The sequence below is a fragment of the Salmo salar genome, chromosome ssa20 (assembly GCF_905237065.1).
Source record: "Salmo salar chromosome ssa20, Ssal_v3.1, whole genome shotgun sequence".
In the NCBI taxonomy this organism is placed as follows: Eukaryota; Metazoa; Chordata; class Actinopteri; order Salmoniformes; family Salmonidae; genus Salmo; species Salmo salar.
The window spans coordinates 46,025,629-46,145,046 of NC_059461.1; the positions used below are offsets into that span (position 1 = coordinate 46,025,629).

At 44.0% G+C, this 119,418-nt stretch overlaps 4 protein-coding genes across 4 annotated transcripts; 1 reads left to right on the forward strand and 3 right to left on the reverse strand.

Moving 5' to 3' along the window:
* Positions 1-18,747: 18,747 nt before the first annotated feature.
* sik2b (salt-inducible kinase 2b) lies at positions 18,748-78,170 on the reverse strand. Its single transcript, XM_045703410.1, has 15 exons — positions 77,717-78,170; positions 64,007-64,123; positions 62,262-62,325; positions 49,525-49,686; positions 40,946-41,070; positions 38,467-38,590; positions 33,313-33,527; positions 31,710-31,862; positions 30,920-31,090; positions 27,489-27,720; positions 26,132-26,431; positions 24,938-25,104; positions 22,088-22,198; positions 21,759-21,853; positions 18,748-21,666 (listed from the first exon to the last, which is right to left on the reverse strand). The coding sequence occupies exons 1-15, from the start codon at positions 77,852-77,854 to the stop codon at positions 21,099-21,101; spliced, it is 2,742 nt and encodes a 913-aa protein (XP_045559366.1). The 5' UTR covers positions 77,855-78,170; the 3' UTR covers positions 18,748-21,098.
* A 1,327-nt stretch (positions 78,171-79,497) lies between these two features.
* On the reverse strand, positions 79,498-85,844 carry laynb (layilin b). Its single transcript, XM_045703414.1, has 7 exons — positions 85,436-85,844; positions 84,330-84,627; positions 83,309-83,466; positions 82,740-82,784; positions 82,097-82,183; positions 81,406-81,520; positions 79,498-81,087 (listed from the first exon to the last, which is right to left on the reverse strand). Exons 1-7 carry the CDS (start codon positions 85,509-85,511, stop codon positions 80,760-80,762), a joined length of 1,107 nt encoding a protein of 368 aa, XP_045559370.1. The 5' UTR covers positions 85,512-85,844; the 3' UTR covers positions 79,498-80,759.
* Positions 85,845-107,630: 21,786 nt separating this feature from the next.
* LOC123729202 (zona pellucida-like domain-containing protein 1) lies at positions 107,631-112,105 on the forward strand. Its single transcript, XM_045703437.1, has 11 exons — positions 107,631-107,715; positions 108,005-108,109; positions 108,434-108,660; positions 109,115-109,305; positions 109,543-109,615; positions 109,883-109,980; positions 110,201-110,284; positions 110,416-110,587; positions 110,842-110,941; positions 111,134-111,160; positions 111,282-112,105. Exons 2-11 carry the CDS (start codon positions 108,010-108,012, stop codon positions 111,440-111,442), a joined length of 1,233 nt encoding a protein of 410 aa, XP_045559393.1. The 5' UTR covers positions 107,631-107,715; positions 108,005-108,009; the 3' UTR covers positions 111,443-112,105.
* A 70-nt stretch (positions 112,106-112,175) lies between these two features.
* LOC123729203 (uncharacterized) lies at positions 112,176-113,964 on the reverse strand. Its single transcript, XM_045703438.1, has 3 exons — positions 113,721-113,964; positions 113,465-113,564; positions 112,176-113,235 (listed from the first exon to the last, which is right to left on the reverse strand). The coding sequence occupies exons 1-3, from the start codon at positions 113,767-113,769 to the stop codon at positions 112,422-112,424; spliced, it is 963 nt and encodes a 320-aa protein (XP_045559394.1). The 5' UTR covers positions 113,770-113,964; the 3' UTR covers positions 112,176-112,421.
* Positions 113,965-119,418: the final 5,454 nt, after the last annotated feature.

The window sequence follows — 119,418 nt, forward strand, 5'->3', positions numbered from 1 at the left end:
CATCAATAAGCGATCATAGCTTTCACATCATTCCATTGTTATATTAACCTTTATTTCTTCTGTCGTTCGTGTGCTTGATCCTGAGGATCGCTAGCAATAGTGGATCATATTAGGCTAACGTGTTACAAGTTGTGCAATAATTTGGGATTTGTAGCCTATTTGAGTCATTATGGAACGCAGACCATACGTAGCAGTTTAAACCTGGAGCTTAGCGCACGGTTTACGACGACTGGACCGTTATCACAGTTCCATGATTAGTGAGGATTATTAGGGTCGATTTATAGAACTACTGTTCAACCCCAATTGTACACTTTTCTCACCTTCCAATATTTCATGTATTGAACAATTGTATATGCCAACTTTCAGGATGAATCAAACCACAGTTTTTTTATTCACCAATATACTTTGTGCTTAAAGGTTCTCCAAAACTGTTTTTGTATTTTTCATAAATACAGTGCATTCGGAAAGTATTCAGACCCCTTCACTTTTTCCACATTTTGTTACGTTCCAGCCTTATTCTGAAATGGATAAAATACAAATAAATCCTCATCAATCTACACACAATACCCCATAATGACAAAGTGAAAACAGGTATTTAGACATTTACTAATTCATAAAAAAACATACCTTATGTACATAAGTATTCAGACCCTTTCAGACCCCTTTTCATTCATCATCCTTGAGATGTTTCTACAACTTGATTGAAGTCTACCTTTTGTAAATTCAATTGATTGGACATGATTTGGAAAGACATACACCTGTCTATATAAGGTCCCATAGTTGATAGTGCATGTCAGAGCAAAAACCAAGCCATGAGGTTGAGCTCCGAGACAGGATTGTGTCGAGGTACAGATCTGGGGAAGGGTACCAAAACATTTCTGCAGCATTGAAGGTCTCCAAGAGCACATTGGCCTACATCATTCTTAAATGGAAACAGTTTGGAACCACCAAGACTTCCTAGAGCTGGGTACCCGGCCAAACTGAGCAATCAGGGGAGAAGGGCCTTGGTCAGGGAGGTGACCAAGAACCCGATGGTCACTCTGACAGAGCTCCAGAGTTCCTCTGTGGAGATGGGTGAACCTTCCAGAAGGACAACTATCTCTGCAGCTCCACCAATCAGGCCTTTATGGTAGAGTGGCCAGATGGAAGCCAAGACCCTAACCCTAACCCTAAGCACACAGCCAAGACAAAGCAGGAGTGGGTTTGGGACAAGTCTCTGAATGTCCTTGATGTCCCAGACAGAGCCTGTAATTTAACCCGATCTAAGATTTCTGGAGAGACCTAAAAATACCTGTGCAGCAACGCTCACCATCCAACCTGACAGAGCTCGGAAGGATCTGCAGAGAAGAATTGGAGAAACTCCCCAAATACAGGTGTGCCAAGCTTGTAGTGTCATACCCAAGAAGACTCGAGGCTGTAATCACTGCCAAATGTGCTTTAACAAAGTACTGAGTAAAAGGTCTGAATACTTATGTAAATGTGATTTTTCAGTTTTACATTTTTATTACATTTGCTAAAATTGTTTTTTGCTTCGACATTATGGGGTATTGTGTGTAGATTAATGAGGATTTAAAAAATTTTTTTACCAGGCTTTGCAAGCATGGTTCCCTTGCGCGTGCTCAATCCATTTCATTCAACCACTGAAAACCCTCCCACTTGCTGCTCAACAGATTTTCTCGTGGAGTTTTCATTCAATAGGGTTTTAAGTAGATTTATCTTACGCCATTATTTTATCATTAATTCAATTTTTTTTTCTACAGAGAAGAATTCTTTGTGAAATGGGTTCAGAATATAGAGATCAATGAAAGAAATCCATATAAATATATCCATATTTGTCTTCATCTCATCACCATCTGTCATTTTAGGGTTAGGAAAGTATGTATAAATCATAAAAAAACTGGTTTGGAGAGCCTTTACGCACAAAATATATTTAATTAAACATAGTGGTTTGATTCATCCTGAAAGTTGTCATATTCAAGTTCAACCCATGAAATATTTGAAGGTGGAAAAAAAGCGTACAATAAGGCTTGAACAATAGTCCTATACATTTATCTTAATCCTCACTAATCATGGAACTGTATGACAATGGCCCGGTCGTTGTGAACCGTGTGCCAGGCTCCAGGATTAACCTGCTACATGTGTTCTGAGTTCCATAATGATTCAAATTGGCTTACATGTCCCAAATTATTGCACAATGTTAGGCTAATATGATCCACTAATGCTAGTGAACTTCAGGAACAACTACACAGACATGACAGAGGAAAGAAAAGCAAACAGAATGGAATGATGTGAAATGTAAGGTACAAATTGAAGAAAACTAACACTGAAGTGAGAATTATAAATGTATGTGGGAATTACTGATGGTGGTTCCCAATACTGGCTAATAATTAACATTATAAAAATTGTGAAATAAAATTGAGAAAAGCCCGGGTATATAATTAAAACATTCTAAAGTGCATACATGCAAAAAATTTTAGATCTCCAACCCGAACGAATAGCGGCTGAATAGAAAACTATTCTCATGCTTAAATTCAAGGTCAGAATACGCATAGAGAAAAAAGTGCATAAAAATCTAATTATGTTCAAATATTTCATGGGTTGAACTTGAATATGACAACTTTCAGGATGAATCAAACCACTGTATGTTTAATTAAATATATTTTGTGCGTAAAGGCTCTCCAAACCAGTTTTTTTATGATTCATACATACTTTGGGTCGGAATTGGCCCCCAGTTGAATAAAATGTATTCAGTTTGCGCAAGGGAACCACGCCTGCAAAGGCCGCTACGCACCTGCATAAGGTAAGTCTGAATATCAACTATTATCTGGTATGTATGAATGGCGTACATTTCCTGAATCTGAATCGGCCCATTAGGGCTCTATTCAATCAGATTGCTTTAGCTGACATCCACAAAAGCGGTTGTTTTGGTGGTGTCATAGATGGAACTGTGTTGAGCTGTCAAATCCTACCAGCTCTCACAGTCTCAAGTCAGAATTAGACGTTCATCCATGTTTCTCAAACGTCAAATTTTGAAGTTGTTCCAAACACCAAATCTCAACGTGTTTAAGTTTAGGCACTAACTCCAAATTCTTAAGGTTAGGCATTAACTCCGAATGGTTAAGATAAGGATTAAGGTTTGGGATAGGCTTAAAAAAAAGTTATATCACTGGTCTCGAACTATAAACTTTGGAATCTGAGACAGATGCTTATGCCCATATCACGGGTGACCTGGCTGATCAAATCCACAAGCTCCTGGCATTATACCTAAAGTGGACATTGCCACTGGCTGCACAGACTCCCATTAAAGGGTAGGAAGCATGAGTTTTTACTCACTAAAGTAACAACACATTGTGGTCAAAGACTTAGTTGTAGTCACGATCTGGTTACCAATAACTACAAACATAGTTATGTTTAGATTTTTTTTTTTTTTTTTACATGTAAACTACCCACAATGCACTATTTCTCAACGTCATATAGAGGATCTACTCTGTGCTACCGAGTTGATATGCTAGCTCGACACCTAGCTCAGGCTGGCTAAAGTTAGCCACACCTCATGAGCTTCACGGATTTGTGGCTGTGTTAACTACTGGGAACTGAGTTGAACAGCATTCTTACATAGGTATTCCTCTTTTCCAGATGGGATAGAGCAGTATGCAGTGCCATGCCCATTCCGTCATCCGTGAATCTGTTGGGGCGGTATGCAAATTGTCGTGGGTCTAGGGTGTCGGGTAAGGTGAAGGTGGTATGATCCTTAACTAGCCTCCCAAAGCACTTCATGATGACAGATGTGGGTGCTATGGGGCAATAGTCATTTAGTTCAGTTACATTCGCTTTCAAGCAAGTGGGGACAACAGACTGGGATAGGGAGAGATTGAATATGTCCATAAACACTCCAGCCAGCTGGTCTGCACGTGCTCTAATGACACGGTTAGAGATGCCGTCTGCGTCGGCAACCTTGCGAGGGTTAACACACTTAAATGTCTTATCTCTGCCACGGAGAACAAGAGTTCACAGTCCTCGCGTGTAGAGGTAGCCCGCGACCTCGGCTCTGTGTTTTTCTCGATGCGGGTGAAGAAGGTGTTTAGCTTGTCCGGGAGCGAGGAGTCGGTGTCCGAGACGTGGCTGGCTTTCCCTTTATAATCTGTGATTGTCTGGAGTCCCTGCCACATGCGTCTCGTGTCTGAGCCGTTGAATTGCGACTCCACTTTGTCCTTGTACTGTCGTTTTGCCTCTTTGATTGCAGAGGGTATAGCTGGTCTGTTTGTACACGTCCATTTTCCCAGTCACCTTGTCGTGGTTAAATGCGGTGGTTCGCGCTTTCAGTTTTGCGTGAATGCTGCCATCTATCCACTGTTTTTGGTTTGGATAAGTTGTAAAGATCACAGTGGGAACAACATCCTCCTGATGAACTCAGTCACTGAGTCAGTGTATACGTCGATACTATTCTCGGAAGCAACCCAGAACATTTCCCAGTCCGCATGACCAAACAATCATGAAGCATAGATTCCGATTGGTCAGACCACGGGTGCTTCCTGTTTAAGTTTCTGTCTATATTAGAGGGAGAGCAAAATGGTGGCGTGATTTTATTTGTGAAAGGGAGGACGGGAGGGCCTTGTAGCTGTCCCGGAAGGGGGAGTAGCAATGGTCAAGAGTGTTCGATGAGCGAGTAGCACAGGAGATGTGTTGATAGAACTTCGGTAGAGTTTCCTCAGATTTTATTTGTTAAAGTCCCAAGCTACAATAAATGCGGCCTCAGGATATGTGGTTTACAGTACTGCACAGAGTCCAGTGTAGTTCTTAGCGGGCCAAAGAAAATTATCTCGGCAGGTAATGCGGTCGACATTTGATGGTGGATATTCCAGATCAGTAGGAACAAACAGACCTGAGTTCCTGTACGTTACCACAATCACACACTCTCCACCTTTGGACCGATGGACGGAGAACCCTGCTGGCTGAATGGACAGGGACAGTATATTTGGAGAGAGACGTGATTCAGTGAAACAGAGTATGTTACAGTCCCTGTTGTCTCTCTGGAAGGAGAGCCCTGAGCTCATATGCTTTGCTGTCCAGAGACGGAACTTTAGCGAGTAATATACTCGGAAGCGGTGGATGGTATGCATGCCTCCTGAGTATGACTAGGAGCACACTCCTTATTCCGCTTCTCCTGTGGAGGCGTCATGGAGCGACCCCCAGGATGAATGGAACTGCCTCGGTGATTCAAATAAAGGATCCAATTCAAGGAAATCTAATTTCTGGTCGAAAAGCTGGTAAGTGATCTCCGATCTAATATCCAGAAGTTCCCCAGGTGGTGAAGATAGGCAACAACACCTCCGCCACGCTGATCCTCATCACGAGGGCCACACAAGGGTGGGTGCTCAGCCCTCCCTGTACTCCCTGTTCACCCATTACTGCGTGGCCACGAACGTCTCCAACTGTATCATCAAGTTTGCTGACAACAACAGTGGTAGGCCTGATTACAAACGATGACACAACAGCCTACATGGAGGAGACGAGGGCCCTGGTGGAATGGTGCCAGGAAAATAACCTCTCCCTCAGCATCAACAAAATGTAGGAGCTGATTGTGAACTTCAGGAGACAACCGAGAGAGCATTCCCCCATCCATATCGATGGGGCCGCAGTGGAGAGGGTGAAAATCTTCAAGTTCCTCGGCGTGAACATCACTGACAACCTGAAATGGTCCATTCACACAGACAGTGTGGTGAAGGCGCTGACCACAAGAGGCTGAAAAAATGTGTCTTCGCCCCTAAGACCCTCATAAACTTCTACAGGTGCACCATTGAGAACATTGGCACGGCACCGCCTGGTACGGCAATTACACCGTCCTCAATCACGGGGCTGTCCAGAGGGTGGTGTGGTTAGTCCAGTAGTTGGGCTCAACCATGCCGACCATAGCCATGTTGATTGGCTAGACTGGCTAGGCTAATAGCTAACGTTATTTGGCTAGATAGCTAACATTAGCTGGCTGGCTGCTTTTTAAAATGTGTATTATTATTATTTAGCTGGCTGGCTGGCTAGGTTGCTGGCTAAGATAACTGCATACAGCTAACATTCTTTGATATTTGGTTAGATGGTGTTATGTATTTTCAAAATGTTGGTTTACAGAAAGTATTCATACCCCTTGACTTATTCCATATTTTGTTGTGTTACAGCCTGAACTCAAAATGGATTAAATGTATTTATTTTGTATCTAAATGTATCTACACACAATACCGAAAGTCGAAACATGTTTTTAGAGTTTTGTTCACCGTCTGGTGTTCAACCTTCCCAAGTTCTCTCACGTCACCCCGCTCCTCTGCTCTCTCCACTGGCTTCCAGTTGAAGCTCGCATCCGCTACAAGACCATGGTGCTTGCCTACGGAGCTGTGAGGGGAACGGCACCTCCGTACCTTCAGGCTCTGATCAGGCCCTACACCCAAACAAGGGCACTGCGTTCATCCACCTCTGGCCTGCTCGCCTCCCTACCTCTGAGGAAGCACAGTTCCCGCTCAGCCCAGTCAAAACTGTTCGCTGCTCTGGCACCCCAATGGTGGAACAAGCTCCCTCACGACGCCAGGACAGCGGAGTCAATCACCACCTTCCGGAGACACCTGAAACCCCACCTCTTTAAGGAATACCTAGGATAGGATAAAGTAATCCTTCTAACTCCCCCCCCCCCCTAAAAGATTTAGATGCACTATTGTAAAGTGGTTGTTCCACTGGATATCATAAGGTGAATGCACCCATTTGTAAGTCGCTCTGGATAAGAGCGTCTGCTAAATGACTTAAATGTAAATGTAAATGTTCACACCGGAGTCAATACTTTGTAGAAGCACCTTTGGCGACAATTACAGCTTTGAGTTGTCTCGGGTATGTCTGAATCAGCTTTGCACATCTGAATTTGGGGATTATGTCAAGCTCTGTTAAGTTAGAGGTGGAGCAGCGGGTCTTTGTCCTGTTGGAACGTAAATCTTCGCCCCCCAGCCTAAGGTCATTTGTACTCTGAAGAAGGTTCTCATCAAGGATTTGCCTGTATTTGGCTCCATTCACTATCCTCACCAGTCTCCCAGTCCCTGCCACTGAAAAGCATCCCCATAGCATGATGCTGCCACCACCGATATTCCCTCAAATTCTTTTCATCACTGAGCAAATTTCAGGTCTGCTGAGCACAAACTTCAACTTTGTGAAAATCCTGTGCAACTTCCGGTGGCCTACCATCAAAAACATTGGAGAAAATACATCCCATAACATTTTAACATGGAAATAGCTGTTCTATCATTCAGTCCGGTTGCTCAGTTTGGTCGGGTAGTTCCATATTTTTTTTCAATTTCCCATGTCAATACTCTAGAAATTGTTTTATACCCTTCCCCAGATGTATGCCTCATCACAATTCTATCTTGGAGATCTACGGACAGTTCCTTGGACTTCATGGTATAGTTTCTGCTCTGTCATGCACTGTCAACTGTAGGACCTTTTATAGACAGGTGTGTTTCTTTCTAAATCATGTCCAAACAATTGAATTGGCCACAGATGGACTCCAATCAAGTTGTAGTGATCAAAGGAAATTTGATCCACCTGTACTCAATTTGAAGTGTAATAGCAAAGGTGTGTGAGTACTTCTATAAATTAGATATTTCTGTATTTCATTTTCAATACATTTTCAAACATTTCAAAAAACATGTTTTCACTGTCGTTATGGGGAGAAGCCTACTCCAATGCGTTCTGCCTACATTAACATCTCTTATAAAGTTAGTTTTGCATACTGTGTAGATTTGTGAGAATATACACTGCCGTTCAAAAGTTTAGGGTCACTTAGACATTTCCTTGTTTTCCATGAAAACATACCTGAAATGAGATGCAAAATGTATAGGAAATATAGTCAAGATGTTGACAAGGTTATAAATAATGATTTTAAATTGAAATAATAATTGTGTCCTTCAAACTTTGCTTTCGTCAAAGAATCCTCCATTTGCAGCAATTACAGCCTTGCAGACCTTTGGCATTGTAGTTGTCCATTTCTTGGGGTAATCTGAAGAGATTTCACCCAATGCTTCCTAAAGCACCTCCCACAAGTTGGATTGGCTTGATGGGCACTTCTTACGTACCATGCGGTCAAGCTGCTACCACAACAGCTCAATAGGGTTGAGATCCGGTGACTGTGCTGGCCACTCTCTTATAGACAGAATACCAGCTGACTGCTTCTTCCCTAAATAATTATTGCATAGTTTGGAGCTGTGCTTTGGGTCATTGTTCTGTTGTAGGAAGAAATTGGCTCCAATTAAGCCCGTTCACAGGGTATGGCGTTGCAAAATGGAGTGATAGCCTTCCTTCTTCAAGATCCCTTTTACCCTGTACAAATCTCCCACTTTACCACCACTAAAGCACCCCCAGACCATCACATTGCCTCCACCATGCTTGACAGATGGCGTCAAGCACTCCTCCTGTCACGTCCTGACCAGTAAAGGGGTTATTTGTTATTGTAGTTTGGTCAGGACATGGCAGGGGGTGATTGTTTTATGTGGTTCGGGGTTTGTTGGGCTATGTACTTAGGTAGAGGGTGTTTGTTTTATGTGTTCCATTTTTTGGGGGGTTTATGTTCTTGTTAGTATATTTCTATGTTCTAATCTAGTCCTTCTAGTTCTATGTTTAGGGTTTTTGATTGACCTTCAATTGGAGGCAGCTGTTCCTCGTTGCCTCTGATTGAAGGTCCTATGTATAGGGGTGTTTTTGGATTGGGATTTGTGGGTAGTTGTCTCCTGTTTTGTGGCTGTGCACATGACAGGACTGTTGTGTGTCGGTCGTAGTTTTTTTGTATACGTATTTTGTTTGTTTTTCCTTCTTTTAATTTTAAATAAAGAAGATGTGTATACACATTCCCACTGCACCTTGGTCCAATCCTTACGACAACATGACACCTCCAACATCTTTTAATTGTTCATGCGTCTCACGAATGTTCTTTTTTGTGATCCGAACACCTCAAACTTAGATTTGTCTGTCCATAACACTTTTTTCCAACCTTCCTCTGTCCAGTGTCTATGTTCTTTTGTCCATCTTAATCTTTTATTTTTATTGGCAAGTCTGAGATATGGCTTTTTCTTTGCAACTCTGCCTAGAAGGCCAGCATCCTGGAGTCGCCTCTTCACTGTTGACATTGAGACTGGTGTTTTGCGGGTACTATTTAATGAAGCTGCCAGTTGAGGACTTGTGAGGCATCTGTTTCTCAAACTAGACGCTCTAATGTACTTGTTATCTTGCTCAGTTGTGCACCGGGGCCTCCCACTCCTCTTTCTATTCTGCTTAGAGCCAGTTTGTGCTGTTTTGTGAAGGGAGTAGTACACAGCGTTGTACGAGATCTTCAGTTTCTTGGCAATTTCTCGCATGGAATAGCCTTAATTTCTCAGAACAAGAATAGACTGACACATTTCAGAAGGAAGTTCTTTGTTTCTGGCCATTTTGAGCCTGTAATCGAACCCACAAATGCTGATGCTCCAGATACTCAACTAGTCTAAAGGAGGCCAGTTTTATTGCTTCTTTAATCAGGACAACAGTTTTCAGCTGTGCTAACATAATTGCAAAAGGGTTTTCTAATGATCAATTAACCTTTTAAAATGATAAACTTGGATTAGCTAACACACCATGCCATTGGAACACAGGAGTGATGGTTGCTGATAATGGGCCTCTGTACGTCTATGTAGATATTCCATGGGGTGGCAGATGGCCTAGTGGTTAGAGTGCTGGATAGCAACCGGAAGGTTGCTATATCGAATCCCCGAGCTGACAAGGTTAACATTTGTTGTTCTGCCCCTGAACAAGGCAGTCAACCCAATGTTCCTAGGCTGTCATTGAAAATAAGAATTTGTTCTTTACTGACTTGCCTTGTTAATGTTGTAAATGATTATTTTATTTAACACTGTATTTCTGATCAATTTGATGGTATTTTAAAGGAACAAAAATTGTATTTTCTTTCAAAAACAAGGACATTTCTAAGTGACCCCAAACATCATGTAAATACATGTCCTGGAGACATACCAATTCTGTAGATTCACCCAGAGCCCTATGGGCCCTGGTCAGAAGTGGTGCACTATAGGGAATAGGGTGCCATTTGGGATGCTGACAGTTTTTGTATGATAGTGGTAATTGCTGCTGACTAATGCAACCAGATAATGTATATTGTATAGAAGATCTCAAAAACAAGTTATAATCTAACATTTGCTAACTAGTAACCAAATCGATAAATTTTAATCTAATGTTCAAGGCAGAGCTATTCGGTTATGGGCCTCAAGAGCTACTGGTTAATGAATTGATCAATTAATCAAATAATGTCATTGATTGGCCAGATAGCTCACTCAACACCAGGTCTGAAACAGTCCTTTATTAGAAGAAAAAATGAAAACCAGCAGGCCAGGAACTGAATCACCCTCTGGCCTAATGGTTAAGATGGATGAACAGATGAGCTGCTGGCCCTCTTAATGGCAGTAAGAGTCAAGCCAGGTGCTTCCCTTCTCTCCACAGAAGTCCATCCATGCCTGGGCCATGTGCAGACCTGGTGTCCTATCTATCTACATGTGTCAGTGCTTCAAAGTGTGTTTGCACAGCTCTCTCAGTGATCAACCCAGCTACCTCCAGTCCATCCATGGAGACCCATTGCGGTCAATTGTTTTCAGATGTTCCTGTGCTCATGTTTCAGCATTATGGAATGGCAGCTGCTGTGGAGATGAAATATAAATAACCGGCAGGTTGTTTTGGCAACAGGGAACCATGCAGAGAGGAGGAACTGGAGCATAACTTTACTTATACCTCGTGTCAACTCTGATGTGGGCCCGACCCACTGGGCAAAAACTGGTTGCATCAATGTTGTTTCCACCTCCAAAAAATGGATTACGTTGAATCAATGTGCAAAACTGATTGGATTTGCAAAAAGTCATACATTTAAGGGAATTTTGTATTTCTTTTGCCCAACTTTTTACGTAAATCCAACAACATGGTGATTTTTTTGTTGATTTCATATTGAATTCACATTAGTTGACCACTTGACATCTCAACCAAATGTAAATCAAAACTAGACGTTGAAATGACATCTGTGTTCAGTGGGTAGGCTCTGTTCACTGAGGTGAATCGTTCAGGGGCTGGTTTCCTGGACACAGATTAAAGGGATAGTTCACCCAACTTACAAAATTACACATTGGTTTAGTCGATGGACTGCTTACAAGGGGCTGGATTCAATCCATATCGCTGAAGTTCACATCTCTCTCTGAATGTTCTGCGCTGTTGCTGATCCTGATCTGGCACCAGGAGTATATTCATTAGGAACCAAACAGAAGCAAACTGTACAAAACAGGGAGGGATGTAACTGAATTTGCTCAATAAGAATCTCTCTGTTGCAAAACGGTTGGCATCAAGATAATGAAGATCACCTCAAAGTCAATTTAGGGACAAATTGATTTGGACTTACTGCAACTTCACTTAGATGACGTCAAATAAGAAAAGGTGTCTGATAGTGTGATATGATAATGATTCTGGAATTCAATCAATTGCAGATAGAGGATTTCCAAATGTGTACAACAGCATGGTCTGGATGAAAGGAGTGGACAGTGATAAGGAGTTGTAAAAATGCAATTTTTTTGTGATGACTGTGCTTTTTGAGGCTGTTATGACTTAGTTCACTCACTATGCTGCTGCACTGTTTTTCAAGTTGGCCTTCATATTCAGCAGTTAGCAGAGGGCGAATTCATGTTGAAGTAGATCGTTTTTCTATTTGCCACTTTCACTTGGTTGTCACACTGAAGGGTTACACAAGGGAAGACCTTGGCAGCACATCACAAACACCACTTCCGTTCACCACTCAGGCATTTAAACACTAAACAAAGCCATCGCATGAAAGATCATTAGAATGGGAACACTTTTTAATCTCTCTAAATCTCCATCAGCGTACATAACCCACCCAAGCCACGGCCCACCCCCGATTATAGCTCATCGCTGTTAGAGGCCTACACGTTATGCAAAGGTTAGTCTTTACGTCACATGGTCGCATAACAGTACTGTACTAGTACATGTGGGCTGTTGGTGGTTTAATGGCATGATAGGGAGCCTGGAGCAAAGAGGTCACAGCTGGACGTTGTTCAATTTATGCAATAATCCTCCGCACTTGATTGCCAAACATAGACTTATTTGGAGATTTAATGTGCCTGTAGCCTAAATAACGGTTAAATAAGACCTTTTTAAAAGTATGTTTGTTTTGATTTAATATTATTAGCCCAGCGCAGTAATTCATACAGGAAGCCCAGCGCAGTAATTCATACAGGAAGCCCAGCGCAGTAATTCATACAGGAAGCCCTACTGAACAGAGGACTTATGGATTCTATTATCTCTTGGATACTAGTAATTGAAACCGTCAAACAGTCAGAACAGCTGTAAACTTTGAGAAAATTAAAACAATGTAGCTGGCTCCTCTGAAACTAGATAAAGTAATGATGACAGGATTCAGCAAAGGTACTTCAGCTCAGTGGGGGAGAGACGCCCTCCAGTTGGTTTCTCTCAGTGACAAATGACAAAGGGAGAATTTTTACTAAAGTCACTCTGCCCTCAATCTGTCCTTTCTTTCTCACGCACTGTCATGAGTAGGTTATTCTGTCTATCTCGCACGCTCGACCGTCACAAGCAGAAGTGTCTTACCTCTGTTTCTGTGGGGGCACTGATGGACAAATTCAATATCTTACAATTAATTCTGTGTGAAATAAACCATACAATATTTTCTGTATAATATATTTAATTATAAATTGGGTGGTTCAAGCCCTGAATGCTGAATGGCTGACAGCCATGATATATCAGACCGTATACCACGGGTATGACAAAACATTTATTTTTACTGCTCTAATTACGTTGGTAACCAGTTTACAATAGCAATAAGGCACCAAGGGGGTTTGTGGTATATGGCCAATATACCACGGCTAAGAGCGCCGAGTTAGGTTGTGTGTAAGAACAGCCCTTAGCCATGGTATATTGGCCATATACCACACCTCCTCAGGCCTTGTAACTTAATCCTACAACTGTGTCTAATTTAGGGTGCCCTGATCAATAGGCATGACGCATCTGAAGTGTCTCTTCTTATCGTGTATAGACTACAGTTTTAATACATAAGTCACAGCCAAGCATATGATCTCATTCCATGTAAAGAAGACCCAGACCTCTTCCATGTACGAAGGATCTTGCGTAACTGATGAGCAGTAGTCAGTGTAGGTCTCGGTCTGTCTTAAGGTGTTGTTCTACTTTATCTGGCCACCAGACAGTCAGAGGCAACCCTAATCCCGGCAGGCACATGACCTAGAATTAACAACCTTGCATGGTCATGTCTGTGACTCTCTAAGAGACATATCAGTAGTAGGTCAGGCTAAAGGGATCTGGGTCAGGCTAGACAGGTATTTTTGATTAACTATCATCTCATGTGAAGGTTTCTTTTTTTTCATTGTCAGCTATATGCATCTTCCATCAGGGTCGTGTTCATTATGGCATGCGACAGAGCATTTTTGGTTTTGCAATGGGAAACTAAAATGTCCAGGTAGTCTTTCCCTGTTTCAGTCTGTTTTCTTTTGACTAGTACCCATTGCTCAGTGTAGCTTCAACTGACCTCAGAGGGTTAAACTGATGAGTACTCTGACCTCAGCTGGAGAGCAGAAGTATGCTGTGGTCCTTCACCGGTTGTCATGGCAACCATTGATTTCAGTTTCACCAGCATGATCAGAGGGTAGAGTTCTGATTTGGAAGACAATATTGAAAAGCCCCGTTTATACCTGGTGTTAACATGTGTCCTGTGTCATCTTGTCCCTGTTCTGATTGTGCCCACATTTTTTAGACCAGTATTGACGATTAAAATAAACGACTGTGATAATATTTCGGGTAAGAATCGATTGGTTATGAAAGCTCAGCGGGCAGACCTTAGTGACAGTCCAGTGGGTAGAGTTTACAGGTTCGAGTCAAATAAAGAAAAGGCTCGCAGGGAGGTAGGTTGGAGGTGGACGGAGAGCATTAAACGGGGGTTGCGACATACAAGGTCGACCAATTTGAATGCTAATGCAGCTTTTGCTTTCCGACCTTACCCAACAAATCACATTTCTATTGACATTCTAAACAACTGACTAACTGAACAGCTTTACATAACTGAAATAAAGAAAAAAGTGGTTCACTCCCCTCTGCTAGCGCAGTGGACAACGCACTGAGACAGGGACCAGAAGGTCACAGATTCTAATGTCGCTGATGGCTTTTTTTTTTCTTTTTTAACTTAAAAAACAAAACATTGTGATGGACATTGTGTCGCGAGACAGAGTACCTTTTCAGGGGACCTACTTTTATCTGTTGAGTGTTTATAATTGTGACAACTTACAGTGTAGCTTACACTTACATCAGTGAATGAAGTAGTCTGTTTGGAATGTAATCCATTTGCAGAAGGTAAAATGGGTATATTCATTGAGTTTCGAGTGTGCTTTCACAGAATAGCATTGGCTTAGGCCCAAATAGCCAATTAGATGGGCTCATCTAGCTTGCACATGGATTGTGTCCAGGAATACTCGATGGAGCTCAGATTCCTTGAACACATTAGGTTGTTCTGTGTGGTCTTACAGGTAACACAGGGTTTCTGTACATCTTAACTACAGGTCACTGCCAAAATAATGGAAACACTTACATAAATGGAGGGATAGAAAGTACACTACATGAACAAAAGTATGTGGACACTGGCTTGTCGAATGTCTCATTCCAAAATCATGGGCATTAATATGGAGTTGGTCCCCCCTTTGCTGCTATAACAGCCTCCACTCTTCTGGGAAGGCTTTCCACTAGATGGGTGTCTGATGGGGTTGAAGTCAGGGCTCATTGCAGGTTAATGAAGTTCTTCCACACCGATCTCGACAAACCATTTCTGTATGGGCCTCGCTTTGTGCATGGGGGCATTGTCATGCTGAAACAGGAAAGGGCCTTCCCCAAACTGTTGCCACAAAGATGGAAGCACAGAACCGTCTAGAACATATCGCTAAGATCTTCCTTCACTGGAACTAAAGGGCCTAGCCCGAACCATGAAAAACAGCCGCAGACCATTATTCTTCCTCCACCAAACTTTACAGTTGGCACTATGCATTCGGGCTGGTAGCGTTATACTGGCATCCGCCAAATCCAGATTAGTCCGTCGGACAGCCAGATGGTGAAGAGTGATTCATCACTCCAGAGAACGCGTTTCCACTGCTCCAGAGTCCAACGGCGGTGAGCTTTACATCACTCCAGCTGACGCTTGGCAATCTTAGGCTCGTGTGCAGCTGCGGCCATGGAAACCCATTTCATGAAGCCCCCAAGGAACAGTTCTTGTGCTGACGTTGCTTCCAGAAGCAGAACTCGGAAGTGAGTGTTTTTTTTCGATGGTCCCATTCTGTGAGCTTGTGTGAGCTACCACTTCGCAGTTGAGCCGTTGTTGCTCCTAGATGTTTTCACTACACAATAAAAACACAGTTGACTGGGGCAGCTCTAGCAGGGTAGAAATTTGACTTGTTGGAAAGGTGGCATCCTATGTGCCACATTGAAAGTCACTGAGCTCTTCAGTAAGGCATTTCTACTGCCAATGTCTGTCTATGGAGATTGCATGGATGTGTGCTCGATTTTACACACCGGTCAGCAACGGGTGTGGCCGAAATAACCGAGTCCACTAATTTGAAGGGGTGTCCACATACTTTTGTATATATAGCGTATATTGAAAGCAGGTGCTTCTTCACAGGTGTGGTTCCTGAGTTAATTAGGCAATTAACATCACATCATGCATAAAAATGCTTACTAGGCCATTATTTTGGCTACCACAGCTATGCCCTCATCGGATGACAATGCCCCCATTCACAGGACACGAGTGGTCACTGAATGGTTTGATGAGCATATGCCATGGCTGTGTCAGTCATCAGATCTCAACCCAACTGAACACTTATTGGAAATCCTGGAGCGGTGCCTGAGAAAGCGTTTTCAACCATCAGCAACAAAACACCAAATGATGGAATTCCTCGTGGAAAAATTGTCATATCCCTCCAATAGAGTTCCAGACACTTGTAGCATCTATGCCAAGGCGCATTGAAGCTTTTCTGGCTCGTGATGGCCCAACGCCCTATTAAGACACTATGTTGGTGTTTCCTTTATTTTGGCAGTTACCTGAAATTGTAACTAGTCTGAATGGGATTACAGGCCTGATTGGATTAACTGTATTCCTGCTCTAGTTTGATGGAAAATCTGTACTGGGGACAAAGAGACAGCTAGGCTAAAAGCCAAGTGATCTCATCATCCACTTATGTGGAGGTCCTCACAACCGGTAACTTTTCAACTGCACTCTAGTCATGGCTCAGCAGGCTCACTCTACTGTTCTGGTATGTACAGTCGTGGCCAAAAGTTTTGAGAATGACACAAATATTAATTTTCAAAGTTTGCTGCTTCAGTGTCTTTAGATATCTTTGATGTTATATCGATGTTTTGTTCCCCGAGCCACTTAGTTATCACTTTTGCCTTATGGCAAGGTGCTCCATCATGTTGGAAATGGCATTATTCGTCACCAAACTGTTCCTGGATGGTTGGGAGAAGTTGCTCTTGGAGGATGTGTTGGTACCATTCTTTATTCATGGCTGTGTTCTTAGGCAGAATTGTGAGTGAGCCCACTCCCTTGGCTGAGAAGCAACCCCACACATGAATGGTCTCAGGATGCTTTACTGTTGGCATGACACAGGACTGATGGTAGCGCTCACCTTGTCTTCTCCGGACAAGATTTTTTCCGGATGCCCCAAACAATCGGAAAAGGGATTCATCAGAGAAAATGACTTTACCTCAGTCCTCAGCAGTCCAATCCCTGTACTTTTTGCAGAATATCAGTCTGTCCCTGATTTTTTTCCTGGAGAGAAGTGGCTTCTTTGCTGCCCTTCTTGACACCAGGTCATCCTCCAAAAGTCTTCGCCTCACTGTGCGTGCAGATGCACTCACACCTGCCTGCTGCCATTCCTGAGCAAGCTGAATCAACTTTAGGAGACGCGCCTGGCGCTTGCTGGACTTTCTTGGGCACCCTGAAGCCTTCTTCACAACAATTGAACCGCTCTCCTTGAAGATCTTCATGATCCGATGAATGGTTGATTTAGGTGCAATCTTACTGGCAGCAATATCCTTGCCTGTGAAGCCCTTTTTGTGCAAAGCAATGATGACAGCACGTGTTTCCTTGTAGGTAACCATGGCTGACAGAGGAAGAACAATGATTCCAAGCACCACCCTCCCTTTGAAGCTTCCAGTCTGTTATTCGAACTCAATCAGCATGACAGAGTGCTCTCCAGCCTTGTCCTCGTCAACACTCACACCTGTGTTAACGAGAGAATCACTGACATGTTGTCAGCTGGTCCTTTTGTGGCAGGGCTGAAATGCAGTGGAAATGTTTTTTGGGGATTCAGTTCATTTGCATGGCAAAGAGGGACTTTGCAATTCATCTGATCACTCTTCATAACATTCTGGAGTATATGCAAATTGCCATCATACAAACTGAGGCAGCAGAGTTTGTGAAAATTAATATTTGTGTCAATCTCAAAACTTTTGGCCACAACTGTACAGTACAGTTGAGTGGAGGAATAGGAGGGAAATGCAGCAATAGGGGGGGGGGCAGTGCACTAATGGGAGGACATGGCATCTCTGGGTTCACTCAGAGATCCGGGGTGCATCATTTGCTAATCCATATCCAGATAACAAATAGCAAGGGCATCAGCCGAGTAAGGGGAGCAACTAATCGAATAATAACCTCTGAAGCTTGTTTGTGTTGACAACAATCCAGTTAGCAACTGAGACAGACACCGATGGGAACGGGAACTGGTTGGTCTAGTTATAAGTAGAACTCCTGTAGGGGATCCTGATATAATTCTAGACAAGAGAACCAAGAGGGATATAGGCTACAGTCATGTACAGACCTTTGGGAAAAGTGGAACATTTCACTCAGTCCGAGTATCTATTCACACCCATTCCTGGGCCACATTCATAAAGCATCTCAGAGTAAGAGTGCTGATCCAGGATCAGTTTGGCCTTTTAGATCATATGAATATTATACATAATATTATAGAGAGGGGGGACCTGATCCTAGATCAGCAGCTTTATGAATACAGGCCCTGATTTACTCCACACCTAGCGATGACAAATGTACCGGGCTTGTGAGGGCGGACATTTCACTCCATAAGTTTAAACCATTAACTCTGGTCCAATTATGTCATTAAATGACTCGCATAACTAGGACTGAGTCAATGGTGTTAAAAAGAACCCTGAACATATTTATCAACACCGTAATGACGCCACATACCCATCGGTAATTGTGTTTTTACAAAACCCATGCCACATTGCCGATCAATTAGGATGTTGAACTGAGTTTGGGTAATAAAGTACCTTTAATAACTGACAATGGAGACCTTGAATATTTTAGCTGAAACGATTTCAGGCTCATGTACTGTGTGACTCAACTGTTTATTATAAAAGGGCTACGTGTGATTCACCCATCCAGTTCATTCATTTACGCCTACACAGGTTATACTGGTACAATAGAAGATCCGCTGATGTCCCCATTTGGGCTGTTGTAATGGAATCTCAAATAGTGAGCTGTGTTTTGGGGAATGACAGTGCCTATAATTCAACCATGGACATAAATATATTCATCATTGGATTCAACGCAAGTCAGATTATTTGAAAAAAGTAGATCAAGAAATGCTCATACACACGCTGTTCGATAAACCTTTTTAATCTCAACAGCAAGTTAGCTTATGTGTGGTCAACATCAATGAAGGTAAATATAAAATTGGATTTTCTAAAGACAGGTGTTTGTCAGCAGGAAGTGAAATTATGATATTGAAACACATCCACTCCTAATCTTCATTATTTTCTTTACATCTTCAACTATTACTTAGAAATATTGCTATAATACTTTTTAAAATGGCATATACTGATGGACCAAAAAAAGCACTGTCAAGAAGCTAAAACCAAGAAGTTCCTAACTCCACATGGTGTGGTCGGACAGGGAAACTTCTGAGGGGACTTTGGTTTTGTACCTTTGTAAAACCTGGGTCTACTTATTTCTGGAAAAGATACCCCAAAATAAAAACAGAACGGAATTAAAACCAGAAATAAACGCTAATATATTGAAATCTTAAACAAAACAAGTAAAAAGGCACACTGAACACTATTCACTCAACACAATATTTGTTGCATCTTGAGAGCACTCAAGTCCCTAAACCCCTAATTTTTACAAAGCACAATGAACAACCAATAGTGTTATTCTCTGGTCTTTCTTTGAAAGAACCAAATGTTTCGTGTCCATTTATTGGGATAACAGAGAGTGAATGGTTCCCTCGCTTTTGTTTTAGTCTCCAGGGGAAGCAGCAGACTAGGCTAAACACCATTCTGACTACCATCACCACCTTGCTCTCGCTATATGTCCTTTTTACCTCGTAAAAGTGCTCCAGTAATTCAGCTTCCAAAGACAATCCTGTAGTCTAGTCTATGGCTGTGTCCCAAATGGCACCATTTTACCTATATAGTGCACTACTTTGACCAGAGCCCACAAAAGTAGTGTACTATGTAGGGAATAGGCTGCCATTTGAGAAGCAGACTTTGCCTCTGACTTCGACCACTTCTGTTTTTCATCCTATTTAATGAAAAGTAGAGTTTTATCTCTTCATCAGAGATCTGTATGCTTCAAGTAGATTCAAAAGTTAAGTGTTCATTCTAAGCTTGTTGTAAGAGAGCCATTGTGAAACTTGACACAATTAATCCAGTGTCGTGTGACTAACGTTCTGTTCTTACATTTGTCTTTTTCTTCATTTTAATATTATTATTTTAGTTTTTTACAGCAACCTTTAGGTTAGAGAAACACATTCCTTCAGAAACCCAGTAGGTATTTAGGTCTATTCCTCCACAGAATCATGATTAGACGTTTTCTACATCAACACTGTTGTGCCCACATCAGCTGCATATCACAGAAGGTATAAGGACACAATCTGGAGATAAAGCCCTCACCTAACAACACTAGCGCAGCAAACTGATTTGATTGGACTTGACTTATTCCTTTTAGCGCCTAGTGAAGCAAAGGGCCTCACAAACTGATTTGTGTAGCTTGTTGGAAATAACTACCCAATTTATAAGGAACATGAACACAAATCGTGTTTCTCTTCATTAAATATAGATTGGAGTACTGTTTTTGTATTTTTTCTTCCCTTTTATCTGCTTCAATGGGATTGGTGGGGGGATTATCTCACGATTACATCATCGCTGTCTACGCGGTGATGAGCCGTCACTGTGGATATGTTGGCTGTGAGTCATCATACTGGAATTCTCCCGAAAAACGTCACATTAAAATACGACTTTCTGGTGAGGAAGTCGCCCGTGCTGCTCCCTAGTCCCAGATATATTGCTTCAATATTGCCACGATAAAATATTGACGAACACTGCACTTATCAAGCGCGCATTAATTCATTACTTTGTCTCTTGTTCGTTTTTTGTTTTACTATGTCAAACACGCAATGTGTTTTTGAGAGTTCTTGTCCTATTTCAATACCAAATAGCATGGTTGTCGTTTGGATTGTGCTTTCGGTAAGCCAAGTTCCGTTGTGCACGTCTTCCAAAAACGACCAAACTGTGCTAAGGCTTTTTGCACCGTCCAGCTCTTCTTCTCGATGAGGCCGCTGCGGCTGCAGTCAGCTTTGAGGCAATTGTGTTCCTGTGGAGCGATATCACTTCACACGTGACACCCCCCATCATGGCAACATCCATCCATCAACATATACCCAGCCAGCCAGCCATGCTGGCACACCCTCATGGCCCAGGCAGCCACCAGACCTGGGTCCTAGCATAGGGCTGATGGGAACAGAGGAGCGGGAAGAAGGGCGATAGGGTTGATTTTGGTAGAAAGGTTCTGAGGTTGGTTCACCACAACTAAAAAAATAGTATTCATTGATACAAAAAAAAACACTTTCCCATGTACCTTGACCCCCATCTCCACTCCATCATATCTACGACATAATGCTGTGTAGGTTTTCAACTGTCGGTAATACTGCTTTCTCCCCACAGCCCCACCGGCTTCAGTTCACCAGTACGAAGCCGTGCTGCGAGTCTACTGTCTCCATCATCTCGCTGTCCAGAAAGGAGTCCTGGAGCTCTGCGGGGAGTGCCAGCCCCTCGTACCCGGCCACAGGGGCCTCTCCTGGGCCAGGCGGGTGCGGCTGTCCGGGATCCAGGGGGAACTCGTATTGTTCTGCATAAAGTGCCTCTTGGGGGGAGTGAAACTGTCCCTGCTGGTCACACAGCTGGTAGCTGTAGCCCAGGGCCTCGGAGGTGTGAGGGTGATTCTGCAGCTGGCCGGCCAGGCCGGGGGGCATGAGTACTGGGCTGAGGTGGGAGTGAGGGTAGTGGTGGGCCAGGTAGGTGTCGTAGACCAGGTTGGCGCTGGGCTCCATGAGGGGGCTGAGGGCCTGGGTGTAGGGAGGGGAGGCCTGGGAGCTGCCCTGCTGCTGGTGGGCCCCGGCCATGGCCCCTTGCTGCGGAGGGGCCCCTGGGTCCCCTGGATAGGAACCCTCCACTATCTGCATCTGGTTGAAGTAGGTTTGGAGGTGAGTCTGCTTCTGGAGGTACATCCTCTTCTGGTGCAACCTGAAGATAAAGTGAAATAGGTTATAGAGACAACCAGGAAAACAAGATGTCGGTGGGATCTGTTTGATACGTGTGAATAGCTAATAATGTACCTATGCTCCTGCAGCTGTTGCTCTAGACTCCGAGGATTCTCCTTACAGAAGAGCTGGCAGCTAGCAGGACTCACATTAGCCATGACACTAGCTTTCTGTAAGGGAGAGAGAGGGAAATATGAGGGATTCAATAACTATATCTTACCAGTCTCAAAATATGCCATCCATAATCACTGATAGGTATAAAATGACATTGAAATTGAGAAAATCTTACAGTAATGCAGACAATCTAACAACATTTTATTAGTCAGTTTTATTGTAATTGATTACTCCTTTAATAAATATTTAGATACATACAGTATAAGACAGATTGAGTGGTGTATTAGTACCTGTAGTCTGTGTGTGAGATATTGTGTCTCGAGACTCTGTCTTCGAGACAGTAGAGGTTGGGCGCCACCCTGGTATAAAGCCAAGTTATCCTCGTGCTTGGATGCCTCTCCCTGAAACGCATAATACACACAGAAGAGTTCAGAGGAGGTTACACTCACAATCTCACTGGGTTACAGATGAAAAGCAGATCAAATTGTTGGCGACCAAATTTACCTGGGGGGGGGGGGAGGCCCCCCAACAATGCTTTTTATTCAGTCAATGGAAACACATTTGACCGTCATGCTTATCGGTCTTTAGGGTAATTTGCTAAATCTAGGGGAATTAAATTGGTCGTGTGCATTTTTGTCGTAATTTACACAACGAGCACAGCATACACAGCCTATTTTGAGCGGAATATCACTTGTCAGACAGCACTCGACCTGCTGCTGCGGTTCCTCAAGCACATTGCTGCTGGAGTGAAAGATGCTTTTATAAGCCCAGTCATTGCACAATAATTATATATGCAATCGCATGTCAAAAACAGTTTTGATCACCATGATTAAAAAGAGCTACTATTTTTATTTCTCAACTGGTAATTGAAGCGCGCTTTCCAATTGGCCATTCAAGTGCATAGGCAACGGTAGGCAGGCTATCAGCGCATCAACCCACCACTTTGCAATGTGAGCTGGAGGCAGTACGCATTTTGAAAACATATACTTCATTGTTTGAAACCTGAATGTTTTACGTCATATTATGAGGCATGTCTCACTTGGCTTCAAAGTAGCCTAGGCAAAATCTGACCATTGAAACTAGAATTTCTCACCTGTTCTACTTGTTTTCATACGCATTGTTTTTCGTTGTCCAGAGGCCAAAGGCACAATCCTTGTCATATTAGCCATACATCCTAGTTGCTGCATCTTTAGATTCCCCCTCATTCTAAGTTTCTAACTGAGATTTTCATCACTGTCACATATGCACTGTTTAGAATGATGTTTCATCACAGGAGTTGCATGTTCTGTCAAGATGAATTATCATAAGATAAACGTGATTTTTGTCATTCTGAGCACCGTGGGTGGACGCCCGAACGGGTTACGCACCCAATGCATTTGCGTCTGGTACATTTTCTCAAATGGCCGGTAAATTCAAATCTTCCCGATCACGTTGTCTTAACAGAAACCCTGACGCGGAGGCGTGTACACGAAAACACACACCTCCACTGAGTAATGAAGTCATTGCCACTCTTGTATAGAGGGCCAGTGTGTTGCTGTTTTATTGTTGTTGCTGACTGTGTATAGTGATTGTGTGGTAAGCAACTATAGGGACCTTGTGGACAGACATGCATGCTGCCAATAAGCCCTTTCAACCACCAGGGCTTTGTCCCAAATGGCAGCTATTCCCAAATCCCTATTAGTGCACTATTTTCGCCCAGAGCACCGGCCAAAAGCAGAGCACTAAATAGGGGCTAGGGTGCCATTTGAGTCGCATCCTAAGCCCCTGTGTATGTACCACCACAACCAACCACACATAGGCCTTGTTTTTTTTCTCTCTCGCTCGCTCCACTCTCTCTCTTGCTCGCTCCACTCTCTCTCTCTCTCTCTCTCTCTCTCTCTCTCTCTCTCTCTCTCTCCTCTCTCGCTCCTCTCGCTCGCTCCACGCCCGCTCGCTCCACGCCCGCTCTCTCGCTCGCTCCACGCCCGCTCTCTCGCTCGCTCGACGCTCTCTCGCTCGCTCCACGCTCGCTCCACGCTCTCCCGCTCGCTCCACGCTCGCTCCACGCTCTCCCGCTCGCTCCACGCTCTCCCGCTCGCTCCACGCTCTCCCGCCGCTTCCACGCTCTCCCGCCGCTTCACGCTCTCCCGCTCGCTTCCACGCCGCTTCCACGCCGCTCCACGCTCTCTCGACTCTCGCTCCACGCTCTCTCGACGCTCTCTCTCGCTCCACGCCGCTCGACGCTCTCTCTCGCTTCCACGCCGCTTCCACGCTCTCTCTCGCTCGCTTCCACGCTCTCTCTCGCTCGCTCCACGCTCTCTCTCGCTCGCTTCCACGCTCTCTCGCCGCTCCACGCTCTCTCGCCGCTTCCACGCTCTCTCTCGCCGCTTCCACGCTCTCTCTCGCCGCTTCCACGCTCTCTCTCGCTCGCTTCCACGCTCTCTCTCGCTCGCTCCACGCTCTCTCTCGCTCGCTCCACGCTCTCTCTCGCTCGACGCTCTCTCTCGCTCGACGCTCTCTCTCGCTCGACGCTCTCTCTCGCTCGACGCTCTCTCTCGCTCGACGCTCTCTCTCGCTCCACGCTCTCTCTCGCTCCACGCTCTCTCTCGCTCCACGCTCTCTCTCGCCACGCTCTCTCTCTCTCTCGCCACGCTCTCTCTCTCTCTCGCCACGCTCTCCCTCTCTCGCTCGACGCTCTCTCTCGACGCTCTCTCTCGCTCGCTCCAGGCTCTCTCTCGCTCGCTCCACGCTCGCTCCCTCCACGCTCGCTCCCTCCACGCTCGCTCCCTCCACGCTCCCTCTCTCGCTCCCTCTCTCGCTCCCTCTCTCGCTCCCTCCACGCCCTCTCTCGCTCCCTCCACACCCTCTCTCGCTCCCTCCACACCCTCCCTCCACACCCTCTCTCGCTCCCTATTTTTCTGTCCTTGAGCAAGTGAAGGCCCAGTGGGCACCAGTCATTGCTATGGGGAGCAGTATTGCCTCAACAATGGCTGTCTTCACTCTGTGCAGCTCCAGGGGCTGCCTCTTCGTCCGGACGGATCATTATATAACCAGCCTCGTCTGTGATTCCCCGGCTGGCTGGCTAACTAATCACTGGTGAGGTCAGGAGTGGTGCTGCTGGGTGGGGTCTCACTCTCAGTCACTGTGGAGCCAGTACTGACCTGCAGCTTGGGGTCCAGCAGGTTCTGTAGGTTTGCATGGGGCCCCAGGGTCCTCATGGAGGATGGGTCCTCCCCGGAGCCCATCTGCTCATACATCTGTTTGTTCAGCTCCAGGATGCCTTTGGTCCGCGCCAGGTTCTGGAGATGCTGCCGGAACGCAACCAGACCTGACAACATAGAGTTGGGAGTCAGGGGATTATAGCATCCAAACTAATTGTTATAACCCGGTTCCCTTGCATCTCCGACTGAAATAGCCATCACTTCTAGCCTACCTTCACCGCCTGCAGGGAGAGAGTATGTACGTCATGAGTGTGTGTGTGGGTGGTAACATTGTGTGTGTAATGGTGATTGTAATAAAAATCCATCTCCGGCTCCTAAAAGGCTGGGTGACTGTTCATGATGGCGTGAACCATGGGACCTGACTCATCCTAATAATAAGGCTATATAAAGATTTGAGAAGCTTCTCCACATCTCCTCCTTGCAGCGGCACGCAGAACCCAGCAGCTTCAAACAGCCATTAGAAAGAAGTGGGGGCTCTGGTGACTCTTAGCTCCTGCTGTGTGTGTGCGCAGACTGAAGAGGCAGCTGGGACACACACACACAACTCCTGTATATACATTTTAAGCGCTATTAATTAAGTTACTTTACAGGGTGCTTCTGCTGCTGCTACGGGATTAAACATTAAACAGAGCTATGTGGGCCAAACCTTCAAAGCGCAGTCTGATTCACAAAATGAATCATCAGAGAGAGAAAGAGAGAGAGCGAAAGACAGAGTGGGTGGGTGAAAGAGAAGAAAATAAAGAGAATGAGAGCCAATTTCAGCTTGAATGTGTGTGCGTGCAGGGGTGTGAATGAGCTGCGGTTCACAGGGGTGTCGTGTCGTCTGTGCAATGATTAGAGACCGAGACCTTGATGATGGCGTCTCTCAGGGCCCTAATGTTCAGGGGTTGAGGGAGGAGAAGATGCTCAGGTGGAGACCTGAAGTCAATTGTATTTTTCATTTAGCAAACGACACCCTATTCCCTGGTGTATATAGCGCTCTACTTTGGAGCAAAGTCACACCAGGTGTCTTATGAGACGGAGGCTGACGACAGAGAGAAAGATGGAGAAATGTAGAGGGAAAGACGGGGTGAAAGAAACGGGAAGCTCGAGACGGAGATGAGTAAAGATCGAGAGACAACCAGTGGATCTCACCTTGTGTGAGGGAGGTGTCGGAAGCGCGGCGGCCCTCCCTGAAGCTGATGGGCGAGCGGTTGTGGGCCTCCCTCTTTTGGGAGCTCAGGCCCTGCATGGTGGGGTTGGGGGGCCGCTGGCTCATGAAGCGGCCCTGGGTCATGTGGGGCCCCGAACTGAGGGTGTTGGCCAGGACCACCTCGCTGAGAGAGGGGGCGTCCTCCAGCAGACCCAGGTCACTGTGCAAGGAGCCCATGTCGTAGCCCATGTCAGAGTCCACGCTGCCCAGGGACGGGTTGTGGCCCATGGTGAACAGTTTACCTGTTGGTTCACAGCAATACAGGAAAGCAAGGGTTCATTGACAGTACTACTGGTGTATTGGATATTGCTCTAATTAGGGTCACAGGTTTTTCCAGGTAGGCCTGGCACAATTACCATATAAACGTGTAACCGACACTATGGACAATAACCGTTTGTTGTCATAATCGTTTTTTCATACATTCATGTTATGATAAGAGGGGATTCAACTTTACATTCAAGTAGATATAGTTTACCCAATAGGATTAAAACATTTTTTTTTTTTTTACATGAAGTGGGTATAGTTAGCAATCATTTTACGAGCAGAACGACATGGCTGGGTGGAGACCCTTCATTTCCAAAAGCTCAAAGCTGTCAAAACCAATAGTTAGAGACAAGGGTGTCACAGAAGCCGTCTTGTATTCATTAGGTATGTGATAGCTACATTTCCAAATATGTATTAAGGATGCATTACAAGCTTTTTTTCCCTTTTAAAAAAAATAATTATGAATATAATAGTGTCCATTTGCATGACAATTAATTGTTACCCCAAATTCCATAATCGTCACAGCCCCGTTTCCCGGGTAAGGTCGCTGGAAAGATTCAGGGTATGCTACAAAGCAAGACCAATGACTTAGCCAGTTAACTTCCCAGAATATTCTGAAATAACTATTTATTTTTTAAGAAGATAAGCATGAAATGGGCATGGTCTAATTGCCTCAACAACCAAAACACACTAAGTTTAGCTTTCTTAAATTAACCAGAAAATCAATAGTTATGTCAGTTTTTTATAAAAGTTAGCTGGCTAACTCGTTGATCCTGCTTTGCAGTGTACCCCTCTGACCTCAGCTAGATACAATAAATAAATAAAACCAGTCCATCCACTCATCCTTCCACTCATCCATCCACCTATGAATAAATGTGCCTTTAAAATAACAATTTGCACTGGATGCGCACATTTTCACCATTCACATACGCAATACTTGCTGGCTTAGCAGATCAACAACCCATCGTATGTCCCCTATCTAGCCAATGACCTATATGATGCTCTAATGTCCCAGAACCTTGGTTCAGTTCTGACCTTGGTTGATGACGGGGCCCAGCTGGTTAGTGACCTCGGACAGGGTGTGTCGGCGCTGGCCGAAGCGGGCCGTCTGGAAGGCGGAGAAGAGGTGGGCGGGGTCGTCCTTGGCGTCGGGCTCCTCCGTCTCTATGCCCTCGTCGATGGACGTCTCCATCATGTTACTGGGTGACGACGCGCTGGACTTGCGCAGCACTGGGGGGGGCAGGGGGTCCAGCATGCAGCCATTCACCTAAAGGCAAAGACAGGGAGAGGCACGGTGAGTTGTTTGCTGGAGCAATTCATTTATGAAATGTATTTCACAGGGACAGTGGACATTAGTCATTAATTCCCTTTCCATATCAATGCTCAAGTGCTAGGTGTTCGGAAAAGAGCTAATTTTCATCCATAGTCCTTGGGAACTCGCAATAGAGTTCAAACTGGGTTACCAACACAGACTCTCAGGGCATTCGCTCTGGGGAGCTAACGTGAGTTTCCAGCAGCCAGGCAAGGTTACCCCAATGAGAGAGGCTCTCACCTAAACACCTCCATTACACTTTGCTCTCCCCATTTATCTTCATTCCTACGGGGCAGCATGAGATTCTATGGACGTGAATGGGACCTCCTTCTCTGTCTCTCACACACACCCTAAGAGGGAAATGGCTCCTCTATCGGTTAATTCATGACCAGGCAGCTTTCCCCTAATGTACACATCCAGAGGGTCCTCTCCACTTGTGTTATTGGAGTGGACAGCTCTGCACCTACAATACTGCAAGGCGTGGGGGCTAGATGAGTAAACAAAATGTGTCTGCCATCTCTCTCTCTCTCTCTCTTTCTATTCCCCCCCCGTTGCTCAGACATTGTGAGAGGGGAGGAAGTCTGGTATGCATGCACAGGAAGTGTGCTTTGGCCGAATGCAGCGAGAGACTCTCCCACAGACACAGACACAATCAGGCTCGCTCATCACACACGCCTCTCGCTCACAGTGTCTCTCTCGCACACAAATGTCTCCCTCTGACACAAATCTCTCACGCACTCACACACACTCTGTCTGCCTCTCTGACACACCCCTCGCTGACACGGATCATCTGGATGAGTTGCTGGGGTAACCAGAACCCTGGGCTCCTCCAGTCAGAGCCGCTTTGTACAATTCCTGAACCCAGTCCCCTGAAGCGTGCTAGGCCAGGAATGCTGCCTGTTACTCAACACACTGGGGACGGAGAGGGGCTGGCTGCACGAACCCAGGCCACACCAAAAGGGGCGGCAGGTAGCCCAGTGGTTAGACTAGTAACCGAAAGGTTGCAAGATCGAATCCCCGAGCTGACAAAGTAAAACTGTCGTTCTGCCCCTGAACAAGGCAGTTAACACACTGTTCCTAGGCCTAGAAAAAAAGGCACCTTTTTAGTGCACTAGTTTGACCAAAAGTAGTGCACTAAAATAGGTAACAGGGTGCCATTTGGGATTCATTCCTAGTCCCTACAGTGCCTAGAGTCAGCAGGGGCTCATCAAGAGTGAGGGAGGGCAGAGGGAACGGGCTCAACAGGCAGCATCCTGGTCATGTGTTCTGCTGGTGCTTCTGCTGCTGAGATCATGCTAGTTCCTTGTTCTTGAGGGGCCACGCCGTGTTCCCTCACCAAGATAACACTTGAGCGTTATTTTTGATTTAATCTCTCGCAAGTCATTTTTTTCCTGAGGGTTAATATATATTTTTTAAGTATAGTTAAGAAAAAAATGGGTTGTAAAAGTGATAAATAATGAAGTGGTCAAAATAAAAGTTGTGTAGGTTCTGTGCGTATAAGGCAGCTGTTCAACACACAGCAGAAAGCAGGGGAATGGTAGATTGCTCAACGTAGAGCGCTGACGTCAGGAGCGAAGTCGAACGCTAAAGCCTGGCCAGGCTGGAAGAAAAGGTCACAGTCTGGCACAGATGAAGACAGACACTTAGCAGAGGAGGAGGAGGGGAGTAAGGGAGAGAGTCTGGATCCAGACGTGCAGGGACAAGAGTACAGCAGATGTCACATGGTCCAACACTAAGTGTGTGTGTGTGTGTGTGTGTGTGTGTGTGTATGTGTGGGAGAGAGGTCTCTGATTGTGCCCGAGCTGTAGAGAACTGGCAGCTGTCATATCAGATGTGTGGCCCCAGCCAGTGACAGACAGACAGAGACAGACAGATAGAGGGGAAGGATGGGGCTGAGTGTAGTGGCTTACATAAACTAGCGAGAGGCAGCTGGCCGTGCGGTTACTGTTAGACCCAGCCAGCCCAGTGCCTAAGCCTTAAGGGCTCTGGGGACCTGCTCACAGGGCAAGACACATCCCTCCATTCCCCCTCTGATAACCAGGCTGTGGCTAGGGCAGAGTGCACAGACAGAGTGTGTCCCAAATAGCACCCTGTTCCCTATATAGTGCACTACTTATGACCATGGCCCATAGGGTTTCCCCATAGGGTCCTGGTCAAAAGTAGTGCACTATATAGGAAATCTATGGGAGCTGATCAAATGTAGTGCACTATATAGGGAATAGAGTGCCATTTGGGATGCAGAAGAGAGAATGGGGGCCAGACAATTAGCATTAGCAGCAGGTCCAGGTCAGGAGGGGTCAGAATAGGACAGGGGATTTAACACACAGACACACGGTCACGGTCCCAGCTTATGTACTCTACTGTGGAGCCCCGACCTCAGCGAAATGTGAGTCAGAGCTCTTTCATAACATAACTGTGACGCAGTTACCACCATCCATCACTCAGGCAGCATCCCATATGGTACCATATTCCCTTTATAGTGCACCACTTCTGACCAGGGCCCAGGTCAAAAGTAGTGCACTACTAAATAGGGAGTCGGGTGCCATTTAGGATGCAACCTCAGGCGGAACTAACTAGAAGTTTTGACACAATGTATAAAAGGGGGTAAGAGGGGATTGGGGCCAGACTGTGTCACTCCTCAGCTGATTTTGTGTTGTTGTTCTATTGAGTGCCAAACTGGCAACGCTCTGTTCTCTCGCTGCCTGGCTGTGGGGAGTTGGGGACAGCCTTGAACAAAGAGCCCCCTGGGGAGAAAAGGAGGGAGAAAGGAGAAGGCAGCACGAGTGGGCTAAACTAAATTAAATACAGACAAGAGTCCCCTCTTGGATAACTCAACTGCAGTGGCCAGTCGGGGTTGGGGTGGCCTGGGGGGAGGATCAGTCCTCTGTAGCATCATCACTGTCCAGTTGCAATAAGTGCTCAGTTGGAGAAAACCTTTTGAAACGTTTTCAAACAGGGGAGGTTCTCCCTGAGTTTGTCCAATATGAACATCAATTTTTGTCATTTGTTTTTTCCTTAATTCCACTAACTCAACAGTGTTATCCAGCTGGATAACTAGATAACACTCCACATAGTGGGTGTCCACAGGCCTGGGTGCTTCAGTTCAGAATAGCTCGTAACCTTAGATGACATGTTGTTTGGTGTTGTGACTTACTTTAGGAGTGGCCACGTCCTCGACCATGAAGCTGTGCTCAGGCAGAAGAGGCGACTGCGGGAAGTTGAAGGCATCGGCCGAGGCTTGAGGCAGGGCCGGGGAGCGTAGGAGACCCCGCACCCCCTGGGGCAAGAGACCCACCTGGGGGGAGCCACCGCTCGGCTCGCTCGGCTGTAGGGGAGATAGATGGAGGGTTACAGAGAGAGTGAGAGAGAATGAGGGAGGAAGATCAGGAGAAAGAGATGAGGATAAAAGTTGGAGAGAGAGAATCAAAGAAAGAGGAAGAGGGTGAAAGGAATGGATAGAGAATCAAAAAGAGAGGAAGAGGGTGAAAGGAATGGATAGAGCAAATCAAAGAAAGAGGAAGAGGGTGAAAGGAATGGATAGAATCAAAAAGAGAGGAAGAGGGTGAAAGGAATGGATAGAGAATCAAAGAAAGAGGAAGAGGGTAAAAGGAATGGATAGAGCAAATCAAAGAAAGAGGAAGAGGGTGAAAGGAATGGATAGAGAGCGAATCAAAGAGGAAGAGGGTGAAAGGTAACAGAAAGAGAAAAAAAGAAAGAAATGAAGTTGAATGGATAGAGGGGGGAAAAAAGATGGCAGCGAAAGGAAGAGAAAAGACGCTTCATTAATGAATGAATGAATACATGTTCTTTGAAAAGCCAGGTGTGTGAATGGAAATGTCTTTGATCCTTAGGACCACAGACAACCATACTAATGCACCACACAGACAAATCTGCTTTGTGGCGCTGAAAACCGGAGACCGGGGATGAAGACAAGCGGGGGTTACCTTGACGACAGTCTGCTCGGCGATGGTGCTGGGCCGGCGCTGGTGTACGTCAAGCCGCTGCTCCACAGGGAAACTGCAGCGGTGGGACTTGAGACGCTCCACCAGCAGGTAGTAGATAGCAGCAAAGTGGTTGTAACTCTTGTTCTGGAGCGACTGGACACAGGGAGGGACAAACCATGTTAAAGCTGCAATGTAACTTTTTGGGAGACCCGACCGACCAAATCCACATAGAAATCTGAGTTATAGATCTGTCATTCTCATTGAAAGCAAGTCTAAGAAGCGGTAGATTTATTCTACGTGCACCACTTCTATGCTTCCCGTACTTAAGTTTAGTTTTACGTCTTTTACTTTCAGTTTTGTAAACCTGCTTCAAAACAGCTGAAAATACAATATTTTCGGTAAAAAATATATTTCACAGCGGTTTAGATCAGTGGTTCCCAACCAGGGGTACTTGGCCTATCCACAGGGGGTACTTGAGAAGACTCAGGAGATCAAAGGCCTGCTGGTAAAATGCACGAGGGGGGTACTTCAGCGGTACACTGGACAGAGCAAAATTCAGTTGGTGGTACAGTAACCAAAAAAGGTTGGGAACCACTGGTTTAGATGGTACAATGAGTCTCTACACGTCACTTGCTTGTTTTGTCACAAACTGAAATAAGGCGAACAATTAGAATTTTAGCAATGAGGAAGTGGCTGAGCCCTTTCTGCATAGTGCATCTTTAAAGGGATAATTCAGTATTTTATAACTTGATGTTAGATTGTTCCTCACCCTGAATGTAATATATGGTTTGGTTTTCTTGAAACAGCCACTACACGTAGGGTCAGCAGGTAGCCTAGCCGTTGGGCCAGTAAGCGAAAGGTCGCTAGTTCGAATCCCACTATCCCGGCATTGCAAGAGCCATGTTCTACCAGGTGAGTTAGAGGACCACAGCCTTGCTAACATCAATACTCATAATAGGGTGTCTTTAGAGATACAGCCAATATCCACTCTGGCACACTACTTTGAATCCATGCCCAACACCAGTATTTCTACTTGCACATCATCATCTGCTCATCTGTCACTCCAGTGTTAATTTGCTAAATTGTAATTACTTCGCTACTATGGGCTATTTATTGCCTTACCTCCTCACGCCATTTGCACACACTGTATATAGACTTTCCTTTTCTCCATCGTGTTATTGACTGTACACTTGTTTACTCCATGTGTAACTCTGTGATGTTGTTTGTGTCGCACTGCTTTGCTTTATCTTGGCCAGGTCGCACTTGTAAATGAGAACTTGTTCTCAACTAGCTTACCTGGTTAAATAAAGGTGAAATAAAATAAAAAATTAATAAAATAACACATTTCTTCATTCTCTTTGGTATGCTAGTGTAAAGGGCCGGTTCCAGACATAAGCGACCAAAAAAGGAACTCAGTCTGGGTCTCAAAACAGTGTTGTTTGCCATGAGGTGGGTGCCGTCCAACCAAATGGCTAAAGCCGGCTCTGCTAGCGTAGATATTGCCTGCGTCCTAAATGGCACCCCTATTCCCTTTACAGTGCACTGCTTTTGACCAGGGCCCTATATAAGAAACAAGGCGCCATCTCTCTCGGTCATCTTTCACCTCGATTGTCTTGTGTTGGTCGATGCCCAGGCTGTGCATGAGCCGCAGAACCTGCTCGCTGTACTCGCCCACGCCCAGGTCGCTCTCCTGCTGGTACAGCATGGGCCTCTGCACCGGCACGTCCAGTGCCATCCACTTGTGCTCCTTGATCTGGGCTACCGACAGACGCTTGGACGGGTCCAGCACCAGCATCCTCCGGATCAGGTGCTCGCAGTCTGGGAGAGGGAGGACAAGAGCGGGGGATGGGGAGAGAAAGAAGAATAAAGATGGAGACAGAGAGAGAAAGGGGAAGAAAATGTATGTACAATCCCTGGTACTCAGAACCATTACAGAGAGTCCTCACTTGAGACTGTCTGATGACAGAGAGGAGAGTGTTCTCTTGTCACGTCTGACTTTGCACATTTGCCCCTGACACATCAGACCATACACAACAACACGCAGCCCGGGACAGTGGTACTGAGTGTACTGTGTGTACCATGTACCGAGAGTACAGAGGGAAGAAAAACCCCATTTGAGTGAAGAGAAAGCTCCAGCTGAAACGTTATGTTGGGGGAACAAAGCGGTTCTATTGAAGCAGGGCAGGCCACAGGGAAGGAGTGAAGGAGCGCCTCCACTACTCACGCTAAGAAAAACAAATGATCTCAGGCAGGAATGCAGTGGGTTCGTCCCCTCTTCTTTCTCTAGCCCCCCTCTGTTGTTCTCTTTCTATCCCCCTCTCATTCTTACTCTCTCTGCCTTCTTAACTCCATCCCTCTCCATCTCGCCTTCTTTTTCTCCCTCATCTCTCAGAGGAGGATGGAGAGGACTCTTAACCTTCAGTTAGCAGCTAAATGAGCTTGACGTCACTAACCGCTGGGTCTTAATAGGATTACCGCCCACTGGGCTGAGGCTGTGCGTGTGTTTGCATCTGTGTTTCTCTGTGCGCGCACGCGCGCTAGTCTGAGTCTCTCCTCTTCTCACCTCTTCAGCCCGAGCTACCTACTCATCCTTTCGATCTATGGTCTTATTTATGATGACTGCTCTGCTGCCAAATGAGCACTTCTCTGGGAGAGAAAGCCAGCAAGAGAGAGGGATGAGAGAGAGGGATGAGCGAGAGAGAAAGAGCGAGAGAAACTATGTAATCCACATTGACCCTCTTCTTTTCTATTTTGGACATTATGACACTACCATGGAAATATTCAGGGCCGGGACGGTTAACACTTCCTTTCTTTTGTCCCCCCCCTGCTTTATCTCGGATTTCTGTTACACCCAATAGCCCAGGGCAACTTCAATACTGATTTCAAAGAATGTACAGTACTGGAGGTACAACAAAGCAGTGCACTAACAGTACAGCGCTGCCTGATTTGTTATAGAGAGCCTCTGTACCGTACAGTGTGTGTATGTGTATGTGTAGCAGAGAGTGAGAACATGTAGGGAGGAAATGGCACTCTGTTCTTCTCGTCTGAAGCTAAAGGAGGGAACAGGACCGGAGCGGGCCGGGGGGCTGCAGGCAGGCAGGCGAGGGGGCTTAAGTAACACTCCTACAATCTCAACAAGGACTAAATAGTTGGAAGAAGGAGGTACAAAAGTATCTATATCCACAGTAAAACGAGTCCAATATCAACATAACCTGAAAGGCCGCTCAGCAAGGAAGAAGCCACTGCTCTAAAACCACCATAAAAAATCCAGACCACGGTTTGCAACTGCACATGGGGACAAAGATCGTACTTTTTGGAGAATTGTCCTCTGGTCTGATGAAACAAAAAGAGAACTGTTTGGCCATAATGACCATCATTATGTTTAGAGGAAAAAGGGGACGCTTGCAAGCCGAAGAACACCATCCCAACCGTGAAGCTCGGGGGTGGCAGCATCATGTTGTGGGGGTGCTTTACTGCTGGTGATTCTCTGATCCACCTCTATGCAGACGACACCATTGTGTATACTTCTGGGCCTTCTTTGGAGACTGTTAACTAACCTCTAGACGAGCTTCAATGCCATACCACTCTCCTTCCGTGGCCTCCAACTGCTCTTAAACGCATGTAAAACTAAATGCATGCTCTTCAACCGATCGCTGCCCGCACCTGTCCGCCCGTCCAGCATCACTACTCTGGACGGTTCTGACTTAGAATATGTGGACAACTACCTAGGTGTCTGGTTAGACTGTAAACTCTCCTTCCAGACTCACATTAAGCATCTCCAATCCAAAATTAAATCTAGAAATCGGCTTCCTACTTCGCAACAAACATCCTTCACTCATGCTGCCAAACATACCCTCGTAAAACTGACCATCCTACTGATCCTCGATTTCGGCGATGTCATTTACAAAATAGCCTCCAACACTCTACTCAACAAACTGGATGCAGTCTATCATAGTTCCATCCGTTTTGTCACCAAAGCACCATATACTACCCACCACTGTGACCTGTACACTCTCGTTGGCTGGCCCTTGCTTCATACTTGTTGCCAAACCCACTGGCTCCAGGTCATCTACAAGTCTTTGCTAGGTAAAGCCCTGCCTTATCTCAGCTCACTGGTCACCATAGCAGCACCCACCCGTAGCACACGCTCCAGCAGGTATATTTAACTGGTCACCCCCAAAGCAAATTCCTCCTTTGGCCACCTTTCCTTCCAGTTCTCTGCTGCCAATGACTGGAACGAATTGCAAAAATCACTGAAGCTGGAGACTCATATCTCCCTCACTAACTTTAAGCACCAGCTGTCAGAGCAGCTCACAGATCACTGCACCTGTACATAGCCCATCTGTAAATAGCCCAACCAACTACCTCATCCCCATACTGTATTTATTTATCTTGCTCCTTTGCACCCCAGTATCTCTACTTGCACATTCATCTTCTGCACATCTATCACTCCAGTGTTTAATTGCTATATTGTAATTACTTCGCCACCATGGCCTATTTATTGCCTTACCTCCCTTATCTTACCTCATTTGCACACTGTATACATACTTTTTCTACTGTATTATTGACTGGCTGGTGCACTTCAGAAAATAGATGGCTTCATGAGGAAGGATAATTATGTGGATATATTGAAGCAGCATCTCAAGACATCAGTCGGGAAGTTAAAGCTTGGTCGCAAATGACCCCAAGCATACTTCCAAAGTTTTGGCAAAATGGCTTAAGGACAACAAAGACAAGGTATTGGAGTGGCCATCACAAAGCCCTGACCTCAATCCTATAGAAAATGTGTGGGCAGAACTGAAAAAGTGTGTGCGAGCAAGGAGGCCTTCAAACCTGACTCAGTTACACCAGCTCTGTCAGGAGGAATGGGCCAAAATTCACCCAACATATTGTGGGAAGCTTGCGGAAGGCTACCCGAACCGTTTGACCCAAGTTAAACAATTTAAAAGGCAACGCTACCAAATACTAATTGAGTGCATGTAAACTTCTGACTCACTGGGAATGTGATGAAAGAAATAAAAGCTGAAATAAATCATTCCCTCTACTATTATTCTGACATTTCACATTCTTAAAATAAAGTGATGATCCTAACTGACCTTAGACAGGGAATTTTTACTAGGATTAAATGCCAGGAATGTGATAAACTGAGTTTAAATATATTTGGCTAAGGTGTATTTCATCCCATTCCCAGTGGGTCAGAAGTTTACATACTCAATTAGTATTTGGCAGCATTGCCTTTAAATTGTTTAACTTGGGTAAAACGTCCTTCAAGGTTGGGATGGTGTTCTTTGGCTTGCAAGCCTCCCACTTTTTTCTCCAAACATAACGATGGTCATTATGGCCAAACAGTTCTATTTTGGTTTCATCAGACCAGAGGACATTTCTCCAAAAAGTTTGATCTTTGTCCCCATGTACAGTTGCAAACCGTAGTCTGGCTTTCTTTATGGCGGTTTTGGAGCAGTGGCTTCTTCCTTGCTGAGCAGCCTTTTAGGTTATGTCGATATAGGACTCGGTCTTTTGCTGTTGTTCTGGGATTGATTTGCACTTTTCACACCAAAGTACATTCATCTCTAGGAGACAGAACGCGTCTCCTTCCTGAGCGGTATGACGGCTGTGTGGTCCCATGGTGTTTATACTTGCATACTATTGTTTGTACAGATGAACGTGGCACCTTCAGGTGTTTGGAAATTGCTCCCAAGGATGACTTGTGGAGGTATACATTTTTTTTTTTTCTTCTGAGGTCTTGGCTGATTTCTTTTTTTTCTTCCTATGATGTCAAGCAAAGAGGCACTGAGTTTGAAGGTAGGCCTTGAAATACATCCACAAGTACACATCCAATTGACTCAAATGATGTCAATTAGCGTATCAGAAGCTTCTAAAGCCATGACAATTTTCTGGAATTTCCCAAGCTGTTTAAAGGCACAGTCAACTTAGTGTACGTAAACTTCTGTGATACAGTGAAATAATCTATCTGTAAACAACTTGTGTCATGCACAAAGTAGAGGTGCTAACCGACTTGTTAACAAGACATTTGTGGAGTGGTTGAAAAACAAGTTTTAATGACTCCAACCTTAAGTGTATGTAAACTTCCGACGTCAACTGTATATATTTACAAAAATAATATATGGGGGATTGGAAATGATGCAGACGATTACATTGATGGAAGCTACAATCTATCTGCAATAATAAAGCTGATCTACCCCCTAAAAAAATAAATATAATAAATAAATCTATCTATATATATCGTATCATGATGTCCCTGGCAATTCCCTGCCCTAGTAGTAAATGGGTTCCATTTTGGACAGGTGTTTTGAACAGGTATTTATGCCATGCAGTTGAGCCTCATGTCAAAAGCGGTCTATGCTTTCCTTGCATGCTAGACCCCTGTGCAGTGGTGAGACACAACAGAGTGGATTCTGAAGAGCTCCAAGCAGCCAGTTAAAGGGGTAATCCGGGATTGGTATATACATTTTGGGGGACTATTAAATGAACTATGTCACCATTGATTCGAGGAGATTAAAATTCTACAGCCCCATCCCTCAGCAGTTTACCAAAACAAGTTGTGGAGTGACCATTTTGTTGTTTTTCATATGCCATATTGCCCCTTTAATGTCCTCTGCTGGTATTCACCAGCGAACAAAACCCATTCCAACAACAACACAGACTGCTGTTTGGCTTCGGATGGTGTTTTTCCATAGGAGCAATGGTGTTACACCCCAAAAAGGCCTGAAGTAAGCACTATGTTATTGAGTCTCACCTTCTGTCATGAAGTAGGGGATGCGGAAGCGACCCTCCAAGACGCGCTGTCGGAGCACGGGCAGGGTGGGGCCATCGAAGGGCAGGGCGCCACACACCAGCACGTACAGCACCACCCCCATACTCTACATTGAGACACCCAACCACGCAGGCAGGAATGCAGACACACACACACACTAGGTCAGGGGCTGCAGTGGGAAAAATCTTTACACTCACATAACTAGATCAATCATGTACAAAGGCACCTAGATGTATGCGAGGGCGAGTTCAATATGCCGTAAAACAGGGAGGGCTATAAAAAGAGTTTGGGAAATCTTATGCTCGCATATGATGTTTTCAGGGCACCTTTGAAAAAGAGGGTACAGTGGGGGGAAAAAAGTATTTGATCCCCTGCTGATTTTGTACGTTTGCCCACTGACAAAGAAATGATCAGTCTATAATTTTAATGGTAGGTTTATTTCAACTGTGAGAGACAGAATAACAACAAAAAAATCCAGAAAAACGCATGTCAAAAATGTTATAAATTGATTTGCATTTTAATGAGGGAAATAAGTATTTGACCCCCTCTCAATCAGAAAGATTTCTGGCTCCCAGGTGTCTTTTATACAGGTAACGAGCTGAGATTAGGAGCACACTCTTAAAGGGAGTGCTCCTAATCTCAGTTTGTTACCTGTATAAAAGACACCTGTCCACAGAAGCAATCAATCAATCAGATTTCAAACTCTCCACCATGGCCAAGACCAAAGAGCTCTCCAAGGATGTCAGGGACAAGATTGTAGACCTACACAAGGCTGGAATGCCAAGCAGCTTGGTGAGAAGGTGACAACATTTGGTGCGATTATTCGCAAATGGAAGAAACACAAAAGAACTGTCAATATCCCTCGGCCTGGGGCACCATGCAAGATCTCACCTCGTGAAGTTGCAATGATCATGAGAACGGTGAGGAATCAGCCCAGAACTACACGGGAGGATCTTGTCAATGATCTCAAGGCAGCTGGGACCATAGTCACCAAGAAAACAATTGGTAACACACTACGCCGTGAAGGACTGAAATCCTGCAGCGCCCGCAAGGTCCCCCTGCTCAAGAATACATATACATGCCCGTCTGAAGTTTGCCAATGAACATCTGAATGATTCAGAGGACAACTGGTGAAAGTGTTGTGGTCAGATGAGACCAAAATGGAGCTCTTTGGCATCAACTCAACTCGCCGTGTTTGGAGGAGGAGGAATGCTGCCTATGACCCCAAGAACACCATCTCCACCGTCAAACATGGAGGTGGAAACATTCTTTGGGGGTGTTTTTCTGCTAAGGGGACAGGACAACTTCACTGCATCATTTGACGGGGCCATGTACCGTCAAATCTTGGGTGAGAACCTCCTTCCCTCAGCCAGGGCATTGAAAATGGGTCGTGGATGTGTATTCCAGCATGACAATGACCCAAAACACACGGCCAAGGCAACAAAGGAGTGGCTCAAGAAGAAGCACATTAAGGTCCTGGAGTGGCCTAGCCAGTATCCAGACCTTAATCCCATAGAAAATCTGTGGAGGGAGCTGAAGGTTCGAGATGCCAAACCTCAGCCTCGAAACCTTAATGACTTGGAGAAGATCTGCAAAAGGAGTGGGACAAAATCCCTCCTGAGATGTGTGCAAACCTGGTGGCCAACAAGGGTTTTGCCACCAAGTACTAAGTCATGTTTTGCAGAGGGGTCAAATACTTATTTCCCTCATTAACATTTTTGACATGCGTTTTTCTGGATTTTTTTGTTGTTATTCTGTCTCTCACTGTTCAAATAAACCTACCATTAAAATGATAGACTGATCATTTCTTTGTAAGTGGGCAAACGCACCAAATCAGCAGGGGATTAAATACTTTTTTCCCCCACTGTAGGTAGGGCTATTTGGTTTAGGGCAAGATGTAATTATCATACACTTAACACTACAAGGCTTAGGGGGAAAGCAAACAATTGATCAGCAGACTAGGGTTGATGATTCACAATCAGATCCCCCAACGCAAATCATGTCCAGTATCTTTTAACAAAAAAACTCCCACCTGTCAGTTGAGCACCTTGGCAGCATCCCAAATGGCAACTTATTCCCTATACAGCACACTGCTTTTGATAGGGCTCTGGTCAAAAGTAGTGCACTATGTGGGGAGTAGGGTACCATTTGGGATGCAGACCTCCCCCAGTTTTCTCTTTGTTTAATCTGATCTGAAGCACATTGGTTGGCCTCACTATTGCTTCTAATGCCCATGATGAGAGTAGGTCCAGTTTCAAAGACAATGTGCAGTCAGTTCTGGGACACTCAGTGTGTAACACCGAGGTACTAGTAGCAGTATTTGTGACTCATCGCAGAGCAGGTGTGTGTCCAAAATGGCAGCCTATTCCTTATATAGTGCACTACTGGGGACCAAGGCCAATAGGGCACTATTGAGGGAATAGGGATGCCATTTAGGATGCAAACAAGAGCATCGTCTTACCCAGATGTCCAGCTGGGGGCCCTCGTACTGTTGTCCCTCGAACACCTCCGGAGCGGCGTAGGGGGGGCTGCCGCACCATGTGGCCAGGGGCTCCCCGGGCTGGAAGAAGTTCCCAAAGCCAAAATCTAACGAAGGGGAAAATGACATGGTTAACTTCATATTATTACACACCTTCACCTTGAGTTCTTCTGCCCATAGATAGCATGGAGGGTTCTGCCTGGGCACATTTGGCTGGCTGGCAGGCTGAGTGGGTGAGTGAGCAATGGAAGGGAATGGCTCGGAACAGGGGGAGATGCAGACAGAACAGGGACTACTCAGGGAGAAAGAGAGCGAGGTAGAGGGAGAAACAGCAGACGGGTCGGAGGGTCAGAAGGTGGCTGATTCACTGACTACCTGTAGCACAGGGGAAGCTTTAAAGCTAGCTCCAGATTAGAACAAACAAATGTGTGCGCACACGGTCAAAATATAGTGTGCACAACTCTGGTCAAAAGTAGTGCACACTATATAGAGAATAGGGTGTTATTTAGGTCACACAGTAGAACAACCTGCAGGTTATTTTTAGCCAATGCGATATGTAATGCACATATTTGTGTGTTGAGGCCATTGATGGGCTAGCTGGGCCTTCATGAGGTCATCTCCCAGGAGACTGACTTGAGCTCATAGAATGACTGTTCTGATTGTTCCAAGGAAGGAAGAGAGAGCGAGAGAGCGAGAGACAAACTTACACCTTGATCTTAATCATAACTCGGGAAAAAAAAGTCTGCCTTTCATTAAAATTCAACTTCCAACGACGTGTTGCCAAATCTTTTACCAGTATGAAGCTGCTCGCTTTTACTTTTGCAAATTGCCCCCCCCCTTTCACTCTCTATCCGTCTCACTCCCTCGCGTCTGTTCCTTATGTTTAAGATTCTATTTGAATACATTTCAGTGTCGTTGCCCTCGAGTATGAGAATGGAGAGACCGTTATCTGTGGAGCCCGACGGTGTTAAGGGACCCTGTTGTAACAACTAACATTTATCAGATGAATAACTATTTTTAGTATTTGTTTTTAATCATCATCACAGTTATATAAAGCCCGAGGGAAGAAGATGCGTTACGACAAATACAAATATTAATATTGCGGCTTACGTAATGGGGGCAGGTAGAGTTGGACTGCGTGGCACAAAGCAGTGTTCAACAGCTTTTCAAATTGATTTAGTCTCTTCAGTGCTCCGGCCAAATGAAGCGCTCACCCCTCCCCGAGTGAATGTCGACAGCATGAGATCCAATGTCCAAGATCAACCTGTATCAAGCTGCAGCAGTGTCTCCGTCTGCATCCTAAACGCCAATCTATTCCCTTTATAGGGCACTACTTTTGACCAGGGCCCATTGGGAAGCCCATAGGCAGTACTCCAGACTAACATTTAACTAACAGGAAGTACCAGTGACGCGATCAATACGGAAGGGTTCCGTTGAAGTGGATGCTAAGCTACAGGACTGTTTCGCTAGTACAGACTGGAATATGTTCCTGGGATTCATAAGATAACATTGAGTAGTTTACCACATCAATCACAGACACTTATAAGAAATCCCGCTAGGACTTCCGACGAGCCATCAAACAGTAAAAATGTCAACACGGGACTAAGATCAAATCCTGCTACGCCGGCTTTGACGCTTGTCGGATGTGGCAGGACTTGCAAATTATTACGGATTACAAAGAGAATATCAGCCGCGAGATGTTCAATGATGCGAGCATACCAGACAAACTAAATTCCTTCTATGTTCCCTTTGAGGCAAGCAACACTGAACCATGCATGAGAGCACCAGCTGTTCTGGACGACTGTGTGAAATTGTTCTCCGTAGCCGATGTGAGTTAAACCTTTAAACTGGTTAACATTCACAAGGCTGCAGGGTCAGAAGAATTACCAGGACACGTACTCAGAGCCTGCGCTGACCAGCTGGCAAGTGTCTTCACTGACCTTTTCAACCTCTCTTCGACCCAGTCTGTAACACCTACATGTTTCAAGCAAACCACCATAGTCCCTGTGCCCAAGAACATCAAGGTAACCTGTCTAAATGACTGTCGCCCCGTAGCACTCACATCTGTAGCCATGAAATGCTTTGAAAGGTTGGTCATGGGTTACATCAAAACCATCATCCCAGACACCCTGGGCCCACTTCAATTTGCATACCGTCCCACATATGACACACTCTCTATTGCGCTCCACACTGCCCTCTCCCACCTGGACAAGAGGAACACCTACGTGAGAACGCTGTTCATTGACTATAAATCTAAATCAAATCACATTTTATTGGTCACATACACATGGTTAGCAGATGTTAATGCCAGTGTAGCGAAATGCTTGTGCTTCTAGTTCCGACAGTGCAGTAATATCTAACAAGTAATCTAACAATCCCCAACAACTACCAAATACACACAAATTGAAAGGGATAGAATAACAATATGTACACATAAATATATGGATGAGCGATGGCCGAGCGGCATAGGCAAGATGCAATAGATGGTATAAAATACAGTATATACATATGAGATGAGTAATGTAAGATATGTAAAACATTATTAACGTGGCATTGTTTAAAGTGACTAGAGAGTCTATGTAGGCAGCAGCCTCTCTGAGTTAGTGATTGCTTTTTATCAGTCTGATGGCTTTGAGATAGCTGTTTTCAGTCTCTCGGTCCCTGCTTTGATGCACCTGTACTGACCTCGCCTTCTGGATGGTAGCAGGGTGAACAGGCAGTGGCTCGGGTGGTTGTCCTTGATTCTCTTTTTTGTCCTTCCTGTGACATCGGGTGCTGTAGGTGTCCTGGAGGGCAGGTAGTTTGCCCCCGGTGATGCGTTGTGCAGACTGCACCACCCTCTGGAGAGCCTTGCGGTTGAGGGCGATGCAGTTTGCGTACCAGGCGGTGATACAGCCCGACAGGATGCTCTCAATTGTGCATCTGTAAAAGTTTGTCAGGGTTTTAGGTGACAAGCCAAATTTCTTCAGCCTCCTGAGGTTGAAGAGGCACTGTGTGGGTGGACCATTTCAGTTTGTATGTGATGTGTACACAGAGGAACTTAAAACGTTCCACCTTCTCCACTGCTGTCCCTTCGATGTGGATTGGGGGGGTGCTCTGCTGTTTCCTGAAGTCTACGATAATCTCCTTTGTTTTGTTGACGTTGAGTGAGAGGTTGTTTTCTTGATACCACACTCTGAGTGCCTACACAACTGTTGTGTCGTTCTCCAAACTTGATGATTAAGTTGGAGGCGTTCATGGCCACGCAGTCATGGGTGAACAGGAGGGGGCTGAGCACCCACCCTTGTGGGGACCCAGTGTTGAGGGTCAGCGAAGTGGAGATGTTGTTTCTTACCTACACCACCTGGGGGCGGCCCGTCAGAAAGTCCAGGACTCAATTGCACAGGGCAGGGATGATATGCAGGGCCTCCAGCTTAATGATGAGCTTGGAGGGTACTATGGTGTTGATTGCTGAGCTGTAGTCAATGAACAGCATTCTTACATACATATTCCTCTTGGGATAGGGCAGTGTGCAGTGTGATTGTATCATCTGTGGACCTGTTGGGGTGGTATGCAAACTGAAGTGGGTCTAGGGTGGCAGGTAAGGTGGAGGTGATATGATCCTTGACTAGTCTCTCAAAGCACTTCATGATGACAGAAGTGAGTGCTACAGGGCGGTAGTCATTTAGTTCAGTTATCTTTGCCTTCTTGGGTACAGGAACAATGGTGGCCATCTTGAAGCATGTGGGGACAGCAGACTAGGATAGGGAGCGATTGAATATGTCCGTAAACACACCAGCCAGCTGGTCTGCGCATGCTGAGGATGCGGCTAGGGATGCAGTCTGGGCCAGCAGCCTTGCGAGGGTTAACACGTTTAAATGTCTTACTCACGTCAGCCACGGAGAAGGACCTCTCCTTGACTGTTGGTCAAAGCGGGCAAAGAAGGTGTTTAGTTTGTCTGGAAGCAGTACGTCGGTGTCTGTGACGTGGCTGGTTTTCTACATTGTAGTCCGTGATTTCCTGTAGACCCTACCACGTACTTCTCGTGTCTGAGCCATTTAATTGCGACTCCACTTTGTCCCTATACCAACATTTCGCTTGTTTGATTGCCTTACGGATGGAATAACTACACCGTTTATATTCGGACATATTCCCAGTCCTCTTTCCATGGTTAAATGCGGTGGTTCGCGCTTTCAGTTTTGCCGCCATCCATCAATGGTTTTTGGTTAGGGTAGGTTTTAATGGTCACAACATCTCCAATGCACTTCCTTATAAACTCACTCACAGAGCCAGTGTATAGATCAATGTTATTCTCTGAGGCTGCCCGGTAGATTTCCCAGTCCGTGTGATCAAAACAATCTTGAAGCGTGGATTCCGATTGGTCAGACCAGCGTTGAATGGTTCTAGTCACGGGTGCATCCTGTTTGAGGACGGTAGGAGCAAGATTGAGTCGTGGTCGGATTTGCCGAAGGGAGGGCTCCCTATTGCTCAGCATTCAACACGATAGGGTCCTACAAGCTCATCACTAAGCTCAGGATCCTGGAATTTAACACCTCCCACTGCAACTGGATCCTGGACTTCTTGATAGGCCGTCCCCAAGTGGTGAGGGTAGACAACACATCCGCCACGTTGACCCTCAACACGGGCCCCTCAGCGGTGCATGCTTAGTCCCCTCCTGTACTCATTTGAGATTTTAGTCACGTAGCAGACAGTGTTATCCAGAGCGGCTTAGTGCATTCATCTTAAGATGAACACCCCCCGTTTCTCTGTCCTGATAATGTTTAGGGAGCCTGAGCACGCATAGTCGTACCTGGCCTGCTGCTCGGAAATGTAGGAAAGTGTTTTTTTAACATCCATTGCGAATGACAATATATTACAACTATAATTCCTCACAGTAAGCTATTTAAAAAATAAATTATTATTGAAATGAACAGTTCCATGAAAATGCACATAAAATCCTAACTGGCACGCAGAACAGTAGAATAAATTGTAATCTTCCCCAAACTTGAAACTCATGCACCGCCTATTAGGTCTTTATAAAATAATTGCCTTCAAGTCCATGGTCGTATTTTGCCTATAGGCTACTTTGAAGCAAGGTAAGACATACCTCATAACATGAAATAAAACTTTCAGGTTTCAAACAATTATATATAATTTCAAAGTGCATACTGCCTCCAGCTCACATTGTAAAGTGGTGGGTGGCACGCTGATACGATAGCCTGTTGCCTGCACTTGAATGGGAGGTGTGCTTCAATGAACAGTTGAGAAATAAAACTATTTTAATTGCGCATTTTAATTGTGCACCAAAACTGTTTTTAACATGCGATTGCCTTTAGAATTGTTGCGCAATGAATAGGCTTATAAAAAGCACATGTTTTACTCCAGCAGCAATCAACTGGGAGCTGCAGGAGAAATCCCACTCAAAATTGGCTCTGTATGCTGTGCGCGTCTGATAGTTGTGCTGGATAAATAAGATAAGCCTACATTATGACTAACGAAAATACACAGGCCAATTTAATTCCTCTAAATTATGCAAATGACCCGATAGACCGAAAAGTATGACGGTCAAATGTATTTATATCAACTGGTATTTCCATCAATGAATAAAAAGCATTTTTCTCCCAGTCATTTTGGCCGGCAACAGATTTATTTAAATTGCTTTTCATAAAAAAATTAAAAAGCCGGCAATTACCAGCAAAAGGAAACCCTGTGTGATGTGTACCACAGACTGCACAGCACACGCAGGGCAGCAACGCCATTGACTAGCCTAGCTAAAAACACAAGGTTTCTTAACCGTCATCTAAAATGTACACGAATCCATCCCATGCACGTCTGGATTATATTCTAGTAATACTGTGAATCTGGGTTTACTGAATGATAATAATCTGAAGCATGTTTCCCCCCCCCTTTTTTTTTTATACCTCACATGAAAAATTGGCTCTAGCAATGCAACTGCATCAAGGTCAAAATGTGAACATTTTAAGAGGTGAAGGCACAGTATACGTACGTCTAGATTTAGCCATGGCTTTAGGCTACATTTGAACTAGAGACAAAAGAAGCAGTCAAGCCTACACCTCAAGCCTATAAGTAAATTGTAGATTAAGTTGTAGATTTTGGGGCGGCAGGTTAGAGTGGTTAGAGCGTTGGACCAGTAATCGAAAGGTTGCTAGATCGAATCCCCGAGCTAACAAGGTACAAATCTGCCGTTCTGCCCCTGAACAAGGCAGTTAACCCACTGTTCCTAGGCCGTCATTGTAAGTAAAAATGTGTTCTTAACTGACTTGCCTAGTTACATAAAGGTTAAATAAATAAAAAAATAGACTAGGCGCGATAATGATATGACGGTGAGAGTCACGGCAAGGCATGTTAAGGCAGAGTAAGGAAGGCATGAGGACTTATCAGAGGAGCTGACCCACTTTGCGGGCTGCATATTGAGCAGCGCGGCTGGCTGACGTAAATGTTCCCAACAGGCCAGGGGCTCGCTATGTGTGGACGGTGGGCTGTGCAACGCCACGTCCAGCCCCGATTACTCTGTGTCCCAAATGGATTCCTTTTCCCTATTAAGTGCACTACTTTTGAGCAGGGCTCTGGTCAAAAGTAGTGCACTACATTAAGAATAAAGTGTAATTTGGGATGTACACACTATCTAGACTACTTCCTGTTCCAAATATTAGCCTAACGTGTCTACTCACACAGGGGTGGGGGGTGGTGGTGGGTGGGGGGGGGGTCAACGCTAGCTAGTAGCCAACAGTGGTTGTGTGTTTATAATGAGGGATAATGCGATGTGCCCTTGCGCAAGTTGATACAAGTGCATAGAGAGCTCAGCTTACTATGGAGATTTATACAGCTGGGGGAATGTGACTGCGGGTGAGTATCATCCTGTCTGAGGTACAAAAGCATGCATGTTGGCCATATCAAATTACTTTCACCACTGGGGAGGATGAATGAGGGGGTGGCTGAATAATGATATAACACCTGCACCTTCAACATGTTATTCTGTGTAGCGGGTGGCCTTTCAGCTTGGTCCATGAACAATAAAACAAGACATAGTATGGGTGAAGGGGGAGGGGGGGGGGGAGGAAGCAATGTACCCCTGTGATCAAATGTTGTTTGCTGCAGCAGCAGAACCAATCCATTTAAGATGCTTACTGATAAGTGCATGATCTGGCTGCTTCTTAGAACGTGCTGAGCACGCACGCACGCACGCACGCACGCACACTCTTTGAAGTGGAAACAAAGGCAACACCCCCCGCTGCCTGGCACTTGGGTGACCTTTCCTTGACTGACCATCAACCACCACAGAGCTTCTGAGCGACTGACCACCCGGGCAGTTCTGGGTATACAAAAGGAGACCTTTAAAAAGGGGGACTAGTGTGGCAGTAAATCCTCTTATTTGAGGATGAAACATGAATCACACAATGTCCTTCGGTGAGGTAAAACAAAGGGTTAAACATCACTGGGGGAATATTTATCTGTTTCTCTGTGCAGTGAGTCTCTTTTAAATCCAGAGAGACTCGAACAAAACAACAAACTTCCTCATCTAAGCCAAGCAAAGCACAGGATGTACCAATGTTCTTGTGTGCCTGCCTGATGTATTTGTAATCCTAGGTTAAATGTAGTTTCATTGGTCAGTTTCTCAAAATAAGTGTACCTTCCCCAACAATTGGATTTGAGTTATTGTGGTGGCGATATTGCCTTTGGTAATAACAACAACCACCCGCCACCACTCACAACAACTGATCATCTTCTCTTACATCCAGAGAGACAAACTGGGTTGTGTTCATTAGACATCAAACAGAACAAAACTGACTAAAATCGAGGAGGAACTACAGGGACTCATTTTCATTTTCAGCTGAAAAATGTTTGGAAACGTTTTCCATTCCTGCCCTAATGAACATGGCCAAGGAAGAGAAAACAGGCTTCTTAGGAAGCCCCGGCCAAGTCTCTCTCTCTCCATCAGTCACTGTCCGGACTAGCCTAGATCTAACACCCCTGGAGCAGGACCACAGGGACTCTGTGGGCATGCGCACATTGTGTCACGGTGTCTGAAGCTCAGAACACACCTTCTCGCCCGGCACTCTCCCAGATGCTCGATGACATTTTTCACTGGCTCGCTCAAAATGCCATCTTCCTGATAACGCAACAGCAGCCCAGGGCTCTGTGCAGTACGGCCTAGCTTCAGCTCCTGCTTCCCTCATTTAGCTAGAGGACTTTGGTTACCTCTCAACACAGTGCAAATGGCCTGCTCTGGTTGTTAGACATTTCAGAACTGAACCGTGGCTGAGGTCATTGCTCCTGGCCATGTAATCCAACAGCAATGTTCTGATCAAAACAAGTTGTGAAGTTGTTCTCACTGCAATATAAAAGACTTGGTTTACATTTTCTTGGCCTATGTCGATTTACAGGTTCTTCATGACTTTGTGAAACTCTCATACAGTCCATCCCACTGGCAATTCCAAGATTATTCTTAGGTAACCCTGAAACACTAAGAGTAGGGTTACAAAACTGACAAAAACTCCACAGGTAATGGGATCAGGAAAAAAACAGACAAAACTTCTGGCTTTAATGCACCGACCGCCTACCTGCTATCTTGATGTTCATGTGTCCGTCCAGCAGCAGGTTCTCAGCCTTCAGGTCTCGGTGGACTATGTTACGGTTGTGGCAGTACTCCACCGCTGACAGGATCTGCCAGAACTTGCGCCGCGCTTCCAGCTCGCTCAGTCTCCCGTGTTTGGCCAGGTAGTCTAGAGAGGGGGAGAGAGTTAGAGTCATAAGTTCAGCTGGCTTACATTCAAATCAGGGGTGGCTAGGATGCAAAGGCCTCAAACATGTAGGCCTATGTGTTCTCAAAGTCTTCTTCCTAGCTAAGGCTTGCTAGACTACATATTAGACCAAATCCATCAGTGTGTAACTAATAGAATCACCACTCTGCTCATGCCTGAACAGTAATAGGCTAGCACAAATCCATTTGGGTTTATTAAGCCATATCTATGTTTGTAGAGTACAATCACAGAGGCATGGAATACCTCAGCTCTCTCAACTACTCTTACAGTAACCACCCTTCTCCCGGCCAGACAGCCAGCCGACAGAGGACAAGGACAGTGATGAGCCACAATAAGGAGCCTGGCCTGTGATTCTGTGATCGGGTCGATGCAGCAGAGTAAACATCCCCCCGCATGGATGTAATCATGCGGTCAGTCACCACACCCAGGAGTGCTTGGTCAGCCCCCTGGCCCTCGGCCAGCAAAGCCCACAGACCCAGCCCTAACAGGCCCAGCTAACGCAGAAACTGCTCCGCTGGGTAGTGAAACACATTATAGCCTATGCCTACTTTAACACAGAAAACAGAATACATTCAAAATGAAGGGATTGACCAATTTATTTCCTCATCAGCTAGCTCAAGGAGGAACTAGGAGGGAGGTTACTCAGAACTGGCCTGTTTGTGCATGAGGAAATAAAAGGGCTCCCGAGTGGCGCAGCGGTCTAAAGCACTGAATCTCAGCGCTAGAAGCGTCACTACAGAACCTGGTTCGATCCCGGGCTGTATCACAACCGGCCGTGATCGGGAGTCCCATAGGGAGGCGCACAATTGGCCCAGTGTCGTCAGGGTTAGGGGAGGGTTTGGCCGTCATTATAAAATAAGAATTTGTTCTTAACTGACTTGCCTAGTTAAATAAAGGTTAGACAAAAAAAAGATACATATATACAGTTGAAGTCGGAAGTTTACATGCACCTTAGCCAAATACATTTAAACTCTGTATTGTTTTTACAATACCTGACATTTAATCCTAGTAAAAATTCCCTGTCTTAGGTCAGTTAGGATCACCACTTTATTTTAAGAATGTGAAATGTCAGAATAATAGTAGAGAATGATTGATTTCAGCTTTTATTTCTTTCATCACATTCCGAGTGGGTCAGAAGTTTACATACACTCAATTAGTATTTGGTAGCATTGCCTTTAAATTGTTTAACTTGGGTCAAACGGTTCGGGTAGCCTTCCACAAGCTTCCCACAATAAGTTGGGTGAATTTTGGCCCATTCCTCCTGACAGAGCTGGTGTAACTGAGTCAGGTTAGTTGGCCTCCTTGCTCGCACATGCTTTTTCAGTTCTGCCCACAAATTTTCTATAGGATTAAGGTCAGGGCTTTGTGATGGCCACTCCAATACCTTGACTTTGTTGTCCCTAAGCCATTTTGCCACAACTTTGGAAGTATGTTTGGCGTCATTGTCCATTTGGAAGACCCATTTGCAACCAAGCTTTAACTTCCTGACTGATGTCTTGAGATGTTGCTTCAATATATCCACATAACACATTCCTCGTGATGCCATCTATTTTGTGAAGTGCACCAGTCCCTTCTGCAGCAAAGCACCCCCACAACATGATGCAGCCACCCCCGTACTTCACGGTTGGGATGGTGTTCTTCGGCTTGCAAGCCTCCCCCTTTTTCTTCTAAACATAACGATGGTCATTACGGCCAAACAGTTCTATTTTTGTTTCATCAGACCAGAGGACATTACAAATCGTAGTCTGGCTTTTCTGGCGGTTTTGGAGCAGTGGCTTCTTCCTTGCTGAGCGGCCTTTCAGGTTATGTCGATATAGGACTCATTTTACTGTGGATATAGATACTTTTGTACCTGTTTCCTCCAGCATCTTCCTTTGCTGTTGTTCTGGGATTGATTTGCACTTTTCGCACCAAAGTACATTCATCTCTAGGAGACAGAACACGTCTCCTTCCTGAGCGGTATTGATGGCAGCGTAGTCCCATGGTGTTTATACTTGCGTACTATTGTTTGTACAGATGAACGTGGTACCTTCAGGCGTTTGGAAATTGCTCCCAAGGATGAACCAGACTTGTGGAGGTCTACAATGTTCTTTCTGAGATCTTGGCTGATTGCTTTTGATTTTCCCACGATGTCAAGAAGTTTGAAGGTAGGCCTTGAAATACATCCACAGTCAAATGATGTCAATTAGCCTATCAGAAGCTTCAAAAGCCATGATGGAATTTTCTGGAATTTTCCAAGCTGTTTAAAGGCACAGTCAACTTAGTGTATGTAAACTTCTGACCCACTGGAATTGTGATACAGTGAATTATAAGTGAAATAATATGTCTGTAAACAATTGTTGGGAAAATTACTTGTGACATGCACAAAGAAGATGTCCTAACCGACTTGCCAAAACTATAGTTTGTTAACAAAAAAGTTTTAATGACTACAATTTAAGTGTATGTAAACTTCCGACTTCAACTGTATATAGATATAAAAAAAATTGCACATAAGAGGGGGAGGGAGGGAAGGAGCGAGTCAGAGCCAAGATTACCTAACTCCAGTGTCCCTGGCTGCATCACACTCTTCTGTCCTGACCCTTACGCTGCCTCTCTGAGGGACAAACAGGAGGAAACAATTTGGGCCACGCACCCTTTTCCTGAGACAAATGCAAACATTTGGAATCTATTTTGGGCTTGGCTTATCTTGTTTTGGTTGACAACTAGAATAGTCTACATGTAAATAAAACTCCCCCCGTCCATCTCTAAAGATCATGGAGCCATCGTGGCTCGATTCTGTTCATATTTCTTTAATCAGTATTCAATGAGGCTAATAGTCTATGCGAGCGCACACACACAGCAACTCCAAAAATGATTGTCGCTGTATAATCCACACCGAATTCCCTATCCAAGCGGTAACGGAGCACCAAGTCTGGGACCAAAAGGCTCCTTAACAGCTTCTAGCCCCAAGCCATAAGACTGCTGAACAGTTAATCAAATGGTGCAAATAAGCATTTCACGGTAAGGTGAAATGTATTCGGTGCATGTGGCATTTAAAAATTATTTGTAACCATCTGCAAATGTCAAATCAAACTCGTTACGACTTCCTCCCGCCAATTACAACCTTCAAATCCTGCAGGCCCATGAACAGATATAATGGGGGAGAGAATTAATAATTCCTAATTCATCGTTTCCCATCCAGCCTCATCAACAGCCTCTGGGGAACACGTTTCATGGCGGACTCTTCACACCTCCAACCAGCAGGCAGCCGTGCATGCAGCTCTGTATTTCACACCCTCACATAGCATGGAGGGAAGGAGACGGAGAGGAATGAGCACCCATATCCCTCTACAGTAGGGCAGAATTACGTTGAAGAAATTAACGATACAGAACACTTCAGGTGTCTGACCAGAGTTCGGGTTTTTAGAGTCCGTGTCATTTCAAGTAATTTAGGTGGGGGTCGATGTTCCTCACAATAACACTGTTGACCATCCTGTGCTCAAACAAGAGGGCTGGATAAAAATGACAGATGGAGCAAGGGCAATAGCAAGCATTAAGCTGAATTATAATTCACGTATATACACAGAGTTCATCATGCAGATGGGAATGCATACGGCTAAAGTTCCAGGAAACTGTGACATTATAGACAGACAGTGCTTCTGATAAATGGTTCACTTCATATGGTTAACTCCATATTGTTACCCCTCTTGACTGAGGCTTCTCTGTGTGGCGTGTCGCTAATTAAAAAGAAAACGCACTTGGCATGGGAATGTGGCGAGGTGCTCTGAATACAGAGACTGGGTGGGCTAGGGCCGCTGCAGCTACACAACACAGCTATGCGATAAACCTCTCTGCATACACTGAGTAGAAGGCCTACAGCGGCCTCTTGCCCTATCGTACCTAACCAATCCCTCGCTAGAGAAAGTCTGGACTTTGGATCCTGGATACCTGTCTGGCTTGAATTAGCTGACACCATGACATTGGACAATAGAAGCATTGAAATAGACATTACGAGAAACACAACAGAGGTTGACATGATTTTTGAAAGTTAATAATTATACTGTGGCTGATGTACTAAACCACCCAGACACATAAAATATACAGTCGTCCTTCTGAACTGAGCTGCAGGACAGGAAGGCAACTGCTTAGGTGTCACCATGAGGTCATTGGTGATTTTAAACAGCTATAGAGTTCAATGGCTGTGATGGGAGAAAACTGAGGATGGATCAACAACATTGTAGTGATTCCACATTAACCTAAATGACAGAGTGAAAAGGAAGCCTATACAGAAAATAATAATCCAAAACAACACTCAGCCCCCTTATTTTCAAACATGGTGGAGGCTGCAGCATGGTATGTGTATGCTTGACATAGGCAAAGACGGGGGAATTATTCAGGATGAAAAGAAATGGGATGGCGTTAAGCACAGGCAAAATCCTAGAGAAAAACCTGCTTCAGTCTGCTTGACACTGGGAGAGGATTTCACCTTTCAGCAGGATAATAACCTACAACACAAATCCAAATTTACACTGGAGTGACTTACGGACACTTTTTGGCACAATACAGGTCTGCAAAGCTCACAGCTGTGAGACTTACCCAAGAAGACTCACAGCTGTAATCCCTGCCAAAAAGTGTTTCTAACATGTATTGACTGGGGGGGGGGAGATACTTATCTAACCAAGGTATTTGTGTTTTTTTTCTATTCATCTTTATAAAATGTTAGAATTCTTCCACTTTGACAGAGTATTTTGTGTAGATCGTTGACAGAAAAATACATTTTAATCCCTCTTTGTAACGCAACAAAATGGGAAAAAAAGTTCAAGGGGGGCATAGACTTTCTATAGGCACTGTACTAGCCAGAAGGTAAACCAGCTCTGGCAAACCAGACCTTCAGCTTCACTGTTAGCCTAATCTGTTCCTTTCACACACTAGCAACAGCGTCTGGTGCGCTCCAGAGTGCTAAGAGTTAATGACACAAAAAAAGCACACTCATCACACCAGTGGAAGGATGAGTAATGCACTGCTTGAACGTCAGAAGGGGCAAGGAGGAGGACCGACAACATGGCAGCACAGTCAGGTGTACTCAGTCAAAGAAGTGTTGCATTTTGGGAGAAAGAGAGGAGGAGAAGGGGGGTGAATGATGAATCACAGATCTAGGACAAGGTGTTAAAAACAATGAGGAAAAAGCTCAGAAGAGCACCGCGTTCCAGGTCTGTTGGGGAAATGTGTAATCTCTTAACAGCTGCTCAGGTTTAGAAGAGATTGGAGAGCCGAGCGAGAGCAGGACCCGGCGTCCGTACATTTCTGTGCTGGCCAGCATCCAGACAGCCAAGCAGAGCCTGCCCACTGAACAAGGGCAATAACAATGCTCTCCCGCTCTCCCTCCTTAAACATCTCAGCTCCAAATGTATTTTCCTGAAACTTAGTGCTGAAGTAAAGACGTACCCATAGGCTACACAATTCAACACTTACCGAGCAGGCCCCAGGTCAAATAAGCCAGCAAAGAGATGATAATAGTGTCAGCTGGGTGAGTCAACAGTATAGCCAAGCCTTTTCAGCTCAGACAAAAAACACCGATACCTACTGAGTAACCGAAGAAAAAAAACTTTATAGACAACTATTGCAGCAGACAAAAGAAGTTGACAGGCAAAATGAATCTCGCCGGGGCACTCTATCAAGAAGACAGATGTGTTCAGGCCTAGTCAATAAAACCCACCCACTCTCTGGCAGTTTTCATTTTAATATGCATGGCCTACATTTTTTCACCCCCTTTCCAAATTCAAATGGACATTCCCTTCCTCTCTCCCCCCTCTCCTCTGCCTTGGCGGTTCTGTTCTGCCGCTCCTCCTCATTATTTGTGGTTGACCCAATTTCTCCAGGTATGATCCACTCCCGCAGCGCTGGGTGGGTGGGTGAGGCTCACTAGCCAGCAGACAGGTTGGAATGGCTGCTTTCACTGTGTCCGGCACCCACTACCCTGCCAGACTCAAACTCCATAGGGCTGGGATGGATGGATCGTAGAAATAGACCTATTGAAACGGTTTAAGTCATTGACTTGTATAGGAACGTCCGTTCTAGTAATTCTATGGGATGGACATACTAGAGCTGCTCCCAGACAACTAGCTAGTTGACACTCAGAGTCTGGGACAAAGCTGGATGGACACAGACCGAGAGCAGTAGGCTAATAAAAATAACTTCTAAACAGTGATTTAATTTTTACATTTTTATTAATTTCACAAGTTCTCATTTACAACTGCGACCTGGCCAAGATAAAGCAAAGCAGTGCAACACAAACAGAGTTACACATGGAATAAACAAACATACAGTCCATAACACAATAGAAAAGCCTATATACAGTGTGTACAAATGAGGTAGGATAAGGGAGGTAACGCAATAAATAGGCCATAGTGGCGAAATAACTACAATTTAGCAATTAAAACACTGGAGTGACAGATGTGCAGAAGATGAAAGTGCAAGTAGAGATATTGGGTGCAAAGGAGCAAAAAAAAGAAATAACAGTATGGGGATGAGGTAGTTGGATGGGCTATTTACAGATGGGCTATGTACAGGTGCAGTGATCTGTGAGCTGCTCTGACAGCTGGTGCTTAAAAGTTAGAGAGGGAGATATTAGTCTCCAACTTCGTTCCAGTCGTTGGCAGCAGAGAACTGGAAGGAAAGGCAGCCAAAGAGGAAATGGCTTTGGGGGTGACCAGTGAAATATACCTGCTGGAGCTCGTGCACGGGTGGGTGCTGCTATGGTGACCAGTGAGCTGAGATAAGGCGGGGCTTTACCTAACAAAGACTTGTAGATGACCTGGAGCCAGTGGGTTTGGCGACGAATATGAAGCATACAGGTCGCAGTGGTGGGTAGTATATGGGGCTTTGGTGACAAAACGGATGGCACTGTGATAGACTACATCCAATTTGCTGAGTAGAGTGTTGGAGGATATTTTCTAAATGACATCACCAAAGTCAAGGATCGGTAGGATAGTCAGTTTTACGAGGGTGTGTTTGGCAGCATGAGTTGCAAAATAGGAAGCTGATTCTAGATTTAATTTTGGATTGGAGATGCTTAATGTGAGTCTGGAAGGAGAGTTTACAGGTATTACACCTAGGTATTTGTAGATGTCCACATATTCTAAGTCAGAACACTCCAGAGGAGTGATGCTGGACGGGCAGGCAGGTGCTGGCAGCGATCGGTTGAAGAGCATGCATTTAGTTTTACTTGCATTTAAGAGAAGTTGGTGGCCACGGAAGGAGAGTTGTATGGCATTGGAGCTTGTCTGGAGGTTAGTTAACACAGTGTCCAAAGAAGGGCCAGAAGTATACAGAATGGTGTCGTCTGCGTAGAGGTGGATCAGAGAATCACCAGCAGCAAGAGCGACATCATTGATGTATACAGAGAAAAGAGACGGCCCGAGAATTGAACCCTGTGGCACCCCATAGAGACAGCCAGAGGTCCGGACAACAGGCCCTCCGATTTGACACATTGAACTCTATCAGAGAAGTAGTTGGTGAAACCGGCGAGGCAGTCATTTGAAAAACCAAGGCTGTTGAGTCTGCCGATAAGAATGTGGTGATTGACAGAGTCTAAAGCCTTGGCCAGGTTCGATGAATACAGCTGCACAGTATTGTCTCTAATCAATGGCGGTTATGACATCGTTTAGGACCTTGAGCGTGGCTGAGGTGCACTGATGACCAGCTCGGAAACCAGACTGCATAGCGGAGAAGGTACGGTGGGATTCGAAATGGTCGGTGATCTGTTTGTTAACTTGGCTTTTGAAGACCGTAGAAATGTAGGATAGATATAGGTCTGTAAGAGTTTGGGTCTAGAGTGTCTCCCCCTTTGAAGAGCTTTCCAATCTTTGGGGATCTCAGACAATACGAAAGAGGTTTAACAGGCTAGTAATAGGGGTTGCAACAATTGCGGCGGATCATTTTCGAAAGACAGGGTCCAGATTGTCTAGCCCGGCTGATTTGTAGTGGTCCAGATTTTGCAGCTCTTTCAGAACATCGGCTATCTGGATTTGGGTGAAGGAGGAATGGGGGAGGCTTGGGCAAGTTGCTGTGGGGGGTGCAGGGCTGTTGACCGGGGTAGGGGTAGATGGGTGAAGTGCTTTCTGGTGATTGGGTAAAGAACTGGGGCTTTAAATGATGCTACTTGACAGCCAGTCAAGTTGTACAAATGTAGCTTGGTGGATCTTTAAATTGATGTTAAGTGGAAGGGATGTCTGTTTATAGTGGAAGAAAACAGAACATTATAATCCTGTTTACTTACGTCAGCGTTTGTGCTGCTTGCTGGGTATCTGTCAATCTCAGTGATGATGTTGATGGAGACGGCATATAAATGCATTACCTAACCATATTACATTGCGCAATCAGGACTTACAGCACAATAAGTGGGGACAAAATGGTTCTGTAATACCTAGACATGATCTGCGAAGCAATCTAAGGATTCTCTGAAACGAGGTTACCCAATGTACTGAGCGCACAATCAAGCCCAGTCTATTTCTATCATAATGGGCTGATTGCAAGACAAGTCTTCCAAGCGCCACAGAAGCCAATACAGCCCCGGAAAGAGTCCCAAATGGCACCCTATGTAGTGCACACATTAAGGGCCCTGGTCAAAAGAAGTGCACTAAAAAGGGAATAGGGTGTCATTTGGGATGCACTCCATGGTATCAATGCCGTCGTCTTTGTCCCATTCACTTGCCCCTACTCTGTATCCTTCATTATCAGTCGTGGTGAAAACAAGATGGCTGTTAGAATCAACACCAGTGTCAGCTCTGAGCTTGGCCCTGGCATAACCTAGGCACGGGGAGACGCAGTGTCAAACACACAGTTTGTTTATTTAGTGCAGTATCGCTGCTTTGTGCGCACACCCACACACAGTGATGACCATCCAAAAGGCATCAACCACTTGATGTAAATCATTGCTACATTTCCCTCCTCCTGAACCTCTGTAAACATGCATTACTCTGACTAGGCAAAATCACACACCCTAAGAAGTGAGAATGTGTGTAAAAAAATTAAATAAAAATGCAACACGAAAAACATACAGTGCCTTCAGAAAGTATTCACACTACTGGATTTATTCCACATTTTGTTGAGTTACAGCCTGAATTTAAAAGATATTATATTGAGATGTTGGGTCACTGGCCTACACACACACACACACTCACCCCCATAATGGAATTATGTTTTTAGACATTTTTACAAATTAATAAAAAATGAAAATCTGAAATGTATTCAACACCTTTGTTATGGCAAGCCTAAATAAGTGCAGGAGTAGAAATTTGCTTAAACAGTCAAATAATAAGTTCCATGCAATAATAGTGTAGAGGATCGGACCCTTAAAAAAAAAAAAGAAAAAAAAAAGCCTAAATGACATATCCAAATCTAACTGCATATAGCTCAGGACCTGAAGCAAGGATATGCATATTCTTGATACCGTTTGTGGAAATGTGAAATTAATGTAGGAGAACACATTAGATCTGATAAAATATAATCTTTGTTCCATCAGCTTTGAAATGAAAGATAAGTGATATAATGGCATTTAGGAGTCTAGATGCAATTTAGATTGCAGTGTATGTGCAAAGTTTTAGACTGATCCAGTGAACCATTGCATTACTGTTCAAAGTCTGCCCAAATGGTCAATTGATACATTTTCAAGTACATAACTATAGAGAACATACACAAATGACATGGCTTGCGTTGGGAAGAAGGCCTGTCTGTGACATCCATGTACTGTGCAAAAGCGAACTTTGCTTATGTGCTTTTCACATCTTTACCTATATCATACGATATTATCTTAGGTTTAGATTCCATCTTATATGGTGGGCATATAGAACAGACAGGTAAGCCTGTATCAACTCTGTACAGATACAGACAGGTATTGAAGAAAGCCTGTTTTGACTGACTTCTAAACTGAATATGGAGGCCAGACAAGCGCTACTAACCCGTGCCGCCTCCTTGCCCTCTCCCTGCTCCGGTGGGTGCCATCCAAGTGGCACAACAATGTAAACAATGGTCTTAGGACAAACTAAGTCAAAACATAGTGATTTTAGAGATGATTTCCTAGACTATCTATCGAATGAGTCACAATCATAGAATTCTAATTATATGGGTTTCACACAATGGTTCTCACCTATGACAATCAATCTTCACTGAAAGTAAGCTTTGGGGCAAGATATGCAAATGGAGGGGGAACTCATGGGAACATTTAATCAAATCCTCTCACAACAGGTGGAGGCATTCCTTTTCCCAACTGCCTGTCCTTCAACAGACAGAAGAAGCATTCCCTTTTGATTACGTAAAAGCCAATCAGTAACATACAACGCATTTGGAAAGTATTCAGACCCCTTTACTTTTCCCACATTTTGTTATGTTACAGCCTTATTCTAAAATGGATTTAAATCGATTTTTTCCTCATCAACCTACTCACAATACCCCATAATGACAAAGCAAAAACTGTTTTTTTGAAAATTAAGTAAATATCACATTTACATAAGTATTCAGACCCTTCACTCAGTACTTTGTTGAAGCACCTTTGGTAGCGATTACAGCCTTGAGTCTTCTTGGGTATGGCACTACAAGCTTGGCATACGTGTATTTGAGGAGTTTCTCCAATTCTTCTCTGCAGATTTTCTCAAACTCTTTCAGGTTGGATACAGAGCGTCGCTGCACAGCTATTTTCAGGTCTCTCCAGAGATGCTCAATCGGGTTCAAGTCCGGTCCACTCAAAGACATTCAGAGACTTGTCCCAAAGCCACTCCTACATTGTCTTGGCTGTGTGCTTAGGGTCGATCTCCTGTTGGAAGGTGAACCTTCGCCCCCAGTCGGAGGTCCTGAGCGCTCCGGAGCAAGTTTTCATCAAGGATCTCGCGGCACTTTGCTCCGTTCATCTTTCCCTCGATCCTGACTAGTCTCCCAGTCCCTGCCGCTGAAAAACATCCCCACAGCATGATGCTTTCACTACCATGCTTCCCGTAGGGATGGTGCCAGGTTTCCTCCAGACGTGACACTTGGCATTCAGGCCAAAGAGTTCCATTTGGTTTCATCAGACCAGATAAACTTGTTTCACATGGTCCGAGTGTCCTTTTATGTGCCTTTTGGCAAACTCCAAGTAGGCTGTCATGTGCCGTTTACTGAGGAGTGGCTTCTGTCTGGCCACTCTACCATAAAGGCCTGATTGGTGGAATGCTGCAGAAATGGTTGTCCTTCTGGAAGGTTCTCCCATCTCCACAGAGGAACTCTGGAGCTCTATCAGAGTGACCATCGGGTTCTTGGTCACCACCCTGACCAAGGCCTTTCCCCCCGAATGCTCAGTGTGGCTGGGTGGCCAGCTCTAGGAAGAGTCTTGGTGGTGGATGATGGAGGCCATTGTGTTCTTGAGGACATTCAATCCACTCAGAACAGCCTCAATTCGTTGGGGCATGGACTCTACAAAGTGTGAAAGTGTTCCACAGGGATGCTTGCCAATGTTAACTCCAATACTTCCCACAGTTGTGTCAAGTTGGTTGGACGTCCTTTGGGTAGTGGACCATTCTTGATACACACAGGAAACTATTGAGCATGAAAAAAACGTATCAGCATTGCAGTTCTTGACTCAAACCGGTGCACCTGGCACCCATTACCACAGGGTGTCCCAAACCTTTTCATTCAGGCCACCCTTCCAGCATTGGGGAACATTTTGCACCACCCCTGTGTGCGTGCCACATTTATTTCTATGGGCACAAGCACGGTTCATGACACAAAACTATTCACACCCCTCTGGTTGGCGGAGAGAAAATGTTGCCGGTTTAAAGCCTATTTCAAGCAATTCTACACATTTTGTCATGGGCTGCAGAGAACATTCTGCAGTTTTAAAGCAAATCTTTAGGTAATTCTATACATTTTGCCATGTATAATGTGTATTCATGTGATATTTGAGTGACTAAAACATTACAAATAAAATCTATGGGCTAAAAAACATTAGCTGACATGCGCTAGTTGATCCGGACATTTCTTACAAGTTATAAAATCTCTCGAACGTATGCAATGACTGACATGACAAGAGGAACTGATGAGGCACTACCCAATTTTGAAATTGCACCTTGTGCATTCTACTATTACAACTTTCAAGAAAGCCCCGCCAACACAGTTTGGGAACCACTGCACTACCATGCCCCCGGTTCAAAGGCACTTAAATCTTTTGTCTTGCCAATTCACCCTCAATGGCACACATACACAAACCATGTCTCAAATCTCTCAAGGCTTAAAATCCTTCTATAACCTGTCTCCTCCCCTTCATCTATACTGATTGAAATATATTGAACAAGTTGTATGAATAAGGGATCATTGCTTTCACCTGGATTCACCTGGTCAGTCTATGTCATGGAAAGAGCAGGTGTTGTTAATGTTTTGTACACAGCGTATAGGCTACAGCAGGCAAGTACACAATATAACTAACAGGAGAGGAGAGGTGACAACACATGACAAAAAAATCTTTCAGCTAAAATTGTTTGACATTGTTTCCAGTCGGGTACAAATTCACTTGGTACGTCTGCTTCACTTACCGAAAATCTCCCCGTTTTTGGCATACTCTGTCACCAAGTAGAGCATGTTTTTGGTCTCCATCACCTGTGAAAAAGGGAAGGAAACAATGAGTAAGCAATAAGCACACAGCAAAACAGATTAAGACCAACCTCAGCAATGACCTTGGTGCTGTTAAAATGTAAATTCATCTGATAATCCTCGTGCATAGATTCCTGGAACAGTATTAGGCTGGCTGACGTGGGTGTACTGAGAACAGCAGAACAGTCTTAAATGAAAGGATCATAAAAGAACAAATGAATTAATACAAACTTGCATTGATCAGCAGAGTAAATGTTGCAAATGTCACACCGTAAAGGCTCATATATGCTGCTCACAGCAAATAAAAGAATGCTTTATTTTTTGGAATTACAAAAATGACACAAATATGGAAGACATGAGAGAATGGGAACGATGTTCTGGTTGAACGGCTCCACTATTCCCAGTAGAGAGACGGTACTGATAGTGCCAGCGGTGTGTGTGGGAGGACACCAGGGCAGCATCCCAAATGGCACACTATTCCCTATGTGCACAGCATCCCAAATGGCACACTATTCCCTATGTGCACTTCTTTTTGACCAGGGCCCTATGGGAGGTAGTGCACTACATTGGGAATAGGATGTCATTTGGGACGTGTCCTAGAATTAGCCAAAGAAAACAAAGGGATGAATAGAGATAAAAAATAAACGCATTAATGAATCAGATACATTCACATAGGAATCCTACAAAGTGGTTATTTCATGTAAATTCCCATCTGGGCAAACTTACGCTTTACTCGGCACCATTTCTGACCAATATGCCCGTCTCCATGATTTTACCAAAAACCCTGTAGGGATAATCAATGTCACTTTCCCCAGTGCTTTCCATAACATGCCGATCACATGGCACTTACTATCCAAATTCTGTCACAGTACTTGGTCAACGATGCAAATGGGGAAATTACATGGATTGTTATCCCATGCAAATGTCAACATTATAGCCTACAAGTTCATTGGAAACCGTGAAGAGCTGTGTGTGTGTGTGTGTGTGTATGTGACTGTGGAAAACTTGGGCCTCTGAGTCCGCGGAGCGGGCATCCTGTGAAGCAAAGACCCCAAGACAAACTGAAGGGGGGGATTGGTTGTTTGGAGATGAGAGCCGATGCCAAGCCTGCTGCCCTCTGTTTATGAGGCCTGAAAGGAAATGACTAATTGACCCATGCCGTTTGTATGGAAGAGCTGTTGGAAATAATGATATACAATGATTACACAGCAAAGCCTGGACCAGAGCCATTTGGTTGTGTAATAATAATTAACTGCTATTCACATTCCCAACAACCAAAGTGACCTAAAGTCTTATGTAAGAAAAGTGAAGTCTGGGGTGGGATTTTCAGGTTGACTAGTAGGACCTCCTCTGATTGTAGAGCTTGACAGCTGAACATTGCTTTTCCCCCCACTGCTATTAACACAAGAGGCTGAATCCTACAGTACAGTTTAGGTGAAATTTTGTTAAGCACCTTGACACGTTGCTTTGAGAGGGCTGGTTGGTTAGTTATTAACTCCGTCAGACGTCAGTTCTGATATCTATGAAGGTCTAGGACTGTGAAGGCCAGGTAGATTGGAGATGTTTGCTCACCCATTAGAAAATGTCCTGAATGACCATAGGCATTGCACATTTATACAAAAACCCAGAGGAACAAATAAAAATTGATTATATTTTGTAGACTGGTGTTTTAAAAGGAGCGGTTTACCTGGTACAACTTGATGATGTGCGGGTGGTCCAACATTTTCATGATCTGTACCTCCCGGTAGATCTTCTCCAGGTTCACAGCATCTAGTTGGCTCTTGTCTATGATTTTAATGGCAACCTGTGGAACACAGAATACAGTGATGAGTCCCTGGACAAAACATTCAAAAGGATTCCCTTGATATATTCCTTTACACAAAAAGACCTCTATATAAATGTATGCATATATATATATTAATGTATGCTTAGAATTATCTGCCTCAGTCTTAGCAACACTTAAATGTATGCTATATATATATATATATATATATATATATATATATATATATATATATATATATATAGGCATACATTTAAGTGTTGCTAAGACTGAGGCAGATAATTCTAAGAAAGTCCAAAGGCAAAAGTGGTAAGCAGTAGGCCTATCTCTCCCTAATATAATTCCACAGCACTCTAAGTTCTTGCAAGGCGAGCACAGACAATAAACCTCAAACACTATCCTTTGCACAAAAAACGGTTTGCTAAGAGAAATCATAAACAGCTTTTATATTCTGCCATCCACACTGGGTGAGAGGTAAGGGGGGCAGACACTAGCAGAAGCTGCTGGAAAACAGGCAATTTCTTCATCCTTGCAAGAGTTGATTAACAGTGTCCATGTCATGATAACATGCAATATCCCAAGTCTAGCTCTCTCATAAACAGCATTTAACAAAAGCGAGGGGAGGCCTTTAATCATTCTACTCTAATCTTACCCAATACAATGCTTGATTACATCCATATCACTGCACTAATGCTCCCCTCCCTCTTCGTTATGAACAGAAGACATTTACACCTTGATCACACCTACAGCATCATTGCGCAAAATGGTACGCAGCATCATCTGGATATGAGTGCAACAAAAGTTCAACATTCACCTTCTGCTACCATTTCTGTCAAGCCGTCTACGCATATTGTTTGATGCATACGTTCAATATTTCCAATTTATGCACCACAAAGAACGCACTGCAACTACCTCTGCAACGCAATGCTGCAAGGCAAACGCAGTGTTCCATTGGAAATGAATACACTTCTGGTGTACCAAAACACAAAGACGCTGTCGGTGTGATGAGGCGTTAGGCCTACTGCCAGCCCCTACAAGGAGGTCAAGTAAGGTTCGGGGGCATTCTTGAACTGAGGACCTACTGATCACAAGATCACTAAGACGATATGAGTAACGAGAGAGATTTTAAATCTTGCAAAGTCAAGAATCCAGGACAGTGGGCTGCTGCTAATACCATATCCAAGCAGTAAACACTAAACAGGGGCTGACGGATTTGCTTGGCAATTACTAGTTATGTACAGAGTAGCCCCGTAATGGACTAAAGGAGCCTAATGTTGCTCATTATAATCCAAGGACCTTAAAATGTTCTAGTTAAAGGCGAAATGGCTTTGGAAGCCAAAACAGACAAATACCCCATCTAAACGTGAATCGATTCTCAAATGCGGTACGGTTATAGAAACATAAATCCCCCTACTTTCAAATAATTCCACAAACGCAAACAGCACACATACAGATAACACAGCTGCAGCCAGCGGTATTTTTCATTGACAACCCGTTTGTGGCGTCCGTCTTCTGTTTACATACAGGTGTTTGGAGACGCATATACAATACCAGTCAAAAGTTTGGACACCTACTCATTCAAGGGTTTTTCCTTTATTTTTAATATTCTCTACATTGTAGAATAATAGTGAAGACATGAAAAAAAACTATGAAATAACACATATGGAATCATGTAATAGCCAAAAAAGTGTTAATCAAATCAAAATATATTTGTAAGCTATGTAACCTATTATTAAATAATGGCAATAAAGAACCTTTTAGATTTGTATCATTTAGATGGAATATTGATTAACCACGACATTGATTTTGAGATATGAAGACTTATTATAAATTAAATGAAACTATTCCACAAAAACGTGCATATGAAAAATCACAACTTGCACGCAGATCAGTAGAAATGGTATGATAGCTTGACACTCCAAATGGGAAAGGTTGCCAACCGCTGGTGAAGCCTATTACCAGGGGCACAATCTGCGAAGTGGGAGGGGGGTCTGGTCAAGAACAGGTTTTTTTCTTCTGGTTAGGCTATAATGATCTCTGGCTCCCTCTTTTTTGTAATTTGTATGTCTTTTTAAAGTCGCTGTGCTTATTAAAGCATCAGACAAGCTCAGTAGCCTACATATAGTTTACTTTATTCAAATATAGGGTGTGTGTCTATATATGGAAACATTTGTCACCATCTGGATGTCATCTTGACGTGCCAATTAGCTAACGTAACGAGGTTGTATCGAGGTTCTTCCCACTGTTTTGCTTCACCGGGCAGATGTATCATGCTGCTGGCAGCAGCTAACGTAGCCAATTTGTTCCATCCCACTTGAGTATACTTTGAGTAGGATAGCAGCCTACACAAGAATTAACTTGTAGCATTGGTAGTCACCGTGATACAGTCTACTGCTCAATGAGAGTTTGCGATGCAAGCAGGCAACACAACATCACCGGGCACAGTGTGTCCTTATTTCCTGCTTGCCGGCTAATGCCGAGCACTGCTGTCCTGCAGTAAGGAGAAGGAAGTAGCTAGATCGTGTGGCCAATATCATGCCAGGATGACAGCTAAAACGAATTTATTGTAGTGATTTTCCCCGAAAATGTACAACTACGGCATTAATATCTACATAAAAATAAAAACAATTACCCTGATAGAAATGGAATGACTCTCTCAAGTCCCAACTTTGGCAGACAAGTTTCTAATTCTCGTTGAAGTCACAAGAATAAATTAGCTAGCTGGTGAGGGCTCATTAGTACAACTGACTGAACCGAATCCGTTCGTCCCCACTCAACTCTTGCTGCATGGCATGCATCATACATTTTGGGCACCAGGCGTCTCCGTATAGCCTCTCCCAGTGGAAAACCTGTGCTAATTAGCTAGCTACAGTACCAGTTAAAAGTTCGGACACACCTACTCATTCAAGGGTTTTTCTTTATTTTTTACTATTTTCTACATGGTAGAATAATAGTGAAGACATCAACACTATAAAATAACACATATGGCATCATGTAGTAACCAAAAATGTCAAATCAAATTTTATTGGTCACATACATGTGTTTAGCAGATGTTATTGCAGGTGTAGGGAAATGCTTGTGTTAAACAAATCTAAATATATTTTATATTCTTCAAAGTAACCACCTTGATGACAGCTTTGCACACATTAGGAATTCTCTCAACCAGCTTCACCTGGAATGCTTTTCCAACAGTCTTGGAGGAGTTCCCACATATGCTGAGCACTTGTTGGCCGCTTACTTACTTCTATGAATAATCAAGTGCGTGTCCTTCCTCAAGACTGACAGGAGCACTCCAAACAAAAAGACAATGAATAAATTGACAGCTCGTAAATGGAATGAAATCATAATTATCACAAGTGTAGTCTACTGTAGTTGTGCGCTCTAAAAACAACGTGTCCACACCTACAACAACAATGGTAAGAATAGAATAATAATATATTGAATGCATTAACAGAAATTGCCCTAACCAAACAAACGTTATAGATGAGCAATTATGGTAATTAACAGTACATGTACTACTGGTGTGGCACAGCCTATCGACCAAACAATCGACCAGTCGACTAAATGGGCTCAGCCCTAAATACAACACAGCTTTGGTGACACCCCTGCCTCCAAAACGAATGGTGTTGACAGCTTGGAACTTTTAGAAATGATGCTTCTCCTCCCGACTGTGCCATTCTGCTCGTAAAATTATTAATTGCTTTACCCACATCATTTTAAAGTGTTCTTGGGTAAACTATATCTACTAAATAAAACGTTGAATCCACCCTCCAGAAAAGAGTTGTATGACGATTATTACTACAACAAAAAAAATTGTTCACGGTTATTGTCCTTAATTGTCGGTTACACGATTCTACGATAATTGTGCAAGCCCTAACAACAAGTTATTTCTCCCTCGCCCATCGAAACAAACATTACTTTCTTTTACAAGTTTTAACTAGCACCATGCTGCTCTTTTTGCAAGCTAGCAAGCATAAACTAACAAGCTGGGAAGGGCTTATCAAGAGGACTGACTGAACCGAATCCATTAAGCTCCACCCGACTCTCAACTGCGCAACACGTCAGCAATTTGGGCACTAGGTGTGTCCGCACAGCCTCTCCCTAATCCACCCGTCTTCCGTCTGTTTCCGTAAACAAGCAATGTAACATGGAAATACGGGCATGTATGAACCCTAACCCTATAAAAAGGTGTGTAGTAATTTAACCTTTTGTTTTTGGAAAATTATTTATTGCCGATATGAAAGATAAGTTCCTTATGTTTCCAAAACCGTACCTGCAAGGATGCGTGTTAACGTTTAGAGCAAGCGTCTGGGCTCAACAAAAAAACTCCCCCGTTCATTAGATTCTACCGTCAAAAGGCGCTAAAGCAGTTAGCGTCTTAGCTCTCGAAAACTCTAGGCGGCATTAGAGAGTTTTCAGCCATGTATACATTTTGCACAGATCAATAAAGCTATGGGTGCCTCTATCCAATGAAATGTCACTTCTGCTACACTTCCCGAGTTACACACATGTGTTCGGACTATGCTAGATACCGTAGCTAATTAGCACAGGTGGTCGTCTCGTCTTCCGGCTGTTTTCTATAAACAGATACAATTTTATTTGTCACATGCGCCGACTACAATACGTGTAGACCTTAGTGAAATGCTTACTTATAAAACCTTAACCAACAATGCAGTTAAGAAAAATAAGTCAAAAATAGATAAGTCAAAAATAAAACATTAAAGTAACAAATAATTAAAGAGCAGCAGTAAATTAACAATAGTGAGGCTATATTCAGAGGGTACCAGTACAGAGTAAATGGGTGGGCCTGGTCAGGGTAGTCATTTGATTAGCTGTTCAGGAGTCTTATGGCTTGGGGGGTAGAATAACAAGCGCTGTAACATGGAGATATGGCGTGAAGAATGGCGCCGGAGGGGATAGCTGACGTTTTACGTGCTCCTAACCAATTGTGCTATTTTGTTCATTTTTACGCGTTGTTTGTAACTTATTTTTTAACCTGTCTGGGCTAGGGGGCAGTATTTTCACGGCCGGATGAAAAAACGTACCCAATTTAAACAGGTTACTACTCTGGCCCAGAAACTAGAATATGCATATTATTAGTAGATTTGGAAAGAAAACACTCTGAAGTTTATAAAACTGTTTGAATGGTGTCTGTGAGTATAACAGAACTCATATGGCAGGCAAAAACCTGAGAAAAATCTAAGCAGGAAGTGGAAAGTCTGAGAATTGTCTAAAGCCTTCAGAAAGTGGTTTGAGCCTTCTCCTGTCACTGGGCAGATTATAGGAGCTCAGTTACTGAGTGGTCTGCCTGGCAACAAAGGGATTGGATATGCTCGGTCCCGCGAGCGCGCCGTTCCTCCTTTTTCTTCTTGAATGAATACGCTATTGTCCGGTTGGAATATTATCGCAATTTTACGTTAAAAATACCATAAAGATTGATTTTAAACAGCGTTTGACATGCTTCTAAGTACGGTAATGGAACATTTTGACTTTTTGTCTCTCGTTCCACGCTCACACGTTATGCCTTTGGATAAGTGATCTGTACGCACTAACAAAACGGAGGTATTTGTACATAAATATGGATTATTTCGAACAAAAACAACATTTCTTGTTGAAGTAGCAGTCCTGGGAGTGCATTCTGACAAAGATCAGCAAAGGTAAGAGCATATTTCTAATACTAATTCTGAGTTTAGGTTGCCCCGAACTTGGCGGGTGTCTGAATAGCTCACCGTGATGGCTGAGCTATGTACTCAGAATATTGAAAAATGTGCTTTCTCCGTAAAGCTATTTTAAAATCTGACACAGCGGTTGCATCCAGGGGTAGTCTATCTATAATTCTTAAAATAATTGTTATATATTTTGTCAATATTTATGATGAGTATTTTTGTAAATTGATGTGCACATTCACCGGACGTTTTGGTGGAATACATTTTCTGAACATCACGCGCCAATGTAAAATGCTGTTTTGGGATATAAATATGAACTTGATTGAACAAAACATACATGTATTGTGTAACATAATGTCCTAGGAGTGTCATCTGATGAAGATCGTCAAAGGTTAGTGCTTCATTTAGCTGTGTTTTGGGTTTTATTGACACATGTCCTTGCTTGGAAAATGGCTGTGTGATTATTTTTGTCTATGTACTCTCCTAACATAATCTAATGTTTTGCTTTCGCTGTAAAGCCTTTTTGAAATCGGACAATGTGGTTAGATTAACGAGAAGTTTATCTTTAAAATGGTGTAAAATAGTTGTATGTTTGAGAAAGTTGAATTATGACATTTTGTTGTTTTTTTATTTTCCGCCCTGATATTTCACTGGCTGTGTCCCGCAGGTACCTAGCCCATAGAAGTTAAACTTATTTTGTACATAATGTTGCTGCTACCATCTCTTATGACCAAAAATAACTTATGGACATCAGAACAGCAATTACTCACCTCGAACTAGAAGAACCATTTTTCTTTAACGAGTCTGATGCGAAGAATATACTGCTTTCTCAGGAAAGGGCCCAAATCCCTGTCATTTGCGTGAAGAAAAGACGGAGAAAAAGGGGGCAGAGGTCGGGCTGCCTTCTGAGAATTCGTAGGCGAGTGAGTAAACTCCCACTGCTATCCGTTCTATTGGCCAATGTGTAATCATTGGAAAATAAAATGGATGACCTACGATCAAGATTATACTACCAACGGGACATTAAAAACTGTAATATCTTATGTTTCACCAAGTCGTGGCTGAACGACGACAGATAATATAGAGCTGGTGGGATTTTCCATGCAATGGCAGGACAGAGAAGCTACGTCTGTTAAGACAAGGTGTGTCTATTTGTCAATAACAGCTGGTGCGCGATGTCTAATATTAAAGACGTCTCAATGTATTGCTCGCTTGAGGTATTGCTCGCCTGAGGTAGAGTACCTTATGAAAAACTGGAGACCAAACTATCTCATCTCATCTATATTATTCGTACCCGTCCATTTACAACCACAAACCAATGCGCCTGATTCCTGCTTACAAGCAAAAAAACAAAAGCATGAATTACCAGTGACCAATTACCAAATGGTCAGATGATGCGGATGCTACGCTACAGGACTGTTTTACTTGCAGACTGGAATATGTTCCCGGGATTCATCAAATGGCATTCAGGAGTCTTCGGCTGCAACAATAAGTGCATTGACGTCGTCGTCCCCACAGTGACCGCAAGTACATATCCCAAACAGAAGCCAAGAATTAGAGGCAACATCTGCATTGAGCTAAAGGCTAGAGCTGCTGCTTCAAGGAGTGGGACACTAATCCGAACGCTTATAAGAAATCCTGCTATGCCCTCCGACAAACAAAGTATCAACACAGGATTAAGATTGAATCCTACTACACCGGCTCTGACGCTCGTCGGATGTGGCAGGGCTTGAAAACTATTACGGACTACAAAGAGAAACCCAGCCGCAAGATGCCCAGTGATGCGAGCCTACCAGATGAGCTAAATGCCTTTTGTGCTCACTTCGAGGCAAGCAACACTGAAGCATGCATGAGAGCATCAGCTGTTCAGGACGACTGTGTGATAACGCTCTCGGTAGCCGATGTGAGCAAGACCTTTAAACAGGTCAACATTCACAAAGCCGCGGGGCCAGACGGATTACCAGGACGTGTAGTCAAAACATCCGCGGACCAACTGGCAAGTGTCTTCCCTGACATTTTCAACCTCTCACTGACTGAGTCTGTAATACCTACATGTTTCAAGCAGACCACCATAGTAATGTGCCCAAGGAAGCAAAGGTAACCTACCTAAATGATTACTGCCCGTATCACTCACGTCAGTAGCCATGAAGTGCTTTGAAAGGCTGGTCATGGCTCACATCAACAGCATCCTCCCGGATACCCTAGACCCACTCCAATTCACATACCAGCCCAACAGATCCACAGTTGACGCAATCTCAATCGTACTCCACACTACCCTTTCCCACCTGGACAAAAGGAACACCTATGTGAGAATGCTGTTCATTGACTACAGCTCAGTGTTAAACACCATAGTGCCCGCAAAGCTCATCACTAAGTTATGGACCCTGGGACTAAACACCTCCCACTGCAACTGGATCCTGGACTTCCTGACGGGGCGCCCCCAGGTGGTAAGGGTAGGCAACAACACGTCTGCTACGCTGATCCTCAACAATGGGGCCCCTTAGGGGTGTGTGCTTAGTCCCCTCCAGGTCTCCCTGTTCACCTACGTGGCCAAACACGACTCCAACACCATCATTAAGTTTGCTGTGGACACAACAGTGGTAGGCCTGATCACCGACAACAATGAGACAGCCTATAGGGAGGAGGTCAGAGACCTGGCAGTGTGGTTGAAGGACAACAACCTCTCCCTCAATGTGAGCAAGACAAAAGGAGCTGATCGTGGACTACAGGAAAAGGCGGGCACGACAACACCTTTTCCCCCATCTGGAGACTGAAAAGAATTGGCATGGGTCCCCAGATCCTCAAAAAGTTCTAAGGCTGTAGCATCCAGAGCATCGTGATCGGTTGCGTCACTGCCTGGTATGGCAACTGCACGGCCTCCGACTGCAAGGCGCTACAGAAGGTAGTGCGTACGGCCCAGTACATCACTGGGACCAAGCTTCCTGCATTCCAGGACCTAAACTCAGCGAAAAAAGAAGCCTCCCCTTTTCAGAACCCTGTCTTTCAAAGATAAATCGAAATAACTTCACAGATCTTCATTGTAAAGGGTTTAAACACTGTTTCCCATGCTTGTTCAATGAACCATAATTAATGAACATGCACCTGTGGAACGGTCGTTAAGACATTAACAGCTTACAGACGGTAGGCAATTAAGGTCACAAAACTTAGGACACTAAAGAGGCCATTCTACGGACTAAAAAACACCAAAAGAAAGGTGCCCAGGGTCTCTGCTCTTCTGCGTGAACGTGCCTTAGGCATGCTGCAAGGAGGCATGAGGACTGCAGATGTGGCCAGGGCAATAAATTGCAATGTCCGTACTGTGAGACGCTTAAGACAGCGCTACAGGGAGACAGGATGGACAGCTGATCGTCCTTGCAGTGGCAGACCACGTGCAACAACACCGGCACAGGATCGGTACATCCGAACATCACAACTGCGGGACAGGAACAGGATGGCAACAACAACTGTCTGAGTGCTCAGGCTGTCCGCAATAGGCTGAGAGAGGCTGGAAAGGTGCTTGTAGGCCTGTCGTAAGGCAGGTCCTCACCAGACATCACCGGCAACAACGTCGCCTATGGGCTCAAACCCACCGTCACTGGACCAGACAGGACTGGCAAAAAGTGCTCTTCACTGACGAGTCACGGTTTTGTCTCACCAGGGGTGATGGTCGGATTCGCGTTTATCGTCGAAGGAATGAGCGTTACATCGAGGCCTGTACTCTGGAGTGGGATCGATTTGGAGGTGGAGGGTCCGTCATGGTCTGGGGCGGTGTGTCACAGCATCATCGGACTGAGCTTGTTGTCATTGCAGGCAATTGCAACGCTGTGCGTTACAAGGAAGATATCCTCCTCCCTCATGTGGTACCCTTCCTGCAGGCTCATGCTGACTAGAGGTCAACCGATTAATCGGAATGGCCGATTAATTAGGGCTGATTTCAAGTTTTCATAACAATCGGAAATCGGTATTTTTGGACGCCGATTTGGCAGTTGTTTTTTTTACACCTTTATTTAACTAGGCAAGTCAGTTAAGAACACATTCTTATTTTCAATGACGGCCTAGGAACGGTGGGTTAACTGCCTTGTTCAGGGGCAGAACGACAGATTTTTACCTTGTCAGCTCAGGGATTCAATCTTGCAACCTTACGGTTAACTAGTCCAACGCTCTAAACACCTGCTTTACATTGCACTCCACGAGGAGCCTGCCTGTTACGCGAACACAGTAAGAAGCCAAGGTAAGTTGCTAGCTAGCATTAAACTAATCTTATAAAAAACAATCAGTCAATCATAATCACTAGTTAACTACACATGGTTGATGATATTACTAGTTTATCTAGCCTGTCCTGCGTTGCATATAATCGCTTAGGTACACGTTGCTCCAACATGTACCTAACCATAAACATCAATGCCTTTCAATACACAAGTATATATTTTTAAACCTGCATATTTAGTTAATATTGCCTGCTAACATGAATTTCTTTTAACTAGGGAAAATGTGTCACTTCTCTTGCAACAGAGTCAGGGTATATGCAGCAGTTTGGGCCGCCTGGCTCGTTGTGAACTGTGAAGACTATTTCTTCCTAACAAAGACAGCAGACTTCGCCAAACGGGGGATGATTTAACAAAAGCGCATTTGTGAAAAAAGCACAATCGTTGCACGACTGTACCTAACCATAAACATCAATGCCTTTCTTAAAATCAATACACAGAAGTATCTGTTTTTAAACCTGTATATTTAGCTAAAAGAAATCCAAGTTAGCAGGCAATATTAACCAGGTGAAATTGTGTCACTTCTCTTGCATTCATTGCACGCAGAGTCAGGGTATATGCAACAGTTTGGGCCGCCTTGCTCGTTGCGAACTAATTTGCCAGAATTTTACGTAATTATGACATAACATTGAAGGTTGTGCAATGTAATAGGAATATTTAGACATAGGGATGCCACCCGTTAGATAAAATATGGAACAGTTCCGTATTTCACTGAAAGGAAAAACGTTTTGTTTTCGAGATGATAGTTTCCGGATTTGACCATATTAATGACCTAAGGCTCGTATTTCTGTGTGTTTATTATATTATAATTAAGTCTATGATTTGATAGAACAGTCTGACTGAGTGGTGGTAGGCAGCAGCAGGCTCATAAGCATTCATTCAAACAGCACTTTCGTGAGTTTTTCCAGCAGCTCTTCGCTGTGCTTCAAGCATTGAGCTGTTTATGACTTCAAGCCTATCAACTCCAAGATTAGGCTGGTATAACCGATGTGAAATGGCTAGCTAGTTAGCGGGGTGTGCGCTAATAGGGTTTCAAACGTCACTCGCTCTGAGACTTGGAGTGGTTGTTCCCCTTGCTCTATATGGGTAACGCTGCTTCGAGGGTGGCTGTTATCGATGTGTTCCTGGTTCGAGCCCAGGTAGGAGCGAGGAGAGGGACGGAAGCTATACTGTTACACTGGCAATACTAAAGTGCCTATAAGAACATCCAATAGTCAAAGGTATATGAAATACAAATCGTATAGAGAGAAATAGTCCTATAATTCCTATAATAACTACAACCTAAAACTTCTTACCTGGGAATATTGAAGACTCATGTTTAAAGGAACCACCAGCTTTCATATGTTATCATGTTCTGAGCAAGGAACTTAAACATCAGCTTTCTTACATGGCACATATTGCAATTTTACTTTCTTCTCCAACACTTTGTTTTTGCATTATTTAAACCAAATTGAACATGTTTCATTATTTATTTGAGGCTAGATTGATTTTATTGATGTATTATATTAAGTTAAAATAAGTGTTCATTCAGTATTGTTGTAATTGTCATTATTACAAAATAAATAAATAATAAAAAATTAAAAATGTTAAATTTTTTTTAAAATTAAAAACGGCCGATTAATCGGTATCGGCCTTTTTGGGGCCTCCAATAATCGGTATCGGCGATGAAAAATCCTAATCGGCCGACCTCTAATCCTGACATGACCCTCCAGCATGACAATGCCACCAGCCATACTGCTCGTTCTGTGCGTGATTTCCTGCAAGACAGGAATGTCAGTATTCTGCCATGGCCAGCGAAGAGCCCGGATCTCAATCCCATCGAGCACGTCTGGGACCTGTTGGTTCGGAGGGTGAGGGCTACGGCCATTCCCCCCAGAAATGTCCAGGGACTTGCAGGTGCCTTGGTGGAAGAGTGGGCTAACATCTCACAGCAAGAACAGGCAAATCTGGTGCAGTCCATGAGGAGGCGATGCACTGCAGTACAGCTGGTGGCCACACCAGATACTGACTGTTACTTTTGATTTTGACCCCCCCTTTGTTCAGGGACACATTATTGCATTTCTGTTAGTCACATGTCTTTGGAACTTGTTCAGTTTATGTCTCAGTTGTTGAATCTTGTTATGTTCATACAAATATTTACACATGTTAAGTTTGCTGAAAATAAACGCAGTTGACAGTGAGGGGAAGTTTATTTTTTTGCTGAGTTTATATACTAGGCGGTGTCAGGGGAAAGCCCAAAACATTGTCAAAGACTCCAGTCACCAAAGTCATAGACTGTACTCTCTGCTACCGCACGGCAAGCGGTACCGGAGTGCCAAGTGCGGGACCAAAAGGCTCCTTAAAAGCTTCTACCCCCAAGCCATAAGACTGCTTAACAATTAATGAAAAGCCCACTGGATTATTTACATTGACACCCCCCCTCCATTTGTTTTCTACACTGCTGCTACTTATTGTTTATTATCTATGCATAGTCACTTCACCCCTACCTACATGTACAAATTACCTCAACTAAACTGTAACCCCACACATTGACTCGGTACCGGTACCTCCTGTATATAGCCTCATTGTTATTTTACTGTGTTACTTTTGTTTATTTGGTAAACTCTTTCTTGAACTGCACTGTTGGTTAAGGTCTACACATGTCGTATTCGGCGCGTGTGACAAATAGAGTTTGATTTGATCAATTTAACCTTTTTGGAAATCGCTGATATGAAAGATACGGTCCTTACACTTGTTAACGTTCAGATTGAGTGTCAGCGCACTTAACAAAACTCCCCTGCACAGAACATGCCATCGTCCAAAGACTTATGTGTAATGTAAGAGTCATGATAAAGGACAATTAGCGTCTGTGAATAGTGCACACAACAACTGCACACTGATTGTCCCAAGAAGAGACAACAAAAAAATCTAATTTTTACACAGGTCTAATTGTTTACACAGGTCTATGGCAGGGTTTCCCAAACTTTGTCCTGGAGTCCCCCCTGGGTGCATGTTCTGGTTTTTGCCCTAGCACTACACAGCAGATTCAGATAATCAAAGCTTGATGATGAGTTGGTTATTTGAATCAGCTGTGTAGTACTGGGGGGGGGGTGTCTTGTTGACCACATTATACATAACACTATACAAACTGCACACAATTGTTAGTGAGAGTAATGAAGCAAGGTATTGATCCATGGTCAAAGAAAGGCAGTGTATTGCACAACATTGAGGTTACAAAGTGATGGGATAATGTAAATCTCATGGCATGAACACACATGAATGAATCAGCTTCACAGTTAGGCTAACATTGCCTAAATGTAAAACTGTGTGACACCCAATTTTGCTAATCCTAGACAGTTTTGATTATCAAGTTACATAATAGTTGTTAAGTTACAAGTCTATAACTTTCATGTACGGGTCAAAATCTTTGCAAAAAAAATAAAAAGACTGTTTGCAACATAGTAAACTAGGTAGGTGTGAAATGGTCTAAACATGTCAATGTGAACAGAATGAGACAACTACAGAATAAATGTGCAAATATAACTTCAGATAACTAGCTAACTTACAACTGCAATGCAGGGGGCAAGTAACTACTAGCTTGTTAGTTAAAAGACAAGGTTAGTGCCCTTTGCAAGAGAATCACACGCTTAGCTCACTGTTAAATAGCATGCTAGCCAGCCAGCTAGCTAATTCTCAGCACTCACCTCGGTCTTGGTAATGCGATGTCTAGCCAGCTTCACAACGGCGAAATTACCCTTTCCTAGAGTACGTTCGATATCGTAGAAGCCCACTCGGACAGGACCCCGGACCATTGGTTTTTGGTGATTGTCAGCCATGACCATGCTTTATTAAATAGGGTTTGGGGTGAGGACCTAGGGGCTCGCGACTTGAGCCTACAGATGTTGAAAGGGAAAACAAACCGCCCGCTAAAATGTTGTCTATTCAAAATAGACAAAGTACATTTCTCGGTCGCCCAGCCAGTTTGAACATTAACGAGCCTTCAGACCAACGAGACGACAGAAGACATTTACGGCTGTCACGCCACGTTCCCCAATACAATAGAGCTATAATATTTCAGCTAGCTACCTATATTTGCTAAAGTACATGAGTTGAGTTGCAGCAGGCATCATATTCTCTCGTTGACGTACATTGACGTCAGAGCCATGGGGGTATTTGTACAGGGGGCGGGCCTCCACGCTTCAGTGCCAATTCGTTTCCAAGCCAACCGGACCCACCTCTTACGTCAACCGGTAACATTGCTATTCTGATATCTGTTTGCTCGCCGCCCTGAGTGGAGGGTTGACTTTGAAGTTTGACCTGCAGGTGCACAGAAAAATCTTTTGTTACTCTGAGTCAAAGTGCAGGGATTGGACTGGTGCATTATTTATGTACATTTATACTAGCACATTAATCCATGCATGCATGTTGTTTTGATGTGTAAAGGTGTGTGTGCAGCTGGGCTCTGACTATGTAATGTATACATGCTTATGCACAAAGCAAAGGATGCATGCAAGTAATGCAACCCCTAATACATTTTATTATGACTTTTGTTGGTTGCAATTGCCCTTTAAGGCTGTGGTAAAATAATCATACATTTTGAGAAGAGAGTGTGAGATGCTTGCCAGGTTTCCCAGCTACGCACAAAACGGCAAACATTAATATGGATTATGCTGGATGGTGTGTGTTCTGCAATTCAGGTTTGTACACTGAACAAAAATATAATCAAAACATGTAAAGTGTTTCATGAGCTGAAATAAAACATCCCAGAATTGTTCCATATGCACAAAAAGTATATTTTTTTCACAAATGTTGTGCACAAATTTGATTACATCCCTGTTAGTGAGCATTTCTCCTTTGCCAAGATAATCCAACCACCTGACAGGAGTGGCATATCAAGAAGCTGATTAAACAGCATGATCATTACACAGGTGCACCTTGTCCTGGGGACAATAAAAGACCACTCTAAAATGTGCAGTTTTGTCACACAACACAATGCCACAGATGTCTCAAGTTTTGAGGGAGCGTGCAATTGGCATGCTGACTGCAGGAATGTCCACCAGAGCTGTTGCCAGAAAACTGAATCTTAATTTCTCTACCATAAGCCGCCTTCATCATCGTTTTAGAGAATTTGGCAGTACTTCCAACCGGCCTCACAACCGCAGACCATGTGTAACCATGCCAGCCCAGGACCTCCACATCCTGCTTCTTCACCTGTGGAATCGTCTGAGACCAGCCACCCGGACAGCTGATTAAACTAAGGAGTATTTCTGTCTGTAATAAAGCCCTTTTGTGGGAAAAAAACTCATTCTGATTGGCTAGGCCTGGCTCCCCAGTGGGTGGGCCTATACCCTCCCAGGCCCAGCCATGGCTGCGCCCCTGCCCAGTCATGTGAAATCCATAGATTAGAGCCTAATGAATTTATTTTAATTGACTGATTTCTTTATACTGTATGAACTGTAACTCAGTAAAATTGTTGAAATTGAAGTTGTTGCATGTTGCGTTTATATTTTTGTTCAGTATATTTTTGTTCAGTATACATTTTAGATACAGGTTATTAAGCCAAATCAATTGGTTTGAGAATAATACAATAATATGACAGAATATTAGCACATTATTATCATTTTTTTTAACATACCCATTGCACATCTTGCGATCAACATAGAATTTTAGTGAAACTGCTGGAGTTAGAGACCAATGGAAAGACAGTTAAAATATTACATGAAACAGTACCATCTGCTGGTCAAACAAACAATATGGAAGCCATAAGTAAGTACTGCTTGCAATAGTACAGTAAAGTAAGCTATATCTTACCAAAGGTTTTACGGCTTATAAATTGTCTATTTTTCTTTCTTCTTGTACACAAAAACACAATAAAGGCACATTATTATAAAAAAACTAAAAACAAAACATTTATTTGTAGCCAGAGCGGTGCACGGTATTTGAAATATTACCCATATAGGCCTACAGGTCCAGCGAGTACATGTTTTGTTAATTAACCTATCGTGACAGCCTTACAAAACTGTTGAGCGCAGCAACCCAAAAGCATCTGCTGTCACTGTTAGATTTCCTGTATGTGCGAGTTCCAGATGTGCTTTTGGTATTTCCTGTCCGACATCCTCCAAGAACACTCAGCTTTAGCTCGTTAGACTACTTTTTCACAACACTCTAGTCAGGCCCACTTGAATCTACCATATACGCAAAACATGTCCTTTCTTGATTTTCTTCACAACATTGTGATAAATACAAGATTATAAGACGAAGACAAAGGAATAGGCAAATAAACAAATGCCACACTCTTGTTATTCAACCAGGACTTTGGTGTAGCCATGAAAAGGCACATTATGACTTTATCCAGCCAGCTCAAACTGGTGTCATAGCAGTGGAGGCTTTGGTAAACATCACTGGGAGGATCATCTCTCGCAGGCGGCCATTGCTCAGAGGTATCGTGGGGTCAGACTTCTGTTATCCGAATTTCCGAAGATATTGTCCTGTTCCCTGACATCAACTTCCACACAGGAAACCTCAAATGGGGGTGGCACCATAGGCGTCTTTGTACGGTTAGTGGGCGTACCCTAAAGCGAACACTTTATAATACCACACAGGATCTGTCCGTCCTGTCTCGCATCACATGATGCCATACAACCCACCAGCAGGAGATATGAAAGATGAATGGAGACAAAAAGAGTCAGATGCCCAGATGGCCCAGTGGACATGTGGTAAAGAGAGAGGCACTGCAGGGCTGCAACATTACTCATAGATCTCATTCTCCACCCATCCAGTCTCGTTGAGATAGTGCCGACCCTGGTTTTGGCAGGCCTCATAGATATCATTGGTCACAAAGCCACTCTCTGTCACTGTCTCCTTGTTTGAAACATTCTCGTAATCATCACACTGGGAATCAAAAGAGGAGGCACAGAAGGACATCTTCTTGATTGCAGGTGCCATGCTCTCCAGATCGGCTGGTTGAAGCTTGGTGATGTCCTGGTAGGCATAGGGTCCTTGGATGTTGCAAGCCGCAGTGGACATTGTACCCCATTGCTCTTGCTTAGGGTAGCTGTCTGTTTGAGACTTTCTCCTGCATAAAGACAGTTACACTATCAGTTACAGAGGCATGTAGCGAGCCACAAACACCTCCAGCATTGCTTATTTCAAATACGGCATTTAAACCCACCTCAAAACAAAACATCTCTTATGCTCTGTGACGTCTGATGTTGGTTATGTTTCACAAGCCCTCTTGCAAGCTTACTCTGTTTTGCCCCTCTTATCTGTGTCATTTTTTACTTACAGATTCTTTTTTACATACTTTTAAATAATGTTAGGTGACCTTGACAGGTGCCTAACATACAAAATGTATTATTACCTGTTATTATTCAATGAAGCGAACAAGTATTACCTTTTGGCAGCCCGTTTATAGCAGAAGACTCCTGTAGCCACAAGCAGCAGCAGTAGAATAGGGATAGTAGCAAATAGAATGTAGGAGACATACAGGGCATTATCTGAAAGAGATACTGCAGGGAGAAAAAAAAACACCAGAGGTAAGACAATGGCATTATAGCCTGGTCCCAGATCTGTTTGCGCTATCATGTCAACTCCGTGTCACTCATTGTCAATGAAAAGGAGCTGACATGATAGCACAAGCACACAGATCTGGGACCAGGCTAATGACAGTAAGTTGGCACCTCACTATGAATACTTTTGGAAAGAAACTTTGGAAAATAAATGAGGAGATAATTTATTGTATTTGGGACACAATTAAGCAATAAGGCATGAAGGGGTGTGGTACCACGGCTAAGGGCTGTTCTTACCCACAACGCAATGCGGAGTGCCTGGACACAGCCCTTAGCTGTGGTATATTGGCCATATATCACAAACCCCCAGAGGTGCCTTATTGCTATTATGAACTGGTTACCAACGTAATTAGAGCAGTAAAAACAAATGTTTTGTCATACCCGTGGTATACGGTCTGATATACCATGGCTGTCAGCCATTCAGCATTCAGGGCTCGAACCACCCAGTTCATAATGTACAATATTTCATAACCAAGGATCAAACTCGATAGACATGAAGAGAGCAGATTTTTTTACCTGATGACTCAGACAGTCCTAGTTTTGTCTTCTCATCACTCACTTTAGCTGATGGGAGGATTGGTATTAAAGATATAATTGGTGCAACTGGAAAATAGATAATGAGCAAAACTTGTAAATAGACAGACACTGTAAATTGGATTGATATACAAAAACATCATATTGCCCAAATAAATGTGCAGACCAAAAATAAGCAACATTTGTCTTCATCAGAGAAGAAAGATTGAGCATGTGTGATGCAGCAATGTGTAGACAAGTACAGTATGACTAATATGCAAATAAACTCCCTAGGAATGAACTCAATCTGAACAACAATTTCAAGCAGCTTCACTGGTAATCTGTAACTGTACTATAGCCTACTGTATTTGTCATGCATAGCCTTTATTATCTGGGAAGAGGATTGATTCAATGACACTGATGAAGTTTTTATTTTCTATTATATTCTCTCCTATTAGATTATATTGTGATTCATAAATCTTTACCACTAGATGTCATCCTATACATAGACACTTCGGCGATTGAGAATGGTGATGTCATAACAATGTTCAAGCTGTTGATCTCAGTATCAACAAAGCACTCATCTCAAGGATTCAAATATTTGACCTTAAAAAAATCGAAATGTTAGTTGCAGGGGTGGGTTTACCTGTGTATAATGAATTCCACACCACAGTAAACACTGGTAACTTTTCTGTACGAGAGAGAAAGAGACATCGTCAGCTGCAATAGAATATGGACTATATTGACTGTGAATTATATTTTCTATGGTTCCTTGTTGATAAACTAGTATTAAATCAAAATCAAAATCATACCATACAATATTATCTCCTTCAGTGGAGATAAACTACAGGATTGAGATAGGATAAATGTAATGTAACATTGCCGAATTCATTAGTGCACACTGTTGCAATCCTTAACCAAAAAAATTGGACAAATTCAGGTATAGTCCCTCCCTGTTTTGGTCCCTTTCCTTCCATTTGCTGTCCTTTGAATACAACCCTATTCATGTCTAAATATGGACACTATCAAGGACACCGGGGCCATGTTCAGCAGGGCACAATGTTGTGGAACGTTCAGATAGAAAAACATGATGTGAAACAAACATAACTCTCTGACATGTAGAATAACAAATCATGTCAACTCTATTCATAACATTTCTATCTGCAATGTTCCACAACGTTTGCCTACTTATAACGTGTCCAGGGTACAGTTCACCTTCGGAGTACTTGCAGACAAAATTGTTCTTGGTGTTGCAGTTGTCATCGTTCCACTGGAACATTAAGCGTCCCCCTTCGTCAGGGGGGGTAGAAGGCTGGTGATACAGCACCACACACATCTCGTTGCCACACGATGGCTCGTCCCAATGCCAGTTTCTGCAACAAGCGTGTTTTCCATAGGTCAACAACTTTATCAGAGATCCTCTGATAGTCAACTGCATGCCTCTGAAAATGGACTCTCATCCTACTGATATCCAGTGTTGGGAAGTAGTGAACTACATGTATTTCAACTAGTAATTTAACTACATTTTGCAGTAGCTTGGTGGTAGTTGAACTAAATTCAAATCAAGGTAGAGTTTTCAGTAGTTAATAACTTTTGCCATGTAGTGGTGTAGCTAACTACTGGAACTACACACTACTCTTTTTGCAATCCTTTTTTTGGCCTCAGACCTGCCTAATTCTCACTTGAAGCATTTTATTTTGTGATTAATAGGGTAAATTACACTAATAGGGTAATAGGGTAAATTACATTCTGTTAACATCTGACAACGGTGATCTGTTCTTGCAACTTGTCGTCTATGACATTTCAGATTTACATATGATAATTTTTCATGAAGTAGTTTGGATGAAGTGAACTACTTTTTCAAAGTAACTTTAGTTAAGTAAAGTATATTTTTTAAGGGTAGCTTTAATGTAGCTTAACTTCTTCCAGTGTGAAGTAATTGGTAGCTTGGTAAACTATATGTTCAGAGTAGCTTCCCCAACACTGCCAATACCACAACATTCATGATAATACAAATTGTACCGATAAAATAGCAATGACCCTCAAAGCATGTAGACACCAACATATGTTAATCCACGATGCTCTGTGATGACTCTCAGATTACTGTGAGTCATGTGAAGTATCTCTATGGCCCTGTATTTTCCTGTGGTGTGCATGCCAACAGATGCAGGGATCTCCAATACTTTTTGCTACAGGGATCTCCTAGACTTGAAACCAAAGTAAAACACAAGAACACCTGAATTTGGCCTTGCTGCCATCCAGCCAGTAGTACTGCGAAGGGCATCCTATGGTAGTCACCCAGTGGCGTGGGCTTCTGTTCAGCCCGATCCAGAAGTCCCCATCAGTGGCCTGCAACTGCTGGATGAACCTCTCGACCAGACGCTGCTCATTGTCAGTCTCAATACTGAGGAGTTCTGCCCCATCCGTCCTGCAGGCCTGCCTGGCATCATTGAAGGTCACCCTCCGCCGTGGGTCCTGGAAGTAGTTTATCCTGTAGCAGGGTCGCTCTGTGCCACGCCGGCAGATCCTCTGGCCTACAGTGCATCGCATTGGAAAACAAGAAGTTGCAAATCAAATTGCAAATTCAATTGGAAAATTGCAAATCTAAACATGGGTAATAAATAACGTAAAATCAGAATGGTAATTCGGTGGAATAACATTGCAAGTTGTTATGTAAACTGTGAGGACATAAGGCACATGTATTAGCCTACATGGATTACATGATAATAGGCCTATGTACAAGATCTCTTGATTTTATGTAGACCAATTGCCATAAGCTTAAGAAACGTTGTATTGTTTTTCATAAGTGCTTGCATGTAACACTATGAATAGGCTGTGTGTTATTATTTATTTATTATTACTGTCTTATTTTCTTTATTATTAGGGCCTTTATTAATAATGTTGCAAACCACAGTGAATAAGCTTTAAAGTAATATGGCCCACCTTGATTTTTGCACCACCTAGGCTATTACATATAGCCTACTTCTGAGCATAATGGCCCATCTCAAAACGAATCATAGGTTCCCAACACACAAACCAAAACAAAAAGCCTGCTCTGGGCAATGCCTAGGCCTATTGAAGAGAAATATTGCAGTGACTGTTTTTGCCATCTAGTTTACAAAAGCACCCGTATTTTAGGTGACATTTGAAGTTTCTATTTAAACATTTTAACGTTCCAAAATCTTTCTTCTTTCGTTGGGTACTACATAATAAGATTTTTTTTCGCACAATCAAAAGAGCGCAATATTGCAATGCATTATAGATAACCTTTGGTTAATCATACCGTAACTTTTTGACAACGGGCTTTGACAAGTTTGACATTGTTTCCCTGTCAACACTCACCATTGTGTTGAAATTGGGTGAATCCTGGGTGGCAGAAAACGGCGATAACAGTCCCGAGCAGTTTAACAAAATCCATTTCTTCATCTTCACTAAGCTTTCGTGTAAATTCGAGAAAATCCGTAACCGCCCGTCAAAGCCTGAGAGAGGGGAAAAGTCGTATATGGTCCAATCAGAATTAGGTCGAAGTATTTTTGCGTTTTTTAAACCGCTCTCACTGCGACTGGCTCATTACTTTGAGTAAATCCATCGAAGATAAAAGTTTAAAGCAGGAATGCTTGTCATACCTTGCTATGTTTTTTTTTGCACTCATAGGCATAATGAAATGAGGCTAATCCATGCTGCACCCACACAATAATCTAATCAAAGTCACATTTATTTGATAAGAATGGAAGAGAGACTGAATAGATGTCTTTGAGTGATATGCTATACTGAGCAGGAGAAATGTACATGCTCAGCACAGGGGCGAAAATCTGATATCAACTTTGGAGGGGACAATTACATTACATTTTCTCAAGAGCAATTCCTGAGGGGGACACCAAAAGTAGTGCTGTAACACATAGCCTACGTTTAATATGGTAAATGTATATTGAGGAACCAAAGAAATAAGGTGTTTGCCGTACTCCTAACTACCGGTACCCAAAACTACACAACTAATCACAACAGCAATACCATTGCCTTTAACAAATCTTAGTTCAGTCACCAGTTTAAGTTGAGAGTGGGGGTGTCCATGGCATTTTCCAATTATGTTCCTATTTTACAAGTCAAAAAAATGGAGAACCTTTCATAATGTTGCCAAACAAAGACTCAAGAAACTTACCTGAGACTCCCTGTCTCTGCCAGTCTGTCCCTGCATATCTGTCCCCAACTCTGCTGTCTGTGTGCCATCTGTTGCCTGCTCTGCCTAATGACATCATTGTGAAACATTTCCATTAGAATTTCATTTCTTTCTTATGAACATTTTATCAACTAGTCTTTGAGATATTAGGCTACTAGGGTTCTTACTTTGCGTTTTGGTGTACTGAAAAATACTCTGATGTCTGTCTTTTTTCTGCAATTTTTCTACCTGGTTGGCTACACACACACAGTATGTAGGTTATTTACAGTAGGAGATGGGCTTCTATCATCTTATCTTCTATCATTCTATATGGGCTTCTATCATCTTATCTTCTATCATTCTATATGGGCTTCGATCTAAAAGGTAGCTAGCAAATGTGAAACGGATTGCAGTGACAAGAGTTGACAGCTGTATGAGTTCACCATTTACACAACATATGCTGCAACCTTTTGTAATTTTAATCGTTTGTTTCATATTGGCTGGCTTCTAACAATAGCTGAATTTGCAAAGCTAGCGAGCACCAATTCAGTGGTGTTTGCTATAATCTTTGCTACCCGGGTTAAATAAAGGTGAAATAAAATATATAAATAAAAGTTCCCTTGCGACAATTTAGCTTTTGCAACGAGACCATTAAATATATTTAAAACAATGGTAGAAGAGAGTGTAGTTCTGTTCAGTTTATCGCTAACCTTATCACAGGGACTTTGAAGCACTAACTTACATGCATGCTGATCTTGGAATAAATTGACGATAGCAAAGATTCCATCTTTGACGACGCCACATAAATGGAATAGGTACTAGCTAGCTTAATAGTTAATATTTGCGCGCTAGCTCTGCATATTCAGCTAGTGTGTGTGCGCGATTGACTGGATTAACCTCACGTCAGTTACGTGCATTGAGTGCCTTTCAGACAGTAGATACGACCTCTACGTTACCTCGCAAGCTAAGGAACTGGCAGTGGATCAAACCATTGTGAGGCAAAGGGTGGGGGGGTTGCAATCTTTTGAAACTTAAAAACGAGCTATTAAGTGTCTATAATCAGCACAATTGCTTTCATTGCGTATTATTAATATTATTTAAATTACATAGTTATGTTTCAGTGATATATTGGGGGGGACAAATCATATTTTTCCCAGGATGGGGGGGTCGTGTCCCCCCCGTCCCCCCCGGGATTTCCGCCCCTGGCTCAGCAAACGTCTATTTCATACACGCACGCACACGCGCGCGCGCACACACACACACACACACACACACACACACACACACACACACACACACACACACAAACTACTTTCATTGAATATCAAACATTCATATACAAATGTTCCTTCTATTATAGCCTAGATCTACTGTGTGCTGGGGGAAAGATTTGACAACCAGGGCGGGAAATAAGAAATAAAACAGTTGAGAGAAAAATTGGGAATTAATTATGTAAAGGTCAAGCATTAGCCTGAGGAGAAGATTGTGTTCTTTCACTTGAGGAAATTAGGAAATTCTAGGGCCGGGTGGTGGGTGGTAATTTAGCCAGTAATGAGGCTACAACATGGAAAACTTTGGTGAGACTGTGTTCCAGGCAGCAAACTCCAGACAATACAAGATGTTTTTTGTGAGGTTGTTTTGTGATTACCAACTGCACGATGGCGCTGATAGAGATGGTCGCCTCGCTTTGAGTCCTTTGAAAACTATGCAGTATTTTTTTTTTTTAAGTATTATTTCTTACATTGTTAGCCCAGAAAACAATGTCAATTTTCCTACATTACGACCTGAAATACGACTTTCCTGAAGCAGATCCTTTGTTCAGACCCCCACCCGGGACAGTGGATCTAATCCCAGAAGCCAAGCCAAAACAACGTCGCCACAGAAGTGGCAGACGGAGCAGCCTCCTGGTCAGGCTCTATAGGTGTGCACACCGCCCATCGCTTCCGAGTATACTACTCACCAATGTCCAGTCTCTTGACAACAAGGGTAGACGAAATTAGAACAAGGGTTGCCTTCCAGAGAGACATCAGAGATTGTAGCATTCTCTGTTTCACAGAAACATGGCTCTCTCTGGATATGTTGTCGGAGTCGATTCAGCCACCGGGCTTCTTCAAGCGTCGTGCCGACAGGGTGTATGCTTCATGATTATCGACTCATGGGGCAATCATATTCAACATACAGGAATTCAAGTCCTTCTGCTCATCCGACCTAGAATTCCTTCACAATCAAATGCAGGCCATATTATCCCCCAAGAGAATTCTCGTCAGTTATTGTCACAGCTGTGTATATAACCCCTCAAGCAGACACCACGACGGCCCTCAACAACTTCATTGGACTCCATGTAAACTGGAAACCAAATATACTGAGGCTGCATTTATTGTAGCTGGGGATTTTAACAAAGCAAATTTGAGAACAAGGCTAACTAAAATCTATCAGCATATTGATTGCAGCACTCACGCGGGCAATACACTCGATCACTGCTACTCTAACTTCCGCTATGCAACAAGGCCCTCCCTCGACCTCCTTTCGGCAAATCCGACCACGACTCCATCTTTCTCCTACCGTCCTATAGGCAGAAACTCAAACAGGATATACCCGTGACTAGAACCATTCAACGATGGTCTGACCATTCGGAATCCACACTTCAAGATTGTTTTGATCACGCAGACTGGGAAATGTTCCGGGCAGCCTCAGAGAATAACATCGATCTATACGCTGACTGTGTGAATGAGTTTAAAAGGAAGTGCATTGGAGATGTTGTACCCACTGTGACTATTAAAACCTACCCTAACCAGAAACCGTGGATGGATGGCGGAATTCACGCAAAACTGAAAGCGCGAACCACCGCATTTAACCATGGAAAGAGGACTGGGAATATGGCCGAATATAAACAGTGTAGTTATTCCCTCCGCAAGGCAATCAAACAAACAAAATGTCGGTATAGGGACAAAGTGGAGTCGCAATTCAATGGCTCAGACACGTACAGTGGGGGAAAAAAGTACTTGATCCCCTGCTGATTTTGTACGTTTGCCCACTTACAAAGAAATGATCAGTCTATAATTTTAATGGTAGGTTTATATGAACAGTGAGAGACAGAATAACAACAAAAAAATCCAGAAAAGCGCATGTCAAAAATGTTATACAATTATTTCCATTTTAATGAGGGAAATAAGTATTTGACCCCTCTGCAAAACATGACTTAGTACGTTTCTTGTAGTTGGCCACCAGGTTTGCACACATCTCAGGAGGGATTTTGTCCCACTCCTCTTTGCAGATCTTCTCCAAGTCATTAAGGTTTCGAGGCTGACGTTTGGCAACTCGAACCTTCAGCAACCTCCACAGATTTTCTATGGGATTAAGGTCTGGAGACTGGCTAGGCCACTCCAGGACCTTAATGTGCTTCTTCTGGAGCTACTCCTTTGTTGCCTTGGCCGTGTGTTTTGGGTCATTTTCATGCTGGAATACCCATCCACGACCCATTTTCAATGCCCTGGTTGAGGGAAAGAGGTTCTCACCCAAGATTTGACAGTACATGGCCCCGTCAAATGATGCGATGAAGTTGTCCTGTCCCCTTAGCAGAAAAACACCCCCAAAGCATGATGTTTCCACCTCCATGTTTGACGGTGGAGATGGTGTTCTTGGGGTCATAGGCAGCATTCCTCCTCCTCCAAACACGGCAAGTTGAGTTGATGCCAAAGAGCTCCATTTTGGTCTCATCTGACCACAACATTTTCACCAGTTGTCCTCTGAATCATTCAGATGTTGGCAAACTTCAGACGGGCATGTATATGTATTCTTGAGCAGGGGGACCTTGCGGGCGCTGCAGGATTTCAGTCCTTCACGACGTAGTGTGTTACCAATTGTTTTCTTGGTGACAATGGTCCCAGCTGCCTTGAGATCATTGACAAGATCCTCCCGTGCAGTTCTGGGCTGATTCCTCACCGTTCTCATGATCATTGCAACCCCACGAGGTGAGATCTTGCATGGAGCCCCAGGCCGAGGGATATTGACAGTTCTTTTGTGTTTCTTCCATTTGCGAATAATCGCACCAACTGTTGTCACCTTCTCACCAAGCTGCTTGGCGATGGTCTTGTAGCCCATTCCAGCCTTGTGTAGGTCTACAATCTTGTCCCTGACATCCTTGGAGAGCTCTTTGGTCTTGGCCATGGTGGAGAGTTTGGAATCTGATTGATTGATTGCTTCTGTGGACATGTGTCTTTTTTACAGGTAACAAGCTGCGGTTAGAAGCACTCCCTTTAAGAGTGTGCTCCTAATCTCAGCTCGTTACCTGTATAAAAGACACCTGGGAGCCAGAAATCTTTCTGATTGAGAGGGGGTCAAATACTTATTTCCCTCATTAAAATGCAAATCAATTTATAACATTTTTGACATGCGTTTTTCTGGATATTTTTGTTGTTATTCTGTCTCTCACTGTTCAAATAAACCTACCATTAAAATGATAGACTGATCCTTTCTTTATCAGTGGGCAAACGTACAAAATCAGCAGGGGATCAAATACTTTCCCCCCCCCCACTGTATGTGGCAGGGTCTACAGGAAATCACGAACTACAAAAAGAAAACCAGCCACGTTACGGACACCGACGTCTCGCTTCCAGACAAACTAAACACCTTCTTTGCCCGCTTTAAGGATAATACAGTGTCACCGTCACGGCCCGCTAACAAGGACTGCAACCCCCCCTCCTTTTCCGTGGCCGACGTGAGTAAGACATTTAAACGTGTTAACCCTTGCAAGGCTGCTGGCCCAGAAGGTATCCTTATCCGCATCCTCAGAGCATGTGCAACAACGACGAGACGGCCTACAGGGAGGAGGTGTGGGCCCTCGGAGTGTGGTGTCAGGAAAACAACCTCACACTCAACGTCAACAACACAAACAAAGGAGATGATCATGAACTTCAGGAAACAGCAGAGGGAGCACCCCTTATCCACATCAACGGGACAGTAGTGGAGAAGGTGGAAAGTTTTAAGTTCCTCGGCGTACATATCACGGACAAACTGAAACTGAAATGGTCCACCCACACAGACAGCGTGATGAAGAAGGCGCAACAGCGCCTCTTCAACCTCAGGAGGCTGAAGAAATTTGGCTTGTCACCAAAAACACTCAAACCTTTACAGATGCACAATCGAGAGCATCCTGACGGGCTGTATCACCGCCTGGTACGGCAACTGCACCACCCACAACTGCAAGGCTCTCCAGAGGGTAGTGAGGTCTGCACAACGCATCACCGGGGGCAAACTACCTGCCCTCCAAGACACCTACACCACCCGATGTCACAGGAAGGCCAAAAAGATCATCAAGGACAACAACCACCCGAGCCACTGCCTGTTTACCCCGCTATCATCCAGAAGGTGAGGTCAGTACAGGTGCATCAAAGCTGGGACCAAGAGACTGAAAAACAGCTTCCACTCAAGAACATCAGACTGTTAAACAGCCATCACTAACATTGAGTGGCTGCTGCCAACATACTGACTCAAATCTCTAGCCACTTCATCAATTAAAAATTGGATGTAAATGTATCACTAGTCACTTTAAACAATGCCACTTTATATAATGTTTATATAATCTACATTACTCATTTCATATGTATATACTGTACTCTATACCATCTACTGCATCTTGCATATGCAGTTGGGCCATCACTTCCATATATTTATATGTACATATCCTTATTCATTCCTTTACACCTTTGTGTATAAGGTAGTTGTTGTGAAATTGTTAGATTACTTGTTAGATATTACTGCATGGTCGGAACTAGAAGCACAAGCATTTCGCTACACTCGCATTAACATCTGCTAACCATGTGTATGTGTCACGGTTGTCGTAGGATGAAGTAGACCAAAGCGCAGCGTGTGTATCGTTCCACATTTTCTTTATTTAAACTGTGAAACTATGCAATACATACAAATAAACTAAAGAACAAAAAAAAAAATAAACGTGACGCAGAGGTGAAACATACACTAACTCAGAAACAATCTCCCACAAACCCAGGTGGGAAAAACACCTACTTAAGTATGATCTCCAATTAGAGACAACAATGACCAGCTGCCTCTAATTGGAGATCATCCCAAACAAAACCCAACATAGAAATACAAAACTAGAACATAACAACATAGAAAAACTAAACCAGAAACCCCCCGTCATGCCCTGACCTACTCTACCATAGAAAATAACAGCTTTCTATGGTCAGGACGTGACAGTACCCCCCCAAAGGTGCGGACTCCGAATGCACCTAAACAACAACAACAAAAAAACTAAAAAAAGGGAGGGTTAGGGAGGGTGACAAATGTCTATGGCGGCTCTGGTGCAGTACGCAGAACCTTCTCATCCCGCAGATCCTCCAGCAGAGGAAGCAGCTCCGGTTCGGGGCGTAACCCCCGCTCTTCCCGTTGATCCCTCTGCTTTTGTGTCACCGGACCCTGGATTGTCGCTGGAGGTTCTGTACTGCAGGCCACCACTGGAGGCTCCGGGCTACAGGTCGTTGCTGGAGGCTTCGGGCTGCGGGCCGCCGCTGGAGGCTCCGGGCTGTGGACCGCCGCTGAAGGCTCCGGACCGCCGCTGGAGGCTCCGGGCTGAGGTCCGCCGCTGGAGGCTCCGGGCTGCAGACCGCCGCTGGAGGCTCCGGGCTGTGGACCGTCTCAGGAGGTTCTGGACTGCGGACCGTCTCAGGAGGTTCCGGACTGCGGAATGTCTCAGGAGGTTCCGGGCGGCGGGCCGTCTCAGGAGGTTCTGGGCGGCGGGCCGTCTCAGGAGGTTCCGGGCGGCGGGCCGTCTCAGGAGGTTCTGAGCGGTGGGCCGTCTCAGGAGGTTCCGGGCTGCGGGCCATCTTAGGAGGTTCCGGGCTGCGGGCTGTCTTAGGAGGTACCAGGCTGCGGGCCGTCACAGGAGGTTCCGGAGTGTGGGCCTTCTCAGGAGGTTCCAGACTGTAAAATGTCGCCGGAAGCTCTGGACTAGGTAATGTCGCCGGAAGCTCTGGACTGGGAACTGTCGCCGGAAGCTCTGGACTGGGAACTGTCGCCGGAAGCTCTGGACTGGGAACTGTCGCCGGAAGCTCTGGACTGGGAACTGTCGCCGGAAGCTCTGGACTGGGAATGCGCACTAGAGACCTGATGCGTGGGGCTGGCACAGGTGGCGCCAGACTGGTAACACGCACCTCAGGGCAAGTGCGGGGAGCAGGAACAGGACACCCTGAACTGGGCAGGCGCACTGGAGGCCTGATGTGTGGGGCTGGCACAGGTGGGGCCAGACTGGTGACACGCACCTCAGGGCGAGTGCGAGGAGCAGGAACAGGACACCCTGAACTGGGCAGGCGCACTGGAGGCCTGATGCGTGGGGCTGGCACAGGTGGGGCCAGACTGGTGACACGCACCTCAGGGCAAGTGCGAGGAGCAGGCACAGGGCGTACCAGGCTGGATAGACTCACTGGAGGCCTGGTACGTGGGGCAGACACAGGATATACTGGGCTGTGGAGGCGCACTGGAGGTCTCGAGCGTAGAGCTGGCACAACCCGTCCTGGCTGGATGCTCAACCTAGCTCGACAAATGCGGGGTGCGGGCACAGATCGCACCATCTGTGAATGCGCACTGGCGACACAGTGCGCATCACTGCATACCACGGTGCTTGCTTCGTCACTCGCTCCCCACGGTAAGCACGGGGAGTTGGCTCAGGTCTCCAACCTGACTCTGCCAATCTCCCCGTGTGCCAAATTTTTTGGGGGGGCTGCCTCTCGCACTTGCCTCGTGGTTGGTATAGTGCCTCGTAATATCGCCGCTCCGCTTTCACTGCCTCAATCTCCTCTTTAGGACGGCGATACTCCCCAGCCTGCCTCCAGGGTCCTTTCCCTTCCAGTATCTCCTCCTAAGTCCACTGGTCCATTCCACGCTGCTTGGTCCTTTGGGTGGTGGGAGATTCTGTCACGGTTTCTTTATTTAAACTGTGAAACTATGCAATACATACAAATAAACTAAAGAACAAAAAAAATTAAATAACCGTGACGCAGAGGTGAAACATACACTAACTCAAAAACAATCTCCCGCAAACCCAGGTGGGAAAAACACCTACCTAAGTATGATCTCCAATTAGAGACAACGATGACCCGCTGCCTCTAATTGGAGATCATCCCAAACAAAACCCAACATAGAAATACAAAACTAGAACGTAACAACATAGAAAAACTAAACTAGAAAAAAAACCTGTCACGCCCTTACCTACTCTACCATAGAAAAGAACAGTTTTCTATGGTCAGGACGTGACAGTATGTGACCAATAAATTTGATTTGATTTGACCAGCTGGCTGGTGTGTTTAAGGACATATTCAATCGCTCCTTATCCCAGTCTGCTGTCCCCACATGCTTCAAGATGGCCACCATTGTTCCTGAACCCAAGAAGGCAAAGATAACTGAACTAATTGACGACCGCCACGTATCACTCACTTCTGTCATCATGAAGTGCTTTGAGAGACTAGTCAAGGATCATATCATCTCCACCTTACCTGCCACCCTAGACCCACTTCAGTTTGCATACCGCCCCAACAGGTCCACAGACGATGCAATCGCCATCACACTGCACACTGCTCTATCCCATCTGGACAAGAGGAATTACAGGCTCAAAATGGCCAGAAACAAAGACTCTTTCTTCTGAAACTCGTCAGCTAACCATGTGTATGTGACCAATAACATTTTATTTGATTTGATTTGATAAACAGATAGCAATGACCCTGAAATCTGTATCCACATAACTTACACATTGTCAGTCAGTAAAAAAGCCTGTTTTATGCCAGAGCAGATTTGAGATACGATTGAGTGTTGATGCTAATCTGGTAGTCTCAGAAAACCAACATCTGTCACTTCAGACTCTACCATAATAACACAGCTGGTTATATGCTGTGGCCTAGGCTACATGGGAAGGGGTTGGCTAACTTGGAAACAAACAGCAAAGGGTTGCCAGGTATGTTAAACCTGGAAACCTTAATTACCCCTACAGTGAACAGTTTTCAGTTAGTGTTTTGACTGTAACTATCAGAAATGGAAAGTCCAGGGCCTGCGTTCATAAAGCGTCCTAGACAAAGGAGGTTGATCGCACCTTAATTGGGGGGGGGACGGGTTTGTCGTAATGGCTGGAGGGGAATTGGTGGAATGGTATCAAACACATGGTTTCTATGCCTCCACTGGTCTTAGTGTAGGAGTGCTGATCTAGGATCGGGTTGCTTGTGAGGAGAGTTGATCGCAGTGAGTTCATGGGCTCAGAGGAGTGTGCAAAGCATTGGTCCCTGACAGGAAGCCAGAAAGGAGGAAAGGGAAGAGCTGTTTTTTCAACACCATATTTCCTGTCCCTGTCCTTTCTCATTTGTTTTTCAGGCACTTCCACTAATTTCCCTTTTCTCTCTAGAAAAATGATGCATAGGCCTATTGAAGAATACGAAGAAGAATGTAGAGGCTTTAAAAGGCTTAAAATAGAGTAATCAATAACAGTATAATACACATTCCATGCAGTAAATATCTCTCATCTCTCAACTAATAATATTAGTTACATATAGCCTAGTGTAGTCAGAACATAATTTTTGCAATATTGTCAATGACAGATTATGCCCAAGCAGAATCATGAAAGAACAAATACAATCTTCTATGAATGAAGACGTAGCATACGTTTTCTCATATACCATATATAGCATTGTCGGTGTCCTGGAATTTTTATTTCATTATTGTTTAACCTTTATTTAACTAGTCAAGTCAGTTAAGAACAAATTCTTATCTACAATGACAGCCTACCCCGGCCAAACCTAACCCGAACAGCGCTGGGCCAATTGCACGCCGACCTATGGGACTCCCAATCACGGCTGGTTGTGATACAGCCTGGAATCGAACCAGGGTATGTAGTGACACCTCTACCACTGAGATGCAGTGCCTTAGACTGCTGCGCCAATGGAAAAACCTATTATCTACAAAAAGTAGACTTTTGATTTTAGAAAAAATCAAATAGCGGGCCTCCCGAGTGGCGCAGCAGTCTAAGGCACTGCATCACAGTGGTAGAGGTGTCACTACAGACCCGAGTTCGATCTCGGGATGTGTCGCAGCCGGCCGTCACCGGGAGACCCATGAGGCGGTGCACAATTGTCCGGGTTAGTGGAGGGTTTGGCTGGCTGGGATGTCCTTGTCCAATCACGATCTAGCGACTCCTTGTGGCGGGCCGGGTGCATGCATGCTAACTTAGCCAGCTGTACGGTGTTTCCTCCGACACATTGGTGTGGCAGGCTTCCGGGTTAAGAAGCAGTGCGGCTTGGCGGGGTCGTGTTTCGGAGGACGCATGGCTCCTCAGGACCTTCACCTCTCCCGAGTCTGTACAGGAGTTGCAGCGATGGGACAAGACTGTAATAAATAAATAAATGCATTTATTTTCAGATACATTTCCATGTAGACTAGTCATGGACATTCACAAGATTTTTTTATGACTTTTGTTGGTTCTAGAGTCATGTGCCTTTATCAATAAATGGAGGGGAATTTATGCCAAATAAATAACAAATCCATTTTTTTTTTTTTACGTCTAAATAGAAAATACTATCCTATTTGGCCCAGCAGACACAGAAGTCAGCCACAAGTCAGCCACAAGACCGAGACTCATCGCCTCTCTTCGTGCTGTCTCAATAAGTCATCAGCAGATGGTAAACCCTGCAACATATGTTTTCTGGGAGAAAATGAAGAGCTCAGACAAGCCGGGATGTGTTCCACAACACAGTAATTTTATGTGAGGCACTTTTGTGCTGTCTGGCTGGCTCTGGGCCAGAGTTTCACTACTCGTCTTCCTGGAATGTAACGCTCTATCATGTCCCTTTATTAGTGACACGAGTCTTGGCCCCATGAGAGGGTCGTAATCTGAGTGAGGCCAGGGTAGTGTTACTCAAGTCACGCAAAGGCATGCACTGTCTCTCTGTGAGGGGGTCCACCTCTGGTGTAACTCAGGAATGGAATAGGCCTTTTTTACTTCAAGGCGCCAGTTGATTTTTTTGACAGGGAAACAATGTATGTTATATAATGTTAAATATGGTCTTACTGAAAGCTGATACAAGTCTGTGATTTGGGACTGCATTTTGGTAATTTTGAATAATCATATTTGAATTTGCAGGTATTTCCAAATAATAAGAGGCACAGTTGGGTCAAGTTGGCTGGATGTCCTTTGGGTGGTGGACCATTCTTGACACACAAGGGAAGCTGTTGAGTGTGAATACCCCAGCAGCGTTGCAGTTCTTGTCACACTCAAACCGATGCGCCTGGCAGCTACTGACATACCCCGTTCAAAAGCACTTAAATATTTTTTTTTGCCCATTCACCCTCTGAATGGCACACATACACAATCCATGTCTCAATTGTCTCAAGGGTAAAACATTTTTTTATTTAACCTGTCTCCTCCCCTTCATCTGCACTGACTGAAGTGGATTTAACAAGTGACATCAATAAGGGGTCATAGCTTTCACCTGGATTAACCTGGTCAGTCTATGTAATGGAAAGAGCAGGTGTTCTGAATGTTTTGTATACTTTGGTCCACGAGCACTGATAACAACCCAAACTTGGCCAGCAGATGACAGCAAAAGACTACTACTCTTACGACAATCTTTTTTTACTCATCACCATGTCTTGACCATCATTGCATTGTCTTATTCAAGCAATGACAGTGACCAATAATCATGCTATTTCTACTTTCACACTAGTTCTGCTCCAACATCTCCAACACACAAGAGTCTTCTCAAGGACACACCATGTACCATAACATGTAGATAATGGCCCTTGTATGGCCATAGATCCCCACAGTGGGGTGTCATAATACCCATAAAACCTAGCGGTCAAACAGGGAAATGGTTCCAACAGTTTTCCCACCATTTTAGATACACTTAAAATAAGGGCTGTGTTTCGTGTAGGCTCACCCTGGCGTGACGTTGTGATAACCAAGTTAATCTCTCCCGGACAAGGTGACTTTTATCAATATATTTGTCTCTATTTACTTTCAGATTATAAAAAAAAAATCTAATTAGCATCAAAGTAGACGTCATGCAAAACTACAAATCCCTGCAACTCCTGCTCCTGCTCCTCAAATCAAATCAAATTTATTTATATAGCCCTTCGTACATCAGCTGATATCTCAAAGTGCTGTACAGAAACCCAGCCTAAAACCCCAAACAGCAAGCAATGCATGTGAAAGAAGCACGGTGGCTAGGAAAAACTCCCTAGAAAGGCCAAAAACCTAGGAAGAAACCTAGAGAGGAACCAGGCTATGAGGGGTGGCCAGTCCTCTTCTGGCTGTGCCGGGTGGATATTATAACAGAACATGGTCAAGATGTTAAAATGTTCATAAATGACCAGCATGGTCAAATAATAATAATCATAGTAGTTGTCGAGGGTGCAACAAGCACGTCCGGTGAACAGGTCAGGGTTCTATAGCCGCAGGCAGAACAGTTGAAACTCCTCATATTTTCTTGATACCTTTGCTAGTATGTATTATGTCAATTTCAAACTTGCACAAGACAGTTCACAGAATTCTGTCAATTTAAAGAAATCTGTCCTCTTTATTAATTACTACATTTAGCTGACATTAGATAGTTATAACCCAGAGATTCCTACCCTTGCCTCGAGTCAGCTGTCTCATCCAGATCATCATGGTATTTGTAGTTCTTTCTGATAGCCACATAATTAGCATTTCAATTTTGGAGGGGTAAATACAGTTGAATTTATTGATAAAAGTCAAGAGATATTTGCATGGTTATCAAAAGTTCACACCAGGTGAGCCTACAAAAAACACAGCCATTATTTTAAGTGTTTCTAAAATCCCCTATGGGAGAAATGAATGGTGGAAATACGATTGGAACCATTCACACGTTTGACCTCTAGGTTGTATGGGTATTATGACTCATACTATGGTACTCTATAATAGGTCCACCTTGCGAGCTGGCATGATGAGAAAGGAAAGATAAACTAGTTGCGTGACGCAGGGGATGTCAACTCCGATAGACAGGTACTATAATGAATCCTTGATCTCTCCACTATACCCTTTGTGAGAGTCCAGTGATCAGCCGGAGGAAGACGACACGGCAGCACCCTCCTCAGGGGATAGGTACTCAGTGTAAAGCCAATTAGTATACACCTGGGCCCACTAATTGGCTTGGTGTCTCCCTCTATATAGGTGTAACAGGAGAGGAGCTCAGGGTGGATTGGGAGCAGACACGGGGACCTGTGAGGACATCGGACTTTCCTACCGCAGAGAAAGCGACTTCATCTGACGCACCTTGGCTCTATGTTAAACAAGGCAGGTTATAGATAGAGGGAAGAATTCCCCCTGTAAATATGATGTTAAGACGATAGTCTAAAGACAAGGGGAGCCGTTTGTTGTTATGCGTTCCCTTTTTGGCCACGGCCTTTTGGTCAGCTGCTTAGTTTATTTATTCTTTTCAATCAAATCAAATTGTATCTGTCACCTGCGTTGAATACAACAAGTGTGGACCTTACAGTGAAATGCTTACAAGCCCTTAGCCAACAATATAGTTTTAAGAACATACAACAAAAATGTAAAAGACAAGAATAACAAATAATTAAAGAGCAGCAGTAAATTACAATAGCGGGGCTATATACAGGGGGTACCGATACAGAGTCAATGCCAATGTGCGGGGGCACCGGTGTCGAGGTAATTGAGGCAATATGTACATGTAGGAAGAGTTATTAAAGAAGTGACTATGCATAGATAATAACTGAGAGTAGCAGCAGCATTCCAGAGGGAGGAAGGGGCAATGCAAATAGTCTGGGTAGCCAATTGATTAGCTGTTCAGGAGTCTTATTGCTTGGGGGTAGAACCTATTTAGGAGCCTCTTGGACCTAGACTTGGCGGTCTGGAACCGCTTGCTGTGCGGTAGCAGAGAGAACAGTCTATGACTAGGCTGGCTGGAGTCTTTGACAATATTTAGGGCCTCCTCTGACACCGCCAGGTATAGAGGACCTGGATGGCAGGAAGCTTGGCCCCGGCGATGTACTGGGCCATACGCACTACCCTCTGTATTGCTTTGTGGTCGGAGGCCGGGCAGTTGCCATACCAGGCAGTGATGCAACCCATCAGGATGCTCTCGATGGTGCAGCTGTAAAACCTTTTGAGGATCTGAGGACCCATGCCAAATCTTTCAGTCTCCTGAGGGGGAATAGGTTTTGTCGTGCCCTCTTCACAACTGTTTTGGTGTGCTTGGACCATAATAGTTTGTTGGTGATGTGGACACAAAGGAACTTGAAGCTCTCAACCTGTTCATCTACAGCCCCGTCGATGAGAATGGGGGCGTGTTCGGTCCACCTTTTCCTGTAGTCCACAATCATCTCCTTTGTCTTGATCACGTTGAGGGAAAGGTTGTTGTCCTTGCACCACACGGTCAGGTCTCTGACCTCCTTCCTATAGACTGTCTCATCGTTGTCGGTGATCAGGCCTACCACTGTTGTGTCATCAGCAAACTTAATGATGGTGTTGGAGTCGTGCCTGGCCGTGCAGTCATGAGTGAACAGGGAGTACAGGAGGGGGTTGAGCATGCACCCCTGAGGGTCCCCCGTGTTGAGGATCAGTGTGGTGGATGTGTTGTTACCTACCCTCACCACCTGGGGGCAGCCTGTCAGGAAGTCCAGGATCCAGTTCCATAGGGAGGTGTTCAGTCCCAGGGTCCTTAGCTTTAAGAATGAGCTTTGAGGACACTATGCTGTTGAACGCTGAGCTGTAGTCAATGAACAGCATTCTCACATAGGTGTTCCTTTAGTCTAGGTGTGAAAGGGTAGATTGGAATGCAATAGAAATTGCATCATCTGTAGATCTGTTGGTGCGGTATGCAAATTGGAGTGGGTCTAGGGTTTCTGGGATAATGGTGTTGATGTGAGCCATGACCAGCATTTGAAAGCACTTCATAGCTACAGATGTGAGTACTACGTGTCTGTAGTCATTTAGGCAGGTTACTTTAGTGTTCTTGGGCACAGGGACTATGGTGGTCTGCTTGAAACGTGTTGGTATCACAGATTCAGACAGGGAGAGGTTGAAAATGTCAGTGAAGACACCTGCCAGTTGGTCAGCGCATGCTTTCAGTACACGTCCTGGTAATCTGGCCCTGCGGCCTTGTGAATGTTGATCTCTTTGAAAGTCTTACTCACATCGGCTGGCGGAGAGCGTGATCACATAGTCGTCCGGAACAGCTGACTCTCTCATGCATGTTTCAGTGTTACTTGCCTCGAAGCGAGCGTAAAGTTATTTAGCTCGTCTGGTAGGCTCGTGTCACTGGGCAGCTCTCGGCTGTGCTTCCCTGCCACGTCAGACAAGCATCGGAGCCGGTGTAGTAAGATTCGATCATAGTCCTGTATTGACGCTTTGCCTGTTAGATGGTTCGTCGGAGGGCATAGCGGGATTTCTTAGAAGCTTCCAGGTTAGAGTCCCGCTCCTTGAAAGCGTCAGCTCTACCATTTAGCTCAGTGCGAATGTTGCCCGTAATCCATGGCTTCTGGTTGGAGTATGTACGTACAGTCACTGTGTGGACGACGTCCTCGATGCACTTATTGATAAAGCCATTGACTGATGTGGTGTACTCCTCAATGCCATCGGAAGAATCCCGGAACATATTCTAGTCTGTGCTAGCAAAGCAGTCCTATGGTTTAGCATTTGTTTCATCTGACCACTTTTTTATAGACCGAGCTTGTAAGCAGGAATCAGGAGGATAGAATTATGGTCAGATTTGTCAAATGGAGGGTGAGAGAGCTTTTCACACTGTTTCAGCGTTAGATGCTACCTTGTACAGGAACAATTTTTTCGGGCGAAAAAACCCGTTTAGTGACAATACGAAAGATAAGGAACCACAACCACTGCCTCCGGTCTGTTCATTTCATGCCTCCCACCTGTGTTAGGGGGTTTTGGACTAGCTGATCCGTCACACCTTCTAAAGTCTACAGTATCATTCCCTTACCTATTCCCAGCATATTTTCTTTCCCAATTCAAATCAGCATCTTAAACAACCCTAATTGCCCTTGGTTATTGCTGTGACTGAGATCAAATATCTGCCACCTTTGTTGAGCCCTAAGAATGGATATTGTAAAGAAGCACAATGGTGATGTTGGAGTATGTTGTCACTACAGTATAATCCTGGCTGACATGTCTTGATGTTTTTTACACTGGTCATGTCTGGCTGGGACTTTTTCTAGCTCGTTTTCAGTGGTGAAGGTTACAGTTGCAATGTTTAACTTTGTGAAATGTTAGGTTTCCTGTATTGGTGATTGGATGGATTGGACCTGTATTATTAAAACTGAATAGAGAAAGATTCCACGTTTAACAGCTACACTGAACAAAAATATACTGCTCCAAAAAATAAAGGGAACACTTAAACAACACAATGTAACTCCAAGTCAATCACACTTCTGTGAAATCAAACTGTCCACTTAGGAAGCAACACTGATTGACAATACATTTCACATGCTGTTGTGCAAATGGAATAGACAACAGGTGGAAATTATAGGCAATTAGCAAGACACCCCGAATAAAGGAGTGGTTCTGCAGGTGTTAACCACAGACCACTTCTCAGTTCCTATGCTTCCTGGCTGATGTTTTGGTCACTTTTGAATGCTGGCGGTGCTTTCACTCTAGTGGTAGCATGAGACGGAGTCTACAACCCACACAAGTGGCTCAGGTAGTGCAGCTCATCCAGGATGGCACATCAATGCGAGCTGTGGCAAGAAGGTTTGCTGTGTCTGTCAGCGTAGTGTCCAGAGCATGGAGGCGCTACCAGGAGTCAGGCCAGTACATCAGGAGACATGGAGGAGGCCATAGGAGGGCAACAACACAGCAGCAGGACCGCTACCTCCGCCTTTGTGCAAGGAGGAGCACTGCCAGAGCCCTGCAAAATGACCTCCAGCAGGCCACAAATGTGCATGTGTCTGCTCAAACGGTCAGAAACAGACTCCATGAGGGTGGTATGAGGGCCCGACGTCCACAGGTGGGGGTTGTGCTTACAGCCCAACACCGTGCAGGACGTTTGGCATTTGCCAGAGAACACCAAGATTGGCAAATTCGCCACTGGCGCCCTGTGCTCTTCACAGATGAAAGCAGGTTCACACTGAGCACGTGACAGACGTGATAGAGTCTGGAGACGCCGTGGAGAACATTCTGCTGCCTGCAACATCCTCCAGCATGACCGGTTTGGCGGTGGGTCAGTCATGGTGTGGGGTGGCATTTCTTTGGGGGGCCGCACAGCCCTCCATGTGCTCGCCAGAGGTAGCCTGACTGCCATTAGGTACCGAGATGAGATCCTCAGACCCCTTGTGAGACCATATGCTGGTGCGGTTGGCCCTGGGTTCCTCGTAATGCAAGACAATGCTAGACCTCATGTGGCTGGAGTGTGTCAGCAGTTCCTGCAAGAGGAAGCATTGATGCTATGGACTGGCCCGCCCGTTCCCCAGACCTGAAACCAATTGAGCACATCTGGGACATCATGTCTCGCTCCATCCACCAACGCCACGTTGCACCACAGACTGTCTAGGAGTTGGCGGATGCTTTAGTCCAGGTCTGGGAGGAGATCCCTCAGGAGACTATCCGCCACCTCATCAGGAGCATGCCCAGGCGTTGTAGGGAGGCCATACAGGCACGTGGAGGCCACACACACTACTGAGCCTCATTTTGACTTGTTTTAAGGACATTACATCAAAGTTGGATCAGCCTGTAGTGTGGTTTTCCACTTTAATTTTGAGTGTGACTCCAAATCCAGACCTCCATGGGTAGATAAATTGGATTTCCATTGATTATTTTTGTGTGATTTTGTTGTCAGCACATTCAACTATGTAAAGATAAAAGTATTTAATAAGATTATTTAATTCATTCAGATCTAGGATGTGTTATTTTAGTGTTCCCTTTATTTTTTTGAGCAGTGTATAAATGCAACATGCAACCATTTGAAAGACTTTACTGAGTTACTGATCATATGAGGAAACCAGTCAATAGAAATAAATGCATTAGGCCCTAATCTATGGATTTGCATGACTGGACAGGGGTGCAGCCATGGGTGGGCCTGGGAGGGCATAGGTCTACACACTTGGTAGCCAGGCCCACCCACTGGGGAGCCAGAGCCCAGCCAATCAGAATTATTTTTTTTTGCCACAAAAGGGCTTTATTACAGACAGAAAACTCAACACCCCCTCCCCCCTCAGACCATCCCGCAGGTGAATTCTCTAAAATTACGTTGGAGGCGACTTATGGTAGCGAAATTAACATTCAATTCTCTAGCAACAGCTCTGGTGGACCTTCCTGCAGTCAGCATGCCAATTGTACGCTCCCTCAAACATCTGTGGCATTGTGTTGTGTGACCAAACAGCACATTTTAGAGTGGCCTTTTATTGTCCCCAGCAAAAGGCGCACCTGTGTAATGATCATGCTGTTTAATCAGCTTCTTGATATGCCACACCTGTCAGGTGGATGGATTATATTGGCAATGGAGAAATGCTCACTAACAGGGATGTAAATACATCTGTGCATATGGAACATTTCTGGGATCTTTTATTTCAGCTCATGGAACATGGGATATTGCTTTTGTATTTACATTTTGTTCAGTATATTATCAACCCATTCATTTTACATTTGAGTTAATTGTTCAGAATTCCTTTGTCATATCTGTGTTCCCTCTCTCAAACCACAAATGATATAGCAAAATACACATGCTAAATTGTTTCCTTTTATCTAGCTTATTAATTTCTTTCTTCGCATCATATAACAAGTAAGGCAAGCAACATGCATTTTATTACTATGGTATTTCCACATGTACAATACTGTTCTTTCATTCATTTTCAGAATCAAACAACCTTGATTAACCTTGATTTAAATAATAGTAAACAGCTTAGCTTGAAACTACAAGGGTCCAGAGTTTTGCATAATCTGGAATTGTCCCATTGAGTGACCCCAGCGGCCATTAGGATGATTGGAATCTGATAATATGATTAGACCACATAAAAATACATCCCGTGTTGAACACTAAACAATTATCATTGGAGAAATCTTGGGCAGAGACAAAAAGTGAAGGGACTGTCACCAAGTGATGCATCCGTATAGTATAACAAATCTCTTCTCTCGCCAAGGGGCTTTTGGCAGAAACATATCTGGTCGTTTTGATTCTATATTTCACTCTGAACAATAGGCATTCACGGTAGCAGTTGTAGCCTATAGCAAAGGCTACTTTCAAAGTAGCTCTTAGAACAAAATAGAATAGAGGGATGACATGCAAGTGAAATTAACAATGCCTATTTTTGGTTCTGTGTGTTTCTTACCTTGTGGCTTCCGTTATCACATTTCCAGCATTCATAGTGTTTCATTCTCAAGACATGAATCCACTCTTCTACATAGGACATCCCAAAGACCGCTTTGTCTCTCGTATAGACTTAACTTCTCACTTTTAGATGGAAGTTTGATAAGAAATGCAAAAGGAACCCCAGGGATTGAATGGCATTTTGATGAATAGGTTTTGTGTGGTGATTAATGTTTATAAAATTTGAACCGACCCACCCTTGTTCCAAACAAGGTTTTGTAATGAAATGCCAATGCATGCCCAACCCGTGAAGCTCTAAGGGCCTCTTTCCTAGACAGAGGTTAAGCCTGTTCCTGGGCTAAAAACCATGCTCAAAGCAGAATTTCGTATAGATTTTCTGGATCATCTCATTGGCTCAGAATTCATATTATTGCATATTCTACACAATATCTCAACCTATCAAATAAAAAATACAATTATAGTACCAGTCAAAAGTTTGGACACACCTACTCATTCAAGGGTTATTCTTATTTCTTTAAAACTATTTTCTACAATGTAGAATATTTGTGAAAACATCAAAACTATGAAATAACACATATGGAATAAGTAAGCATTTCACGGTAAGGTCTACACTTGTATTCGGCACATGTGACAAACACAGTTTAATTTGATTTGAATCATGTAGTAGCCATAAAAGTGTTAAACAAATCAAAATATATTTTATATTTGAGATTCTTTAAAGTAGCCACCCTTTGCCTTGATGGCAGGTTTGCACACTCTTGGCATTCTCTCAACCAGCTTCATGAGCTGGTCACCTGGAATGCATTTCAATTAACAGGTATGCCTTGTTAAAAGTTAATTAATGCGTTTGAGCCAATCAGTTGTGTTGTGACAAGGTAGAGGTGGTATGCCGAAGATAGCCCTATTTGGTAAAAGACCAAGCCCATATTATGGCAAGAACAGCTCAAATAAGCGAAGAGAAACGACAGTCCATCATTACTTTGTGACATGAAGGTCAGTCAATCCGAACTTCGCAAAAACCATCAAGAGCTATGATGAAACTGTCTCTCATGAGGTCCGCCACAGGAAAGGAAGACCCAGAGTTACCTCTGCTGCAGAGAATACGTTTATTAGAGTTACCAGCCTCAGAAATTGCAGCCCAAATAAATTATTCACAGAGTTCAAGTAACAGACACATCTCAACATCAACTGTTCAGAAGAGACTGCGTGAATCAGGCCTTCATGGTCAAATTGCTGCAAAGAAACCACTACTAAAGGACACCAATAAGAAGAGATTTGCTTGGGCCAAGAAATACGAGCAATGGACATTAGACTGGTGCAAATCTGTCCTTTGGTCTGATGAGTCCACAATCACCCGACCTCAACCCAATTGAGATGGTTTGGGATGAGTTGGACAGCGTATGTGGGAACTCCTACATATGTTGAAAAGCATTCAAGGTGAAGCTGGTTGAGAGAATGCCAAGAGTGTGCAAAGCTGTCATCAAGGTAAAGGGTGGCTACTTTGAAAAATATAAAATATATTTTGATTTGTTTAACACTTTTTTGTTTACTACATGATTCCATATGTGTTATTTCCCAGTTTTGATGTCTTCACTATTATTATACAATGTAGAAAATAGTTAAAATAAAGAAAAAGCCTTGAATGAGTAGGTGTGTCCAAACTTTTGACTGGTACTGTATATTAAATAGTGATATATAGTTAGAACTAATTGTTTCCACAATTAGCAAATCACCGAAGAATATTGCATTCAAGTGGGTTCATTTATAATGTAAAAAAAATCCTGATGCTGAATGGAATGAATCCAATATGATATTTAAAACAGATATGAATACAGTGTACAATATGTCCCTGAAAAGCAACAACGCTCAATCGTTCTTAAGATATCCCCTATTTGTTTCCAAGAAATATGAAATATCCTGTGCAGGTTAACCTTTGAGATCTATGTCAAACCCCACTGACACATTCCTCTTAGTGGTTGTTTGATGGCTTTCACTTTTTTAAAAACCTTGGTGTGTGTGTGTGTGTTTGTTGATGAGATGGATGTGTGTTTCACTCCCATGTGATATTAGATGTCAGGGAGGTCTAACACCTGCAGTATATGAGACACATCCCACCACCACCTGCTCACACAAACACCTCCTCAGGAACCTCACAGGTAGGATGGGATGACTTGAGACTCAGCTCTCCTGCTTTAGTTTTGAAAGGTCAAACCAAACTTATTTAGAATAGGGAATCATTTTTGGGGGGAAGTTTATCATTTTAGACATGTAACAGATTTTCTTTAGTGGTACATTTTACATGTTTATTTCCTATATGGGATAGCAAGTCTCACAACCATCTCTGCATTATCATCTGCTTTGCACTCTGATCATGGATGCCGACTGTGGTTCTTTCTGTTCTGTGAATGTCCTCTGGGTGTGTCTCTCATCCTCTCTCCACAGTAGTTAAGATGCTCTCCCTGTGCTGTGTCTCTGCTGTGATGGCTATTTTCCTCCAGCCTGCCTTCTCCATTACCTACAACTGTTCTGCTCTGTACAAGAGGGTCCCAGGTAAGTCCTGAGGGTTGAACCTCGTGGCTATTCAGGGATGGAATTCCCCATGTGAAAATCTCAGGGGGAACAACAGACAGTGGATTACGCAGTCAAGTGGAACAGAGTAAATAGGCATTTTAACGTCATAGATTTAGCCGGTGGTAACTTGTGGAATAGACACCGGCTGGTATGCACTTTTAACCAATCAGCATTCAGGATTAGACTCACCCGTTGAATAAACAGTGGTAAGATCACTGAGTGATTCCCCCAGCAGCTACTGTCATCTAGTAATTTTTCTGTATATGTTTTAACCTCCACTCCCTCTCCTCTGTGGCCCCTCAGACAACAGTGACTTGACGGTGGACTGCGGGGCCAGTATGATCAACCTGAAGGTGAACCTGTGTACGGCTCAGTGGGCAGGCTTCGACCCCGCCGTTCTGGCTCTGAATGGAGAGCACAACAAGAGCCAGTGCCAGGGCTTGATTGACACCAGCGTGGATCCGCCTGTCATCCGCTACCAGCTGCCTGTCAATCACAGCCAGACGAATCCCTGTCGACAGTCACTGCAGGTGAGAGGGTTACTTGACATTCACTGTGACAGAGTGCCTTAGGTAAGGTGTACATTTGAGAAAATCTGCATATTACAGTTTACGCACAATGAGAGAGTGCCTTAGTTACGGTGTAAATTAGGACATCATTAGGATATGGGCTTTTTTACTGTATGTAATGTGAACTGTGTCCAAGACTAGCCCTCTGGTGGTTATTTGGGAAATAGCTAATGGAAATAGGAAAATTGTGTGTAGCCTACTGTGAACTGTTCAATTGTGTAAAATTATACTACTTTACATTATTATAGAATCGAATGTAAAACAAACCTAGTATTGATGGGTTGTGTTTGTGTACTAGCTAAATGTCTAATAACAACGTGTTGATCCTATATCAATCCAATCAATCTGGACTAGATTACCCCTTTCCCTTTCAATCATCAATTCATTAATCCATCATTGTGTTGATTGAGCCTAGGTCTTGGACGAGGCCCCGGATGCCTCTGGTCCTTTCAACTTTTTCTCCAGCATCCAGTCGGTCATCATCACGGGCTACCTTAACACCCCCAAGTCCTCTGTGGGGATCATCAGTTACGCTACTGACCTCTACTATCACTTCTCCTGTCGCTACCCACTGGAGTATCTTCTCAACAACACACAGATTGTAGCGTGAGTCTCGGTCCTCTAACTGTTTATCAGTAAAAATGTACTTTATTGATCCCCAGAGGGTGAATTGGGTTATATAGCTAGCGAGGTAGCTACGTAGATGTAGATAGATGAGGGGGGAGGTGTTTCTTTGGTTACAAATTAATTCTGGTATCTTCGTCAGGTCAACTGACGTATATATTAAGTGACACTTTTTCCTTCTTCTCTAACGCCAGCTTTCTCCTACTCGTTCTATCTTAGGTCGTCAGTCTCAGTGGCCACCAGTGACAACAATGGCACGTTCATCAACACCTTGAGTATGAGTGTTTTTAATGTGAGTGCAGGATTCAATTCCTTATGTATAAAAAAGCCTCCACGAATGGTCAGGGCTTTCTGAGAAGTATAGAATATCTCAAGTACACTGTACCTGCCTATAGAATGTTATTATAATGTAACTATATCTTAGCGACATATTATGAAGTGTTCATTTACTCTTACTCTTATTTTACTCTACTATTAGCCTTTTGATTTGGATATTTACAAAATACATCTCACCTGTGATCTTCCTCACAACTCCTCTTCTCTACTGTTTGTTGTGTAGGGCACGGATTATGGTTACCCATTGGTGGTTCCACCGACAGGACTTGAATTGCGTTCCAAGGTTTATGTGGAGGTCAAGGCCACCAACCTCACTGGGAAGTAAGTCAACCTTTTGTCTCTTAACTTATCTACTGGTTCAAATGTCAAGGAGTCTATACTCATTTCATGTACAGTATTTTGCATTGTTGTTTGCCATATCCATATCCATTATATTCATATTTATTTTGTATATTCTATATTTTCATTATTGTGAATGGTGTACACTCTGTTTCTAACAAATTGACATGACTCTCTCTCTCTCTCTCTCTCTCTAAAACAGTTTTAATCTTTTACTTGACCACTGCTTTGCAACCCCATCAGCGTACAACATGTCAAACAATGAGAAGCACGACTTCTTCACAGGGTTTGACAAAAACCATCCTCTCATCAATTTCAAATATAGAGATATATGAATGATAAATTACAGCCCAAAATATTGATCATAATAAGTATGTGCAAAATGACAAAGCGTTTTCTTATAATCCTTGTTCACAGATGCACTGTTGATTCACGCTCATCAGTCACACAGAATGGGATTTCCAAGAATTCCCGATTCTCCTTTGAGGCATTTCGCTTTGTGACACACAATAACCTGGAAAAGTCCAGTATCTTCCTGCACTGCATCCTTCGACTGTGTGAGCCCAGCAAGTGTCAGAAACTGGTTGATGTAAGTGGAGTTCACATACCTACACCATTCTTACAGTATCTTGTTCTTTACAATTAGCACCATCGATAAAACAGTGTTGACCTTGACCCATCACAGTGACCTTGTCAAGAGACCGGATCTCTTGGTATAGTGGCTAACTTGTTGGGTTGACAGTCACTGGACCCGGGTTCCAAGTTCCGGTCGGCGCTACCCCCTGAATTCGCTGCAATACCATAAATGGTTCATATAAGCATAAGAACTTATCTTTGTTACAGGCTTGCAATAGCAGAAGAAAGAGATCACTGGAGCCTTTTGGATCCGAGTCAGCAGAATCAGCCACTGTTTCTGTGGGACCACTCTATACTAGCAGAGATGGTGAGACCTGGAGTCATCCATTAACGATTTTGTTCAACATTATGTCTGAGATTCACATATTCAGTAATAATGATCACAGGTAGCAAGTCATTCACTGGAGTTTATAGAGAGGGAATTGCTATTAGTACCACTGCTACTCAAATTCCATTTAAATTAATAATATGTTTTCTCTCCCTGTTGTTTTTCCTACAGAGGAAAGACCTGCTGCGTTGGCATATAGTGAGTTAAATGTTTTTGCTAAATTAAAGTGTCAAATAGTGAATATGTCTAGGTGGGAGGATAAACCTGTCATTCAAAGCACGCCCAAAACTATGCTCTACTTTTCCTCTGTTTGATCCAGGCAGCGGAGGGGTACAGTCAGGAGGTGACAGGGTTAACATCACAAGGCTGGTGGTAGGGATCCTCTTTGGCACTGCAGCCATAGCCCTGGTTGTCCTAGGCAGCTGGTTTTTCCTCAAGAAGTTCTACTGGGCAGGCGGTCTGTCCCACTCCTTTGACTGAAAGGTGTCTTGGCCAATGACCATCTACCAACCAACCTGTCCATTTCCGAGCTGCCCAATCTGCTTCGCCTAATAGGGTGTGTTTTAGATTTCTCATGATGTCATTAATTTTGTAGCCAAATACTACTAGAAGACCTTGAGTGTGTCCTAAGAAAATAAGTGGACACTAGTGTCTAATTACCCTTTTGTTTCTAGATTAAGTTAATCAATATCAATTACCGGTTACGAAGGAAAATGTGTAACCGCCTGAACCATCGCAATACTTCACCTTTTGTACTAATATATAAGAATTTCTGAAAGTATGTTAAATACTTGAGCAATAGTGTACTAGATGAGGCAACATAAATACTTCTCTGAATTTGAACAATTATTCTGGAATGTGGGAACTGATATATTACCTATGGCATTTATCTGACTACTAATAATAGCGTTGCCTACGACTCCATAGATATATGCACGGAGTCTTCCACAATGCTATAATATGATATGGGTTTTGGTGATTTTATTTTGATATATACTGTACTCAATACAGTTGACTTGTAACCTAAGTGGGCTGGGTTTAGCAACCCAGTTTTCGTGTCAATCATGCTCCAATTTCAGACCTACTACTACTGCTCTGTACATTATTGGAAAAAATACTAAATAAAGTTTAACATGAATTCAATGTTGTGTAATGGTGTCTGTTTTTATGAGAATACAATAAAGTACTGCATATGAACTAGCCGTTTACTCTGTAAACTTCACACAAGCTTTATTTACAGTTGACAAAATAAAATGCCTTACAACAATCATCCACATGAAATAAACGGCAAAAACATAAATATACATGGATTACTTACTGTACTGTATATACAATGGTAGAGGAGTTGATATATATAAGCACAAGGAGCAGAAACAACGATATAGTTTAAATGTACCCTATAATGGGACACCATGTTCTTTCTCTCTCATTTTGCTATGAGGAAAGTTCTGTTCTGCTTTTACTGGACAGTGTACAGAATGTCCTGCAGGAGAGCGCTTAGTTTCGCAGAGAAGTCATCCTCCAATAAGCCCAGAGGTGGAGAGGGCGGCTCGCTGGGGCTCTGAGCCTGTGACTCCTGCCCCAGAAGGTGCTTCTCTATTCTGGCATGGAACAACTGGTCCTGTAAGGTGGCGCTCTGGCAGAACTGCTCCATGCTGGTGAACACCTCTGCCCTGAGGGGGTGTGGAGCCAGCAGGAGACGGACCAGCTTTGCTTTCAGTACCCCCACCCTGCCCTGGACCTCCAGACTCAACGCCTGCACATCCTGTCCCAGCCGTACATTCACCTCCTGCCAGAAGTCCCCCTGGAAGGTACCACTGAGCTCCCTGATCATGCTGGATGTCTTGGTTTTGAAGTCCTGGATGATGGAGGTCATTTTGGCACTGCTGTCATCCAAGGTCTGGCTGATCCACTGCACGGCCTCCAGGTATAGAGTGGGTCCGGCCGCTGCCTGGCTTTCCGCAGCCTCCAATCCCTGAAAGTAGAGCCTGAGGTGGCTACACAGCTCCTGGCTGTTGCTGTTCACGGCGCTCTGGAGCTGTTTGGTCAGGGGGGCCAGGCGATTTCTCACGCTGGCCAGGGTGGACTCGCTGGACTGGGGGTGGGCAGGGTACACGGCGAGCCTCTCCCTCAACTTCGTGAGCTCCTGGCGAAGGCGGGCGCGCAGCCTCTCGGACTCCAGGGTAAGCTTGTGCCTGATCTCGCTCACCATGGGGTTGGGGCTGTCCTGGGTGTACAGGTTGCTGCTCTCCACATGGCTCTTCCACATCCCACTGTTAACATACAGGATCAGTTAAAACATTGTTATAAAGGCTGTTATGAGGCTGTTAAAATACTGTTATAATACCATTACAAAGCTGTTAAAAGACTGTTATAAGCCTGTTATGGAACTGCTATAAGGCTTTATCGGACTGTTAGAAGGCTGTTAAAAGGCTCACCTGTATACATGCATTTCTGATTCATGATTTAATTATTTATGTTATATATTGTATGAGGACATACTTGACATCCTTGTTGAGGTCTGTCTTCTCATGAGCCTGATTGGTCATTATGTCCTGTAGGGCCTGTGATGCTTCTCTGCTGGTACGGTGGAGTGGGTATGCTACAGTAGAAGATAAAAGTTAACACCATTGATACATTAACTCATTTTAAATCCTATTATTCTCTTTAACACATCGTTGCGTCTGCTCTATATTATAAACACTATTCGACAGCAGATGCAATGATGTTTTTAATGGAAAGGAAAGAAAGCACAAACCTGTGGTTGTCAAAAACGACAAGGCGAAGATCACTACTTTGAGATGCATGTTTTTTTTTTGGTTTTTTTTACACTGAGGAGAAATGGGAAAATGAATTAGGAGTTTTAACAGGAATCTTCAGACTAAATAGACCACACAAACAGAAGTAGCAGAAGATCGATAAGTGAGAGAGTGGCCTGTCCTTACCTATGTACTAGGTTTGACAAAATGACTCTTCATCAAGACTGTGCTTATAAAGGGATGGGTCCTTCTTATCATTGGTTGTCCTTAACTCTGCCTGTGTCAACACACAACACGTGGAGGGTCATGTTGATAACGAATAGCACCCAACACAACGCACAAAAACACTCACTGTCACAGACCGCACAAGCTCCAACATTCCTTGCGACATCGGTTTAAAGAATTTCAAATGATGTCATCCTGTAATAAGGGTAAGACTGTAAAAGCGTTGTGGTCATGAAAGGAGTCATGTGGGGCGAAAGGGTCAATATCAGGAAGAGTTTGCGGGTCAACAGAGGTCAATTCAACTACCATGGGGACAAATGATTTAAAAAAACAACACTTTGAATTATATTTAAATGCACTATTAAATTCATCCCCTTAGGTGCACTACATGGCCAAAAGTACACTATATATACACACAAAAGTATGTGGACACCCCTTCAAATTAGTGGATTAGGCTATTTCAGCCACACCCGTTGCTGACAGGTGTATAAAATCGAGCACACAGCCATGCAATCTCCATAGACAAACATTGGCAGTAGAATGGCCTTACTGAAGAGCTCAGTGACATTCAACGTGGCCCCGTTGTAGGATGCCACCTTTCCAACAAGTCAGTTGGTCAAATTCCTGCCCTGTTAGAGCTGTCCTGGTCAACTCTAAGTGCTGTTATTGTGAAGTGGAAACGTCTAGGAGAACACTTCCTGTCCCAATGCATAGTGCCAGCTGTAAAGTTTGTGGAGGAGGAATAATGTTCTGGGGCTGTTTTTCATGGTTCGGGTTAGGCCCCTTAGTTCCAGTGAAGGGAAATCTTAACGTTACAGCATACAAATGACATTCTAGACGATTCTGTGCTTCTTTGTGGCAAAACTTTGAGGAAGGCCCTTTCCTGTTTCAGCATGACAATGCCCCTGTGCACAAAGCGAGGTCCATACAGAATTGGTTTGTCGAGATTGGTGTGGAAGAACTTGACTGGCCTGCACAGAGCCCTGACCCCAACGAACACATTTGGGATGAATTGGAACGTTAACTGCGAGCCGAAGCAACACTATATTAATACCTATGATTTTGGAATGAGATGTTTGACGAGCAGGTGTTCACATACTTTTAGTGTATGTCAACTTGCAGGTTTCTGAGATCCCAGGCCACCACACAGACAAGGCTATATGGTTTACATTTTTTTATTTGATTTCAACAGTATCAGGGGGCTTCACACTATTCACACACACAGTCCCAAAATACTCTCTACGCTGCTGGAGTTCCTCAAGATGGCCTTCGCCATCACCGTCAGTCATCCAGCATTTGTCTGTCGGTCGTTGGTTGCCAGTCATTCCTCTTTGTCCGTTGTCAACAAGTGTCTGTGGCACCAAGCCCATGGTACGTTCCATGCTGGCGACAGAGGAAGACGTGCATGAGACATTCTGAACAGAAGTTTTTGACAACACTCGCATGTTTAGGGTTCGACCATCCCTTATCTGCAGTATAGAGCGTTGTCGACTCAGGTCGCTCTGGCTGCATGTGACGTGGTGACTAATGCTGGCCGTGGTGGCAGCAACGGTTTCGCCAGATCTTTATTTGTAAATTGAGAGGTGCCGGAAAAAAAAGTAAGCTGACAGGGGGGCCTATGAGGTATGCATGAAAAAAATGTCACCTTTATAATACAGCATTGCATGCATTATCATCGCTTTGTGTGCTGGCATAAGAGCATAGAGCATTTCATGCAATTCTACATCATTTTAGATGATTTGAGACTTTAGCAGAATCGTTTTTTAATACCTCACAAATGATCGAAATGACAGTATACTTTGACTGACAAACCGAGATCAATAAAAACGTCCTCGTCTTGAATCCGTTAATAGCCTAGGTGTGTGGAGATCTCGTACAACATGAGGAAATTATAGTCTTAAAACAGCTTTCCAGTTTCCTCCAATGATGCGCTCTGCCTAAAGCCTCGGTTATACTTTTTGCAAAACAATGCTGTTTGCTCAATAGGCCTATTTGGAAGTTGATAACATATTTAGTAGCCTACAGACAGATTAGTCTTCTCTGTTCACTGAGATATTTACCACACGTTCCCAACTGCATGCCATATGAAAAGGGCTACACACAATCCACAGCTAAGCTATTTAAAAAATAAATAAATACAGGCCTACTCCTGGTGTATTATTCTGAATTATTGTCATTTATCAGGGGTACCGCATGATGAAGTGCAATGCTGGAGAGCAATGACCACACCTTGTTCATAAGCTACAATGTTGCGCAAACCATAAACCTGGACTGACCCAACATGAATCCATTCTTAGAATATTAGGCACGTTTCACATTCCGTTTTTTTTTAGGGAGCAAGAAAATTAAAGGCATCAAGTTGAATGAATTTGATTAGAATTGCAAACAGTAGAAATATTTTGTTCATGACACAAGATGTACTGGATCCTGACAAATGGGTTCCGGAACAAAACTGTCCAAATTTAGAGGTACCGGATCAAATTAAGCACTGGATTTAGCATTGGTGTGTTCTCCCTACAGAAGCAGTCCCCAAACGGTCTTGTGGGGTTTATCTGCAATTGGCATCCAACATTATTGTGCATTACCACCACCTACTGTACGAGTGGGGGCCAGAGAAACTAAAGCCTACCTGCCAGTCCAGTTTATCTTAAATTATATATATTCCAGACAGTATCTAATCATGTTCTACTTAGTAAGGTCTTTAAACTAATTTCCTGTATCCCCTTCTCCCTCACACTGGATCTCAGCCTCTTTCCCTCTCATACTGCCCACACTGTATTAGTACATGCTCCAGTATCTATATTTCCTGGCAATAATCACACTTTCCGGTCACATTTAAAGTCTTATTTAACCCTTAATCTTGTAAAAATAGCTTCCTCTCTTCTTTCTCTTCCTGCCATCCTCCCTGACTTTTCTCTGTACTTGGAATAGATACCTGCCCTTAGTCTGTTCCACTGCTCCCATAAGCTTGACACCTGTAACAACGTAATGTATTCGGCACATACGCTCATACAGGATAACTTATATATCCTAGCTTCACTTTGTCGGGCAAAGACTCAACTTCAAAACTCAAAAGAGACAATGACTCTTCGGTTTCCCAACTCTTGCCACCCTGTTTGTGTCGCATCAAACTACGAGCATCACATACAGCGGAAATCTTTCCCCTCAGCTGGTCAACTTTTATATTTACCGCTACCCCAGTTACCACTCCATTCATTGAGAGCGAAACAATTCACTGTTCTTGCCCCCATTTGTTTTATTCCGAGCGCCTTCTCCCTCGGACCGACATAAATAATTATCACTAGACCACTTCTGGTTACCCTCACCGATTCCACATTACCCAACTCTTTTTTCACCCACCATGAAACCACAAACGGATCAGCCAAAAGTCCACTTTTTCCATAAACTTCACTCCTACTGTCACAGACTCATCTTTTTCCTGACCCTCGGTGCATACCTCGGTCTTCGATAACTTCACCACATCTACCACCTCCGATATGTCACCCTCATTCACTTCCATTTCTCCTCCTGTCTCCAGCTCCCTCTACTTACACCATTCTTTAACAAACCATCTCCCTTTTTTCCACAATTTTTATCCAACTCAAGCTCACCCTCTTCTTCCCTCTCTCTCTTAGACCTCTCTTTTTCCCCTCCTCCTTTTTCCAAGTATACATCTCCTGACAATAATACTGCACTACTCCTGACGACCATTTTGTTCTTGCTTTCTGGGACTCCATTTCCACTCAATCTCCAAATTGGACCTGCAAGCTCCCTTTTCAGTAGTGTGGTAGCTCGTTATTTCAATCATGCCCAGGTGTGGCAGACCTGGGCCAACTCAGTATCCAAGGAGACCAGCCAAGGGGGAGGAGTCTACAATAAATCAATCAGAAAATAAAAAAAGGAGGGGGAGGCACAGCAAACCATTGAAAATAATGTAACAGAGTAAAGTGCACAAATGATGATAAAGGTCACTGCAAGCTCTAAATAAATATAAAATATACACAAAAAGGGCTGGTTTCCAATTGGGGGAAAAACAAGGGAGGGCAACATGTGACAGGCACATAGCGGCACTATCAGATATAGAATACTGAAGCCAACTAGGCTAAAGCTCAATGGTTGCTTCCTGCCAGTCCCTGTCATGAGGCTCAAATCAACAACTGGGTGAGCCTGGAAAAACTCTATACTGAAGTTCATTCTATAACCTATTATATAACATTCTTGATTTTGGCTTGAATGCCCTCAGTCTGTGGTACACGAAGAGTACACAGACATGGAAAATAGACTTCTGTCAAAGACCTCACACTATATGCTCCTCCTCTGAAAACAATGGTAGTATATATTATCAGGATCCGGCTGAACTTGGTTGAATGTTTCCATCTGACTAGAGTTCTCTAATCAGTTCTGGATTACTTAATGGAACACTCAGGATCATGGTGGGTGGAGGCAGTAGGCTACATTCACAGACTAGTGTTATTGTCTGTGAATGTAGCCTTATTGAGACATAATCATAAAAAATGCCTTCTGAGGCTAAGGCCGGCTCTTCTTGTTCTTGATACCATATCTTGTTTTGACGTGTTTTTACACTTCTCACGTCTGTGCTAATATGGCTAAAATTAGCTAGTTATGTAACCAACAACTGTAACAATGTATTTGAGAGACAACAAGTGCTTATTGGGCATATGTATATATGTTTTCAATAAACATTTGCAGACTAAATATAGTTTACATGTTGTCAGTATCACAGGAGTTTGGCGGCACCTTGGGGAGAACGGGCTCGTGGTAATGGCTGGAGCGGAATAGGTGGAATGGTATCAAATACATCAACATGAGCTGTGTTCGAATACCCATTCTAACATACTGTATACTACATACTTAATGAGTATATACTATATACTATTAGTTTATTTTAGTATACTGTAAACGAACGGTATCCTTTCAGTTGAGCGTATTAGAGCTTTGCCTGTCTACTGGAAGTTGATGCTGTTGCTATGCAACCTCTTGCTAGCTTGTTAGCCTAACAAATGACTAGCTAGACGTTTTACGACTTCAGGTGTATTATTCAATTCAATCTGGAGTGCCAAAGTGTGTTCAGAGTGCGCTCTGGGCGTTCGTAAATTCAGAGCATTGTCAGATTGTCTGTTTGTAAATTCAGAGCGTTTCCCTCTCGGAGCGTTCAGAGCGCACAACGACAGTCAAGCACCCAAGCTAACTGGCTAACTTGCTAGCTTCTTCCACACACAAATGAGAGAACACCTCACTCTGACGATTTTACTCGCTCTAGCAGAGCTGGTTAGGCTGTTTTCATGTTGTCCAGAGCGTTGGTGATTGTAACTGTGTTGCTGGCAACAATTTAATTACGCTTTTTTGCCAACGTTTGCTGACACCAGCCATATTCAGCCAATATAACGTGTAAGTAATGAAAAGTCATTACTTTATTACATTGCTAAACATTTTCTGAACATTTGTCATAAT

What these genes read in the sequence shown, in the direction of transcription:
- sik2b (XM_045703410.1), bottom strand. Translation starts at nt 77,854, where the DNA reads ATGGTCATGGCTGACAATCACCAAAAACCAATGGTCCGGGGTCCTGTC. An exon ending in CCCCTACTTCATGACAGAAG is followed by an intron (nt 33,528 to 38,466) that starts GTGAGACTCAAT and finishes TCCCTCTCCCAG; the next exon opens with ACTGCGAGCACCTGATCCGG. An exon ending in CCGAGCAGACTGTCGTCAAG is followed by an intron (nt 31,091 to 31,709) that starts GTAACCCCCGCT and finishes TCTCCCCTACAG; the next exon opens with CCGAGCGAGCCGAGCGGTGG.
- laynb (XM_045703414.1), bottom strand. Translation starts at nt 85,511, where the DNA reads ATGGATTTTGTTAAACTGCTCGGGACTGTTATCGCCGTTTTCTGCCAC. An exon ending in TGTCTGCAAGTACTCCGAAG is followed by an intron (nt 82,785 to 83,308) that starts GTGAACTGTACC and finishes TCTCTCGTACAG; the next exon opens with AAAAGTTACCAGTGTTTACT. An exon ending in GTGGAATTCATTATACACAG is followed by an intron (nt 82,184 to 82,739) that starts GTAAACCCACCC and finishes TCTATTTTCCAG; the next exon opens with TTGCACCAATTATATCTTTA.
- LOC123729202 (XM_045703437.1), top strand. Translation starts at nt 108,010, where the DNA reads ATGCTCTCCCTGTGCTGTGTCTCTGCTGTGATGGCTATTTTCCTCCAG. An exon ending in TGAGTATGAGTGTTTTTAAT is followed by an intron (nt 109,616 to 109,882) that starts GTGAGTGCAGGA and finishes TTTGTTGTGTAG; the next exon opens with GGCACGGATTATGGTTACCC. An exon ending in AGTGTCAGAAACTGGTTGAT is followed by an intron (nt 110,588 to 110,841) that starts GTAAGTGGAGTT and finishes TCTTTGTTACAG; the next exon opens with GCTTGCAATAGCAGAAGAAA.
- LOC123729203 (XM_045703438.1), bottom strand. Translation starts at nt 113,769, where the DNA reads ATGCATCTCAAAGTAGTGATCTTCGCCTTGTCGTTTTTGACAACCACA. An exon ending in GTCGTTTTTGACAACCACAG is followed by an intron (nt 113,565 to 113,720) that starts GTTTGTGCTTTC and finishes CTTCTACTGTAG; the next exon opens with CATACCCACTCCACCGTACC. An exon ending in GACCTCAACAAGGATGTCAA is followed by an intron (nt 113,236 to 113,464) that starts GTATGTCCTCAT and finishes GTATGTTAACAG; the next exon opens with TGGGATGTGGAAGAGCCATG.